The sequence below is a fragment of the Vulpes vulpes genome, chromosome 15, assembly GCF_048418805.1.
Source record: "Vulpes vulpes isolate BD-2025 chromosome 15, VulVul3, whole genome shotgun sequence".
NCBI lineage: Eukaryota > Metazoa > Chordata > Mammalia > Carnivora > Canidae > Vulpes > Vulpes vulpes.
This window is the reverse complement of record NC_132794.1, coordinates 109,559,019-109,702,897: the sequence shown is the minus strand read 5'-3', so window position 1 is coordinate 109,702,897 and position 143,879 is coordinate 109,559,019. Positions and strand designations below refer to the sequence as shown.

At 47.8% G+C, this 143,879-nt stretch overlaps 2 protein-coding genes across 9 annotated transcripts; one reads left to right on the top strand and one right to left on the bottom strand.

The window, feature by feature from the left end:
* The first annotated feature begins 5,771 nt into the window (after nucleotides 1-5,771).
* Nucleotides 5,772-7,480, top strand: C15H10orf120 (chromosome 15 C10orf120 homolog). Its single transcript, XM_026010756.2, has 3 exons — nucleotides 5,772-5,956; nucleotides 6,146-6,221; nucleotides 6,740-7,480. Exons 1-3 carry the CDS (start codon nucleotides 5,772-5,774, stop codon nucleotides 7,478-7,480), a joined length of 1,002 nt encoding a protein of 333 aa, XP_025866541.2.
* Nucleotides 7,481-39,994: 32,514 nt separating this feature from the next.
* Nucleotides 39,995-133,058, bottom strand: DMBT1 (deleted in malignant brain tumors 1). Of its 8 annotated transcripts, XM_072740297.1 has the most exons (55): nucleotides 132,987-133,058; nucleotides 123,938-123,994; nucleotides 123,540-123,596; nucleotides 121,352-121,375; nucleotides 118,205-118,231; nucleotides 115,760-116,071; nucleotides 114,458-114,505; nucleotides 113,296-113,337; nucleotides 112,205-112,528; nucleotides 111,242-111,271; nucleotides 108,138-108,461; nucleotides 107,173-107,202; nucleotides 104,047-104,370; nucleotides 103,082-103,111; nucleotides 99,976-100,299; nucleotides 99,029-99,058; nucleotides 98,103-98,126; nucleotides 97,250-97,279; nucleotides 93,024-93,347; nucleotides 92,553-92,582; nucleotides 91,925-91,957; nucleotides 90,973-91,002; nucleotides 86,738-87,061; nucleotides 86,266-86,295; nucleotides 85,638-85,670; nucleotides 84,686-84,715; nucleotides 80,484-80,807; nucleotides 80,023-80,052; nucleotides 78,470-78,793; nucleotides 78,002-78,031; nucleotides 77,130-77,162; nucleotides 74,427-74,750; nucleotides 73,967-73,996; nucleotides 71,789-71,821; nucleotides 68,272-68,595; nucleotides 67,804-67,833; nucleotides 67,176-67,208; nucleotides 64,890-65,213; nucleotides 64,184-64,213; nucleotides 63,557-63,589; nucleotides 61,271-61,594; nucleotides 60,803-60,832; nucleotides 58,527-58,850; nucleotides 58,072-58,101; nucleotides 57,438-57,470; nucleotides 53,728-53,881; nucleotides 53,266-53,468; nucleotides 52,506-52,826; nucleotides 51,822-51,842; nucleotides 50,765-50,794; nucleotides 50,356-50,509; nucleotides 48,743-48,951; nucleotides 47,737-47,921; nucleotides 43,128-43,516; nucleotides 39,995-40,597 (listed from the first exon to the last, which is right to left on the bottom strand). In XM_072740297.1, exons 1-55 carry the CDS (start codon nucleotides 133,045-133,047, stop codon nucleotides 40,339-40,341), a joined length of 7,500 nt encoding a protein of 2,499 aa, XP_072596398.1. In that variant the 5' UTR covers nucleotides 133,048-133,058; the 3' UTR covers nucleotides 39,995-40,338. The 8 variants fall into 8 exon arrangements, with proteins under 8 accessions (XP_072596398.1, XP_072596401.1, XP_072596399.1 ...); XM_072740300.1 differs by lacking the exon at nucleotides 115,760-116,071; XM_072740298.1 differs by lacking the exon at nucleotides 123,540-123,596.
* Between the last annotated feature and the right edge of the window lie 10,821 nt (nucleotides 133,059-143,879).

Here is a 143,879-nt window from a genome sequence, read left to right as displayed (position 1 = left end):
TCCTCCATGTAGTGGAAGCCACCTTCTCCTCACTACCAGGGCACCTGCAAGAAGGGTTAACCCTTCTAAGAGCTAAGATGCAAGAGAGTGAGACCCAGAGAGTGGCAATAATTTCCTCTCCTGTTAAAGCCCTTCACAAGATCCCAAGAGATTGGCCTCTCCCTTATGCCTTCGGGAAGACCCCTCCACCTCCTGCCCATAGTGGCAGGGCCTGACCTAAGTGCTTCAACCAGTCAACGGGAGCAGAAACCAGCCCTAGAGGGAATGCTCTCAGGAGCTGAGGGTTGTTTTTGCTCATTCCTTCACCCCCTCCCTTTCCTCTCTGGCCAACAGAAGTAGATCTTGCCACCTCTGGCCCAGAGTTTCTGGTTCACTGTATAATAGCATTTTAGCTAAGTTTTGTTTTTTTTTTTCATTCCACAAATATTTATTGAGTGCCTTCTATGTGTCAGGGACCATGCTGGAAACTTGGAAAATAGCAATCATTAAGTAAAGTTCTCAGGCTCTTGGAGCTAACATCCTAATGGGAGAGGTGAGACCCTAATAATATAACTACAGGTGGGTTTGCAAAGAGCCCAGCAGAAATTCTGGTGGAGAAAACTAAAAGACTGACATAGGCAGAAACACCATCACCCTGGTGTAGATTCTCATGTTTGATTAAATCACCCCACTGGGACGTGAACTTCCCCAGATAATAATCTGTTGCCCCTCAGACAGGAAAAGAATCAGCAGCCCTGTTTCTGACACCTCCACGTGTCCAAAACATTTCCCAGATGTCTAAATGAGACACAGGCCTCCCCTTACCCTTAGGCTCCGTATTCTGGGTGGACCCCACAAAGAGGGCCACGCTGACCCTGTGCCTGAGTAACTGTTAGAGCTCTGCTTGAGCCATCACCTCCCCAATCCTTATTCCAGAAGAAGGAACCTGGAGAAGCTGGAAGCTGGATTTGAGAATCAGGGTGGGCTACAGCTGTGTGAGTCCTGGCTGCAAGCCTGCTGGGCTGACCTCCCTGGCAGCAGTGTACAGGTTGTACACCCTCTGATTCCTCACACGCACCAGCCAGCTGCCTTTTGCACTTTTGCTTGTGAATCCCTTGGGGAACTTGTTGAACTCTGCAGATTGGGATCCAGCAAGCCTGGAGCAGGGCCTGAAATTCTGCATTTCCAACATGCTCCCAGGCGATACCACTGCTGCCGGTCCATGAACCTCACTTGGAGTAGCACCCCCAATGTTGCGTGGCCCCACACTGAGTCACAACTTGGTTTCTCTTGTACCAACAGCATTGGCATCACCTGGGAACTTGTTGGAAGTGCAGATTTTTAAGTCCCCACCCAAGATCTACCAAATAAGACTTTGCATTTTAAGGCAATATCCAGGAGATTAATTTGCACCTAAAATTTGGAGAAGCACTGGTCTAGAAGACCTTGCCAGGGCTCTGAGATCAGAGCCTAGAACGAATGGTTTTGTAGAGGAAACTGGGTTTAAAGCACACAGCTTCTCATATAAGGACTGTATTCTATGCAAAATTTAAAAAGGGCACCATTCCCATGAAAGAGGGGACTATCTATATAGAAAATCTGAATGCTGGAGGGGGGGAGGCGATGGCTGATGGGTCTTCAGGGAGACCTCTTGCAATGGGCTGCAAGATCCACGTGAGGGAGCCAGAGCCCAGGCAGTGAGTGCAGGGGTGGATGTGGGGAGGAGGATCCTCCTCCAGGTTTTTAATGTGTGATTTGCGACCTTGCGCAGCATGCACACGTGCACACACTTCTTGCTAGCCATATACAATTAAGCTGGAAAATACACTTTAAAAAAGTTGAGAAATAATTAAGCACTGTAGCTGAAAAACTGCGAGTAGAAAGTGATGTTTCAAAAGAAGAAAACCCCAAGGTCTTAGAGGCTAAACGATATAATTATAAATATACATGTAGTATAATCTAGGACAGTAGTGTTTCTACCTAGGGTAGGAAATAATTTCTTTAAAAAGACATGGGAAGCATTAACCAATCATGGAAAAATTGCTAAGTTGGTTTGCGGCTGGCATAAGAAACACCTTTAGGAAAGGAGAAGACCGAGAGAACAATAAGTAGGAGCCGGTGTTTGCCATCTGTTGAACCTGTGAAGGGCTCCCATCAAGAATACAGGAAGTGCCACATACCAACAAGAAAACAAAAGCTTGTTAGAATAAATGGACAGACAACTAGAACAGACATCTTACAAAGGGAAATCTCAATGGCCAAGAGAAAAAGCGTTCAAACTTGTTTATACTCAGAAAAATGCAAATTAAAGCCACCGCGAGATACCACAACATACCCATCAGCATTGACAAGGGGGAATTACTGGTGGGGTGGTGAACTGGTAGAAACTTTGGAATAGAGCTGAGGATTCTGCAGGAAATTGAAGCTACCCATACCCTCAAACTCAGCACTTCCGCGCCTGGATTTGCACCCATCAGAAGAGCACACACCTAACCCAAGACATGTGCAAGACATGTACAAGAGTTCCCCCTAAATCCGAAGCAGCAGAAGATGGATTAATAAATCATAACATAGTCATGCTAAACAACAAGAGAAATGAGCCAAAGTCAAGCATATCAGTAAGAGTCTGAAAAACATAATGTTGAGGGAAAAAAAGCAGACGCAAGGGAATGCATACTATACGCATCTATTACTACAACGTTCCAAAGTGGGATATAAGAAACCTTTTGTTAAAAGACTAAAAGAAAAAAAAATTAAACTAATCTTTTAAAATCTACTAAATATATAAGGTTTGGTGGTTAATTTTATGTGTCAACTTGGCTGGGCCATGGTGCCCAGTTATATTTTGGTCCAATGAATAATTCTGGACATTTCTGTGGGGATATTTCTGGATGAGATTAACATTTGGTCAGTGGACTTTGGATGAAGTAAACGGCCCTTCATAATATGGGTGGGCCTCATCCAATCAGTTGAAGGCCTGAACAGAAGAAAGACTGACATATCCCAAGCAAGAGGAAATTCCAGCGGTAGGCCTGACCTACAACATGGCTCTTCCCCGAATATCCAGCCTGCCAGCCCACCCCACAGAGTTAGGACTTTCCAGCCTCCATAATCAGGTAAGCCAATTCCTTAAAGTCTCTTCTCTCTCTCTCTCTCTCTTTCTCTCTGTCTCTCTCTCTCTGAACAACCCTAATACAGTAGGTAAAAATAGATGAAATGAATCTAAAAGGTAAATGCTACAAGGCAGAGATATAAAAGGAACATGAAAGTAACAGAGGATTACAACAACAGCCTGTGCAAGAGGAAATATGGAAAACAAGCCAGCCCATGAGATTGAGGACTGTGAATAAAAATGACCACAAAACCAGCTAATAGCAATAAAACCTGATGTAAAAATGATTAGAGAGAAATGTCTTTTAAAAAAAATCTTGGGAATGGCAATGAGAGAGGGAGAGAAGAAAGTGAGCTCAAAGCCGGTATCAAGATCTGTTGCCACGGTGACACCTTCCCAGGCAGAGTAGTAGGGTGCCCTCTTTCTCATCCCCTTTCCCTGATGTCTGGAGAAGCTGGATCCTAACCATGGCACCCTTTCCTGCCCATACATTCTGGGATGGGACCATAGTTCCTCCATCTAAATATCTGGAGGCGACCAGGCTGCTGGTAGACGGCCAGACCCAGAGTATCTCCTATCAGCCCACAGCCCAGAGTAACCAGTGCTGATGTTGCTGTGTATTTCCTGCTGGTCTTTTTCTTCTCTTACATATTTGTCTATATACGGCATCCAGATCATCCTCTATAGAAGTTCTGCATTCTGCCTTTTTAAAATATTGCATTACACTACATTATTGGAAATTTGTCAAAGATATGCTTTTTGATAGGTACATCATATCCCATCATAGATCGTTCACTGGTTGTTTCACAAATATTTGTTGAATGCATGTAATGTGCCAGGTGTTGTGTGGCTTGTGCGAGGTCACTCTCCATTAGCAGCTAGTGTGGAACAGATGGCCGAGTCACTGAACACAGAGCAGAAGGCATTTTCTTTACTGCTAAGATGTGTTCCTCATAGATTCCTGGGTTTGGAGCTGTTCCAGGTAACTGAACTTGCCCGTGTGAGTGGGGGAAGTGCTGTGCTGGAGATGGCTCACATGGGTATGAGCCCTGGACCACATCGTAAGCATCCCCACTGTGAAATTCCTGGTGGAGTCAAAGGCAAGCTTTAGGATCAATACTTGTCGGAGACAACATGGCAGTCCTCTTCCGTGAGTTGCTGTTTCATTTTCAACTTTTTCAAAGTGTAATATGTTCATCATGGTTCTAAATTCCAAGACAGAATCATGTTTGCAATGAAAAGTCTCATTTCCGCCACTTCCTCATCTGCCAGGTGCCTACCTCCAGCAACCATTTTTATTAGTTTTTTGGTGTGTATTGTTCTGGATTTTCTTTATGGAAATACAAATGTATATGCTTATTGGTTCCTTTCCAACTTTTTTTTTAAATTTTATTTATTTATGATAGTCATACAGAGAGAAAGAGAGAGGCAGAGACACAGGCAGAGAGAGAAGCAGGCTCCATGCGCCGGGAGCCTGATGTGGGATTCGATCCCGGGTCTCCAGGATCGCGCCCTGGGCCAAAGGCAGGCGCCAAACCGCTGCGCCACCCAGGGATCCCTCCTTTCCAACTTTAAAATGTAGTCTATGACTTATATCCTTTTGCATCTTGCTTTTTGCATAAATTTAACCATATTTCTTGGAGATATTTCCATATAAATAAAGATCCCCCTTCCTTGATCCTTAGCACTCCAGCATAGTATTCCATTGCATGGTTGGCCATAACTCTCTATCCAATCCCTATTAATGGACATTTGAGTTTGTCATTAAGTTTATCATCCCAAACAGTCTGTGTGTTGACTAACTTTGTGCATATTTTATTTTACACACATAACTTCTGGGTCAAGGGTAAATGCATTTGTAAGGTTTGGTATATATTGTCAAACTACTTTTTGTAGGGGTTGTGCCAGTGTACATTACCACCAAGAACACTCTTCACCCCACCTTTGGCCAGAGACCCAGGATGATTGCTTATTGAATTAGCAAGTCAAACATCTGCTCTCCGCTGGGCCCTGTGCTAAACCACAGCAACACAAGAACAAGATGCTGCTGGTATTTCCTTTTGAGCAGAGTGAGAGACAGACTTACTGGACGACCAAGTCAATTTGTGACGAAGCTCTATAGCATGACACCAAGACTATGAAAACACAAAGGGGTGATTTATTCTGGAAGGAAATCTTCAGGGGGAGGCACAGGTGATCCAGGCCCTGAAAGATGAGCAAGTTGCCAAGGGATGGAGAGCTACCTGACCCATGGGGACAGCACGAACAGCAGCCGAGAAACTGGCTCCCAGGGCCATGGATAGAGTAGCTTGATGGAGCTTGAGGTACTAAGATTGCAGAGGCAAGTAAAGACCAGAGAGAGACTGAGCTTTCATCCTGAAGGGACTGAGCAGTCTCTGTGGGCTTGCAGGTGGCAGCGACGTGGTCAGACCGTTTCCCCCAGCCACCTGCTCTGCCCACTGTATTCCCCTGGACTTCAGTACTCCCAGGAATATGGTGGTGGGTGTCCCATTTCATCCCAGGGCATCATGTGATGCCTAAACTCTGACCTCACAATAGCCTCCAAGTAAGCCAGTTATGATGCAAGAAAAGTTTGCGACTGTCCTTTGGGTTCCCATAAACGTGTCCTGGAAAGCAACTCAAGGCCTTGACACCTCCCTTCCTAGCCGACTTCTGGAGTATGATCAGAGAATGGGAGAATGGCTGTCAGAAGATGGGAAAACAGAAAGCCCAAGAAAGGAAGGTTGCAGATGGAATATGGAGGAAGGATGGATCGCCAGTCAGGATATATAACACGAGCGACTCCTTCTGGGAGAAAGACTCCCTGTGCTGTCAACGGAATCTGTGTTCTGCTTCACCACTGGAGTGAGTGTAGCCTGTGCTTCTGGTTCTTTCCTTCCCACCCCTCCCAGAACAAGCCAAGGGGAGGAGCCCACCCCAGTCACAGTGGTCCTAGCCTGACTAATGCAGAGTCCCCTGAGGTTTCCCACCCCGAAACTAAGAGTAGGAAGGCCCTTTCTGGAGTCTTACTCTACCTGCCTCTCTGCCTTTCAGGATATGGACCAAATTCTACAAATCAGATCCACACATTGCCCTCGGGAAATACTCCCCCTTGGAAAAAGAGATCCTAGTAAGTGTCCTAAAGCATACTCACAGGGAGGCCCCCCTTGAAGTTGGGCAGTAGGTTGGGGGGTGGAGCCGGAGGTTCAAAACCCACCAGCCATGGAGATACAAGTCTCCCAGTGGCCTCAAGTTGGGTGAGTCCGTTCGAGGCTCCCACACTTGCATAGCAAATACTCCCTTGCTTCAAAGTCTTAATCAGGTATAAAACTGGGAGTGCTGACAAGGGACAGGAGCTGCCATTTCTGGAGCCCTTCCCTTATGCTAGTCGCTTTCATAAGTACTCTCTTCTGGAGGCCTCGCCATCGCCCCGTAAGTCGGCGCAATTCTTTCAAGTTCACTGTAGGTAAGGAGAGACAGGATTTGAACCCCAGTCTGTCTGACCCCAAAGCTCCACCTCATTTCCCCCAGCACAGGAGGTCAAACACTCAGCCACAGGGGGAGAGGGGCCATGAGGCAGTTCTTTCTGTGGACGGCCCCTCTGTTCCTGTCCCGTTGAGATTTTAGCAGTCCCCTTCATGTTGTCAGCGTCTGGGTGGTGTTCACACGGTAGCAGCAAGAAAACTTCTGACTTACAAGCAAGAGGAAGAATGGAAAATGCTCAAGGAGCTCCAATCACTGTCTTCCAACTACAAGCGGGCGATGGAATATAGAACACAGCATTCCCCTCCCTGTGCCACCTGTAGGCCCCTAGAGAAAATATGGACAGCAAAGGTGATCGTGCCCTCAGAGGAGTTCAGAATGCCACAACGTGAGAAGCTCACCATCATGAAGCACATAGAACGGATGCAGCTTGCTCGGGCCCTAAGAAATAAGCAGCTCTTGCCCTACATCGAGAGGTTTCGGGGCTCTTCATTTCTCCCTAGAGGGGGCCTGTGCCCAATGGCAAAAGACAAGACCGGGGAAGACGAGGACGATGAGGCTGATTTCTATGATGACGCCAAGCAAGAGGAGAGAGGCAAGGCAGAGAAAAGACAAGAGATGAACATGAAAGTAATTTTCAAGTCAGAAGAGCCAAAAAAGTGTTTCATACAACATCCAAACGATCGGAAACCGTTCTTCCCCACAAAGAAAGCAGAACGGTCCATCACTGGCTTAACCAACCGGAATCTTCTCCACTTGGCTGAATTCCCTGGTGACCTAATGCTAATGAATCAGGATTTTATATCACGGGGGGTCTTCCCCACCGAGGTGACAAAGGCCAGCCTCCTGGGGGAAGAGAGCGTCCGGAAAGAGTACATGCCTAAAGCTGCCTCTCACCAGTATTAAAATCTCACTTATTCCCATGGCAACCAAGCGTCCTGGTTCTTGTTCCTCCTGCAGCTCTGCTCTGCCCCCCGGATCTCCAGGGCTCCTCAAGATGAGACCTAACAGCGGGGGCTTCCTGATTTCAGGCGTCTCTTGGCTCTTGGCTCTCTTGGCTCTCAGCCGCCACCCTCACCCTCAGCCCAGGCCTTCCCAGGATGCAGGTCCCCCCTTTACACCCACTGCCACGGGGCCTGTGTCACTCATCCCTGCCTGCTGTCAAACAAATCACCCTTAAATTTACTGGCTTAAAATAACAGTCATTAATTTAGCTTGTGATTCTGTGGCTTAGCAGTTTAGGTTGGGTTCAGTTGGGTTCCTCATGGGTCTGCAGTCACCTGCAGGTCAGTTAGATGACTCTCCTGGGAGTTGACAAACTATCAGCAAGGTCCATGGGAGTGACTGAGCCATGTGTTTCCTTCCCGCAGCAGGCTAGCCAAGGCTCGTTCACGGGGCCACAGGATTCGAGAGAATAAGTGGATGTTTGCAAGGCCCACGGAGCCAAGACTCAGAAGTAGCACACCACCACTTTGTCACATTGTGTGGGCCAAAGCAAGATCGGAGGCCAGTCCAGATGCAGGGGTGGGCATATGGGCCTCAGCTCTGGATAGGAAGGGTTGCAAAACCCTGCTGCAAAGGGCATGAATACGGGGAAGCGGGTGCGATTGGGACCCTGGTTGCAATTATTCCTGAGCTGGGACCAGTCTGTAGCCCAGATGGGTGAGAGAATGCTTCTCACGGAGAAGGCTGCCCCAGCCTAAAGGCTGAAAGTCGGTTCCAAGCTTCCCACGTCTTACTGAGGTATGCAGCCTCTACCTCGGAAGGTAGAGCCCAGCGGTTCCTGGCCTTGTCTCTCTGCTGCCCTGCTCGTCAGTCTAGCCAGGTGACCTACACCTTCCCAAGAAGCCAATGCAGGCACAGGGCATGCACAGCTGTCATGTGCATGGTTCCTTTGGGTGTGTCTGGAGGTGAGTCTAGGGTCTCTGAGGGCAGCTATTGCTGCTCCCATTAAGGCCTGCCTTGGCCCCAAGGTTGCAGATCCAGCAGACAGCACATTTGGCATTTGAGAAGTAGAATGTATCCATTTCTTACCTGCATCTGAAGCACAGAATGATCCCTTAATTAACTGCACTCTGTCCTTGGCAATCTGGCCACAGTTGGAATGACACAGAACTTGTCCACGCAGCCCAAGGCTTCCCAGCACAAAGCCAGCTTTCTTTCTGGCTCCCTCCTCTAGGGTAGGAGGTGAGGGTGGGATTCTTATGTCTGCTCCCTCAAGAACCACAGCTGCTGTCCTAGCACAGGTCGGAGCCAGGGGCAGGAGACTCCTCCCTCTCTCATTTTCCAAGAGAACTCCATTGGCCACCAGGGCAAGTACCAAGTTGGTAGCCGCTGTGGCTGGAATTCCAGGGTGTTGGGAGCCATGCTAGGGAGGTGCACACACAAGTTGTGTCTTTTCATGATGTCAGCTGTATTCACTCATAAAGCAATATTCCAAACTCAATGACATTTCTCTATGCTTTGAACTTGGCTTCCTACATGTCACGTAAAATGAATATAAGTCATACATCAGGCCATAAGCAACAGGGTAGGAGGTTAAGGCGGCCATGAGCGTGCCCTGGGCATGCGGACTTGGTCTGGTTCGGGGGAGCTCCTGGCATTCCCTGCTTATCATGTTCAAGCAGTGGAGATCTCCATGTTCAGAGATCAGTCAGGTAGAGTCTTTGGGGGCAGTTGCCCTTTCTGATGTGGTCAGAAGTAGGGGAGTCAGTATCTGGAGAGTCTGACAGTTGGCTGCAAAAGTCCGCCCTGTTAAAAGTTTCATCCTAATATGGTTTCACTCATACAAGGAATATAAGAAATAGTGAAAAGGACTATAAGGGAAAGGAGGGGAACTGAGTGGGAAAAATTAGAGAGGGAGACAAACCATAAGAGACTCCTAATTCTGGGAAACAAAGGGTTATTGCAGAAGGGGAGGTGGGCGGGGAGGGGTTGGGGTAACTGGGTGACGGGCACTGAGGAGGCCACTTGATGGGATGAGCACTGGGTGTTATACTATATGTTGGCAAATCAATTCAATAAAAACAAATGCAAATATTTTTAAATATTGCAAATATTGTTATATTAAAAAAAAGAAAAAAGAAAAAGAAAAAAGTTTCATCTTTATTTTGTCCCTCCAGACCTCTTCTGGTTCTTGTGATTATCAGTTCCTGGTTCTTCCAGGTTCTGTCAGAGCCTTGCTGATGATCAGTTCTTGTACCACCAGCGCACTCAGGTTTCAGCAATATCTATTCTCGGCTCAATGCTCTTGGCCGCTTACCTCACCGCTTGACGTGAGTGACTCCATCGTGCTCTCTACACTGGATCCTTGTCTCAGCATAAATGTCACCTCCCCAGAGACAAAGGTCACCAAGAGCTTAAGATAGCTGGGCTTTATAGACGAGATGACACAAACGGTCCTCCCTCAGTTGCCCCCACCCTTGGTGGGGAGGAAGTAGCCAAAGACAGTTACAATGATGTTGTCAGCACAGTGCCCCTCCCCCAAAACCAGAATATTTGATGGACTAAACCAGTTTCCTCATTCTCCTGCTGGGGAAGTCTTTGACCTCAGCCTAACTTGGACTTTTCTGAAGGACTCCAGGAAAAACTCAAAAGCATTTGTTTTCTCTCTTTACAAAAAGCAAGATATTAAACTAGGTAGGTTTATTTGACATGTTCAATCACCTGGAAGCATTGTCAAAGGAGAAGTGATGTCTGACCTTTTTAGGTTACATTAGGATCGGGACATGTTGTTAATAGAAGTTTTCTAGAAATTATATGGCATTCCTAGAAATCTGTCCTGGTATAATGTCATCAGTCATAATTCTAGTTATTGACTTAAAATGTTGTGTGTCACAGAAATAATCAAATTTCCTTGTCAACTGCATTGTGATGAGCTCTCATCAGATCTTTAACCATGGCCATTTTAAGTCTATTGTCATTTACGGACTATTCTTGTTTTATCCTGGTGCTTTTGCAAAAGTGCTCCATGTTCAAAAAGATTCATGGAAGAGACTCTGATAAGTGGAGGCTTCTGATAACTTAAAGATCATACCACTGAATTGGGTGAGAATTTCCAGAACTCTAAAGGAAAACTTGAATTCATAAAACTGCTAACAAAAGAGCAACATCAACAAGAATTCATTATATGGGACTGAACGAACTCCTGAGGGTTATTATTATGACTTTTGCTTTAAAATATCACTAGTTTGGGGGCACCTGGGTCGCTCAGTCGGTTGAGCATCTGCCTTTGGTTCAGGTCATGATCCCAGGGTCCTGGGATGGAGCCCTGCATCAGGCTCTCTGCTCAGAGGGGAGCTTGCTTCTCCCTCTTCTTCTCCCTCCAGCTTGTACTCCCTCTCTCTCTCTCTCATTCTCTCTCTCTCTCATTCTCTCTCATAAATAAATAAAATCTTTTTAAAAGATAAAATGAATAAAATACCTCTAGTTTCTTAATGTCTTATTTTCCATATTTAAGAAGAGTTTTCCCCCTTCTTTTCCAACCTATTTATGTCTTATAGCAATTTGGTAAAGTTTACCCTTGTGAATGAAAATGAAACCATGGGACACCTGGGTGGCTAAATGATTGGGCATCTGCCTTCAGCTCGGGGTGTGATCCCAGGGTCCTGGGATCGAGTCCCTCATTGGGCTCCCCTGCAGGGAGCCTGCTTTCCCTCTGCCTGTCTCTGCCTCTCTCTCTATGTCTCTCATGAATAAATAAATAATTTTTTTTAAAAGAAAACTGAAACCATTACTTTCTCTTCCTAACTAATCCCTCCAGCATTTGCGAGTTCTTAGCGAGCATTCTTATTTTCATGGCAATATAGTTGTTTGTACAAGTTCAATAAGAATCTGTTCTCCTTGCAACAAGACACAATGTTTGAAACATTGGTACATTATCAAGGCTTTGACTGGGATGTCAGATCTGAGAATATGCATGAATCAGATATGACCAGACAGCTTTAAAAACTGGGTTGACTTGAGGGAACCAGTAAAGCCCCTTGAAAAAACTAGCCTGGTACATTGCTTATAGGGTTCCTGGCAGCCTGCCAGCTGACTAAGGAAGGTCACCTCCTGGCAATCCAGGAACCTCACGGTATTTTCAGGACCTCAAGAAGAGAGAGGTTAACTCAAATCTAAAGGTAACATAGACAAAATCTGATGACAAGTCCTTCGCTTGCCTTCTTAGCCTTGAGGGGCTTTACAAAATCTAATCTGAGATTCCTCGTGAAAAGTTCCAGCAAAACAGATTAAAAAGAGCTTATGTGGTTACCATTATTCTTGCTGCCTTTATGTAAATAATCAGGCCATGTTTAATGAGACTAGACTTATTTTGCAAATCTTAGTTTGATTATCTGAGAGAGAGAGGAGTAAAGAGTAAAGAGGGAAAATTATATTTTAATGGAAAAGTATAACACACCCATATGGATGATAGATCATCCCAGTCGTGTTCATTCACTATAGGTTTTATTATCTCTCTGCAAACTGGACTCAATCCTGAATTCTTTTAGTTTCTTCTGATATCTGGCTACACCTCCCCAAATTAATGTTTCCAGTGATTCTCCTACCCTTCTGATTTGGAATCATTCAGAACTAAAACTGCCTTTTCCTGAAGACATGCAAGCTACAGCTCAACAACTTGGTATAAGCTTCAGAGAAATGCCGCCAACAGCTCATATTTAGACAAATTTTACACCTGTGGCTGTGTGGGCCACTCAGGGAGGCCACCAGAACACCTGATGACATTTTTCCTTGCCATTCTTCTCTGAAACTGGTCATCAAACTCCCATGTGAAAGGTACCTTCCCTGTACCACAGGAGAGGAAGTACCCTTACACCAGAGATGAGGAGCTTGGGACCAACAAATCTGTACAAACCAAACTCATTAAACTCACCCTTATCTTCCCAATTACCTCTTCACCATTTACTGCTCCTCATCCAAACCCCTTTGTCTTGTCAAATATTCACAAAGTTACTGTTTGTCAAAAAGGTACGAAAACGTCCTGCCCTGGTAACCTCTAGTAACTTCAGGCCTTCATTCTTTGGCGAAGGCTCCCAAGTACACGTCGTAAAAACTTAGCAAAATTTGTCTGCTTTTCTCCCATTAATCTGTCTTTGTCAGACCCACCCAGGTATCCTAACGCAGTTGGAGAAATGGTCTTGCCTACAACATGCATGACTGCTACTTTCACTTCGTGTTTCATCAAAGTCTCCAAAGACTGTCAAAGCTGTCGGAAAATAGAACCTAATACCAAGAATAACCAGAGGGAAATCTGCTAAATAGAATGCTTGGAAAACATAAATCATAAGGGTTTACATAAAATGATTCTTACTGACTTACGTAACCTTAAACTTTATTGGCTGGACTTGCAAAAATCAAAGCATGAACATGGAAGACTCCTAACTCTGGGAAACGAACTAGGGGTGGCGGAAGGGGAGGAGGGCGAGGGGTCGGGGTGACTGGTTGGCGGGCACTGAGGGGGGCACTTGACGGGATGAGCACTGGGTGTTATTCTGTATGTTGGCAAATTGAACACCAATAAAAAATTAATTTATTATTAAAACAAACAAACAAACCAACAAAAAAACCCACAAAAATCAAAGCATGGAAACTCTGCCTGCCCCTCTCCCACAAATGACGGCTGCTTATTGCTACTCCCAGCTGCTATTTTGTATTCACATTGCAAAAAAGAAACCCACCCTCAGATTGAGCAATTATCACTCATCATTGAATGATATGAAACAGATCCTGCTCATTCAAAAGACTTCATTTTCAGTGAAAATATCTAAATTCCTATATTGATTAAATAATTATCTGATTGCACCTTTTTTTTCTTTTGTGTTCTGTGTTAATTGCCGCCTGAGAGATTAAGCACAAACGATTGAATTTCCACAAAAGTACCCCAATGCATCAATGCATTGGGTCACTCCATTCCAATTAGACTCATTACTTACCATTTGGCAAATGCTCTTTCCGGTGACTTGTTTGACTTTTCACATCTCAGGCCAGCCACTGCCCCGAAATCTGTTCAGTCACAGCTTCTGACAATTCAACTCGTCCAACTATGTCTGGGATGTTCCAGTCATTTTTTAAAAAAGATTTTAAAAAAGATTTTATTCATTTATTCATGAAAGACACAGAGAAAGACAGGCAGAGACATAGGCAGAGGGAGAACCAGGCTCCATGTAGGAAGCCCTTGTGGCCTCAATCCCAGGACCCCGGGACCACTACCTGAGCAGAAGGCAGATGCTCAACCATTGAACCACCCAAGTGCCCCATGTTCCATTCCTTTTTGAAAAGGAGCATATAGGACATTCTTTGCTGCTTCATGGAGATTTTTTTTCCACTTAAACCTGAAACACATTCAAATCTTTCAATGATTTATAAAAATTTCTGATTTCAAAACCATGGTGGCATCGGAAGACTTATAATGTGAGAGGCGAAAACGTTGGCTGATTTTATTTTCATACTGAATACCTGGTTCACAACCATCCACAGGAAAACATTATAACCTTAGAAACTGTTCCTTCAATAGCCGAGGGAAGAAAATGCAACGCAAATCTGCTCTCCACATTGCCCCTATGTCCCAGCTGCCTGGGCCCATAGTGTGGGGGAGAGAAGCTCTCCCTCTTTCCCCTTCTAGGTGCTATGGCTGCCCCAAGAATTAAATTGGCATAAAGACAGATCAGTTGGGAAACATATAATTTGTACATAATTATGGAGACCCACAAAGGTGCGAGACTCGAAAGACAGCCAGATGATTGAGACTTACATACAGTCCTGAATAGAGTAAAGAGATAGGAGTTTGGGGCTTCAGGATGAGGGGCAGGCAGTTCAGTGGGAAGTGAGAGGAGATAAAGTGTGGGACACGAAGGTTGACTTGCAAGCAGGTAAGTCTCTCAGGTGGAAAAACAATAAAGCGATCTCTGGTAGTAGCTCTCTTCCTGGTACAGGTTCCCTTTCTAATAGAAATTTCCTTTATGGATACGGATTTGCCCTTACAGGTGGGTAACACCTGTTTTCAGAGGTTCTTCTGCATCTGCACTTTCTCAAAAATAATCAATTCAAAATAAGATAAAAACAGAGAAGGAGACAAACCATGAGATCTTAACTCTCTAGGACACAAACTGAGGGTTGTTAGAGGGGAGGTGGGTGGGGGAATGGGGTAACTGGGTGATGGGCATGGAGGAGGGCACTCGAAGGAATGAGCATTGAGTGTTATATCCAACTGTTGAGTCACAAAATTCTACCCTTGAAACTAATAGCATAGTGTATGTTAACTGAATTGAATTTAAACAAAAAAGTAAAAAATATACCAGTTCAAAATAATCCTTATGCCAAAGAGGCATATTTTGGGATGATATTATTCTGCTTCCTTTCAATATGTTTTCTGATTTTGGATTATCCTTGCATCCTTGAATAAATCCTATTTTTGTTGGATGTTTTTTTTATATACACTGCTAGGTACAATTTCCTGAAATTCTCTCCTATTCTATTTTATTTATTACCATGTCTGCATCTATGCTCAAAATAAGATTGCATAAAGTTTCCTTCCTGAACTGTTCTTGCCCCTCAATCACATGACATCATATTAAGGTAAGTCGGTAAAATAAATTGGGTAGCCTTTCAACTACTCTAAGATACTTTAAATATGATAAATATTATAGAACATTTTTTAGTTTTATTTTGCAGTATCTGGACATAACCAAATTCAACACAGTATGAGAGGGATGGGCTATCATATTTCATTACTTTCATGGACTGTTGTGATGTTGACACACATCTACAGCCCAGCTGGTTCTGGGGAGACCTCCCTGTGCCTGGGGGTGCAGCTCCTCCAAGCTCCATACACCTTCAGGACTTGCTCAGAGCCTCAGCTCCACCCACTTCAGAGTGACCGACACCCCAGAACTCTGCCCCCAGGGCCAGCAGAACAGCAAGACAAGGTCACCTTCCCCTTCTGGGGACACAGCCTGCCTCCCAGCCCCTCCCAGAGGAGCAGCCTCTCCAGCTCACACTCCTGACATTCCTCCAGTGAACACGAGAGGGCGACACAGCTATGCCTTGGGGCCTTTTGCTTCTAGGGACCTTGTTTCTTTGTTCCCTTTGGGTGCCAGTGGTTGTCCATTATAAAACTCCTCCATAGATTTTTGCCCAACCCCAGGAAAGGGCTGCCTCTGCCTCTTCACTGTAAATGTAAGGAAACCAAATCCTATCCTGATGTCAAGAGCAGAGGGGTTGGGTATGTTTCCTTTCACCCTGATTCCATGGCAGACTAAGGAGGCCGTCCAGCAGCCCCCTGGATTCTGCAGCCCAGCCCTGTCCCTGAATCAGGCGCCCACAGGATGAGGACCACAGGGCTCTGCCCAAGGTGGGGGATCAATTCCAGGTGGGTTTGATCGGGGCAGTTCCGTGTGCCACACACGGGCACTCTCGGCTCACACTTGCTCCGGTGGACCAGGGGATGGACCTGAGCTTCCTCTTCATCACTGTGTTTGGCTGGGACATAGGGTGCTGGTGTGCGTGCAGCAGGAGGTGGCCTAGCTGCCTGCAAACTGTGGGGAGGAAGGAGCTCAGGGCAGCCGGCTGCAGTGGGGTGCTGCGTCTGCGGACAGCTTGCATTCTGCAGTTAATCACAGCCATTAGGAAAAATTAAATGGTAGGAACTTCCCATATTAGTACAATTCAGTAAATCACACCCACGGCAGGGATAATAAACACTCAAACTCATCATTCCATAATTATTCGCCTCGTTCTTTTATTATCTTTCCCTGAGCCTCTCTATGATCGTATCTGGTGGAATTTGTATACACGGGGGATGGCAGCACGTACCTTCCCTGACTCGGGCTCAGTGACGCCGTGCTGACCCGGATGCGTCCAGGGTAGATGGTCTGACAGCACGAAGATGAGGCTACGTTTCAGAACTATGCCCACCACCAGGTATTAAGTGGTTCCCACCCCACCACATCCACATTCCCCAGGAAAGGGACTGCTGGAGCTTGGAAACCCCTGCAGTGGGATCCACTGTACTGATTCCTCCAGCAGCAGCACATCCTAGGAGAAACACCTGCACGTCAGAAGGCTTGGCATTGCAGCTACTGGGTGGGAGACCCCCTCTGAGCTTGTACAGGCTCTGGTGAGAGCAGGGCCCACGTGACGCCCAGACAGGCCACGCTGGTGGGGCCAGGCCTGCTCTGGGCACCTGAGATGGGGAAGGAGCCCAAGTGCTAATTGGGACAGGTCAGAGACAAGAGCAGGAGGTGGGAGCTGTGAATTAGAAAACAGAGAAGCACGACTCATGTCCCCAGGCCTGAGCCCAGCTCCCCAACCCTCTCCTGCCCCTCTTTGCCAAGGATGAGTCTGAAGCCTCTGAGCCCCAGCTTGGGGTCTCAGGCCTGAGGCCACCTCAAGATCACAGTTCCATTTCTCTGAGACCCACACTTACATGTGGCCTGGAGCCTGTATCATCCATGCTCTGAAAGGAGGACCAGCATGCCTGTCAAACCACAGACAAACATTTGAGTTACAGATAGTCCCAGAGGTCAAAGGTCCAAGAATGAATGAGGGAGTCCTGTGGACAGCATTTCTGAATTATGATGTTTCCGTGACAGCCATGGTAATATGACCAATACATCCCCAAAGGAGTGGAAGCCTTATGTTCACACCAGAACCTGCACACAGATGGTAGAGTAGCTATATTCAGAATTGCCAAAACTCACAAGGAACCCAGATGTCCTGGGCAGCTGAATGGGTAGCCTGTGATCCATGGGGACAATGGAATTGTAGTCAGCGCTCAAAGAAATGAGCTAATGAGCCATGGAAAGACGTGTGGAGGGAACCTCAGTGCACGTTGCTAAGTGAAAGAGGACAATCTGAAAAGGCTACACATAGTACGATTCCAACCAAGGGATTTTCTAAAAAGAGCAAATGATGGAGACAGTAAAGATCAGTGGCTGCCAGGGTTTAGGGGAGGGAGGGATGAATAGACACAGCTCGGAAGATGTTTAGGGCAAGGAAAGTAATCTATGATGTTCTAGTGATGGATAGAGGTCATCGTCCTTTTGTCCAGACCCAGAGAATACTCACCACCCGGGGCGAACCCTAATGTAAACGTTGGACTTCCACAGGTTGTGGCTTCTCAGCAGAGATTCAGCATTTGGAACTAATGGGCCTCTCTGTGGAGTCATGGTGATACCCAGGGCATGCTGTTGTCCTGAAGCAGCTGGGGGTAAACCTAGAACTACTTTAAGAAAATACTCTTAGGAAAACACAAGAAATGCCACAGATTTCCTTAGAAAGACTTTTCTCATCCATGCATCTATTCTTTATATTGATAAATATTTCTTGAGTGCCTTGACAAAATGGAATTAGTAAGCAAACGTCTTTTGCTCCGAAAGACTGGAGTTACAGATAGTTTCACAAAGAAATATCACTGTGTTCCTTTTTTTATGGTACTGGAAATATCTCAGAGGAAACCAAAAGGCTATCCAACTCATTTAACAAATGCAGAACAATCTGATCTCATTTTCATCTCATGTGAGGAAAAGGCAAGGGCAGTACAGGGGAGGAAAACTAGGCAATCTAATTTATGAACATAGACGCCAACCAAAGATAATATAATATTGAATATGAGAGTGTTTAGAAATTCAATTTAGTAGTGTGAAAAAAATCCTAAAAACTAAGGATTTATCCTCAGAACGCAGATATTTCAAATCTGAACATCTACTAGTGTCATTTCTCACATTAGCAGAATAAGCACTAAAATTCCTACTAACGTTTCAATGGATTAGAAAGGAAATTCAACAATATTCGATAGCTCTGAATGATGACCAAAAAGACCTCTTAGAAAGTTGTCATTAAAAGGAACAAGCTCAATGTCACAAAATACAACTCTAAAAAACCTCCAGCAAAAGTTGTATTTATGGGAGACACTTTGGAAGCAATCCCGTTAAACTTAGGAGTGGATGGAGTCTCAGGCATGGCTTTTGTGCAACGTGATACTGGAGGCTTCGTCACCGTAGGTGTTCTTGCTCACAAGAAAAAGACTAAGGGCTTTGAAGAACTGAAAAAGGAGAATGACACTATTCTTATTTTCAGCCAATACGGTAAACATGGAAAATCTAAGATCATCCACATCAGACTATAGTCGAACAGCAGGAATCAGACCCTTGACTACAGAGAAAGAGTGGTGTCTTCCTGAGGGTCGGGGACGTAGATAAAGGGGACTGAAAGTGCACTGAACACCATGAGCACTGACGGACTAGAGAGTTATTGGGAGATCATGTTAAAAAATGACAGGAATAGTCACATGAAGGTTGCTGTGTCCCTGGGTGAAAAAGAAGAGCGCTTCTGACCGTAAGGGCAGCGAGTGTATCAGGTTTCTATGGAAGGAAGTGTTGAAAGACACAACAGAGAACGTGATGAAACGGGGAGACACAAATGTTAATGGCTCAACAGCTCTGCTGTTAGAAACGTGCCAACTTGGTTGCAAGAAGTCTACCGACTTACTGTGCTTCCAAGCAAAATGAAATCCCCTACAGTTTGACAAGATAATCCAAAGCTCATACGGAATGACAAGGGCTCGAGAATAGCCTTGGCAATTTTGAGGATTTTGAGAAGGAACAGATCACACAACACAGGGCAAAATGCACCTGCCGCTCATTAAGGGCAGTTATACAGCCTGGTCATTGGCCTGCCGGATGACTGGCACAGAAGAGACAGCTAGACCAGTGGCAGAGGGACACTGACCACATAGACCTAACGAAATTAGGATCTTCCCTTCTGGCCTTCACAAAAAATCAGTGGCAACGTGACTATTGGTTAACAGGAATGGGGATACCCGAACCTGAGACGTGTTTTGAAGTGACATAGTGACAGCAGTTCAAATGAAGGGACTAGACCGATTTCTATCAAGCTGGACAATTATCCCAAAACTATGGAATATTGAGAAAAGCGACCCCAAACACCGGGAGGGTAAAACCACGACCCGAACTCTGAAAGCAGCGAGAGTTTCCATAACGTGTGTGGATGCGTCGGACTGTAATACTCCAGGGGTGTGTGGGGCTTGTCGAGCTGTGATCAGGGAGCCGTAACCGCAGGCAGCCAGACGCAGCCGTGGGTTTGATCCTGGGCACGGTGTTCTTGACGTGACACTTGTAAGTCCACTTACTAGGGCTGGGTAGTATTGGAGTCATTAGGAGTTATTTCCTGCCAACCTTCAGGATGAGCGTTTCCCAGCCACGATGTTCTGCATAAATGCCTGATTATATATATATATATATATATATATATATATATATATATATATATATATATATAATATTATCTACCTATCTACCATTTATACCATAAGTGTGGCTATTGCTACATGGAATTGATTGTATTTCTTTAATCTCCATGTTTCCCTTTTTTATTCATGTCTCCCCAGGCTGAAGCAAATAAGCAATAATTTAGCATAACATGCTGGGTAAGTGGTACGAAGGACCAGGAGTATTAGCCAGTAGGCTTACTGTGTTGTTCATTTACTGGCTTAAAGAAAAGTCAGTTACCTTTTTTTTTTTTGGGAGGCAGATCAATAAGGGTTGAGAAAATGACTAATGCAGGCAAAGAAGGTAAAACATCTAAATGGGAGCTAAGAACATTGGAAGCCACTGTCACCTCTCTGATTTGGGAGCAAGATGAGGAAAATGGAAATATGCAGTTCAGAATCCAGCACACCAGATTTTGTATGCTCTGTGGTACTTCCTTTTGTTTGCTCTAATGTAGAAGAAAAGGCAAGAAAATGAAGATGCTGATTACATATGTTAAAAAGTAAAGGATTGAGAAAAACTAGCAGCAAACGTCTATCTCAAACATTGTCAGCTTCCTTGGCCCCATAAATCGGATGTGGTTGCAAAGAATTGTTTTGCCTCCAAGTCCCGCCAAGGCCTCCACCGCTGAGGTTAGTGCTCAGAGCTGGGGCCGCCCTCAGTTCCCCCCAGGCCCGTGGGACAGGCAGGCAGCAACTGAAATCTGGGTCCCCTGTGGTGCTCTGTGACAAGCAGGATCGCCCACCGGGGTCCCACTCACTTTCTGTCCCTCAGAGCCCTCAAGGCTGCCTCCTGGGGGAAGGCCAGGCCGCTGGAAGGGGATGCCGTGACCAAGGACGTTAGTAGGGGCAGGAGTTGGAAGCTCTGACTGGGGGAGGCGGTGAGGCAGGAGGTCCGTGCCCCGGGGGGACAGCCCTGCGTGTCGGGGAGTTGGAGGCAAGACCCGGAGGTGGCCGTCCACCAGGACGAACACTCATGAGCAGCACCCCGGTTTGTGGGCCACTCAGGATCTAGGGCTTCCCTTTGCAGGCCCAGATCCAAGGACAGGAATCCTCCAATTTAGCCTCTAGGGGACACTGTGACTCTGGGTCCCTGAGACCTGGGCTCCTGAGTGTGGCCCCTGAGGAGGGACCAGGCCTGCTTTCTGTCCACCGGCAGGCACAGCTGAGCTGGACGCTGCTGGGGCAGGCCGGCCCGCCGGGCCCGTGGGAGCTGAGGGCAGGAAGCTTGGCCTGGGGCGGCCGCTGAGCCCGGCCTGCTCTCCACTGTTCTCCCGTTGGCTCCTCGGGGCACCTGCCCGCCTGGGGATCTGCCTTGTCTGCCCCACAGAGCAGGCAAAGGGAACATCTGAGTGTGGGTGCTTGTGAGGGGCACCTGAGAGGGCAGGAGGGAGATCCCAATGCAGAGGAGAAGTGTAGGGAATGAGGGCATTTTGGGTGGGTCAGAGCCCAGGGCCTGACCCACCAAGGGGAACTCTGCCTCCTTGGCCGTCCACCTGCCTGCAGAGCTTGAGCAACCCGATGGGCCACAGCTGTTTCCAGGTGTTCTGTTGGTGTTGGGATGCTCTTCACCCCATGAACCCAGAGGTCCTCTGAATGCAGGTGTGGGCTGGGGTACAGAAGCCCCTACCCTGCAGAAGATGTGTGGGAGCAACAGCAATGGCAAATCGGCCCCACGATAGGGGCAGGATTTCACACCAGAGCCGTGGTTAGCTTGGACACATAGGAAAAGTTGCCAACTGCACTGGAGATCGGAGAAATCCCAAGTTCACAAATCAGCTACTGTTTTTCGCCCATGCCATCAGCAAGGCTTATTGGGAGATGCGGGAACCTGGAGGTGTTCCTATTTCGACGAAAGGGACACTCAGTTGTCTGGGATGGTGTGTAAATCACTCGTGCCCATTGGTGGGCAGTTCGGCTACCACTGCCTTTTATGGGCAAATGGCAAGCGCTGTGTGGACATATGTTTTGGATTCCTGGCACATATACCTGGTGGGGATGCTGGGCCACATGGCACCTGTTGTGTCACCTATTGAGAACCTGCCAGACTGTCTTCTGTCGGACCTGTGCTGTGCTCTGGTAGCAGTGACACTGCCCGCAGACTAGCCATGGGTGTCTCTGTATGGGGCCTACATATCAGGTACAGGCATGTGGACATCTGTCATCCATGGGGTCACCCTCACCCAGAAGCTAATTGCTCCACACCTGCTACATCAGTAGAGACTCACACCTGGAGCTGCCAAGGCGCTATTTAGGTGACTTTGCCCCCCGTGACACACAGAGGGCCCCAAGTGAGAAGGGATAGTGGGGAGGTCAGGCCTCTTCTGGTCCTGCCACTGCCACCCTCCGACTTTGGGCAAATCTCTTGGTGAACCCTGGTCTCAGTTCCTGACTGTGCAGGACAGCTGGCCTGCCTCCCCTGCAGGTGCCTGAGGCTTCTGCAAGTGGACGGAGGTAGAAGCGCTCCGACCAAGCCCAGGCAGGATGGCTTTCCAAACAGAGGTGGTGTTGGCCTGTGGCCAACCTGTCGCCCTCATCCAGGGCCACAGAGGGAGCACAGGAGGAGGAGAATCTGCTCACACTTTGCAGTCCAGGTGAGAAAGGACAGTGAACCTGGCTGAGGAGGACAAGGGGTGGCGAGCAGGTTCCCCCACTGACTCCCAAACCAGCGGGTCACGGGGCACCCTGGGCTCCTGGGGCATTGCTGGCCTTGGAAGCTGAGGGAAGGCAGGGGATCAGGTCAGGAGCCGTGTCTATATAACCCCAGGCTTCAGGGCCACCCTGGCTGCTGAGGCTGCTGCCAGGCCGGCTGCGATGAGGCTCTGCTGCGCCTTCCCCTGGGCCCTGCTGCTCCGTGCAGGTAACCGTGGCCCAGCACCCCTGCTTCTGGGCCTCTCTCTGCCTCCTGCTCAGTGAAAGGTCCTCAGCCCTGGGCTGTGGCCACCTTCGAAGCCCCGTGGGGGACAGTCAGCCAGACACTGTCCTCCCACAAAACGCCACCCCTCAGCCTTAGCTGGAGAGGGAGGGGAGTAGTGGAAATGGCCATGACCCTGGGCGAATGGCATCCTGATTCGTCCATAGTTTCTGGGCTCTTGTGTCCCTCCCCCGACAGGCGGGTGTGGGGGCCTCCTTGCCCCCTCCTGCCTGTAGCAAATTCACGGTGGGATCTTGTGGGGGCCAACCGTGGGCTCACCGCGGACTCGGCAGCAGTAAAGCAGACCTGGCTGGGGCCGATGGTGTTCTTGGGCATGTGACCTTGTGCTGGAGGTGGGACCCCGGCCTGACCTGAGTCAGGGTGAGCATCGAGCAGGGAATCAGGGGCCCCTGGAGAGGCCCAAGGGAGTGGGAGTGTGTGCATCTGCCCCAGATGGTGGGTGTGCCCAGATGGGCACCTTCCTGAATCCAGGGCAGAGGGCAGCCGCTCCCGGCAGGGGCCCAAGCCCCGAGGAGTCGTCGCCCTGTGCGGCCTGGCCATGGGGCTGCACTGAATGTCCAGTCAGACCTACCCGGACCCCGGAAGGCCCGAGGGGAAGAGGGGCATCCATCTACCAGGAAAACCACTGTCTCTCCCTGGTTCTCTCTGTCTCCCCTCCCTCTGTGGCTCCTCCTTCCATACTCACCCTATTACTTCCTCTCTCTCAGCCTCGCCCAGCCACTCGGAGCCCGGGGTCCCCCTCTGCTCCCCTTCCCTCTGCCCCCATCACGTCTGGGGTGTCCTCCGCTGTCTTGCCAGGATTCCTGCAGTACCAGGCTCCGCCTCTGCCTGCCTTCTTCTGCCTCAAAGTTATTGGTGCCAGTGGCGAAGCCTGTGTGCAGTCCACACCCCGACCACCGCTGAGGCTTGTCTGCCCAGTGGTGCCATCTCCAGGGCCTTCCAGCACCGGTCACGAGTACTAGAAAAATCTGGAGGGGTTGATGTGATGCCTGCGGCGTTTTGCTCCCGGTGTCAGCAGCACACAGAAAGGCAGCTCCCACAAAGACAGGCAGGTGTCCCCACTTGAAGGCGGGAAGTACCAGGTGCCACTGGACCTTGCCTGAGTAGTCCAGCTGTCTGAGCCTCAGCTGGAGAGGAGGAGCACCCAGCGGGGCTGTCTTGAAAAGACACAGAACCTTGCAGTTCTTTTCAAAGTAAGGCTTAGACCAACAGGAGGCAGCTCCTCTGAAAACACAGAGGTGCTCGGGTGATGACTCCTCTTCCAGCCCCAGTTGTTACTATATTAGGTATGTTGGAGGTTTCGGGGAGAATCTTATTCCCTCAACCCTCTTCGGTTCTCTGGCTGGGCTTAGGATTCGAGCTGACATAAGGCGTCAGTGGGAGGGAAGCATACACATTTTTATGAAATCTTTGTACCCGGTCCTGAAGGCCTTCACAGACAAATGAAGGCCCAAACAGTAGCCAGAGCAGTGTGCTCCCGAGGTGTGGACATAAAAGGACACCTGGGTCAAGAAATGACCAGATAAAGAGTGTGGGTGGGGGCACGGGAACAGGTGCCCTGAGCCCAAGCTGTCTGGACAATGGTGCAAAAGCTGAGCCCAGTCAGGTGCACGGATCCAGATCTATAGCCACCGTGCATGGTGATGAGCGGGCACCTCTGGCCCTGGGATGGGCAGGCCACCATCCTCCTGGGAAATTCCATGGACGATTTTAGGTAGAAGAGTGTGGACCAGAGTCCTTTCTGCCCCTGCTGTTTCTTAAGTCCCTTCAGCTCAGATTCATCAATAGGCCAAAGTGGCCACAATAGGGTGACGTGTCTTGAACTCCTGAAAGGGGGAGCATGTTGAGTGGCCTGGACCTAAGAGTCTAGAGCAGAGGAGATGTGGGTCCAGTCCAGGGATGTCACTCAAAGTGCCAGGGAGGTTTTTGGGTTCTGCACTTGAGGCCTGCTTTCTGGCCAACCGTGACTCAAATCTTCCACACAGGACCCACATGGGCACTGTGGGTATCGTGTGTACCCCCTGGCCCACGTACCCCACTGACCATGCAGACTTAGGACCCAGGGAGGACAGCTAGAGAGGGCCTCACTGTGTCCTGTGTGAATGAGACTCTAGAGCATTGTATCGATGTCCAGTACACCAAGGAAAGCAATGAAATGGGGCTTAGGAAGTGACCTGAAGGTCACAAAATACTGACAGTGACAGGTGCCTTTGTGGAGAGCTTGGCTCTGTCGGGCCCTGAGCCATGGTATGAGTGGATTGTCTTCAGAACCCTAGTAGGCAGTTAGTGTTGACGTTCCCATTTTACAGATGAATGGACTGAGACCAATGGAGAGTAACTAGGTTGCCCATGGTCACCAGCTCTTGTCCCTCCAGGACTGTGACCCAGGCCATCTGCTTCCTAGACTGTACTGGGCTCCCAGCATCACCTCGTGGTGAGACACCCCAGTGCATGCCAGCCGTGGGAGGGCAAGTGATTGTGGTCAGGTCTGGATGCAAGCAGCCAACCCAGCACCCTGATACAGGCAAACAGCCATCAATCGAATGGCTCATTTCTCTAAGTCAACAATGTGATTCCGGAGGTTTACTCTGTCATCAAAGGGATGGTTGGTCTCATTACAGGATGTGCAGGAAATGCTCTCAGGTCACACTGGGGTGACTGACTGTAGTGGCTTGTCCAGGACTGAAGGCTCCCTGGGAGAAGGGACTTTTAGTCTCAAACCAGAATTTCAAGGATTAACCAGCAGAGGCAGTCACCTGCCGCAGGACCCACTTCTCTTTTGGGGACCCAAGGGGAACGTTGACTGGAACGGAGTGGAATCGCCCCTCAGGCAGACGTCTTTGGAATGGCCTCCTGGTCACATGCTAATGTCAGCCCTTCTTGCCTGAGTGGGACCAGGCTCCCGCAGGGATGAGGAGGTGACACTGTCTCCTCTCTGGGCTCAGCCCCACCCCTTGGCACCTGGCTCCCCTTCTCAGGGGACACATTTCCCATTCTTGAGCCTTGACTCCCAGTACTTCCAGTTTCCATCTGCTTCTCTGTTTTGGTGACTTTCAGCCACACTGAGCTCAGTGGCCCAGCCAGAAGGTAGGTGCCGATGGGGTGTTTTCCTCTTTCCCTCCTCTCACAGAGAGGGGCCTGGGGTGGAGGCCCAGTGACACCCCTGGACTCGTTTGTTCCAGGAGGCACATTCTTGGCCAAAACACCTGGGCACGTCTCAACCTGCCAGTCTGTCTTGGTCTCTCCCTCCCTAACTTCGCCCTCCCCTGCCCTGTCAGGCTCCCTCCCGGGGCCCCCTCCCCAGCCAGTGCATGTGCCTCACAGCCCAGGGAAGCTCCCTGGCCCTCCCTCTGCACAGACTCACAGGACTCCTGGAGGAGGGGATCCCCGGGTGGCTCAGCAGTTTGGCGCCTGCCTTTGGCCCAGGACGTGATACTGGAGTCTTCGGGATCGAGTCCCGTGTCAGGCTCCTGGCATGGAGCCTGCTTCTCCCTCTACCTGTGTCTCTGCCTCTCTCTCTCTCTCTCTATCATGAATAAATAAATAAAATCTTATGGAAAAAAAAAAAGGACTCCCGGAGGAGCTGCCTCTCCTCTGAGTGCCTGGCACAGGAGCGTGGTGCCTCTTCTGGAGGCCTGGAGTCTGGAGGGCTTCCCCACCCTCAGTGTCAGGCAGAAGGGTGCTATTGGCAGGGGAAGGCCTGGAGCATGAGGGGTGAGGGACAGGGGGAAGACGCGTTTCCTACTGATGGAGACCGCTTGTTGACCGATTCCTTTCCAAGTCACTTCCAGGTCCGGGTACTGGCAGAGCAGATTACCAACACGAACACCCTTGGTCCTAACACTCCAGGGAACCTGTCATTTTTCTCCTCACTCACAGATGTGGAGCCTGAGGCACCGCTGCGCAAGGCCCTGTCACCCCTCCCAGCGGGTCTTTATGATGAGTGGGTTCCCGTGCTCCTGAGTGCTGGGGCATTTGTCTGCTCCCCAATCCGGCCATGCCAGTGATAATGGAGACTATTTTGGTGAAGAGATGTATAATATCTTCCTGACAGGCACCCAAAACAAATTGTACTCATGGACACCTGACTTGACCCATTCTGAAAAGAGTTAAACAAAAGGCCGCCTTGTTTGGGGATCATCAACTTGGGTCATCCACTTTGGTCTGTGGTTGGGGGGACCAGGACATCACTGAGGCAACAACACTGTGCTGTCCAGCCCCTCATGGGCCTGATGCTGCTTCTGGGTGGCTGGGGCCTTTCCTCTGTTGCAGGTTATATTGAATGTTATACAAGCTTCAGCAACATCTCCAGCAAAGTCTCCAACTCTTTCTGGAGGGACAACTCATGTTTTTGGTTCCTTGATTTGCCCATTGGGTACAGAATTGAGTTGGAAATTCCTTTTCTCAAGTGAGTGCTCAGGGTGTGAGATCCCTTTGCTGATTTTTGAGGTAGTTTTATGGGAAGGAGTCTGACTGTCCTCTTCCAGGTGTCCTCAACCTCCTGCCACACATCTGAAACATGTTTCGACTTCATTTTAACCCCGGGCTGAAGACCTTCCCATGGCTCCCTGCCTTCAGGACAAAATCTACTGTCCTGGCAGGACTTTCAACTGTCCCCCCCAACCCCAATCACTGCACTGCTCCTCTTCCCTTCTACCCACTTCTGCCCTCTGCCCACTGCCTGGGCCGTGCCATCCACACTGAGTCTGGCCATGACGCCAGTTCAGCACCTCCACGCCTGTCTACACTCACACTATCCCCTCTGCCTGGATGCATCTTCCACTTCTCCCTGGCTCCTGTGCCTGCTACATGGGGGCCTCACATTGTATCACGACGCTGCTTGGGTGCTGAGACAGATGATGTGATCTCTGTGATGAAGAGCTCTGCCCCTGGTGATATGCTGTGGGGTTGGGACTCCCACTAGGTTTTACACGTGTTCTGTGGGATGAAGCATAACTTAATAATGGCTGCCTCACAATTAAGGTTTTGCCCACCTACCTGAACCATGTCCCAGGGATGAAGGAGGAAGGCATTTCTCCAAAGATCAGAGGAATGGATTTCTTCAAAAATTTCTCCTTTTTGTCCTTTGTCCTCTTAGAGATTGATATGGGGTCTAATTTTCCAGCCTCCAAGGATTCAGGCAGACCAAAAGCAATCTACCTAAAAGGGTTCAAGTATGCCTACTGGTGGGATGCCCCCTCCTTGTCTTATTCTATACCACAGAGGTCTGCCTCTCTCCTGTGTGAGGTCTGTGGTGACCATGTGAGGATGATGGGTGGGCAGTCAGGTCCTGAAGTGCAGTGGAAGGAGGTTGTTGAAATTAGCGAGTATGTGACAATCTCATGTGCAAGCTACCTCATGGGAGACAGAGATGGATGCCCCTCACCTCTGCTTCTCATGGAGGTCAGTTGCGGTGCTGTGGTCCATCTGCCTGAGATGGCCTTGGCCTGCCGCTTGGCCCGCCACCAATGGCATTGTTGAGGGAAACAAATCACAGTGCTGTATGGATTGTTTCAGTTCTGGGACCCCAAAGACAAGTGGCTCCTGTTCCCAAATTTCTATGCTGGCATCCCAGTTCACAAGTAGGTCTGCTAGGTGATTTGGAAGGCACTCACAGCTCAAGGTGGCAGGGAGGGTCTTTTGTAGAACTGAGAGGATTCTGGGGCCTGTCTTTAGTTCAGAAGAATGAATGCCATTCCTTCCCTTGTCCCCAGCTGGCCTGGACCTCCCATGAGCGAAGTTCATGTTGGGGTCTAGTGACTGCTGAGTGTATTTTTTTAGAGAGCCGGGGATTCCAAGAGCTGATGTATGCTTTTCCTTCGGCCCCAACAGCTTCACCTCTTCTTCAGAAAGGCTGGAAATAACTGATGGACTTCCAGCAAATATAAACTATGAGATACTGATGCTATGTAACATTTTAAATTACCGTTTTCGACCTTCAGCGAACATCATAATGATAACATACACAAAACCCGTTCCCTATGAGGGTACTCCCTTTGATATATGTTACCAGGGTGACCCAAATGATAAGTAGAAGTGGGTAAGGAATGTGCTGATGCTTCCTCCCCAATCTATGCCTGGCTATGTGTCATGGTGGGCCTGAGGGTGTTTGTAAATTGTTGAAATAAGGTTGAAATACGTGCTACTAGATCACCATCAGACAAGGAAGACTTTGTGTGACCCAGTGACGTTCCCCAGAAACATACAGAGATCCTATCCCAGCATTTCTGCATGTCCAGATCTTAGAGTTGGGGAAACACAGTAGAGAACCTCTCAAAATGTATCTGGTATCTCGATGACACAACAGATATCTGTTAGAATATGATTTTCCTTCTTATTGATCTTACAATCCCTTTGGTATTTTCTAATGTATTTATTCAAAATGTGTAGTGAACAGACTACATACTCTACAAGCTGTATATTATACATATTCTCTATTTACATATGTATGCATACAAATAAAAGCACATATAACTTAAATCAGACACTTTCCCTACAAATTCTCATTCTTTTCTCACCAGTGATTAGCAGAACTGTTTCCCCTGCACACCAATCAGAAGAAAATGCTTATAAATTGACTTTACCCAATCTAGGTAAACCACCTTCATCTCCACAGGTCGTATTTGCCCAAGACCTCAGTATTTAGGAATATTGGGAAAGTAGAACAGCCTTCCTTGAAGACCCTTCTGGAATCAGCTGACCACAAGGAGACACAATTCCTGCTTACCTGTCTGATCACACCTACTCATCACCTCTGACTCTTCCAGCCTCTGTCCTCCTCCCCATAAAGGAAAGTTCCTTTCTCCTGACCTTTGAGATACTCGCAGATCTTGTGCTCACAGCATTCTCCTTGTTGCTACAATTGTTTTGATTAAAATCTCTCTTTACTGAGGACTAGATTTGTTTTTTTATTTGAAACTTGTCATTACACAATGATGAATCAGGCATCACGGAGAGTGGTTGAAACCTTTTCTGAAAGGTCTTTAAAGCAAGATGGAATCTTATTTGTCTGAGGCCTGTCTTGGGCAGGGAAGCTGTCTATTTGCTATGTCTCTTGTGCACCATGAAAAGATCTACAGACCCACACCTGAGTGCTGTCCTGGATTTCTGCTCAACTTTCTGGGAAGGTGGTTGATAATAAAGAATATCTTGGTGAGGATGTGTTGAATTTCTTCTGTTTCCCACGAGCCAATAACAAAGTATACTGCAGAAGGGTATAGGTCTCTACAAAAGCTTTGAAAAGAGGAAAGCAAAAAGTCCATGTTACCTGTGGGATCATCAGACTCAGGTTACAGATGTTGCATTTTATATGAAGACCAGGAAATTAGGAGGATCACAAAGGACATGGACGGCACCAACGGCATCGCTCCCATGGGCTGCAGATGCCCCATATCCCTCTGTGTACTTTTCTTGTTTAGAGAGACTGGGGAATGTGGTGGCCCCTTCACAGACACTTCAGGCAGGGGCAGCAGATCCTGGGGAGCAGCACTCCTGCATCTGATCATCCGGAGACAGCTGACTGGAAACTCACTCTGGGATGACCTTCCTTCGATGGGTGCTCAGGACATGGGTTTTCTGTGCTGAGCTTCTTATAGATTCTGGGAAGGAGTCCATCTTGGCCTCTTCCAGTTCACTCCTGCCATCCAGCACAGGCCTCTAAACACAGATGACTCCATTCTCACTCCCCACTGGAAACCCTTTGGCCTCCTCGACTTCTGGATAAAATGTACCCACCTAAGCATAGTTTACAAAATTCACCATGACCTGACTATTCCTTCCTTCTAGTCACGTCTCCCTTCAGGCCTCCCACAGTGGGGTGAGACATCACACTGAGTTTTCTGGACAAACCAGACCATTTAGCACCTCCATGCCTTTGCTCACACTATGGCCTCTGCCAGGAATGCATCCTTACACCCCTCCCAGACTCACATGCCCTCTGCTTGGGCCTTCCCTCACTGTAGTTTAGCTCAGGACTGACCCTTCTGGAATGTCTCCTGATGCATTCCCTGGTGGACCAGGCTTCCTTCATTTTCCATCACTTACCCTGTGTTGATATCCAGGTGGTTTAAGTCAACAATATCCTTTGCTTAATTTACTTGGTCTACCACTGTGAGACTCTAACTTTAGGGTCCAAGTTCTAGTTCTTAAGTGAGTGAATGGAGAGCCATCAGGTTTCACATTTCTCTCCCAGGCCAATCTTCAGTGAAGTGACCATGACAGTTTCCAGGGTTCTAGATTAAGCCAAACACAGCCCACACAGGTGAATGACACAGATGATGTATCTTTGCACCTCGGGGTCCCTGTTCCTCCAGACTTGCTGCGGGACTTGCTTAGGACTTCCACCTTACTCAAGTACTCTCTAGGATCAAGGACATGCCGATGGCTCCTCAACAGCAAGGCTCAGACTTTCTACTCAAGCTATACTTTGATAACCTTGACTGGGTAGTATGGACACACACCAGTATGGCACACAAAGAGAAGGTCAATTGCTATCACTGTTGCTCCCGCACATCTTCTGCAGGGTAGGGGCTTCTGTACCCCAGCCCACACCTGCATTTTCAGAGGGCCTCTGGGTTTATGGGGTGAAGAGCATTCTAACTCCAACAAAACACGTGGAAACAGCTGTAGCCCATTGGGTCGCTCAAGGTCTGCGGGCTGGTGGATGGCCAAGGAGGCGGAGTCCTCCTTAGTGGGTCAGGCCCTGAGCTCTGACCCACCCAAAATGCCCTCGTTCTCTACACTTCTCCTCCGCATTGGGATCTCCCTCCCACCCCCCAGGTGCCCCTCACAAGCACCCACACTCAAATGCTCCCTTTGCCTGCTCTGTGGGGCGGACAAGGCAGATCCCCAGGCAGGAAGGTGCCCCGAGGAGCCAACGGGAGAACAGTGGAGAGCAGGCCGGCCTCAGGGGCCACCCCAAGCCACACTTCCTGCCCCCATCTCCCAAGGGCCCAGCAGGCCGGCCTTCCCCAGCAGCGTCCAGCTCAGCTGTGCCTGCCTGCGGACAGAAAGCAGGCCTGGTCCCTCCTCAGGAGCCCAGGTCTCAGGGACCCAGAGTCACAGTGTCCCCTAGAGGCTAAATTGGAGGATTCCTGTCCCTGGATCTGGGCCTGCAAAGGGAAGCTCTAGTTCCTGAGTGGCCCACAAGCTGGGGTGCTGCCTGTGAGTGTTAGTCCTGGTGGATGGCACCCCCCGGGTCTTGCCTCCGATCTCCACGACACAAAAGGCCATCCACCCGGGGCATGGACCTCCTGCCTCACTGCCTCCCCCAGTCAGAGCTTCCAACTCCTACCACCGATAACGTCCTTGGTCACGGCATCCTCTTCCAGCGGCCTGACCTTCCCCCCAGGAGGCAGCCTTGAGGGCTCTGAGGGACAGAAAGTGAGTGGGACTCCGGTGGGCGATCCTGCTTGTCACAGAGCACCACAGGGGACCCAGATTTCAGTTGCTGCCTGCCTGTCCCACGGGCCTGGGAGGAACCAAGGGCGGCCCCAGCTCTGAGCACTGGCCTCAGCAGTGGAGGCCTTGGCGGGACCGTCACGAGGCGCCGAGCCTGCTGGGGGATAAAACCCCCATGGATGAGCCTGTCACCCCAGGGGATCAGTGAGGGGACAGGCAAGCGTGGTCACAGCGGGAGGGACACACTCTCTCTCCCCTCGGGGCCATCTGGAGAGGGAGGCCCACGTGCCAGGAGGCAGAGCCAGAGAAGGGCAGGGATCCAGTGCTGAGCCCCTGGGGCACCTCCGGCCTGAGGCCGCCACACTCCCCTGCAGCTAAGGGTGTCAACCCCCGTCCTGGTGGTTCAAGGCAATTGGAGCTGGGTGTGTGTCCTGTGCAGCTGAAAACATCCTCACGCCTGCAGGTCCTGACCCAGAAAGCAAAGCTCTTGCCCTTCAGGACGTCTGGCAAGAACAAGACCAGGCTGTCTTCTGTTTGGGCCCCCAGCTGGGCACGGCCACTCCAGCTCCTCACTTTTGGAGACCCCAGCGGCTTGGACGAGTTTTACGTTTACGAATGTGCCCGTCACCTTCTCGGAGGTTCTGACCCGTATATGCATATCTTCTACTCTGGTTGGAGCTTCTCCCAAATCTCCAAACACCAGGCCAAGCTTTCTGGAACTTCAACCCAATAACTATCAAGAAAAATCACAGGCATTTATGCAGAACATCGTGGCTGGGAAACGCTCATCCTGAAGGTTGGCAGGAAACAACTCCTAATGACTCCAATACTACCCAGCCCTAGTAAGTGGACTTACAAGTGTCACGTCAAGAACACCGTGCCCAGGATCAAACCCACGGCTGCGTCTGGCTGCCTGCGGTTACGGCTCCCTGATCACAGCTCGACAAGCCCCACACACCCCTGGAGTATGACAGTCCGACGCATCCACACACGTTATGGAAACTCTCGCTGCTTTCAGAGGTCGGGTCGTGGTTTTACCCTCCCGGTGTTTGGGGTCGCTTTTCTCAATATTCCATAGTTTTGGGATAATTGTCCAGCTTGATAGAAATCGGTCTAGTCCCTTCATTTGAACTGCTGTCACTATGTCACTTCAAAACACGTCTCAGGTTCAGGTATTCCCATTCCTGTTAACCAATAGTCACGTTGCCACTGATTTTTTGTAAAGGACAGAAGGGAAGATCCTAATTTTGTTAGGTCTATGTGGTCAGTGTCCCTCTGCCACTGGTCTAGCTGTCTCTTCTGTGCCAGTCATCCGGCAGGCCAATGACCAGCTGTATAACTGCCCTTCATGAGCGGCAGGTGCATTTTCCCCTGTGTTGTGTGATCTGTTCCTTCTCAAAATCCTCAAAATTGCCAAGGCTATTCTCGAGCCCTTGTCTTTCCGTATGAGCTTTGGATTATCTTGTCAAACTGTAGGGGATTTCATTTTGCTTGGAAGCACAGTAAGTCGGTAGACTTCTTGCAACCAAGTTGGCACGTTTCTAACAGCAGAGCTGTTGAGCCATTAACATTTGTGTCTCCCCGTTTCATCACGTTCTCTGTTGTGTCTTTCAACACTTCTTTCCATAGAAACCTGATACACTCGCTTGCCCTTACGGTCAGAAGCGCTCTTCTTTTTCACCCAGGGACGCAGCAACCTTCATGTGACTATTCCTGTCATTTTTTAACATTATCTCCCAACAACTCTCTAGTCCGTCAGTGCTCATGGTGTTCAGTGCACTTTCAGTCCCCTTTATCGACGTCCCCGCCCCTCAGGAAGACACCACTCTTTCTCTGTAGTCAAGGGTCTGATTCCTGCTGTTCGACTATAGTCTGATGTGGATGATCTTAGATTTTCCATGTTTACCGTATTGGCTGAAAATAAGAATAGTTTCATTCTCCTTTTTCAGTTCTTCAAAGCCCTTAGGTTTTTTCTTGTGAGCAAGAACACCTACGGTGACGAAGCCTCCAGTATCACGTTGCACAAAAGCCATGCCTGAGACTCCATCCACTCCTAAGTTTAACGGGATTGCTTCCAAAGTGTCTCCCATATATACAACTTTTGCTGGAGGTTTTTTAGAGTTGTATTTTGTGACATTGAGCTTGTTCCTTTTAATGACAACTTTCTAAGAGGTCTTTTTGGTCATCATTCAGAGCTATCGGATATTGTTGAATTTCCTTTCTAATCCATTGAAACGTTAATAGGAATTTTAGTGCTTATTCTGCTAATGTGAGAAATGACATTAGTAGATGTTCAGATTTGAAATATTTGCGTTCTGAGGATAAATCCTTAGTTTTTAGGATTTTTTTCACACTACTAAATTGAATTTCTAAACACTCTTATATTCAATATTATATTATCTTTGGTTGGCGTCTATGTTCATAAATTAGATTGCCTAGTTTTCCTCCCCTGTACTGCCCTTGCCTTTTCCTCACATGAGATGAGAATGAGATCAGATTGTTCTGCATTTGTTAAATGAGTTGGATAGCCTTTTGGTTTCCTCTGAGATATTTCCAGTACCATAAAAAAAGGAACACAGTGATACTTCCTTGTGAAACTATCTGTAACTCCAGTCTTTTGGAGCAAAAAACGTTTGCTTACTAATTCCATTTTGTCAAGGCACTCAAGAAATATTTATCGATATAAAGAATAGATGCATGGATGAGAAAAGCCTTTTTAAGGAAATCTGTGGCATTTCTTGTGCTTTCCTAAGAGTATTTTCTTAAAGTAGTTCTACGTTTACCCCCTGCTGCTTCAGGACAACAGCATGCCCTGGGTATCACCATGACTCCACAGAGAGGCCCATTAGTTCCAAATGCTGAATGTTTGTTGAGACGCCACAACCTGTGGAAGTCCAACGTACATTAGGGTTCGCCCCGGGTGGTGAGTATTCTCTGGGTCTGGACAAAAAGACGATAACCTCTACCCATCACTAGAATGTCATGGATTATTTTCCTTGCCCTAAATATCCTCTGAGCTATGTCTATTCATCCCTCCCTCCCCTAAACCCTGGCAGCCACTGATCTTTACTGTCTCCCTCATTTACCCTTTTCAGAAAGTCCCTTGGTTGGAATCGTGCTATGTGTAGCCTTTTCAGATTGTCCTCTTTCGCTTAGCAATGTGCACTGAGGTTCCCTGGCTCGTTAGCTCATTTCTTTTGAGCGCTGACTACAATTCCATTGTCCCCATGGATCACAGGCTACCCATTCAGCTGCCCAGGACATCTGGGTTCCTTGTGAGTTTTGGCAATTCTGAATATAGCTACTCTACCATCTGTGTGCAGGTTCTGGTGTGAACATAAGGCTTCCACTCCTTTGGGGGAGTATTGGTCATATTACCATGGCTGTCACGGAAACATCATAATTCAGAAATGCCGTCCACAGGACTCCCTCATTCATTCTTGGAACTTTGACCTCTGGGACATTCTGTGAATCAAATATTTGTGATTTGACAGGCATGCTGGTCCTCCTTTCAGAGCATGGATGATACAGGCTCCAGGCCACATGTAAGTGTGGGTCTCAGAGAAATGGAACTGTGATCTTGAGGTGGCCTCAGGCCAGAGACCCCAAGCTGGGGCTCAGAGGCTTCAGACTCATCCCTGGCAAAGAGGGGCAGGAGAGGGACTGGGGAGCTGGGCTCAGGCCTGGGGACATGAGTCATGCCTCTGTTTTCTAATCCACAGCTCCCACCTCCTGCTCTGGTCTCTGACCTGTCCCAATTAGCACTTGGGCTCCTTCCCCATCTCAGGTGCCCAGAGCAGGCCTGGCCCCACCAGTGTGGCCTGTCTGGGCGTCACGTGGGCCCTGCTCTCACCAGAGCCTGTACAAGCTCAGAGAGGGTCTCCCACCCAGTCGCTGCAATGCCAAGCCTTCTGAGGTGCAGGTGTTTCTCCTAGGATGTGCTGCTGCTGGAGGAATCAGTACAGTGGGTCCCACTGCAGGGGTTTCCAAGCTCCAGCAGTCCCTTTCCTGGGGAATGTGGACGTGGTGGGGTGGGAACCACTTAATACCTGGTGATGGGCATAGTTCTGAAACGTAGCCTCATCTTCGTGCTGTCAGACCATCTACCCTGGACGCATCCGGGTCAGCACGGCGTCACGGAGCCCGAGTCAGGGAGGGAACGTGCTGCCATCCCCCGTATATACAATTTCCACCAGATACGATCATAGAGAGGCTCAGGGAAAGATAATAAAAGAATGAGGCGAATAATTATGGAATGATGAGTTTGAGTGTTTATTATCCCTGCCGTGGGTGTGATTTACTGAATTGTACTAATATGGGAAGTTCCTACCATTTAATTTTTCGTAATGGCTGTGATTAACTGCAGAATGCAAGCTGTCCGCAGACACAGCACCCCACTGCAGCCGGCTGCCCTGAGCTCCTTCCTGCCCACAGTTTGCAGGCAGCTAGGCCACCTCCTGCTGCACGCACACCAGCACCCTATGTCCCAGCCAAACACAGTGATGAAGAGGAAGCTCAGGTCCATCCCCTGGTCCACCGGAGCAAGTGTGAGGCCGAGAGTGCCCGTTTGTGGCACACGGAACTGCCCCGATCAAACCCACCTGGAATTGATCCCCCACCTTGGGCAGAGCCCTGTGGTCCTCATCCTGTGGGCGCCTGATTCAGGGACAGGGCTGGGGTGCAGAATCCAGGGGGCTGCTGGACGGCCTCCTTAGTCTGCCATGGAATCAGGGTGAAAGGAAACATACCCAACCCCTCTGCTCTTGACATCAGGATAGGATTTGGTTTCCTTACAGTTACTGTGAAGAGGCAGAGGCAGCCCTTTCCTGGGGTGGGCAAAAATCTATAGAAGAGCTTTATAATGGACAACCACTGGCACCCAAAGGGAGCAAAGAAACAAGGTCCCTAGAAGCAAAAGGCCCCAAGGCATAGCTGTGTCGCCCTCTCGTATTCACTGTAGGAATGTCAGGAGTGTGAGCTGGAGAGGCTGCTCCTCTGGGAGGGGCTGGGAGGCAGGCTGTGTCCCCAGAGGGGGAAGGTGACCTTGTCTTGCTGTTCTGCTGGCCCTGGGGGCAGAGTTCTGGGGTGTCGGTCACTCTGAAGTGGGTGGAGCTGAGGCTCTGAGCAAGTCCTGAAGGTGTATAGAGCTTGGAGGAGCTGCACCCCCAGGCACAGGGAGGTCTCCCCAGAACCAGCTGGGCTGTCGATGTGTGTGGATATCACTACCACCTGAGAACCTCTAATTTCACACCTGTTTTTCTTAAAAATCCTGGGTCCCACTCTCCACACAGTTGCAAATGGGAGTGTCTCATCCAGGAAGAGCTGTGTCCTCTCTGAGAGGCCAGTGTCCCTCGGCTGCTGGTGCCTGGGGCTGTGTACACAGGAGAGAGGATAACCCTGCACTGAGTGTCCCAGGACTGGACTCTGCAGCCTCTCTGGCCTGCCCTGGCCCTGTCTTGCCTGGATTCTGTTCTATCTCACCTCTCTGAGCTTTGGTGTCCATCCCTGCCAGGAGGCGGTGATAATACCTGACTAGCACAGCTGTCAGGGGGATTGCATTTCAGTCTGTGCTTAAGACCACCCTGGCAAGAGATGCTGAATTTGCTAAATTGGCATCTCTCCTCGCCATGCTTTTATTGATTACAGAGGCTGGGGCAATGGTGTTGGTCAAAATAAGGTACTTCTGGGCCGTGCCATTTTAAGAGGGTCTCTTCAGAATAAAATTGAACAGGTTTCCAAAAGGAAAGTGCATGGGCACTCAGGGCAAGCCTGCTTGATCCTGGCTATGGAGTCCTCCTATATGCACAGCATTGACTTTTTACCTCTTCTGCTCTTTTTCAGGAGCAAGGCCCCAAACGGCCTCTTCAGTGGGACTTATGGACTCCTACACCAGTGGTTCTCAATTTTGGCTGCCTAGGAACCTCCCAGAGATTTTAAATCACCAACATCAGGCCCAGCTGCAGGGATTATGCTATAACTGGTCTGGGTTCAGGTAGGCATAGCAGCTTGAAAGCCCTGGAATTATGCTCATGTACCGCCTGGAGGTTACTGAAAATCACAGCAGCCCATGTCATTTCCCCCCTCCCTGGTGTGGTGCAGATAGTAGGTCCCTACTGCCATGGTGTACTACTTGTCTGGCTCTGCCCTGTCCTACAGTCTCTGTGCAGAGTCCTGGGCTTGGCTCAACGTCTTGGTCACCAACAGCCATACTTCTGCTCTTCTGTCTCTTACTCCCAGACTTGTCCACATTAACCATCCACTGTCTGGTATCTGTAATCTGTTACCTGTACCCATCTGTACAGCTGCCATACAATTTGGCTCTGCCTACCTGCTATACGCTCCTCCCTGGAGATGCAGGGTTTCCACCTGTTCATCTGACATTTTGTCTCAACCTTGAGTCTGCATTTCCAGGAAAACCAGCCCTGCCTGTCTGCACCCCTACCTCACCATGCAGCTGTGATAAGGTAAACAGTGTTAGAGTGCTACTGGGTGCCAGGCTCTGGGCTCTCATTTCTTTCTTTCTCATATGGGTTCTAAATAAAGTGGGGTCAATGTCTGAGCACCATGTGCATTCTCCTGGTTTCACATCTTAGGGCTCAGAGGCCAGCTACTGGCCATGAGGATGCTCTTCCCCAGGGTGAAAGCAAGTCCCTTGGGGGCTGGCCTGCTTCCCCACATCAATCACTGGCAGGTCTGGGAAGGAGAGGAGGGTGGAAATCAGGATGAGCCCAGTGGAGAAGGGGAGGGATAAGCAAGGAAGGTGGTCTCAAGGCAGGGTGATGGCAAGTGGAACTGTTTGTGTGGTGGGAGAGGGAAACCGAATAGAAGCGAGAGGTACCAGATAGAAAATTGAGTCCAGATCCCAAAGGGTGGTCAGAAAGATTTCAGTGTTTTGTCAGCCAGTGGCAACCAAGAAACGTTTTAGACAGGAAGTTAGCAGGATTTTGAGAGTCCAAGAGTGGTCAGAGGCTCTAGAAGGATGGGAAGGGGAAGGTGGGACATTTAGTCCACCTAGGAAATGGGTACAAGTTTCCCAGGCAAGAGGTCCTCTGGCCTTGAACTACTGCAGTGTCCATGGGAAGAAAAGGGAGAGGAGAGAGAGGTGGGCAGTGTCCCTGTGGGCCCCCTTCACCCATCATTATGTCCTGTGTCTTCTCCACAGCTCCCCCCACTGGAGGTACCAGGCATTCAACTTATTTCTGAATTGCATCCCCTTCCAATGGAATGTAAGCTCCATGGGGGCAGGGATTTTGATCTCTTTTGGTTTATTTGTCTCCTGGAACATAATAGTCCTTCAAGGAGTACCCGTGTAAGGTAAGAGCCTAGAATCAGCTGGATGTGCTTACTGTCTGAATACATGACACAAGGAGACAGAGATGCTAAATATGCCCCATGGGGTGGATCAAGAGGAGGGCTGTGACAACTACTGCCATGCCACACCTATGCCTGTCACCGATGCTACACATCTGCTGACCCGTCCTCAGTCTGGACCAAAAATCCTGGGAATCAGTCTGATGACATTTCCTCTCCACGCCCACAACAAAACAGCAGAGCGCAAAATCGATCCCTGTTCTAGATGAAGAGTTGGAATGGTTGACCACCAAAATGTCAGCTGGAATGAGCCAGTCTTGCCTGCATCCCCACAGCCCTACCTGGGGACCCAGGCGCCTCTTGTTACCACTGTCATGAGCAATACAATTATCGCTAATGTCCATGTTGTTGCTACTGATGACAATAACAACAGTAACAAGAGCCACCATACATCACACGCAAGCACTTGAGCCAGGCAGACGTCAAGGCTGGTTAACATCATTTTATTGCACCCCCTCAAGTCCTAACCGGTAAATATTAACATTTTTGTTTCACAGACGAGGAGTGTGATGTTCAGGGAGTTCAGAACCCAGAAGATAAAGGTGGCAAATGTGTCTGTGTCGCAGGCCAGAAGTCTCTTGACCAAGCACGATACATGGTCTCTCACAGACCAGGAGCCCATGGAAGAAGACAAGAGGCAGGTGTAGCAAACTCCGAATCACCTGGAGGAGGAGCAGGCCTGGCAGGTGCAAGGACACAAAGAAACATCCCGGGTCCCCATGGGGTGCGACCCTAGGGGTGGGAGGGCGGCCCCCTCGCCTGGCTTCTCTTTTAGATGTTCCTGGCCCGCAGCTGGATGGGTCCCACGATGACATCCACCTTCTCCTGGTAGGAGCCCACGTCTCTCTTGGACCTCATGATGCAGCCCCTGCGGCAGCGGGAGAAGGAGTCGTTGGCTCTGCACACCACCATTTTACACTGCAGGTACACCGAGGGGAAGCGCTTCAGGAAGTAGAAGGAACTGAATTTGAAGCGGGCGATGCGAGGCGACGGCTGAGAGTATGATTGGTAGGTTTGGTCCTTCACACACCTGGAAGAAGAGACAAGGCAGCCCGTCAGCTGTGGATGCATGATCTTCTTCGTGATGCATGTGGGTCAAGTGTGGAACCCCAAGGCCTCTCCGGGCCAGGAACCCCACGCCCCCTGCTGCACCTTCCTTCCTGCAGAACGTGGGGTTCGGACATTGGCTGTCAGCCTCCGGGAAGATCCCAGCAGCTCTGCTAAGTCAGCAGCATCTTAGAGCAGCAGATCAGCCCAGGGCTTCCACATAGACAAGCAGGCTCGATGGGGTGTGGTGAGCGCTCAGGGACCATGGGCTGGATGGCCCTGGTGACCCAGGTGAGTCAGGGAAGGAGCAGGACCCAGGGAGAGGGCCGCAAAGATTAGAGTTCCTTTCCTTTCCCGGTCTCAGGGCCAGGCAAGGTGACACTCCACTACTCTCTGGTGTCTTTGGTGGCCACCACCCCCACCCCCAGTGCAGCCCTGCCCTGCCCTGCCCAAGTCTCTGGGGCATGTCTCTTGACTCACCTCAACTGGCCCTAAGCCCTGGGTGGCTGTACTTGCCACATGAGCTGGAGTACTCTCCAGTACTCCCTAATCCAATATCAACCATCTCCTTATTCCCTCAGATGCCTCATCTCCACTGGTGTTAGCAGGAAAATTACTTAAGAATCCCCTGAAAGAAACTTCATACTCTGATATGGATGAGGAGCATCTCCCAGCTCTACCCTCAGTCCAGGAAGCAGCTTGCATCACCCACGAGTATCTCTCACAGTAGGATTTGGGGGAGGGGGAGAGTAGCAAAGAGGAGAGCAAAGAAACTGATCCATGAGGTATAGGGTGGAAATTTTTTGCAGGTGGATGGGAGCTGTCACTAAGGCAGCCTGATTCTGCCTGGAAACGTGGCCCAGGGTTCACTCGATATCTTCTTTCTGCCTTCCAGAGCTTCCTTCCTCTGTTTTCAATGCACTTTCTCTCAAATACCACGTTCTTTTTCCCACAGGAGTCACTTTAGCAGCAAAGGTGAGAGAGAAAGTACCCAGAACCTCGTCAGGAAGTAGGACAGTTGTAAATGAGGTCAGGGTACCCCTTGGGCTACTAGGAAATAATTGCATTTCCCATAAAACCACACCAGTCAGGGTGGTCTGTGTAGGCCAGAGCTCCAAAACCCAGGCTGCACTTCAGAATCCCTGGGGGAGATTTTTAAAATACAGATACTCAAGCCCCATGACAGATTAAGTAAAGAGAATGTGCAGGTGGGGCCTGGGCACGGATGTGCTTGAAGCTCCAGATTCCTCTAATGGGCATCCAGGTGGGTGATCTTGTTGGTGCTCAGGTATAGCCAATGAGTCCCTGTACTCCAAAGACAGCTGGATTCACATCTACCCCCACATGCACATCTTCCTCTCCCAAGGAAATTGCATTATCTTACATGCATATATGCCAGAATTTAACTGAAAAGAATCATTTAGCAAAGAAGAACCAAATCGCTCATTTGTGTTAATTTCAATCACCTGACATAAATTCAAATGTCACTTTGTTACTATTTGCAGAAAGAGAATATGGGTAAGCTTCTCCCCATTTTTTCTGCCAAGGGGGCTGCTGTGAATTGAACCAGTGGCATAGACTAAACAAGACAAGCCTCAACACCTATCTCAACACCTATTCAAACTGTCCCTGGAAAAAGGTACTGTTTTTAATAGCTCAGGGAGGTGTAAAATTTAACCTCCCGACCCTGATTCCTTGGAGAGCCCCTTAGCCTATCAGTACAAGCTCTATATTGTACTTCTATGTGATTGTTACTGGGGTGTCAAGGTCAAATTATAATCCAAGAAATGGTACACACACCAATGGACAAAGATGAAAGGATAGGGATGGGAGTTGTATATCCCAATGTCCCAGAACCCCTTGATGAGCTCAGAAGAGGCAAATCCCACCTCACCAGAGTCCTGTCACCCAGGGAAGGAGGACTGTGGTAGAGGAGCCCAATTTGGGAACCACTGACCCCAGCCTGGGCACCACTGACCTGGTCTCTGCATCTCTTGAGCTTGGTTAGAACCACCATTCTCAGCTGCTAGGTCAAGAGACCCTGGTTACCCACAACATTCCTTGTGGATGACCTGCCATGCATGCTCTTTGCCCAGGGCCCCATCTATTCCTTCCCATTTCATCCTCCCAACCGCCCATGATGTGGGCATCACTATTCTCATCTTATGGGTGAAGAGACTGGCTCAGGGAGATACGATTGCCTGCCCAGAGTGATGCAGCTGGTACATGACAAAGCTGGGATCTCAATCTTGATCTGCTGCAAAATCAAGGCACACATGTCTTCTTATGGAGTTTGGTCCCCTGAGTCTAATCCCAGTTACAGCTAACCTGCTTGGTGACCCCTGGTGACTCATTCACTTCTCCACACATCCATTTCCCTATATGTTTAATCAGGTATGACAACCTGACTGGCTAAGTTGATCTATCAGAACCCAAATCCTTGAGACTTTGAGCTACTCATGTTTGAATTGTCAGGTGAAGGTTGACATTTGCCCCGTGAAGACACTCCTTACCCACTCCGGATCAGATCGTAGGTCAAAGATGTAAAGTCATTGGAATATGGGGATGCCACGCAGGTATCCACAAACAAGGCTAAGGAGGCATCAGAATGGATGATCTTAGCCTGAAGGTACAAGTTCTGGTTTAGGTCCACATAGTATGGTGTGCTGGTCACCGGATATAAAAATGAAGAGGATGTATAAAAGGTAATGTTCACGTCAAAATTGCCATACTGCACTTCTTTGACCTCGATGTTGTCATTAGTAATGTACATGGTGTTAACCCAGGTGTTCTGGAGCATTTTGCAGCTGATGTGAATGTGGAGGTCCTTCTTCCTCTTGATGATGCCACTTGGAACAGCTGCTTTGAGGAAGTTGGAATAGGTGATGGTATCATTATCTACCTGGGAGAGGAAGACAGGAGAGCAAAGTCAAGTAAATGTCACCTGCTAAGGTGAGCTCATTGCTGATTTAGGTTACCATGAGAGGGAAGTGACTCAACCAGACTTCAAGCCCCTTCCAGGAACACACAGAGAAGGCACATACCTATTGCCATGGCTCCAATTATCTGGGCTGGGCATGCTGCTTAACTAGTAGGACTCCCTCCTTTCACAGAACCCCTTCCTCTACTATGTGATGGGGACCGCAGGTGGGACAGGTGTTGGGGCCTCCTGGGAGCAGCTCCCCATGAGAAGATGGGTAAGTCTGATGACCCCTTGCCCTACTGAATGGCCAAGCTGAGTCCAGACTCCATGGCTCAGGGCTTTTCATACTTGCTTGTTTCATTCCCACTGTGGCTGGGAAAAACCAAGGGAGGAGGCCATGTATTGAGGGAGGGGATGGTAGGATTAGTTTTCACTGTGCTGTTTGGATAGTTTGGTAGCTATTGCAGCTTGGTGTCTAAGGCTTACAGGAGTGGAAGAGACACAGGGTGGAGTTCTAGCTGAAATGGGTCTATGATCTCTGGGGTAGGGGCTCCCCCAGAATCTCATGGGGACAATTGAGCAAAACGAGAACACTTCCTGTCACACTCTGCTTTGTCACTCCCCATACCATGGGATGGATTCCTACTGTGCCTTTTAGCAAGCAGCGAATTCATAAGAATGTTGGTCTCTCACACCATTTGATGTGCCTAATGGTGACCTTCTAGGAATGAGAGTCTTGTACCCAGTGGTCTGTGAGCATCTCAAGGAAAAAAATGATGCGATCGGGGCTTGGTACAGTGTCAATGATACTGTCAGGAACATCAATAAATACCATGAATGATGAAAGGTATTGGGTGCAGGGCCCAGCAAAAGTACCATGATGGAGGAAGAATGGGGCCCAGATGGCTGAGAGGATACAGGTGAATGAGGCCTCTGGAAGTTCCATGGTCATGATCATTTGGCCCCAAGTTAGATAAGCACAAGCCAGTCATTGCCAGGCAGAAACAGGGAGGAACACTTTCCCTCCCAATGTGGTGATGGTCAGAAGCAAACTTCTTTCTGCTAGCCAGGTATGAGTTCCCATAAGTAATGGATACTTTGGCAAAAACAAGCACAAAAAGAACACCATGGTGGCCAAAAAAGAAGTCCTAAAATGTGAGGCCAAATTACCCTTAAGAAAAAAAAAAAAAAGAGGTTTTTCAAGTAGTCACATTTAGTCATACACCCTGTCAAGAACAAAACTCCATTCCTGGTCATTTGGGAGATTGGACAAGTTCTCTGCTCAAGCCAGCACTTGAACATCTTAAATATCATTGTTCTTCAGAACGGTGTGTGTTGGAAAGGCTTTCCCTTCATGCCTGCAGTTGCATAACTCAACTCTGAATTTGTCTCTTCCAGAAAAATGTGTGAAGAGAGAAGAGTTTAACAAATAATTTAAACTGGTTTTGCCATCCCCTTTTCTTCGTTGGGCAGCCAGGGAGGTGTCTGCAGCCCAGGCCTGTAGGGGAGTGTCAGAGTCCATACTCTGGACTCAGGTCCGGGGAAGGCATCCCTCTGGTGGGGTGGAGAGACTGCATGTCTCCTATGCCCTCCATCCATGCAAGGAAAATTCACTGTATTTTCTAAAATGTAAAGAAAAAAAAAAGAGTGGGCTTTATATGTGAGTGCCAGTGGTTGTCAAAAGAAACCATATACATTTGATTCTGTTACCCCTTCAAAGACAAGCTGAGGTGCCTTTAGTTTAATTCTGTACGCTAAAACCTAAGACTTCCTGGAATTCACATTTGTCTATGGCTTCCATGCTCAAGCTAAATTCTGAATCCATTCCAAGCAATGAACATGGAATGGAAGTTTATTTCGTGATCACAAGAAGCAGTTCTGACTTTAGATTAAAATTCATTTTTAGATGTCTGCTCAGTTTGGAAGGAACTCAGGATGTAATGGGACATCTTGCAGATAAGTAAGTCCCACCTTGACATCCCTTTCATGTGGTGGGGAGATCTTGCCTACTCAGCCATGAGAGCCAACATTCGCCTGACAGCCCTCAGTGAGGCTCCTGGGGGAGCTGTGTGGATGGCTCTGGCTGGGGATCATGCCAGTCCACCTTTGAATCCTGGCTCAGCAGATCATGACCACGTGGCCTCGGGCAAGTGGCTTACCTTCTGTAAGCCTCCATTTCCTTATTATTACATGGGGATGAAAGTTGCCCTGAGAATTTCAAAAGTCATTAGAACTTATTTCAGTGGCTGGCATACAGATTAGCAGTTTATAATCTGATCACACAGGGGTTAGGCTCCATACCAGCACCACTGGGAGCTTCCAGGATGAGTAAAACAACAGCCCTGCCCTGAGGCACTCAGTCCAGTAGAGGATGGCAGGTATTTAAATAAATGGAAGAATGAGAGTGTAGCACGTGCAGGCCACCATGAACCACCTTACAAGAACCAGCATCGGCACGTTGCTTTGGTGGCTTCTAATGGAGACAAAGGAACATCGATGGGTGGCTCAGACGTCAGAGTCTCTAGGCTGTACTTCTCCAACCGGGAGGGATAATCATCTTTGGTGTACTGACTCCCACTGACTAAACTCATGGCAGGCCTGACATACAGCACACTTAAATTATAGGGCAAAATATAAAAGCAGGGCTGCCTAGAACTTCTGCACGCTGTGACTGGTATGTACCCTTCTCTGAACGTAAGTCTCCCTATCCATTCAGTTCATTTCAGAAGGAGATCTGATATCTGAGAAAAAGGAGCCAGGTGGCCACAGTGGCAACTGTGGACTGTTAGGCCTTGGCACCTACCCATGGCTGACAGGCCAATCTGCTTGGCTAAATGACTCCCCTTACTCTCCCACTGTGTCTTATGTGTCAAAGGATCAGGAATGACTTTGCCAGGTAACAAACAGTGTCATCTTAGCACCTAGCCTAGTGCTGGCTCACAGCAAATGCTCAGTAAGTCTTTGGTGAATGACAAATTGACGCCCTCTGAACCTATGGGTCATGCACATTGTACATATTTGAGCATTTCATGTTACGTATTTACTGCAGTCCCAAGCCTCATGAAAACATTCGCACTATGTCTGTTCCCTGACAGACAATATCTTGAAATGATTCTTCAGGTGTCATCCCCAGATTCAGAATTTAGAGTAGATGATTTCAAATAAATCTACATAGAATTAAATGCAACCATTGTAAGCATGTAATTCAGTGAGGTTTGACAATAACCACCACAAGAAGGTACAGAACATTTCCATGAACTTAACTCCTTCCTGACGCTTGGAGGCAGTCTCCTCCAACCAGATCGGCTTTCCATCAGACATTTATTCCCCATTCCTGGATTTTATAGAAATGGAATCACAGAGGAGGTACTTTTGTGTGGTTGGCTTCTTTCACGAAGTGTAAGGTTTTTGAGATTCTCAGTGTACGGTGTTTGTCCTACCACTTTTTGGCCAAGTGGCCTTGGCCAACCTGCTTGACCCCTCGAGGCCCAGCCTCCCTATTTTTAAAGTGGGGTAACAATGAGAGAACACTTGATGGGCAACCGAGGGGTATGACACCAGCTAATCCTAGTGTCTGGCCCTGAGAGGCTGAGCAACCACCCAGGTTGCTCAGGACTGAGGAGTTTTGTGGAACACAGGACTTTCCCATGCCAACATCTGCAAAGTCCCAGGCAAACCAGACAGCTGGTCACCCTAGATGGTGATAGCTCAGCTGCAGAGGCTGGTTTATTGTGAAGCTAATAAAGCTTCAGCCTCAGGACCTCCCCTGTGCCCCAGTTCTTTCGAGGCCTAGCAGAGTACTGGCACAGCCATATGTTTTTGTAAGATTTATAAGTAAGAAATGTTTGCATTCTTCTGCTTCATGAGGTACCCTTCCCTCTCACCAACCCCAATTCCAAACTATATAAGCTTCAAGCCCTACAAAACCTGGAGCTGCTATGGTTATTGCTGATGTGAGTGGCAGCCTGCCATCCACTCTCTGTGCCTGACAGTGGGGTGGAAAATAGCCTGCTGACCTTCCTTCCTCATTCTTCCATTTGGAAGTGGCTGTAACTTGTATCATGCCACTAAACAGATTTAAACCTTCACCCTAATTACACCGGCTATACCATCATCATATCTTTGGGTTCTCCAGAATTCAAGAAACAGCACACATCCTCTGTCTCAGTAGGAGAAAGAGTAGGAAGTCCTAGACTTACCTGCTCGATGGTGCCGCAGCCTGAGTACGGAATTGTGAATGTCACCTGGCTGGCCGTTATTTGGGGCTGACACTGGTAGCTTTCACTCGAGGTGGGAATGACAACCTCCGTGTCAGAATAGCCCAGGGATTGGAGATAGCTCCTGCTCACGCTGGCTTGCATATGGTTTGGCAGACAAAGCAGCTCTGGTGGCCAAGGGCAAACAATGCAGACAGTCAGCACCCCAGCAAGCCCACTAGGCACTCCTCCCGTATAAAGATGCAATGACCAAGATGGTGGACAGAGATGGCCCACATCAGAATAGGCCTCACCACCACCCCTCAAATGCTACATGGCTCAGGTCAGTGTCATTCTCACAAGACCCCTTTGAGGGCACAGGGACTTTGGATTCCCCTGATGGAGAAATGGAGGCAGGATGTGAAATGAGTAAAATGTTTTTGCCAACCTATCATTTATCCGTAAAGTAATGTTCCAGTTGAATGGTGGAGATATTATAAAGTCTTTAGCTGTGGAATGGGTCAATGCTTAAAATCCTGACTGCAAAAGAGAGCTCAGACATCACCTTACCCAGTCCCTAAGCCAATCTGTAAATCAACCCATTTAACAGCTCAAATTGTGACCACTAGCTGGAAGTGGCTGAGTGACTGGCTTAGTCTATCTTCAGATAGAAGCCAAATATGCTAAGTCTTCAGACACAATCACAGTGGCCAGGTGGTCACTTGCATTTTTGATTTTGACATTCCACCATATGCTGAAGGTATGACCTTCACAGACCTATATTTAGTCTGTGCTGATCACAGTAAGACCACCACACTGCCCATCATCCAGTTCTGACCCTTGACCTCATTTCGGGGCAGCCAGAGTCCCAAGACCACTGCTCATGGCCCCTTTCAGCACCAGATCAAGCCTTGGTGACCTGACAAAGCTGCTCTAGTTTCTTATTTTGCAACCACAGGAGGGTTGAGCAGAGGTGTCACCCACAACAAGCCCCCATGAGAGGACTTACTGGTGTTATCATTGGAAGGACTGGAGTAGTAGTTAGCCTTGAAGCCCTTCCTCGTGACGCTGCCATCACTGACGAAGCGAATGGACATGAAGTTCGATGACGAAGTGAGGGAGCTCTTGGCTCCATCACAAACACGGGCAATCAGAGGGGAAGTATGGGATGGGCCATCGAACACTTCGATATAGTCGTAGTTACAACCACCTTCAAGCCTGCAGGGACAGAACACAGTTTTGGCTTCGCTTTCAACCAGGATTTGATGCAGGGGGTCAGATCTCAGGGAGGGGGGTGTCACATCTTTGTGAAAAAATTCATAGTTAGACAAATAGAAAAATAATAGAATGATATTCACCTCCCTGTGACTTCCACGCATGGATCTTCGTCCTAACTTTTGGGGTCACACATATGCAATCTATAGCCCCTCTCCTGACACCCCTTTGCATCATGAAAGGAGGGATCACAACCTGCCTTAGACTATTTCTTCAAAAGGAAACTGGTTTCCCACAGAATAAAATAAATATTCATGAATCCACAGTGATAGAAATAAATAACCAAACTAATAAATATCGGACAAGTCAAATAACCTCTCTGAAGATTAGGTGGTCAACCTTCCTTCATAGGATTGCATGAGCTTTAAGTATAGTCTCTGAAATCCAAAATGAATTGTAATGATGAGGAGATTAAAATGAAACTATATCTTTTGCAAAGAGATAGCAACTGAATGTCCAAGACAGAGATGTGCAAGGCCACAGCAACCAGAATGCATGAGAGAAGGCTATTGTGTTCAGTAATGGTTGTTACAGAAGAAATAATGGCACCCCGCTTCTGTGACACCAGAAAATACTCATACCTCTGTATGGTCACCCCCTCCTTGAACCAATCATACATATTTTAAAAATATTATTTATTTATTTATTCATGAGAGACAGAGAGGAGCTGTAAGCCCAATGCGGGACTCGATCCCAAGACCCCTGGATCACGACCTGAGCTAAAGGCAGATGCTCAACTGCTGAGCCCCCCAGGTGTCCTGGACCAATCGTATATTAACGTGGCTTTGATGCTATTTTCTCTGCTTAAAGCAGTGATTCCACTCTTCATGGAATGAGGAACAGATAAACTAGCCTCTGCAGCAGAGATTTCTCTACCTTTGCTTGACCCCCCAAAACTCACCTCCTCAAAAAAGGAGGCAGTGAGGATAAAAGGGTTAAAAAAAAAACTGGTGTGGTTAATAGGATTCTGTGTGCTACTATTACTCCTAACAGTCATTCTCCCCATTGGATAACATTTTCCAAGTATGTTCATCTATTTCTCTTTCATGATCTTTCCAGTACCCAGCAATGAAAGGAAAGGGGATATTTTATTCCCTTATTTTGAGGGTCAGGAAACTTAAGTGATTTCCTGTGGTCACACAGCAAATCCATGACAGACCTGGGACTTTGAAGCAGGGCTGTCGTCCTGGCCCCACCTCCACGGGCTGCCTCTGTCCTCAGTGAAAAAAACTGAACCCGTAAGAGAGCACGTCAATTGGGCCAACATCTCTCCTGAAGGGCTAGATACCATGTTCTAAACTATCTGCGAGGTGCCCCACCTGTTCTGTTTTGCACCCACACACTTACTGGACATCTTTGAAGACAATAGTCACGTGGTAGTTGTTTGGGACTTCAATGTCCCACACACATCTGGCGTTGTTTGGATAGTTCCTGGGATAGAATGGGCTGGAAAAGTGCCCTGATGGCTGGGACATGAAGCCTCCGCAGGAAGAATTTGCTACTGGGAAGAAATGGAAAAATGTGGAGGGCCCCCAGAGCCCACTATATGGTCCCCTTGGGGAAATTTTTAAACAACCCCCTAGACAGAAACTCAGCAGAAAATGGCATAGACCCGGACTGTCCAGGGAGCCTCTACTTAGGGAAGATGTCTCCTCGTTTTTGTCACTGTCCCCCAACCCTCACCCCTGGTGCCCCACCCAGTGGCACTGTCATTGAGATGAAGGGAAGCGGGGTTTGTAGGGAGCCCAGAACTTACTGTTTGGGCTTGTGACATCTTGAACAAGAGCTGTTGACAGAGAGAAAAGATAACAATCAGTTTCCTGGGATGGTCGGCACAGTTGTTCAGTGCTCACCTGCTGTGTGCAGAAATGTGCCAACCCTGGGTTCACAACCCTTGCCCTCAGAGAGCTCACAGCCTGGAGCGGTGGATGGGAAAGAGCAAACCCCAGCCTAACAGGATGGGGCTGTGATCAGGGTAAGCCCAGGATATGGTGGGAGCCCAGAGTGTTGGCTCCTGACCCAGACTGAGCGGAGAAAAGGGAACAGGTAATTGCAGGGCAGGGAGAGCAGGAGTCAAGCAAAAAAAGTAGAGGGGGCGGGGTCCTTGCAGAGGAAATAGCCCATGCAAAGGGACCAGGCCTGAGAGTCATAGCACACTTAGGGAACATCAGTGTGGATGGAGCAGGGAGGGGAGAGGAAACCAAACAGATGCAGGAAGTGGATCATGGAGAGCCCTAGAGACTGTCCTCAGCTATGGGGATCTGCACCCCGACAGCCCTGAGGAGTCACATGAAGGGTCCAAGGGCATGGAGGCTGGGACTGACATTGGGATTTCCTAAGGACACCCCCTGCTGCTGTGTGAAGAATGGAGATGGGAGGCGGGGGGCAAGGCTGAGGTGGGGATCGAGGGGAAAGATCTGAGGAGCCAGGAGTGGGCTGAAAATGCTTAGATCAGGTTGAACAGCAGCTCCAGGTGAGCAATCAGGAGCTTTGGCTGGTTACACGGAGTTCAGTGAGGAAGCAGCACCCACTGACCAGGGTCTGGTGTCCAAGGGGACAGGCAAGACCTACACGGGAGGCTGGCCCTTCTTAGGGACCGACTGGAGATCTGACTCTTAGGCTGGCCAGGTGCCTGATGGTCAAAGAGGAGCCCAGGGAGAGGGCCAGCCCTCCTCGGGTGGGGACACCAGCTGCAGGGGACACCAGTGCCAGGGAAGGCATAACGGGCGATTCCTGGGAGAGTGGGTGGCATGCCTGGCACCAGCAGCAGAGAGGGCCAGCCAGGCGGCTGGGTGGAAATCACGGTTTCTTACCAGGCGTTGTTGGGACAATTCCTGAAAAGAGATAGGAGAAAAGGGTCAGTCACTGAAGTGTAGCTGGAGGAGGGACCAGATTGTGGCAGGGACACACCTGTGTGACTCAGTCTGACCTTTTTAGTGAGTGCACCCATGACTCGTGGAGTGACTGCTATGGAGATCTGTGTTACCAGGGGGAGGCCTTGGGCAGGTCTCCCCAGTTTCTCCCCCCGCCTCATCATCGCTTGAGGGTGATGCCATTAGTGCCACAGCCAAGGTCACACCATCACTTAGTCCTCATTTCTCACTTGTCTTGAATTGTTCTAAGGCTTTACACACATGAGCCACTTAGGTTTCTAATCGCCATTGGCAGCAGGTGCATCATGACCATATCCTCTTTGAAAAGGAGGAAACTGTGGCTTACAGACACGACCTCATAGCTAAAGGTCTCAGAGCAAATGTAAGGGTGAGAACATACACATATGCCAGCTGTGTGGCCAGCAAAACGGCCCCAGGGCCTGAGACAAAGTGGTCCCTGCATGGTCTCCCAGAGGGGGAAGGCCAAGCGCACAGCTATAAAGCTCCTGTCCACCTCCACCCCCAGAACTCAGCCACGAACACCATCAGCCACCAGCCCTTAGCGTCCCCTCTGTAGTAGGTCAGAGGAAAAAGGGGCCTTCCACAAATGACACCTTGTGGTACCTGAGCAAATGACTGCAGCATCTTCACTGTGTGCACAATTATGGGAGAACCAGCCTTTGTTCCAGCACTGCCAGAGGGTAGATTCGGTCCCTGAGCACGCTACGCCATCCAGGGTGATGGGGCCAGAGCCCTGCCCAAAATAGGCATTTCCCGGGGCTGACACTGCATGTCCACACCTCAGCTGTCTGCAGACCACATGGGCATCCTGAATGTCCCAGAAATCATCACAGACCGTCCCCCACCTGCCAGCGTGGTAAATTTCCACACGCCCAGCACATGCATTATAGGAGACGTTTGAATTGACTAATCTCAAGCTGGCATCTGAAAGACACAAGGAATAAGAACTGATGACCATTCCTACAACAGATCTCAAAGGCCGAATACCCCGTGGGCCTTTCTCACCCCCAAAGTCACCAGGGGATTGACCAGGGGACGATCATCTCCAAGATCAGCTGGAACGGGCTAAAGACACCACAGAGCTCAGGCCCCCTCACCCTTCAGATGGGGACATGCTAGCTCAGCAAGATCAGTCACCAGGTCACCTGGGAAGTGACAAATCCAAGGCCAGCGTGTGTCCACTACTCCCCACGGCTCTCAGCCTTGGTTTACCAGAGTCGGCTGTGAGATAAGGAGGAAGGGCAGCACGTGGCTGGAGCCATTCTTTGAATTCACATAAGAACCATGACACACCCAAGAGCACGGTTCACCTAAACACACCGAGCCTCGAAGGTCACTTCTGTTGGATTTAGTTCAAACGCACCTCTAGGAAAGGAGTTATACCAAGCAGAAAAGCCGATGTTTTGGACACTGGCGTCACTTCGAAATCGAACAGTCATTCGGTTGTAGGAAGAGGTGAATGTTTGCCTGGTGTCATTACAAATTTTCCCCAGAAAGTTACTGTTATTCAGTGATCTATCAGAGATTTCAACATAATCAAAAGCGCAGTTACTATGCATCTCCAGCCTGTAAGGAAAAAAAAAAAAGTGGACTCATATTGACATTGAAATTTCTATTGCTCCTGTATTTTACAGATAGTTTGGGCTTTGATGAGTGATGTCATTGAGTCTGAGATTTTCTTTGTGCTCTTCCTCAATCAGATCACAGGGCTTCCCTATGTTGCCCTGATGCTTCATGGTAGGATCAGAGCAACGGAATGTCACCTGAGAGTGAAAAAGCATCCCTGGAGGACCATCCTTCACCGGATGATCTGAGTTTTACTTACTGCAGACGGTTGAAGCCCAGATTTATGCGGTAGCCGGGGTTCACTTCTATTTCCCAGACACACTCAGCGTTGTTGGGGTAGTATCCAGGGTAGGATGGGCTCGAAAAGGTCCCACTGGCATTGAACAAGAAGCCACCACAAGCTGTAGACTGACCTATAGAGGAGACAGAGAGCGACACCCCAACATGGCAGGTGTCAGGTGTGTTATAACAAGCAATTGTTTTCTGGGTAAGAGCCCTCAGGCTTCATCCTCCCATCTTACAACACGACTCAGTTTTTCCTCTCTCAGGCCTGGTCCTCGGCTGCCCACATGGGGGACCTTAATCTGAGGATCTACCTAGAAAAGCAGCTCTCTGCCAAGAGGTGACCCAAGCTTCAGAGGGAACATGGGTCCCCTTGTGGTAAAAATCCCAAGAAACAAAAAAGTGATTATTGTCATTGTCCAGTGGAGGACAGGGATATCGTGGCTGAGCTTAGCAGGAGGGGTGACCCATGGAGATCTCTCTGCAAAGTAACTTATTCTGTAGGGTCTCCCGCCAGCTGACAAGAAGCAGTGGAAAGTGGGGTCGAGAGCATGGTTTCTGCCACAGAAAGCCTGGGCTTGTATCTTGGCTCTGCCTTTACCAGCTCCATGATCTTGAGCAAGTTACTGAAACTCTCTGCCTCAGTTTCTTCATCTGAAAAAATGAGAGGGCTAATAACTAGTATCTGCCTCATCAGATTCCCGCGTGTATTAAATGAGACAAGACACGTGAACCTCGAAAGCAGTGCCTGGCACAGAGTACGCACCCAACAGTATTAGCTCTTATTATTTATCACATAATGAGAAATAATATTAAGCATTCAAACTTTCGTTGGTCAGTTTAATAGACCATTTAAAAATATTTAGATACTCGGTGGTGATATAAATTGAGTTTGGTTCTTATTCATAGGTCTGTTTGTGTGTTATTGCACACTGTACAATTTGATGGTTTTTAGTATATTTGGAGTGCTAAAGCCATCACTGCAGTCATTTTGAGAGTATTTTTGTCACTCCAGAGAGAAACACTGACCCAACAGTAGTCATTCTTCTTTGCCCCCCGCCAGGCCAAGGCAACCACTAATGTACTTTGTCTTTACAAATTTGCCTATTCTGAACATTTCTTATGTGTACAATCCTACAATATGTGGTCTTTTGTGACTGGCTTCTTTCACTTAGCATCTTGTTTTCAAAGTTCATCACTGTTGTAACATATATGAACAAGCAGCAGGACTTCACCTCCCTCTATTGCTAAGTAATATTCTGCTGGATGCATGGACCATATTTTGTATATCCATGCACTGTGATGGATCAGTTGTTTCCACTTTGGGGCCATTGGGAACAAAGCTGCCCATCTCTGAGCAGTCATATGTGAGTTTCTGTGTGGACACGTGCTTCCCTATCCCCTAAGTATATGCCTATGAGTATAATCACCTGGTCATATGGTAATTCTCTGTTTAACTTTTTTGAGGAGCCACCAGACTGTTTCTCAAAGTGAACGTACATTTTATATTCCCATCAGCAGAGTGTGAGGGTTCTGAATTCTTCACCTCCTCACCAACACTTGTTATTACCTGACATTTTTATTTTAACAAACCTACTGGGTGTGAAGTAGTATCTCTTTGTGGATTTGACTTGCATGTCCCTGATGGCTAGTGATGTTAGACATATTCACATGTGCCATTGACCATTTGTATATCTTCCGTGGAGAAATACTTGTGCAGATCCTGTGCTCATTCCTTCATTGGGCTATTGGGCTTTTTATTGTTGACTTGTAAAAGTTCCTTATGTATTCTAGATACAAGTCTCTTATCAGATGTATTATTTACAAATATTTCCTCTCCTTCCTTGGAAAAACAGTGTTTCATAAGGATAAATTGGCCTTCAAAATATGCCTACCCGTAAATTCTATTTCTACATTGGGAAGTAATGAAAGATGAGGCTGAAGTTTCAGAGCAGAGGATATGCATTATAGATTTCTGAAAATGTAATAGGGACAATTATAAAATAAAATTAAAATGTTACTGCATGTGATTACCTAAGTATATAAAACAGTTTAGAAAGAATTAATTCTTTTGTTCTGTGATTAGTAATTGTTTAATTAAATCAGGATATAGCCATAGAATGGAGAACTGTGTGATCATTAAACTTTATGGTATAAAAATAATTTCAATGCCATAAAAAGGTTAATGTTAGGGACACTAAAAAAAGTATCCTATACTCAAGTGAAAAAGGATGTTATAAGGGAGGGTATAAAGCGTGCTGTCATTTGTGCATATGTGCATGCTGGTGCATGTATCAAAATGCCAATTGTGATTAAATGTTCACCCATTCATCCATGTGTTCACTTACTCTTTCTAGAAACATCTTATGCCAGATACAAAGCTAGGTAATAGGTATACAAAAGGGTAAAAGGCAGATATGGTCTCTGCCCTCAGGAAGTATACAGTTTGGCATAAAAGTCATGGATGATCTTTTGTAAATAGACATCTGATGTTGTAAGTCCTTAGCATAAAACTTGTCAACACATCCAAATGTCCTTAGGATAAGGTCGGAGTTCCAACCTGTGCACAAAGCTCTGAATGGTCTGGCAATAGCCAAGCTCCTTCCCACCCAGGCCTTCAAAGTGTTCCTTCTGGCTGGAAGGCATGTCAGCAAATGAGTCTGCTTCTTCTGTGTGCCTCAGCATAACCAGCATCTTGTACAGAATGCCCTCATCCCTTGATCAAGTAAAATCCCTGATAATATGCCCTCTTTACACACTGAGCCTCCCCACTGAAGGACCTGTTACACCTGTAATTACATCATAAATCCAGTCAAAAATATTAACTACTGTGAGCCATTTGAGGGGGGAGATCAGTTTCTCTTTTCAAACATTCTGAAAATTTACAACATGCTTGAAGGCCATTGGACCATATATACAGCAAAGAATACAGCAAAGACCTTAAAATATTTAACATAAGAAGAGTTAGTATTTGGTAAGTACGTTCTATATACCAGGCACTATGTTAACTTTAGTCCAGTAAATTTATTACTTTCCTACAGGAAAAATTGGGAAGATATGCAAAGACTTATAATGATATTCTGCATCGGAGGATCATTCATAATAATGAAGAAATATAAACATGTAAATGTCCAGCAATTGGGGACTAGCTAACTAGTGGGGGGTCATAGCTATGTAATGAGACCAAAGGCAGGCAATTAAAATGATGGGAAGAAAATATTCAATGACATACACAACTGGCCATATTTCTTAAGAGTGATGGAAAGCGGTTGAGCAATAGCCACTCTGGGATGGAAAATTTACTTGTAAAAGATTGATTAGTTGTGAAATGATCCATTTATTGTCTCCCTTCCTTCTCTCAGAGCTTTTGAGATACCCCAAGAAACAAAAGCCTTTAAACGATTCTTTGAAGAATACCTTATTCTATTTCCTTGAAGAAGGGGAAGTAGAACTCCTTATTGAAACAAAACTTATCCAGGTGGAAGGGGATAAAAAGGTTGCATGTCTAGAAGGTAGAGGCAGGTTGTGTGTGTGCATGCAGCTTGGGTGCAATGTATGGGGGGGCAGATCTGGGTAGGTTACATGCCCTTGTTCAACTGGGCTTTGCATTTATAGGCATCTACTGCATGGACAGCCTGCCTGGGGACAAGAACTCCATTTCCTCGGGTAGAAAAATGTGATACCTACCATGAGTGGTTGTAGATGAAGGACGCCACCAACCTAGAAAGAAAATGAAATAATTTTAGGATTTAGTGGAAAAGTTTTCATTCCATGTTCATTAGTTTGGTAAGGAAAGGTCAGTGGTAACCCTCATTGGAGGACTTGTCAGGACTTGTCAGGTGTGGACAATTACATCCTACACTGTGGATGGCCCAGATGGGCTAGAGTATGGTGCTAGTACTTCCCAACATACTTGGCACTGACTGTTTTCACCATGGGGTAGAGAACACTTGGAGATGGCTCTCTCAACATGAAGGGATTCTGGAACACACAAGCACTACTAGGAGTTTATATGGGCATGTTTCTCAAATGATCCCAATTTTGACTGAACAGTTCTTTCTTCTGAAATGACCAGAGGGGACCAAAAGCCCTTCCATCGCAGAATCTTTGAGCAAATCCTGGCAGCAGGCAGGTGCATGAGACCCAGATGGGCCCGTAATCTCAACTAAGTAGGAGCCAAGGTCCTGGGGACTCAGCTGCTGGTCACCGTAGTGAATACCAGAGTCCTCCAAGAGATGGGCCTCGTCCTATCTTCCAATTCTAGAAACGTGAGAGTCGGATTCCAGACATGATTCATGCTAGCTGGGCTACAGCTACTCACCTGTCGTAGTAGGCGGGCTTCCTGTAGATGCTGCAAAGGAAGAAGATACATCATCAGTTTCTGTAAATGATGTGCAGGAAGAAGCTTCTCAGGCTCCAGACAAACAAAAAAGCTGAGGGACTGTCCCCGCTAGAACTAAGAAAGACTTTCTGGGAGTGGTTGTGAGGAGCAGAGCTGGTAAATACCCCCAAGGAACAATGCTGTGGAATTTGTTCTCAAAATCTTTATGCCCATTCACACACTGATACTCCACAGGCACTTTAAAGAAGGTGCTGTAGTTCACCCATAAAACTGAGGTACACCAGGATGATGGGTGATGCAGGGTCCTCTCAAGCTATGAGGGAAACCCCTGCCCTTCAGTAACACTCAGAAATACGAGAAAACAGTGAAAGAAAAAGAGTTTTTCTAGAAAAAATAACAAAAAAACCCAGAGGGCCAATATCATGAGGACCCACCTGAGCAAATGACACTTGCATCCTCTGAGTGCCTGCAGTTGTGCGAGTTCCAGCCATTATGGGGGCAGTTCCACAGGTAGGACTCATTCCCAGAGCAGCGCAAGTCGTCCAGCACAATTGGGCCCGAGCCCTGACCAAAGCGGGCATTTCCTGGAGCTGATGTGGCCCAGCCACAGCCCAGCTGCCTGCAGACCACGTTGGCATCATTGGTGTCCCAGCTGTCGTCACACACGGTGCCCCACGAGCCTCTGTACAGGACCTCCACACGGCCCTGACACCGGTCCCCTCCGTTCACCAGCCTCAGAGCCAAGCCTGTTTCATTCCCTAGCAGGACAAAGAACAAGACCTCCGGTCTGTGGATGTCTTAAGGTCATAGGCTAAAGGCATGTGGCAGACTCAGGGACTTCCTCCTGGCTAGTGGGCCCTGGGCAGGCGGTCACCTTTGCACGTGCCCAGAGGTTCGTCGTCAGCACAGGGATCGGACCAGAGATGTCCTAATCAGCCCAGGCCTAAGGATGCTCCAATGCAGAGAAGCACCTTATGATTCATGGAGGGCAGGAGGAAGACAAACTCACTCCACCCTGGACACATTGAGGATGGACCCCCACACTGGTGGGAACAAGGGTGGATGGGACAGAAGCCACAGGCCATTCCAAATAGGGTGCCGAGCACTCACACACCCGGCTAGGGGGCATGTGGACTGGGGCTGAGCAACTGTGAAAAGGAAACATGAATAGGACACACAGCACACAGGTCTCCCTACCAGATCAAAGGCTGAAGAAACTCAGACTATCCCAACTGAGTTCATGCTTCCATGTGCCTTCAGGTAGACAGAGCCAAGGCCTGCCTAGGGATCCCCACCCTAGGTCCCAGTGCCCACAACTGCTTTCTGCTGGGTCTGACAGCTGACATTCCAACAGGTGGAATGCCCCTACCAGGCCGAGGACAGGCCAACAGAGCCACTGCATTTATTCTATGCGGGAAGAGCAAGAGTGAATCTGGGCAGTTAGTCTGCAGAAACCCCACTTCCACCTCCCATGTTCAATGCTCTCACTCTTTACAAGTTAGTTGGGCCCTGATGCAGGAGGTCAGCCTCAGCAACTGGGGTCCGGCTAACTTGTTGGGGGTCATAGCTGTGTAATGAGATCAAAGGCAGCCAATTAAAATGATGGGAAGAAAATATTCAAGGACATCCACAAGTGGCCATATCAGTTCTTAAGAAGATAGAAATCTTTTTAGCAACAGCCATTCCAAGATGGAAAATTTACTTGTATAGAATTGATTAGTTGAGAAATTATCCATTTATTGTCTTCCTTCCTTCTCTCAGAGCTTTTGAGATACCCCATGATACAAAAGTCTATAAATCGATCCTTTGAAGAATACCTTGTTCGATTCCTGAAAAGAAGGGGAAGAAGAACTCCTAATTGAAATAAGAGTTAATCACCAGGTATGGAGGATAAAAGGCCTTCTCTGGAAGGTAGAGGCAAGATGTGTGTATGTGCAGCCTGGGTGCAATATGGTGGAGCAGGGTGGGTAGGTTACAAGCTCAGGTTCAACAAGGCTGTGCATTTACAGACATCTACTGAAAGGAGAGCCTGCCTGGGGATGAGAACCCTGTGTCCACATGTGGAAAACATGATACCTACCATGAGTGGTTGTAGATGAAGGGCGCCAACAATGTAGAAAGAAAATGAAGTAATTTTAGGACGTTAGTGGAAAATTTTTCATTCCATGCTAGTTAGTTTGATAAAGAAAGGTCAATGGTAACTCTCATTAGAGGACATGTCAGAGTCTGACCAATTCCACTATACACTGTGAAAGGCCCAGATCGGCGAGAGTATGCCACTATTACTTCCCAACATACTTGGCAATGACTACTTCCACCGTGGGGTAGAGAACACGTTGGGGATGACTCTCCCAACAGGAAAGAATTCTGGACACACAAGCACTATTAGGAGTTCTGTTGGTGCCTATTTCTCAAATGCTCCCAATTCTGAATTAAATATTTACTTTCATCTGAAATGACGAGAGGAGAGCAAGAGCCTTTCCACTGTAGAATCTCTAATCAAAATCTGGGAATAGAGAGGGGCAGGGGATCCAGATGGGCCTGGAGTCTCAACTAAATAGGAGTCAAGGATCTGGAGACTCAGCTGGTGGTAACCATAGTGAATACCAGGGTCCCACAAGAGAAGAGCCTGATCCTCTCTTTCAATATCTGGAAACACTAGAGTTGAATTCCAGACAGGAATCATGCTGGGCTGGGCACAGCTGCTCACCTGAGGTAGTAGGAGGGATTCCTGTAGATGCTGCAAAGAAAGAGGACACATCATCAGTCTCCGTGAACAATGTGCAGAAAGAAGCTTCCCAGGTTCAGGACAAACAGAAATTCTGAAGGACCGTCCTCACAGGCACAGGAAAGATTTTCTCAGAGTGGTCCTGGGGGAAGAGCTGTAAACTACACCTCAGGGGCAGGATTTCACAAAGAACAGTGTTGAAGGATTTGAACTCAAAAGCTTTATGCCCTCTCACGCTTGGCTACTCTACAGGTTTCCTTAAAGGAGGTGCTGAGGTCCATGCCTAAACCTGAGGTACGCCAGGATGACGGGTGATGCAGGTTCCTGTCAAGCTATGAGGGAAACCCCTGCCCTTTGGTGAAATCAGGAAGATGATAGAACATTGAAAGGAATAGTTTGTCTAGACAAATTAACAACCAAAACCAGAGGGCAAATATCGTGAGGACCCACCTGAGCAGATGACACTTGCATCCTCAAAGTGCTTGCAGTTGTGAGAGTTCCAGCCATTGTGGGGGCAGTTCCACAGATAGGACTCCTGCCCGGAGCAGCCCACATTGTCCAGGACAATTGGGCCCGAGCCCTGACCAAAGCGGGCATTTCCTGGGGCCGAGGTGGCCCAGCCACAGCCCAACTGCCTGCAGACCACGTTGCCATCACTGATGTCCCAGCTGTCGTCGCACACGGTGCCCCATGAGCCTCTGTACAGGACCTCCACACGGCCCTGACACCGGTCACCTCCGTTCACCAGCCTCAAGGCCAACGCCGAATTGTTCCCTACCAGGAGACAGGAAAACTGTCTTTCTCTGTGTTCTCAAAGGAAGAACTCCTGCATTCTTAGTGCAGGATAATTCTTTCAGGGGCCAGGTGGCCTGGGTATGATTAATGTTCCCCAGCACCGGGACCCTCTGAAACCTTCTCATCATCATTCCAACTCAAGGGGACACTTGATGGTACCCCGATCGTCAATTGACTTAGGAGTATTCATTGTTGGTTGCCCACAAAGTGGGATTGAGAGAGTTTTTCCGAGGCGTCATGACAGTGGCTGATCTGCACCCTGCCTCCTAGTAACTGTGTGTGCTGTGCAAGTCTCCTGCTCTGCTAGCTTTTCTGGGTCAAAAACGTATACATAAGCCAGATCCCTTCACATCTCTCAGCCTGACATGTTCTTTTCTACTTTAGAAATCTTTGCTTCTTGTCTATCTTGACTCAAGACGACTGAAGGGATTCTCATAAGGGACTTGTAAGAAAGAGTCAGGGGTATTGAGGGTCAACATGGAGCCAGCTGTATATCCCTGTATGGAGAGCACGTGCATCTCATAGCAGCCTCTCATTGCTCGGCCTCTCTCCATGCTGCATTGGATATACAAAGTTGCAAGCCCTGAACATTGAGGAGGATCCAGCCTGCGAGATGTCTCCTTAAGAAGACATCAGTGCTCCCCATGGCCCATTCTCCCACTCTGCTTGTCAGCCCAGACAGCATTTCAGATGAAGCTCTTGCCACCCATGGCCAGTTCTCTGAACCTGCAGGCAAGTGTCTCTTGGGACACTTGGAAAAGACTAGATGAATAATCATGGAATGATGGGAAAAAATGGGAAAATTTGAATCCCATACCTACTAAAGACCTCCCAGTTAAAGACTCAGTGACTGGGAAACACAAAATGTGCCCACAAGGTCCTCAAGGAGCAATGATTCACCCCAAATGGAGAGAAAAGGGATGGATGGAAAGAAGAGAAACATTCCAAGTGGGGTGGCCAAAGACTTAAATGGCCACCAATGGTGGTCACTTGATGGTTGATATGGTTGGAACAGCTAGTAGGAAGAAACACAAGTCAGATACAAAGCGCATTGGTGTCGCAACAGAATCAAAGGTCAAAGAACATCATGCTATACCTCCCGAGAGCAGGCCTCCATCTGCCCCTGAGTAGACAGAGCCAGTCCTGCTATGGGAAGCCTAACCCTTGTCCTACCACCATTGTCTGCCTTGATGTGGCTGGGGACTGAGGTTCTAGAAGGTTGAATATCACTGCCAGGCTCAAAGAGGCCACCAAGTCATTGCACTGTCTCCATGTGGGAACCGCAAGAATGAGTCTGGACACAGCTGAATATAACTCCAAGTCCACCAGCTGAGGTGCAATGCTCTCACTCTTTGCAAGGCAGTTCAGCCCTAGTGCAGGAGGTCAGCCTGAGCAACTATGGTCTAGTTAACTCGTTGGGGTTCATAGCTGTGTAATGAGATCAAAAGCAGCTGATTAAAATCATGGGAAGAAAATATTCAAGGACAGCCTCAAGTGGCCATTTCAGTTCTTAAGAGTGAAGAAATAGCCATTCTAGGATGGAAAATATACTTGTAAAGAGTAGATGAGTTGTGTTATTATCCATTTACTGTCTGCCTCCTTTCTCTAGAGCTTTTGAGATTCCCCTGAGATATAAAAGTCCACATTCGATTCTTTGAAGAATGCCTTGTTCGATATCCACAAGCAGGGCAAGTAGCTCTCCTTATTGTACAAAGCTGTCCACGAAGCCTGAAGGATAAAAAGGCTGCACGTCTTGAGGGAAAGGCAGGCTGTGTGTGTGCGTGCATCTTGGGTGCAGTGTATGCTCAGGTGCAGGGGCAGATCTGAGTAGGTTACATGCACAAGTTCAAGCGGCCTGTGCATTTACAGGCCTCTCCTGCATGGACAGCCTGTCTGGGAATGATAACCCCGGGTCCTGAAGTGGAAACATAAGATACCTACCACGACTGGTTGTAGATACAGGGCGCCACCAATCTAGAAAGAAAATGAAGTAATTTTAGGACTTTACTGGATGACTTTTCATTCTGTGCTCGTTAGTTGGTAAGGAAAGGTCAATTCTATGCCTTCCTGATGTACTTCTCAGAGTCTGAACAATTCCACTTTACACTGTGAATGGCCGGATGGCCTGGAGTATGGCGCTAGTAGTTCCCAACATACTCAGCACTGACTATCTGCACCATGGAGTAGAGAACACTTTGGGGATGATTCTCTCAACAGGAAAGAATTCTGGAACACACAAGCACTGGAAGGAGTCCTGTTGGTGCCTATTTCTCATATGCTCCCAATTCTGAATTGAATATTTACTTTGATCTGAATTGAACAGATAGGACCAAACAGCCTTCCACTGCAGACTTAGGACAAACCCGGGCAGCAGGCAGGTGCAGGAGACTAAGATGGGCCAGTAGTGGTAACTAAGTAGGAGTCAAGGATCTGGTGACTCAGCTGGTGGTAACCGTAGTGAACACCAGGGTACCGCAAGAGAGGAGCCTGGTCCTCTCTTCCAACTTCTGGAAACACTAGAGTTGAATTCCAGACAGGAATCATGCTGGGCTGGGCACAGCTACTCACCTGTCGTGGTAGGAGGGCTTCCTGTAGATGCTGCAAAGAAAGAGGACACATCATCAGTCTCTGTGAACGATGTGCAGGAAGAAGCTTCCCAGGGTCAAGACAAACAGAAATTCTGAAGGACCGTCCTCACAGGCACAGGAAAGACTTTCTGGGAGTGGTCCTGGGGGCAGAGCTGTAATCTACACCTCAGGGGCAGGATTTCACAAAGAACAGTGTTGAAGGATTTGAACTCAAAAGCTTTATGCCCTCTCACTCTCGGTTGCTCTACGGGTTTCCTTTTTTTTTTCTTTATTTTCTTTTTTTTTTATTTTTATTTTTTATGATAGTCACACAGAGAAAGAGAGAGAGAGAGAGAGAGGGAGAGAGAGAGAGAGGCAGAGACATAGGCAGAGGGAGAAGCAGGCTCCATGCACCGGGAGCCCGACGTGGGATTCGATCCCGAGTCTCCAGGATCGCGCCCTGGGCCAAAGGCAGGTGCTAAACCACTGCACCACCCAATGATCCCTCTACGGGTTTCCTTATAGGAGGTGCTGAGGTCCATACCTCAACTTGAGGTACGCCAGGATGACGGGTGATGCAGGTTCCTGTCTAGCTATGAGGGAAACCCCTGCCCTTTGGTGAAATCAAGAAGATGATAGAACATTGAAAGGAATAGTTTAGACAAATTAACAAACAAAACCAGAGGGCAAATATCGTGAGGACCCACCTGAGCAGATGACACTTGCATCCTCAAAGTGCTTGCAGTTGTGAGAGTTCCAGCCATTGTGGGGGCAGTTCCACAGATAGGACTCCTGCCCGGAGCAGCCCACATTGTCCAGGACAATTGGGCCCAAGCCCTGACCAAAGCGGGCATTTCCTGGGGCCGAGGTGGCCCAGCCACAGCCCAGCTGCCTGCAGACCACATTGGCATCATTGGTGTCCCAGCTGTCGTCGCACACCGTGCCCCACGAGCGTCTGTACAGGACCTCCACACGGCCCTGACACCGGTCACCTCCGTTCACAAGCCTCAGGGCCAACCCCGAATTGGTCCCTACAGGAGACAGGAAAACTGTCTTTCTCTGTGTACTCAAAGGAAGAACTGCTGCATTCTGAGTGCAGGATAATTCTTTCAAGGTCCAGATGCCCTGGAAACGATTAGTGTTCCCCAGCAACGGGACCCTCTGAAACCTTCTCATCATCATTCCAACTCAAGGGGACACTTGATGGTACCCCAGATTGTCAATTGATTTAGGAGTATTCATTATTGGTTGCCCACAAAGTGAGATTGAGAGAGTTTTTCCGAGGAATCATGACAGTGGCTCCTCCTCACCCTGTCTCCTTGCACCTGTGTGTGCTGTGCAAGTCTCCTGCTCTGCTAGTTTTTCTGGGTCAAAAACATTTGCATAAGCCAGATCCTTTCACATCTCTCAGCCTGACATGTTCTTTTCTACTTTAGAAACCTTTACTCCTTGTAGATCTTGACTCATAGACAACTGAGGGGATTCTCACAAAGAACTGGAAGAAAGAGTCAGGGGCATTGAGAGTCAACCTGGAGCCAGTTGTAAATCCCTGTATCGATAGCACCTGCATTTCTTAGCAGCCTCTCATCGCTCGGCCGCTCTCCATGCTGCATTGGATATACAGTGTTGCAAGCCCTGAACATTGAGGAGGATCCAGCCTGCCGAGATGTCTCCTTAAGGGACATCAGTTCTCCCATGGCCCATTCTCCCACTCTGCTTGTCAGCCCAGACAGCACTTTGATAAAGCTCTTGCCACCCATGTCCAGTTCTCTAACCCGGAGGCAAGTGTCTCTTGGGACACTTGGAAAAGACTAGATGAATAATCATGGAATGATGGGAAAAAATGGGAAAATTTTAATCCCACGCCTGCTAAAGACCTTCCTGTTAGAGACTCAGTGAATGGGAACCACAAAATGTGCCCACAAGGTCCTTAAGAAGCAATAATTCACCCCGAATGGAGAGAAAAAGATGGATGGGAAGAGAGAAACATTCCAAGTGGGGTGCCCAAAGACTTAAAGGGCTGGATGGTTGATATGGTTGGAACAGCTAGTAGAAAGAAACACAAGTCAGATACAAAGCGCACTGGTGTCGCAACAGAATCAAAGGTCAAAGAACATCATGTTATATCTCCCCAGAGCAGGCCTCCATGTGCTCCTGAGTAGACAGACCCAGTACTGCCATAATCCCTCAGTCCTGAGGGAGCCTAACACTTGTCCTACTGCCATTGTGTGTCTTTATGTGGCTGGGACCTAGGTTCCAGCAGGTTGAATATCACTGCCAGGCTCAAAAGAGGCCACCAAGTCGTTGCACTGTCTCCATGTGGGAACTGCAAGAATGAGTGTGGACACAGCTGAACATAACTCCAAGTCCACCAGCTCAGGTGCAATGCTCTCACTCTTTGCAAGGCAAAAGTGACTAGTGCCCTAGTGCCCTAGTGCAGGAGATCAGCCTGTGCAACTGGGGTCTAGCTAACTCGTTGGAGTCCATAAGTGTGTAATGAGATCAAAGGCAGCCGATTAAAATGATGGGAAGAAATATTCAAGGACAGCCTCAAGTGGCCATTTCAGTTCTTAAGAGTGAAGAAATAGCCATTCCAGGGTGAAAAATTTACTTGTAAAGAGTAGATGAATTGTGTTATTATCAATTTACTGTCAGCCTCCTTTCTCTAGAGTTTTGAGATTCCCCTGAGACATAAAAGTCTACATTCGATTCTTTGAAGAATGCCTTGTTCGATCTCGAAAAGCAGGGCAAGTATCTCCCCTTATTGAAACAAAGTTATCCATGAAGCCTGAAGGATAAAAAGGCTGCACGTCTTGAGGGAAAGGCAGGCTGTGTGTGTGCGTGCATCTTGGGTGCAGTGTATGGTGGGGCAGATCTGAGTAGGTTACATGCACAAGTTCAAGCAGCCTGTGCATTTACAGGCCTCGACTGCATGGCCAGCCTGTCTGGGGATGATAACCCCGGGTCCTGAAATGGAAACATAAGATACCTACCACGACTGGTTGTAGATACAGGGCGCCACCAATCTAGAAAGAAAATGAAGTAATTTTAGGACTTTACTGGATAACTTTTCATTCTGTGCTCGTTAGTTGGTAAGGAAAGGTCAATTCTATGCCTTCCTGATGTACTTCTCTGAGTCTGGACAATTCCACTTTACACTGTGAATGGCCCAGATGGCCTGGAGTATGGCGCTAGTAGTTCCCAACACACTCGGCACTGACTATCTGCACCGTGGGGTAGAGAACACATTGGGGATGATTCTCTCAACAGGAAAGAATTCTGGAACACACAAGCACTGGAAGGAGTCCTGTTGGTGCCTATTTCTCAGATGCTCCCAATTCGGAATTGAATATTTACTTTGATCTGAATTGAACAGATAGGACCAAACAGCCTTCCACTGCAGACTTAGGACAAACCCGGGCAGCAGGCAGGTGCAGGAGACTAAGATGGGCCAGTAGTGGTAACTAAGTAGGAGTCAAGGATCTGGTGACTCAGCTGGTGGTAACCGTAGTGAATGCCAGGGTACCGCAAGAGAGGAGCCTGGTCCTCTCTTCCAACTTCTGGAAACACTAGAGTTGAATTGCAGACAGGAATCATGCTGGGCTGGGCACAGCTACTCACCTGTCGTGGTAGGAGGGCTTCCTGTAGATGCTGCAAAGAAAGAGGACACATCATCAGTCTCTGTGAACGATGTGCAGAAAGAAGCTTCCCAGGGTCAAGACAAACAGAAATTCTGAAGGACCGTCCTCACAGGCACAGGAAAGACTTTCTGGGAGTGGTCCTGGGGGAAGAGCTGTAAACTACACCTCAGGGGCAGGATTTCACAAAAAACAGTGTTGAAAGATTTGAACTCAAAAGCTTTATGCCCTCTCACGCTCGGTTGCTCTACGGGTTTCCTTAAAGGAGGTGCTGAGGTCCATACCTCAACCTGAGGTACACCAGGATGACGGGTGATGCAGGTTCCTGTCAAGCTATGAGGGAAACCCCTGCCCTTCAGTGAAATCAAGAAGATGATAGAACATTGAAAGGAATAGTTTGTCTAGACAAATTAACAAACAAAACCAGAGAGCAAATTTCGTGAGGACCCACCTGAGCAGATGACACTTGCGTCCTCAGAGTGCCTGCAGTTGTGCGAGTTCCAGCCATTGTGGCTGCAGCTCCACAGATAAGACTCATGCCCAGAGCAGCGCACATCGTCTAGCACAATGGGGCCCGAGCCCTGACCAAAGCGGGCATTTCCTGGGGCCGAGGTGGCCCAGCCACAGCCCAGCTGCCTGCAGACCACGTTGCCATCATTGGTGTCCCAGTTGTCGTCGCACACGGTGCCCCATGAGCCTCTGTACAGGACCTCCACGCGGCCCTGACACCGGTCACCTCCATTCACCAGCCTCAGGGCCAACCCTGCATCGGTCCCTAACAGGAGATAGGAAAACTGTCTTTCTCTGTGTTCTCAAATGAAGAACTCCTGCATTCTCAGGGCAGGATAATTTTTTTTTTAGTGTACGTACCCTTGGTATGATTAATGTTCCCCAGCAACGCGACCCTCTGAAACCTTCTCATCATCAGTCCAACTCAAGGGGCCACTTGATACTACCTCTGAGTATGAATTGACTTAAGAGTATTCACTGTTGGTTGCCCACAACCTTAGGATTTGAATTCTTGAGCCTGGCCATGCCATGACGTGGGGAAAGGCAGAAACCAGTAGCCTGATCTATGCCAGTGAGACTGCCTTGAACACAAGCTTTATGCCCAGAGAAACGGCCCTGCTGCCCCAAGGTGCTGTCCTAGGTTCTAGCGTTCAGAGTGTCTATCTTCACCCCACCGTGGTATATCACGGACTCTGTTCCAGGCCCCAAAGCTTGTTCTGTAGGATCCTTTGTTGATGTTGACTTGCTCCTGTTCTCTCAAGGCCCAAACATCTATTGAATCTAACAATCCTCATTCATGACAACAGGCAGGAGTACCTGTCACGGTCATGTTGCTCTGCATACTTAGAGCTACCCAGGCCTCCTGGAGACAGAAAGCCAACAAAACTTGGCAGCATTAGGTCAGCTTGTGGGTAGGCCTTTTGGCACACTTAGCACCATAGCAGACATCATGATTCCTCAGTGTCCCCCAGACTCTGCCTTCTCTACCCATGAATAGGTCTAGGGCACTGACCATATGTGATACTCAGGCCTTCAAGCTTCTATAAAATGAGGTCCCAACTCTTCACAGAAGATGGATGGATGTGATGAGCCCAAGAATAGATGCCCACCATCAGTAGTCATGATGGAAATGCAAATCCTAACCAAAGCAAGAAACTATCCCTGCCCATTTGCATCACAACAGTAAATGAGACAAAAGAAGAAGTGTTGATGAGGATACAGAGACAGTAAAATCCTCAGATGCTGTTGGACTTGTGCCCAGAGCATCCCACGTTCCCCAGGACAATTTTGGCCCTGAACAAAGCAGGCATTTCCGGGAACTAAAGTGGGCCACTCACAGCCCAGGCACCTGCAGACCACATTTGCATCATTGGTGTGCCAGCTCACATTGCACACGGTGCCCAACGAGACTCTGTACAGGACCTTTCGTGGCAGTGACACCGGTCACCTCTGTTCACCAGCCTCAGGGCCAACCCCAAATCAGTCCTACCAGACGAAAGGAAAACTGTCTTTCTCTCTGTTCTCGTAAGAACTCCTGCATTCTGAATGCAGGATAGTTCTTTCAGGGCCCAGAAGCCCTGGGTAAGATTAGTGTTCCCAGCAATGGACCCTTGAAACTTTCTCATCATCATTCCAGCTCAAGAGGTACTTGATGGTACTTCTGAGTGTCAGTTGACATAGGAGTATTCATTGTTGGTTGCCCACAAAGTGAGATTGAGAGATTTTTTCCGAGGCGTCATGACAGTGGCTCATCTGCACCCAGCCTCCTTGCACCTGTGTGTGTTGTGCAAGTCTCCTGTTCTGCTAGCTTTTCTGGGTCAAAAACGTATACATAAGCCAGATCCTTTCACATCTCCCAGCCTGACATGTTCTTTTCTATTTTAGAAACCTTTGCTCCTTGTCGATCTTGACTCATAGACGACTGAGGGGATTCTCACAAAGAACTTGGAAGAAAGAGTCAGGGGTATTGAGGGTCAACATAGAGCCAGCTGTATATCCTTTTATCTAGAGCACCTGCATCTCTTAGCAGCCTCCCATTGCTCGGCCTCTCTCCATGCTGCATTGGATATACAGTGTTGCAAGCCCTGAACACTGAGGAGGATCCAGCCTGCCGTTATGTCTCCTTAAGAGACATCAGTACTCTCCATGGTCCATTCTCCCACTCTGCTTGTCAGCCCAGACAGCATTTCAGATGAAGCTCTTGCCACCCATGTCCAGTTCTCTAAACCTGCAGGCAAGTGTCTCTTGGGACACTTGGAAAAGACTAGATGAATAATCATGGAATGATGGGAAAAAATGGGAAAATTTGAATACCTACTAAAGACCTCCCTGTTAGAGACTCAGTGACTGGGAACCACAAAATGTGCCCACAAGGTCCTTAAGAAGCAATGATTCACCCCGAATGGAGAGAAAACGGATGGATGGGAAGAGAGAAACATTCCAAGTGGGGTGCCCAAAGACTTAAAGGGCTGGATGGTTGATATGGTTGGAACAGCTAGTAGAAAGAAACACAAGTCAGATACAAAGCGCATTGGTGTCGCACCAGAATCAAAGGTCAAAGAACATCATGCTGTATCTCCTCAGAGCAGGCCTCCATGTGCTCCTGAGTAGACAGACCCAGTACTGCCATAAACTCTCAGTCCTGAGGGAGCCTAACACTTGTCCTACTGCCATTGCGTGTCTTTATGTGGCTGGGACCTAGGTTCCAGCAGGTTGAATATCACTGCCAGGCTCAAAAGAGGCCACCAAGTCGTTGCACTGTCTGCAAGATTGCACTGGAACTGCACTGGAACTGCAAGATTGAGTGTGGACACAGCTGAACATAACTCCAAGTCCACCAGCTCAGGTGCAATGCTCTCACTCTTTGCAAGGCAAAAGTGACTAGTGCCCTAGTGCCCTAGTGCAGGAGGTCAGCCTGTGTAACTGGGTCTAGCTAACTCGTTGGGGGTCATAACTGTGTAATGAGATGAAAGGCAGCTGATTAAAATGATGGGAAGAAATATTCAAGGACAGCCTCAAGTGGCCATTTCAGTTCTTAAGAGTGAAGAAATAGCCATTCCAGGGTGAAAAATTTACTTGTAAAGAGTAGATGAGTTGTGTTATTATCCATTTACTGTCTGCCTCCTTTCTCTAGAGCTTTTGAGATTCCCCTGATACATAAAAGTCTACATTCGATTCTTTGAAGAATACCTTGTTCGATCTCGAAAAGCAGGGCAAGTAGCTCTCCTTATTGAAACAAAGTTATCCACGAAGGCTGAAGGATAAAAAGGCTGCACGTCTTGAGGGAAAGGCAGGCTGTGTGTGTGCGTGCATCTTGGGTGCAGTGTATGGTGGGGCAGATCTGAGTAGGTTACATGCACAAGTTCAAGCGGCCTGTGCATTTACAGGCCTCTCCTGCATGGCCAGCCTGTCTGGGGATGATAACCCCGTGTCCTGAAGTGGAAACATAAGATACCTACCACGACTGGTTGTAGATACAGGGCGCCACCAATCTAGAAAGAAAATGAAGTAATTTTAGGACTTTACTGGATAACTTTTCATTCTGTGTTCGTTAGATGGTAAGGAAAGGTCAATTCTATGCCTTCCTGATGTACTTCTCAGAGTCTGGACAATTCCACTTTACACTGTGAATGGCCCAGATGGCCTGGAGTATGGCGCTAGTAGTTCCCAACATACTCGGCACTGACTATCTGCACCGTGGGGTAGAGAACATGTTGGGGATGACTCTCCCAACAGGAAAGAATTCTGGAACACACAAGCACTGGAAGGAGTCCTGTTGGTGCCTATTTCTCAGATGCTCCCAATTCTGACTTGAATATTTCCTTTCATCTGAAATGAAGAGAGGGGACCAACAGCATTTCCACTGTAAAATCTCTAGTCAAAACCGGGCAACACATCTACTTTGGACTGAGCACAGTGGAGGTCCATGGAGAAGGGCCTGGGAGTGCTTGCAAGCATATGTTCTCATGTTAGCCCACACTCGGAATGTAGAAATTTGTTAGCAATTTTTTTTTAATTCGTCTTTCCACTAATATGGTACCAGACCTTTCTTCCTCTGTGACCTCCCAGTGGTGACTCAGTGCTTGTGCCCCATCTGTCTTTGGAGGGGCCGCACTGAGATAGTATGGAAGTGCTGAATCACGATATTGTACACCTGAAATGAATATGCCACTGTAGGTCCTACATTGGAATTAAAATTAAATAAATACTTAAAAGTAGTTTTAAAAAGTTTTAGAATCACAACAGGCCTCTTATCAGCAACTGTGTAGATCTAAAAAGAAGAAGTGACATCTTTCAATTGCTCATAGAAAATAATGTGTCATCCTAGAATTCTGTCCCCTGTGAAAATAGTTTTTGAAATGAAGGGCAAAATAATGACTTTTTCAGACAAAACGGGCCTTGAGGATTGATTATCAGCAGACCTGTACTATAAAAAATGACAAAGGACAGTCTTAAAGCAGAACAAATAAGAGGGTGAGAGAAATACAGGTTTACATAAAGAAATGAAGATTTCCAGGAATAGTTGATGTGCAGGGCAATATAAATTTAATATTTAATCACTTTAAAAATTGACCTTTTAAGGCAAATATAGTTCTAAGGTATTGTGTTTGTAGCACATGTGAAGCTAAATGTATGATGGCAATAGAACAAAAGATATGCAAGAACAGTTGGGAGAATGCTGTCTTCAGGTTGTTATATGTAATGTTTCATGGTATTATTTGAAAGTAAATATATCATAGCCAAATTGCTGAAAATCCAAGGAATCACAAAGGCAGACAGGGAAAAAGGAAACAGCATATAGAGAGAAACAAAATAAGGTAGAGCAATTTAAAAGCAAGGAATTAGAAATATAAACTTCACATATCATTTGAGGTAGTATGTAGTGGGTGTGACCATGAAGACCCCATAGATAAATTCATGAGTATTGGTCTTATTCTGGTTCTCCAGATGGATCATGGCTTCATGGGTGTTGGTGTACAGGTGTTTGGTCTACTATGCTCCATAGGTTTGCCAGAAATGTAAACACATTCTTTTGTATGTATTAAATATTCAAAGTTTTGAAGCCATTTAATGTCATGTCTTCCACCAAGAAAATGTAGTCTGTATCCAGAAAAGTAGGTTCTGAGGTGAAGAGTGATTCTACTTGCTGAAAAAAAAAATACCCTGAATTCCCTATCTTAGGCTGCAAGCTTCTGGTTACAGATTCATTAAAGGTAGTCCTAACATTGGTGACTTTTAAAAATCAAGTGTCCTTGGGACTGGAAGTCACAGTGTCTTTGGTGATGCTCTAAAAAACTATGTGCAGTTTTCAGTAAATTATCAGTTGTGTCTAACACCGAGGGCTCATCACATCATGTGATCCAAAATTAATGATGTACTATATGTTGGCCAATTAAATTTAAATTAAAAAAAAAATAATAGGAAAAAAAAAACCGGGCAACAGAAAGGGGTGGGGGACCCAGATGGGCCTGGACCCTCAACGAATTAGGAGTCAAGGATCTGGGGACTCAGCTGGTGGTAACCGTAGGGAATACCAGGGTCTCACAAGGGAAGACCCTGGGGCTCTTTTTCACTTCTACAAACACGAGAGTTGAATTCCAGACAAGATACATGCTGGGCTGGACACAGCTACTCACCTGGCGTAGTAGGAGGAACTCCTGTAGATCCTGCAAAGAAAGAGAACACAACATCAGAATCATGTGCAGAAAGAAGCTTCCCAGGCTCAGGACAAACAGAAATTCTGAAGGTCCGTCCGCACTAGCACAAGAAAGACTTTCTGGGAGTGGTCGTGGGGGCAGAGCTGTAAACTACACCTCAGGGGCAGGATTTCACAAAGAACAGTATTGAAGGATTTGAACTCAAAAGCTATATGCCCTCTCACACTCAGTTGCTCTGTGGGTTTCCTTAAAGAAGGTGCTGAGGTCCATACCTCAACCTGAGGTACGCCAGGATGACGGGTGACGCAGGTTCCTGTCAAGCTATGAGAGAAACCCCTGCCCTTTGGCGAAATCAGGAAGATGATAGAACATTGAAAGGAATAGTTTGTCTAGACAAATTAACAAACAAAACCAGAGGGCAAATTTCGTGAGGACCCACCTGAGCAGATGACACTTGCGTCCTCAGAGTGCCTGCAGTTGTGCGAGTTCCAGCCATTGTGGCTGCAGCTCCACAGATAAGACTCATGCCCAGAGCAGCGCACATCATCTAGCACAATGGGGCCCGAGCCCTGACCAAAGCGGGCATTTCCTGGGGCCGAGGTGGCCCAGCCACAGCCCAACTGCCTGCAGACCACGTTGCCATCATTGGTGTCCCAGCTGTCGTCGCACACGGTGCCCCACGAGCCTCTGTACAGGACCTCCACACGGCCCTGACACCGGTCACCTCCATTCACCAGCCTCAGGGCCAACCCGGAATCGGTCCCTACCAGGAGACAGGAAAATTGTCTTTCACTGTGTTCTCGAAAGAAGAACTCCTTCATTCTCAGGGCAGGGTAATTCTTTCCGGGCCCAGGTGCCCTGGGTATGATTAATGTTCCCCAGCAACGGGACCCTCTGAAACCTTCTCATCATCAGTCCAACTCAAGGGGCCACTTGATGCCACCCGTGAGGGTCAATTGACTTAGGAGTGTTCACTGTTGGTTCCCCAAAAATTAGGATTTGAATTCTTGAGCCTGCCCTGCCATGCTGTGGGGGAAGGCAGAAACCAGTAGCCTGATCTATGCCACTGAGACTACTTTGAACACAAGCTTTATGCCCAGAGAAACGGCCCTGCTGCCCCAAGGTGCTGTCCTAGGTTCTAGCGTTCAGAGTGTCTATCTTCACCCCACTGTGGTATATCACGGACTCTGTTCCAGGCCCCAAAGCTTGTTCTGTAGGATCCTTTGTTGATGTTGACTTGCTCCTGTTCTCTCAAGGCCCAGACATCTACTGAATCTAACAATCCTCATTCATGACAACAGGCAGGAGTACCTGTCACGGTCATGTTGCTCTGCATTCTTAGAGCTACCCAGGCCTCCTGGAGACAGAAAGCCAACAAAACTTGCCTCATTAGGTCAGCTTGTGGGAAGGCCTTTTGGCACACTTAGCACCGTAGCAGACATCATGATTCCTCAGTGTCCCCCGGACCCTGCCTTCTCTACCCATGAGCAGGTCTAGGGCACTGACCATATGTGATACTCAGGCCTTCAAGCTTCTATAAAATGAGGTCCCAACTCTTCACAGAAGATGGATAGATGTGACGAGCCCAAGAATAGAGGCCCACCATCAGTAGTCATGATGGAAATGCAAATCCTAACCAAAGCAAGAAAGTACGTCTGCTTATTGTATCACAACAGTAAATGAGACAAAAGAAGAAGTGTTGATGAGGATACAGAGACAGTAAAATCCTCAGATGCTGTTGGACTTGTGCCCAGAGCAGCCCACGTTGTCCAGGAAAATCGGGCCCTAGCCCTGACCAAAGCAGGCATTTCCAGGGGCCAAAGTGGGCCAGCCATAGCCCAGCCACCTGCAGACCACGTTGGCATCTTGGTGTGCCAGCTGTTTTTGCGCACAGTGACCCACGAGCCTCTGTACAGTACCTTTCGTGGCACTGACACCGGTCACCTCTGTTCACCGGCCTCCAGGCCGATCCCAAGGGAAAAAAATGGGAAAATTTGAATCCCACACCTACTTAAGACCTGCCTGTTAGAGACTCAGTGACTGGGAACCACAAAATGTGCCCACAAGGTCCTTAAGAAGCAATGATTCATCCAAATGGAGAGAAAACAGATGGTTGAGAAGAAGAGAAACATTCCAAGTGGGGTGCCCAAAGACTTAAATGGCTGGATGGTTGATATGGTTGGAACAGCTAGTAGAAAGAAACACAAGTCAGATACAAAGCGAATTGGTGTCGCAACAGAATCAAAGGTCAAAGAACATCATGCTGTGTCTCCCCTGAGCAGGCCTCCATGAGCTCCAGAGTAGACAGAGCCAGTACTGCCAAATCCCTCAGTCCTGAGGGAGCCTAACACTTGTCCTATTGCCATTGCGTGTCTTTATGTGGCTGGGAACTGAGGTTCCGGCAGGTTGAATATCACTGCCAGGCTCAAAAGAGGCCACCAAGTCATTGCACTGTCTCCATGTGGGAACTGCAAGAATGAGTGTGGACACAGCTGAACATAACTCCAAGTCCACCAGCTCAGGTGCAATGCTCTCACTCTTTGCAAGGCAAAAGTGACTAGTGCCCTAGTGCCCTAGTGCCCTAGTGCAGGAGGTCAGCCTGTGCAACTGGGGTCTAGCTAACTCGTTGGAGTCCATAAGTGTGTAATGAGATCACAGGCAGCCGATTAATATGATGGGAAGAAATATTCAAGGACGGCCTCAAGTGGCCATTTCAGTTCTTAAGAGTGAAGAAATAGCCATTCTAGGATGGAAAATTTACTTGTAAAGAGTAGATGAGTTGTGTTATTATCCATTTACTGTCTGCCTCCCTTCTCTCAGAGCTTTTGAGATTCCTCGAGATATAGAAGTCTACATTCGATTCTTTGAAGAATGCCTTGTTCAATCTAGACAGGCAGGGCAAGTAGCTCTCCTTATGGAACAAAGTTTTCCACGAAGCCTGAAGGATAAAAAGGCTGCACGTCTTGAGGGAAAGGCAGGCTGTGTGTGTGCGTGCATCTTGGGTGCAGTGTATGGTGGGGCAGATCTGCATAGGTTACATGCACAAGTTCAAGCGGCCTGTGCATTTACAGGCCTCTACTGCATGGACAGCCTGTCTGGGGATGATAACCCCGTGTCCTGAGTGGAAACATAAGATACCTACCACGAGTGGTTGTAGATACAGGGCGCCACCAATCTAGAAAGAAAATGAAGTAATTTTAGGACTTTACTGGGTAACTCTTCGTTCTGTGCTCGTTAGTTGGTAGGAAAGGTCAATTCTATGCCTTCCTGATGTACTTCTCAGAGTCTGGACAATTCCACTTTACACTGTGAATGGCCCAGATGGCCTGGAGTATGGCGCTAGTAGTTCCCAACATACTCGGCACTGACTATCTGAACCATGGAGTAGAGAACACTTTGGGGATGACTCTCCAACAGGAAAGAATTCTGGAACACACAAGCACTGGAAGGAGTCCTGTTGGTGCCTATTTCTCAAATGCTCCATATTCTGAATTGAATATTTACTTTCTTTTTTTTTATAAATTTATTTTTTATGGTGTTCAATTTGCCAACATATAGAATAACACCCAGTGCTCATCCTGTCAGAGCCCACCTCAGTGCCCGTCACCCAGTCTCCGCCATCCCCTACCCACCTCCCCTTCTATCAGCCCTAGTTCGTTTCCCACAGTTAGGAGTCATTCATGTTCTGTCTCCCTTTCTGATATTTCCCACTTATTTTTTCTCCTTTCACCTTATTCCCTTTCACTACTTTCATCTGAATTGAAGAGAGGGGACCAACAGCATTTCCACTGTAAAATCTCTAATCAAAACCGGGCAACAGAAGGGGTGGGGGATCCAGATGGGCCTGGAGTTTCAACTAAGTAGGAGTCAATGTTCTGGGGATTCAGCTGCTGGTCATGGTAGCAAACACCAGAGTCCCGCAAGAGAAGAGAAGAGAAGAGTTCTCTTTCAATCTAGAAATACGAGAGTTGAATTCCAGACAAGATACATGCGGGGCTGGGCACAGCTACTCACCTGGCGTAGTTGGAGGGATTCCTGTAGATGCTGCAAAGAAAGAGGACACATTATCAGTCTCCGTGAACAATGTGCAGAAAGAAGCTTCCCAGGCTCAGGACAAACAGAAATTCTGAAGGTCCGTCCTCACTAGCACAAGAAAGACTTTCTGGGAGCGGTCATGGGGGCAGAGCTGGAAACTATACCTCAGGGGCAGGATTTCACAAAGAACAGTGTTGAAGGATTTGAACTCAAAAGCTTTACGCCCTCTCACACTCAGTTGCTCTGTGGGTTTCCTTGAAGAAGGTGCTGAGGTCCATACCTCAACCTGAGGTACGCCAGGATGACGGGTGATGCAGGTTCCTGTCAAGCTATGAGGGAAACCCCTGCCCTTCGGTGAAATCAGGAAGATGATAGAACATTGAAAGGAATAGTTTGTCTAGACAAATTAACAACCAAAACCAGAGAGCAAATTTCGTGAGGACCCACCTGAGCAGATGACACTTGCGTCCTCAGAGTGCCTGCAGTTGTGCGAGTTCCAGCCATTGTGGCTGCAGCTCCACAGATAAGACTCATGCCCGGAGCAGCGCACATCATCTAGCACAATGGGGCCCGAGCCCTGACCAAAGCGGGCATTTCCTGGGGCCGAGGTGGCCCAGCCACAGCCCAGCTGCCTGCAGACCACGTTGCCATCATTGGTGTCCCAGCTGTCGTCACACACAGTGCCCCACGAGCCTCTGTACAGGACCTCCACGCGGCCCTCACACCGGTCACCTCCGTTCACCAGCCTCAGGGCCAACCTCGAGTCGGTCCCTACCAGGAGACAGGAAAATTGTCTTTCACTGTGTTCTCGAACGAAGAACTCCTGCATTCTCAGGGCAGGGTAATTCTTTCCGGGCCCAGGTGCCCTGGGTATGATTAATGTTCCCCAGCAACGGGACCCTCTGAAACCTTCTCATCATCAGTCCAACTCAAGGGGCCACTTGATGCTACCCGTGAGTGTCAATTGACTTAGGAGTGTCCACTGTTGGTTGACCACAAACTTAGGATTTGAATTCTTGAGCCTGGCCCTGCCTGCCGTGGGGGAAAGTCAGTAACCAGTAGCCTGATCTATGCCACTGAGACTACTTTGAACACAAGCTTTATGCCCAGAGAAACGGCCCTGTTGCCCCAAGGTGCTGTCCTGGGTTCTAGCTTCAGAGTGTCTATCTTCACCCCACTGTGGTATATCACGGACTCTGTTCCAGGCCCCAAAGCTTGTTCTGTAGGATCCTTTGTTGATGTTGACTTGCTCCTGTTCTCTCAAGGCCCAGACATCTACTGAATCTAACAATCCTCATTCATGACAACAGGCAGGAGTACCTGTCATGGTCATGTTGCTCTGCATACTTAGAGCTACCCAGGCCTCCTGGAGACAGAAAGCCAACAAAACTTGGCAGCATTGGGTCAGCTTGTGGATAGGCCTTTTGGCACCGTTAGCACCATAGCAGACATCATGATTCCTCAGTGTCCCCCGGACCCTGCCTTCTCTACCCATGAGCAGGTCTAGGGCACTGACCATATGTGATACTCAGGCCTTCAAGCTTCTATAAAATGAGGTCCCAACTCTTCACAGAAGATGGATAGATGTGACAAGCCCATGAATAGATGCTCACCATCAGTAGTCATGATGGAAATGCAAATCCTAACCAAAGCAAGATAGTATCCCTGCCCACTGGTAGGAGTTCTGTTGGTGCATATTTCTCAAAGGATCCCAATTCTGACTTGAATATTTGGTGTCATCTGAAATGAAGAGAGGGGACCAAGAACCTCCCACTGCAGACTTATTAACTAACTCTGGCAGCAGAGAGGGGCAGAGGATCCATATGGGCCAGTAGTCTCAACTCAGTAGGAGCCAACTTCTTGGGTCTAACTCCCGTGTGGATCACAGTAGCAAAAAATAGAATCCTCCAAGAGAAGAGCCTAGTCCTCTCTTCCGACTTCTAGAAACATCAGAGTTGAATTCCAGACATTAATCATGCTGGTCTGGGTTAGCTACTCACCTGTTGTAGTAGGAGGGATTCCTGTAGATGCTGCAAAGAAAGAGGACACATCATCAGTCTGTGTGAATGATGTGCAGGTGAAGCCTCTTAGGTCCAGACAAACTGAAATGCTGAGGGACTGTCCCCACTAGAACTAAGAAAGACTTTCTGGGGGTTGTCCTGAGGAGCAGAGTTATAAAATATCTTCAGGCGCTGGATTCCTCAAAAAACAGTGTTGCAGGAATTTGATGTAGATACCTGTATGTTCATCCACACATGGCTACTCCATGGGCACTTTAAGTAGATACTGTGGTCCTCCCATTAAACTGAGGTACACCAGGATGATGCAGGTTCCTGTCAAGCTATGAGGGAAACCCCTGCCCTTCAGTGATGCTCAGTAATATGAGAGAAGAGGGAAAGAAAGGAGTTTTTCCTAGAAAAAAAATAACACACAACAGAAGGCCAATATCATGAAGACCCACCTGAGCAGATGACACTTGCGTCCTCAGAGTGCCTGCAGTTGTGCGAGTTCCAGCCATTGTGGCTGCAGCTCCACAGATAAGACTCGTGCCCGGAGCAGCGCACATCGTCTAGCACAATGGGGCCCGAGCCCTGACCAAAGCGGGCATTTCCTGGGGCCGAGGTGGCCCAGCCACAGCCCAGCTGCCTGCAGACCACGTTGGCATCATTGGTGTCCCAGCTGTCGTCGCACACGGTGCCCCACGAGCCTCTGTACAGGACCTCCACACGGCCCTGACACCGGTCACCTCCGTTCACCAGCCTCAGGGCCAACCCCGAATCGGTCCCTACCAGGAGACAGGAAGATTGTCTTTCTTTGTGTTCTCGAACGAGGAACTCCTGCCTTCTGAGTGCAGGATAATTTCTTGAGGGGCCCGTGCTGTGGGTTCAATTAATGTTTCCTAGCAACAGGACACTCTGAGTCTTGTTCATCATCATCATCCTCAAGGGGCTATTTGATGGTACCTTTTAGTTCAGCTGACTTATGCATGTTACTACGTGTTGCACAAAATATCAGGAGATGAAATCCTGAGACTGGTCCCACGATGCAAGGGAGAATATAAGAAGCCAGTAGTCTGATACAGTAGCACAGAGACCACCCTGAACACCGTCTTCAGTCCCAGTAATTATTCTGGTCACCAAGAAGGAACTGTCCTAGGCCCTAGTGATCAGAGAGTCTACCTTCACTAGATGGTCCTATATTACAGACCTGAGGACTAGGCTTATTCTTAAGAATTCTTTTCTGCTGACCACTTGTGCTATTCTCCAAGCCCCAAGCTTGTACTAAAACTTAACAATCCTCCAATTATCAAGGAGATGGGCAATAGTAACTGTCACTCACTCAGTAGTGCACACATAGCACTGCCTAGAACTCTAGAGAGCAGAGTATTAATAAAACATGCTAGCAATAGGCCTCCTAGCAGGAGGGCATTTGTGAACTTCAGGAGACCACACATCACATTTCTTCAGTGTCCTTCTCCCAAGGACCCTGCCTTCTCTCCACCATGAGCTGGGCACGGGCACTGACCCTGGTCTGGTCCTCAGGATAGTAGGGGTCTATAAAATGAGGACTCCACTCTATAAAGAAGAAAGACACATGCAGCAACCAAGTGAACACACCTCCACCATTAGTATCCCTCCAGGAAATGAAAATCCTAAACACAGTGAATAAGGACCTCCCACCCACTAGATGACTACAATAGAAGAGACTGACGAAGATGTGGAGAAACCAGAACCCTCCAATGTTGCCAAACTAAATTGGTACAGCTGCTATGCTAAACTCCTCCGTGTTTCCCCCAAACTCAAAGACAAAATCATCATATGAACTTCAGTTCCACTCCTAATATCCACCCGGAGGAGTTGGAAGAAGGTGTGTGACAAAAATCATGGGCACAGAAGTTCCCAGGAAGACTATTCAAAATAGCGGCCGAAACTCTCCACTTCATCTGCCCATGAACAGATTAATGGGATCATAATGTGGGTGGGGATGCCTGCTGCCAAAGTTGACACACCTCTTCATGATTAAACCTGAGAGAATCTGCTGGTGGAAAGAAGCCAGTCACAAAAAGCCACATGTGGCTACCTCCATTCATAGGAAATGTCCAGAATATGCAAATCCAGACAAAGAAGGCAACCAGTTGAAAGCCTGGAGGGTAGGAATTGTGACTAGTTCAGAGCATGGGATATTGATTAAAGTGATAAGAAATTCTGGAACCACTTAATTGATGCTTGTAGCAGTCAGTAGACTAAAAGGGGCTCATCTGCACAGTAAAATAGCAAATTTTATATTAGGAAAAATTGCACATCCTGATAGAGCACTAAAGTATTAATTATTTGGACTTTTCTCCAGTGCTGGGGCTCTGAATCCATGATCCCAGTCTCACTGGAGGGTGCACTTAGCATGAGTTGAAACACCTACTATCTCCAAGGAAGACAAGCAACCAGGCATAGGGACTGTTCAGGCCCTATCAGTTCCTCCATGCACATTACACTGTCGACTCAAACCCTGACACTGGACCAGAGGCCAGCTCAAGAGCAGAGGCCAACATGGGCTGCACGCATAGAGGGACAAGGCTCTGTGTGGGGGCTCTGGAAGCCAGGGCTGCACGCAGAGGGTATTAGGAAAGGGCCAAGTTCCAAAAAGGCAGTATTCTCTTCATGTCTCTAATCTCTTGCACTGATTTTGTTGTAGACAAACTATCCTTTCTATGAAACACACCAGTCAAAACTTCTTTCCATGAGGTTCAAGTAGGGCCTAGAGCCAACTCCTCTCCATTTCCATGGGGGAATATGAAGGTGGGCATATGCACCCTGACCAACCCATCAGACACAGGAACATGATTCTATTGAAGCAGGTATTGCCAAACACACTACCTAACGTCCTTACAGGAAATGTCACCCAGCCCTCTGAGCACAAGCAGACTCCTTCTCCTATGACACAGGGGCTTGGGGTTGGCAACTGCCTCTCACATTCAGAAAGCAAAGCAAGGGTGAAGCCCGTCCATATAAGAAACAGGGGGGAGAAGAAAATCTGGCGGCAGAGGGTCATGAAACATCCACACCTGAAGTTCCTGAAGGTACACCTGCTCTAAACATCTTAAATGTGAGTGACTTTGAAATAATAGTTCTCTGCTAGGATAAGAGAAGCCAAGATGGTTTCCTCTATAACTTACTGATACATCTCCAAACTGGAGGTTGGCTGATAATAATCACGTTTGGATAAAGGACGCCCCTCCCAGAGGACCAGGGGGTGAGGTCAGATGCCAAACTCAGGATTTCAGAATTTCACTGAAACCAGTTGAGTACTGGGAGAATTTGCATACTTTTCAGGATCTGCAGGATGCTTGCCCTAGGGAGTTGTATCCCACCAAACTTCAGAGAAACACAAAGCAGGATGAGAAAGGATTAGAAACTTCTGTATCCCAGTGTTCCTGGGGGTATATCTGATCTAAATATCTTACATGTGAGAGCCATTGAGTTGAGATCTCTGCTAGCTTTAGAGGAGCTGAACTGGGTTCTTGTCAATTGCAAACAAAAACGTCATGACTGACATATCCCCAAACTGGTAGGAGACTGGAAAAATAATTCTAGTGGCTAAAGGGAACCCACACACACACCGGATGGGGAGGTGAGGTCAGACACTACACTCAACAATCTGGAGTTTCATCCAGTCTGGTTGACTATGGTGTGAATCTGGATACTTAGGCAGGCACTGAGGATGCTGACCATAGGGAGTTGTACACCACCGATATGCAGAGAAACACAAAGCAGGGTTAGAATGGTTGGAAATAGAACCAAGCGTGGCATAAGTGATGAGTCAGTGGGACAGGGACAGTGGGTCTGGTGAGTTCTGCTAGCTAGAGGGGAAAGGGGGAATCATGAGAGTTTTTGGCAGGCATCATGACACTTGCACACCTGCATCCTGCTCCCTTCCAACTGGGGGGCGGGGGCGCTGTGAGACCCTCCTGCTCTGCTACCTTTTCTGGTACAAAGACTTTGTGTACATCAGCCAGATCCCTCCACATCTCTCAGCCTGACATGTCCCTTGTCCCTTAGAAACTTTTGCCACTTCTCTATCTTGACTCATAGATGACGCAGGAGATCCTCACAGGAATCTTGGAAGAAAGAGTCAGGAGCATTCAGGGTCAACATGGAGCCAGCTGTGTATCCCTGTATCTAGAGCACCTTCTTCTCATAGTGGTCTCAAATCCCTGGGGCTCTGTCCCTACCACTTTGGATATACACATTGGATTGTGATGAATCTGAGGGTGATACAAATGCTGAACATTGGGAAGGGTCCAGCCTGCACTGACAGCTCTCTATGAAGACATCAGTGCTCCCCATGGCTCATTCTCCTACTCTGCTGTCTCCCCAGACAGCATTTCATGTGAAATTCTTAGCATCAATGCCTGGTTCTCTGAATTGGTAGGCAACAGTCTCTTGGGATGCTCGGAAAGGAATAGATTAAAACTCATGGATGATGGGAAAATAGGGCCATTTGAATCCCATGTCTACATAAGAGCTGCCTATAGAGACTCAGTGACTGGGAACCACAAAATGTGCCCACAAGGCCCTCAAGGAGCAATGGTTCACGCAAAATGGAGAGAAAGGGGATGGATGGGAAAGGAGAAAAGAAACATTCCAAATACGGTGGCCAAAGACCTACCTGGCTGGATGGTTGATTCAGTTGGAGTAGCTATGAGAAAGAAACACAAGTCAGACACAAAGCACATGGGTGTTGCAACGGAATCAAAGATCACAGAACATCATCGTATCTATCCGTCCTGAGATCAAGCCTCCATGTGCTCCTGAGTAGACAGAGCCATGGCCTGCCATAACCTCTCAGTCCTGGGGGAGCCTAATCCTATGTCCTACCGCCATTGTCTGCCTCAATGTGGCTGAGGACTAAAGATCCAGCAGGTTGAATATCACTGCCAGGCTCAAAACAGGCCACCAAAGTCATTGCACTATCTCCATGTGGGAACAGCAAGAATGAGTTTGGACACAGCCTGAAATAGCTCCAAGTCCACCAGCTCAGGGGCAATGGTCTCACTCTTTACAGGTAGTTTGGTCCTGGTAGGGGGTCAGGCCCAGCAACAGGGAACCAGCTAACTAGTTGGGGGTCTAGCTCTGTAATGAGATCAAAGGCAGCCAATTAAGTTGATGGGAAGAAAACATTCAAGGACATCCACAAGTGGCCATTTCTGTTCTTAGGCGTGAAGGAAAGCTGTTGAGCAATAGCCATTCCAGGATGGAAAATTTACTTGTAAAGGGTTGATTAGTTGTGAAATTATCCATTTACTGTCTGCCTCCCTTCTCTCAGAACTTTTGTGGTAACCCAAGTAATATCTTCGATTTCTTTAAAAACAGGAGAAGTAGATCTCTTTATTGAAACAAAAGTTACCCACGAGGCAGGAAGGATAAAAAGGCTCCATGTCTCAAGAGAGAGGCAGCCTGTGTGTGTGCATTTATCTTGGGTGCAGTGTATGGTGGGCCAGGTCTGTGTAGCTTACATGCACAAGGTCAAGCGGCCTGTGCATTTCCAGGCCTCTACTACATGGACAGCCTATCTGGGGATGATAACCCCGTGTCCTTAGATGGAAACATATGATACCTACCATGAGTGGTTGTAGATGAAGGGAGCCACCAATCTAAAAAGAAAATGAAGTAATTTCAGGACTTTACTGGAAACGTTTTCACTCTGTGCTCATTAGTTTGGTAAGGAAAGGTCAATTCTATCTTTTCCTGATGAACTTCTCAGAGTCTGGGCGATTCCACTTTATGCTGTGGATGGGCCAGATGGCCTGGAGTATGGCGCTAGTACTTCCCAGCATACTCGGCACTGAGTGGAATTTCCACTGTGTGGTAGAAAACACTTTAAGGATGCCTCTCTCAACATGAAGGAATTCAGGAACACACAAGCACTGGTAGGAGTTCTGTTGGTGCGTATTTCTCAGACGACCCCAATTCTGACTTGAGCATTTACTTTATCTGCTATGAACAGAGGGGATCAAAAGCTCTTCCACTACAGACTTATGAGTAAACCCTCAGAGCAGAGAGGGGCAGAGGATACAGATGGGCCAGTTGTCTCAACTTAGGAGCCAACACCCTGGGGACTTAGTTGCTGGTCACTGTAGCAAATACCAGAGTCCTCCAAGGGAGAGCCTCGTCCTCTCTTCCAACTTCTAGAAACATGAGAGTCAAATATCAGACATGATTCATGCTGGGCTGGGTACAGCTACTCACCTGTCGTATTGGGAGGGTTTCCAGTAGATGCTGCAAAGTAAGAGGACACATCATCAGTCTCTGTGAACGATGTGCAGAAAGAAGCCTCTCAGGCTTCAGACAAACAGAAGTGCTGAGGGACTGTGCCCGCGACAACTAAGAAAGACTTGCTGGGAGTGGTCCTGAGGAGTAGAGCTGGTAAATACCCTCAGGGGCAGGATCCCACAAGGAACAGTGTTGCAGGAATTGGGTCTCTAAACCATTATGCCCATTCAAACAGGACTCCTCCACCGGCACTTTAAAGAAGGTGCTATGATCCACCTGAAAAACTGATGTACGTCAGGATGATGGGTGATGCAGCTTCCTCTCAAGCTATGGGAGAAAGCCCTGCCCTTCCATGACACTCAGGAATATGAAATAACAGTGAAATAAATGAGTTTTATCTAGAAAAAATAACAAACAGAAACAGAGAGCCAGCATTGTAAGGACCCACCTGAACAGATGACACTTGCGTCCTCATAGTGCCCGCAGTTGTGTGAATTCCAGCCACTGTGGCTACAGCTCCACAGGTAGGACTCATACCCAGAACAGCTCACGTCGTCCAGCACAATCGGGCCAGATCCCTGACCAAAGTGGGCATTGTGTGGGGCCGAGGTGGCCCAGCCACAACCCAGTTGCCTGCAGACCACGTTGGCATCATTCGTGTCCCAGCCGTCATCACACACGGTGCCCCACGAGCCTCTGTACAGGACCTCCACGCGACCCTGACACCGGTCACCTCCATTCACCAGCCTCAGGGCCAACCCCGAATCAGTCTCTAGCAGGAGACAGGAAATTTTTCTGGTTTTGAAGGAAGAACTCCTGTACTCTGATTGTAAGATAATTCCTTTCAGGGGACACAAGTTCTGGTTTCAATTAAAGTTCCCCAGCAACAGGGGTCTCAGAATCTTGTTCCTCCTCCTCATCTTTAAGGGGCTACTTGATGTTACCCTCGAGTGTCAGCTGATGTATGCATGTAACAACTGATTGCACGCAATATCAGGATTTGAAATCCTAAGGCTGGTCCCACAACGCAAGGGAGAATATGAGGAGCCGGTAGTCTGACGTGGACCATTGAGAGCACCCAGAACATGTGCTTCAGTCCCAAAGATCCATCCAGCCTCCAAGAAGGAGCTGTCCTAGGTCCTAGTGTTCAGAGTCTACTTTCACCCAACGGTCCTAATCACAGACCCTTCTCCGGAGCCCAAGGCTTGTTCTAAAGGATCCCTTGCTGCTGACCACTTGATCCTGTTCTCTCAAGCCCCATACTTGGTCCGCATCTTAACAATCCTCTGATTATCAAGATGATGGGCAAGAGTAGCTATCACTCATCTTAGCTGTGCATACATAGTGCTGCCTAGGACTCTGGAGGCAGAAAAGTAACAAAACATGGTAGCATTAGGCCTCCTTGCAAAATGGGCATTTTCTAAGTTAAGTGGGAGACCACACATTACGTTTCCTCAGTCTCCTATGTATCCTGCCTTCTTTCTGCCATGAGCTAGACACTGGCACTGACAGTAGTCTGGTCCTAGTGCCTCAAGGGTCTATAAAGTGAGGACTTGGCTCTACAAAGAAGAGAGACACGTGCATCAACCATGTGAATACGTCCCCACCATCAGTATCCTTGCAGGAGATAAAAATCCTACACAGAGTGAGAAAGTACCTCCTGCCTACAAGATGGCTAAAATAAAAGAGACAGAAGAAGTGTTGGTGAGGATGTGGAGAAACCAGAGCTCTCCAATGCCACCTAGGGAAACCTGAATTGGTACAGCTGCTATGCTAAACATTTCTTTGTTTCCTCAGAACGGAAATATATAATCATCATGTGACTCGCAATTTCACTCCTAGATCTAGATATTCACCCAGAGGAGTTGGAAATAGGTGTTTGACAAAATCATGTGCACAGAAGTTCCGGGAAGATGATTCAAGGTAGTCAGGGGTGGAAACACTCCACTTCATCTGTCCATCAACAGATGAATGGGATCATAATATGGGTGGGGATACATGTTGCCAAAGTTTACACACTTCTTTGTGGTGAGTTCTGAGAAAAATCTGCTGGCTGAAAGAAGCCAGTCACAAAAGGCAACATGATGGCTACCTCCATTCGTAGGAAATGTTCAGAAAATGCAAATCTAGACAAAGAAGGCAACCGGGTGAAAGCTGGGGGAACACAGGTATGGGTTGGACTAGTTCAGGGCATGGGATAATCATTAAGGCGATAAGAAACTCTGGAACTAAATAACTGATGCTTGTAGCAATCATTAGACTAAGAAGTCTCAACTGCACAGTAAATTGGTACATTTTATATTTATAGTAATCACAGACCGTGAAAGGGCAGAAAAGCATTAATTTTTGGCCTTTTCTCCAGTGCCAGGGCACTGAATCCATGATCCCAGTCTCACTGGAGGGTGTACTTAGCATGAGCTGAGATTCCAACAGTCTACAAGGAAGACAAGCAACCAGGCATGAGGGACTACCCAGACCCTCTCAGTTCTTCCACCCATACTGCACTGTCAACTCAGACCCTGACACTGGACCAGCGGCCAGCTCAAGCACAGAGGCCAACATAGGCTGACACACCTCTTGAGAGGGAGGGCTCTGTGTGAGGGCTGTGGAGGCCAGGGCTGCACTCAGCAGAGAGTACTTGGGAAAGGGCCAAGCTCAACAGAGAGGGCAGTGTTCTCTTCATGTCTCAAATCTTTTGCACTGATTTTGTTGTAGACAAACTATCCTTTCTATGAAACACACCAGTCAAAACCTTTTCCACTAGGTTCAAGTGGGAACTAGAGCAACTCCTCTCCATTTCCCCGGGCAGAATACGAAGGTGGGCATATGGACACTGACCAGCCCATCAGACACAGGAACATGGTCCTATTGAAGCAGGTATTGCCAAGCAGACTACCTAAAGTCCTTACAGGAAATGTCACCCAGCCCTCTGGGCACAAGCAGACTCCTTCTATGACACAGGGGCTTAAGGCTGGCAACTGCCTCTCACATTCAGAAAGCAAAGCAAGGGTGAAGCCCGTCCATATTAGAAACAGGAGAGAGAAGAAAACCTGGTGGCAGATAGTCGTGAAACATCCACACCTGAAGCTCCTGAAGGTACACCTGCTCTAAACATCTTAAATGTGAGTGACTTTGATATAACAGTTCCGTGCTAGGATTAGAGAAGCCAAGCTGGTTTCCTCTATCACTTACTGACACATCTCCAAACTGGAGGTTGACTGATAATAATCACATTTGGATAAAGGACGCCCCTCCCACAGGACCAGGGGGTGAGGTCAGATGCCAAACTCAGGATTTCAGAATTTCACTGAAGCCAGTTGAGTACTGGGAGAATTTGCATACTTTTCAGGATCTGCAGGATGCTTGCCCTAGGGAGTTGTATCCCACCAGTCTTCAGAGAAACACAAAGCAGGATGAGAAAGGATTAGAAACTTCTGTATCCCAGTGTTCCTGGAGGTATATCTGATCTAAATATCTACATGTGAGAGCCATTGAGTTGAGATCTCTGCTAGCTTTAGAGGAGCTGAACTGGGTTCTTGTCAATTGCAAACAAAAACGTCATGACTGACATATCCCCAAGCTGATAGGAGACTGGAAAAAGAACTCCAGTGGCTAAAGGGGACCCCCACACACACCGGATGGGGAAGTGAGGTCAGACACTACACTCAACAATCTGGAGTTTCATCCAGTCCGGTTGACTATGGTGTGAATCTGGATACTTAGGCAGGCACTGAGGATGCTGACCATAGGGAGTTGTACACCACCGATATGCAGAGAAACACAAAGCAGGGTTAGAATGGTTGGAAATAAAACCAAGCGTGTCTTAAGTCATGAGTCAGTGGGACAGGGACAGGGGGTCTGGTGAGTTCTGCAAGCTGGAGGGGAAAGGGGGAATCGTGAGAGATTTTGGCAGGCATCATGACACTTGCACACCTGCATCCTGTTCCCTTCCACTTGGGGGGGGGGCGGGCTGTGAGACCCTCCTGCTCTGCTACCTTTTCTGGTACAAAGACTTTGTGTACATCAGCCAGATCCCTCCACATCTCTCAGCCTGGCATGTCCCTTGTCCCTTAGAAACCTTTGCCACTTATCTATCTTGACTCATAGATGACGCAGGAGATCTTCACAGGAATCTTGGAAGAAAGAGTCAGGAGCATTCAGGGTCAACATGGAGCCAGCTGTATATCCCTGTGTCTAGAGCACCTTCTTCTCATAGTGGTCTCAAATCCCTGGGGCTCTGTCCCTACCACTTTGGATATACACATTGGATAAGGATAAATCTGAGGGTGATGCAAATGCTGAACATTGGGAAGGATCCAGATGCTCTGACGGCTTTCTATGAAGACATCAGTGCTCCCCATGGCTCATTCTCCTACTCTGCTGTCTCCCCAGACAGCATTTCATGTGAAATTCTTAGCATCAATGCCTAGTTCTCTGAATTGGTAGGCAACAGTCTCTTGGGATGCTCGGAAAGGATTAGATGAAAACTCATGGATGATGGGAAAATAGGGCCATTTGAATCCCATGTCTACATAAGAGCTGCCTATAGAGACTCAGTGAGTGGCAACCACAAAATGTGCCCACAAGGCCCTCAAGGAGCAATGGTTCACGCAAAATGGAGAGAAAGGGGATGGATGGGAAAGGAGAAAAGAAACATTCCAAATACGGTGGCCAAAGACCTACCTGGCTGGATGGTTGATTCGGTTGGAGTAGCTATGAGAAAGAAATACAAGTCAGACACAAAGCACATGGGTGTTGCAACGGAATCAAAGATCACAGAACATCATCGTATCTATCCGTCCTGAGATCAAGCCTCCATGTGCTCCTGAGTAGACAGAGCCATGGCCTGCCATAACCTCTCAGTCCTGGGGGAGCCTAATCCTATGTCCTACCGCCATTGTCTGCCTCAATGTGGCTGAGGACTAAAGATCCAGCAGGTTGAATATCACTGCCAGGCTCAAAACAGGCCACCAAAGTCATTGCACTATCTCCATGTGGGAACAGCAAGAATGAGTTTGGACACAGCCTGAAATAGCTCCAAGTCCACCAGCTCAGGGGCAATGGTCTCACTCTTTACAGGTAGTTTGGTCCTGGTAGGGGGTCAGGCCCAGCAACAGGGAACCAGCGAACTAGTTGGGGGTCTAGCTCTGTAATGAGATCAAAGGCAGCCAATTAAGTTGATGGGAAGAAAACATTCAAGGACATCCACAAGTGGCCATTTCAGTTCTTAGGCGTGAAGGAAAGCTGTTGAGCAATAGCCATTCCAGGATGGAAAATTTACTTGTAAAGGGTTGATTAGTTGTGAAATTATCCATTTACTGTCTGCCTCCCTTCTCTCAGAACTTTTGTGGTAACCCAAGTAATATCTTCGATTTCTTTAAAAACAGGAGAAGTAGATCTCTTTATTGAAACAAAAGTTACCCACGAGGCAGGAAGGATAAAAAGGCTCCATGTCTCAAGGGAGAGGCAGCCTGTGTGTGTGCATTTATCTTGGGTGCAGTGTATGGCGGGCCAGGTCTGTGTAGCTTACACGCACGAGGTCAAGCGGCCTGTGCATTTACAGGCCTCTACTACATGGACAGCCTATCTGGGGATGATAACCCCGTGTCCTTAGATGGAAACATATGATACCTACCATGAGTGGTTGTAGATGAAGGGAGCCACCAATCTAAAAAGAAAATGAAGTAATTTCAGGACTTTAGTGGAAACGTTTTCACTCTGTGCTCATTAGTTTGGTAAGGAAAGGTCAATTCTATCTTTTCCTGATGAACTTCTCAGAGTCTGGGCAATTCCACTTTATGCTGTGGATGGGCCAGATGGCCTGGAGTATGGCGCTAGTACTTCCCAGCATACTCGGCACTGAGTGGAATTTCCACTGTGTGGTAGAAAACACTTTAAGGATGCCTCTCTCAACATGAAGGAATTCAGGAACACACAAGCACTGGTAGGAGTTCTGTTGGTGCGTATTTCTCAGACGACCCCAATTCTGACTTGAGCATTTACTTTATCTGCTATGAACAGAGGGGATCAAAAGCTCTTCCACTACAGACTTATGAGTAAACCCTCAGAGCAGAGAGGGGCAGAGGATACAGATGGGCCAGTTGTCTCAACTTAGGAGCCAACACCCTGGGGACTTAGTTGCTGGTCACTGTAGCAAATACCAGAGTCCTCCAAGGGAGAGCCTCGTCCTCTCTTCCAACTTCTAGAAACATGAGAGTCAAATATCAGACATGATTCATGCTGGGCTGGGTACAGCTACTCACCTGTCGTATTGGGAGGGTTTCCAGTAGATGCTGCAAAGTAAGAGGACACATCATCAGTCTCTGTGAACGATGTGCAGAAAGAAGCCTCTCAGGCTTCAGACAAACAGAAGTGCTGAGGGACTGTGCCCGCGACAACTAAGAAAGACTTGCTGGGAGTGGTCCTGAGGAGTAGAGCTGGTAAATACCCTCAGGGGCAGGATCCCACAAGGAACAGTGTTGCAGGAATTGGGTCTCTAAACCATTATGCCCATTCAAACAGGACTCCTCCACCGGCACTTTAAAGAAGGTGCAATGATCCCCCTGAAAAACTGATGTACGTCAGGATGATGGGTGATGCAGCTTCCTCTCAAGCTATGGGAGAAAGCCCTGCCCTTCCATGACACTCAGGAATATGAAATAACAGTGAAGAAATGAGTTTTATCTAGAAAAAATAACGAACAGAAACAGAGGGCCAGCATTGTAAGGACCCACCTGAACAGATGACACTTGCGTCCTCATAGTGCCCGCAGTTGTGTGAATTCCAGCCACTGTGGCTACAGCTCCACAGGTAGGACTCATACCCAGAACAGCTCACGTCGTCCAGCACAATCGGGCCAGATCCCTGACCAAAGTGGGCATTGTGTGGGGCCGAGGTGGCCCAGCCACAGCCCAGTTGCCTGCAGACCACGTTGGCATCATTCGTGTCCCAGCCGTCATCACACACAGTGCCCCACGAGCCTCTGTACAGGACCTCCACGCGGCCCTGACACCGGTCACCTCCATTCACCAGCCTCAGGGCCAACCCCGAATCAGTCTCTAGCGGGAGACAGGAAATTTTTCTGGTTTTGAAGGAAGAACTCCTGTACTCTGATTGTAAGATAATTCCTTTCAGGGGACACAAGTTCTGGTTTCAATTAAATTTCCCCAGCAACAGGGGTCTCAGAATCTTGCTCCTCCTCCTCATCCTTAAGGGGCTACTTGATGTTACCCTCGAGTGTCAGCTGATGTATGTATGTAACAACTGATTGCACACAATATCAGGATTTGAAATCCTAAGGCTGGTCCCACAACGCAACGGAGAATATGAGGAGCCGGTAGTCTGACGTGGACCATTGAGAGCACCCAGAACATGTGCTTCAGTCCCAAAGATCCATCCAGCCTCCAAGAAGGAGCTGTCCTAGGTCCTAGTGTTCAGAGTCTACTTTCACCCAACGGTCCTAATCACAGACCCTTCTCCCGAGCCCAAGGCTTGTTCTAAAGGATCCCTTGCTGCTGACCACTTGATCCTGTTCTCCCAAGCCCCATGCTTGAACTGCATCTTAACAATCCTCTGATTATCAAGAAGATGGGCAAGAGTAACTATCACTCATCTTAGCTGTGCATACATAGTGCTGCCTAGGACTCTGGAGGCAGAAAAGTAACAAAACATGGTAGCATTAGGCCTCCTTGCAAAATGGGCATTTTCTAAGTTAAGCGGGAGACCACACATTACGTTTCCTCAGTCTCCTATGTATCCTGCCTTCTTTCTGCCATGAGCTAGACACTGGCACTGACAGTAGTCTGGTCCTAGTGCCTCAAGGGTCTATAAAGTGAGGACTCGGCTCTACAAAGAAGAGAGACACGTGCATCAACCATGTGAATACGTCCCCACCATCAGTATCCTTGCAGGAGATAAAAATCCTACACAGAGTGAGAAAGTACCTCCTGCCTACAAGATGGCTAAAATAAAAGAGACAGAAGAAGTGTTGGTGAGGATGTGGAGAAACCAGAGCTCTCCAATACCACCTAGGGAAACCTGAATTGGTACAGCTGCTATGCTAAACATTTCTTTGTTTCCGCAGAACGGAAATATATAATCATCATGTGACTCGTAATTTCACTCCTAGATATTCACCCAGAGGAGTTGGAAATAGGTGTTTGACAAAATCATGTGCACAGAAGTTCCGGGAAGATGATTCAAGGTAGTCAGGGGTGGAAACACTCCACTTCATCTGTCCATCAACAGATGAATGGGATCATAATATGGGTGGGGATACATGTTGCCAAAGTTTACACACTTCTTGGTGAGTTCTGAGAAAAATCTGCTGGCTGAAAGAAGCCAGTCACAAAAGGCAACATGATGGCTACCTCCATTCGTAGGAAATGTTCAGAAAATGCAAATCTAGACAAAGAAGGCAACCGGGTGAAAGCTGGGGGAACACAGGTATGGGTTGGACTAGTTCAGGGCATGGGATAGTCATTAAGGCGATAAGAAACTCTGGAACTAAATAACTGATGCTTGTAGCAATCATTAGACTAAGAAGTCTCAACTGCACAGTAAATTGGTACATTTTATATTTATAGTAATCACAGACCGTGAAAGGGCAGAAAAGCATTAATTTTTGGCCTTTTCTCCAGTGCCAGGGCACTGAATCCATGATCCCAGTCTCACTGGAGGGTGTACTTAGCATGAGCTGAGATTCCAACAGTCTACAAGGAAGACAAGCAACCAGGCATGAGGGACTACCCAGACCCTCTCAGTTCTTCCACCCATACTGCACTGTCAACTCAGACCCTGACACTGGACCAGCGGCCAGCTCAAGCACAGAGGCCAACATAGGCTGACACACCTCTTGAGAGGGAGGGCTCTGTGTGAGGGCTGTGGAGGCCAGGGCTGCACTCAGCAGAGAGTACTTGGGAAAGGGCCAAGCTCAACAGAGAGGGCAGTGTTCTCTTCATGTCTCAAATCTTTTGCACTGATTTTGTTGTAGACAAACTATCCTTTCTATGAAACACACCAGTCAAAACCTTTTCCACGAGGTTCAAGTGGGAACTAGAGCAACTCCTCTCCATTTCCCTGGGCAGAATACGAAGGTGGGCATATGGACCCTGACCAGCCCATCAGACACAGGAACATGGTCCTATTGAAGCAGGTATTGCCAAGCAGACTACCTGAAGTCCTTACAGGAAATGTCACCCAGCCCTCTGGGCACAAGCAGACTCCTTCTATGACACAGGGGCTTAAGGCTGGCAACTGCCTCTCACATTCAGAAAGCAATGCAAGGGTGAAGCCCGTCCATATTAGAAACAGGAGAGAGAAGAAAACCTGGTGGCAGATAGTCGTGAAACATCCACACCTGAAGTTCCTGAAGGTACACCTGCTCTAAACATCTTAAATGTGAGTGACTTTGATATAACAGTTCCATGCTAGGATTAGAGAAGCCAAGCTGGTTTCCTCTATCACTTACTGACACATCTCCAAACTGGAGGTTGACTGATAATAATCACATTTGGATAAAGGACGCCCCTCCCACAGGACCAGGGGGTGAGGTCAGATGCCAAACTCAGGATTTCAGAATTTCACTGAAGCCAGTTGAGTACTGGGAGAATTTGCATACTTTTCAGGATCTGCAGGATGCTTGCCCTAGGGAGTTGTATCCCACCAGTCTTCAGAGAAACACAAAGCAGGATGAGAAAGGATTAGAAACTTCTGTATCCCAGTGTTCCTGGAGGTATATCTGATCTAAATATCTTACATGTGAGAGCCATTGAGTTGAGATCTCTGCTAGCTTTAGAGGAGCTGAACTGGGTTCTTGTCAATTGCAAACAAAAACGTCATGACTGACATATCCCCAAGCTGATAGGAGACTGGAAAAAGAACTCCAGTGGCTAAAGGGGACCCCCACACACACCGGATGGGGAGGTGAGGTCAGACACTACACTCAACAATCTGGAGTTTCATCCAGTCTGGTTGACTATGGTGTGAATCTGGATACTTAGGCAGGCACTGAGGATGCTGACCATAGGGAGTTGTACACCACCGATATGCAGAGAAACACAAAGCAGGGTTAGAATGGTTGGAAATAGAACCAAGTGTGGCTTAAGTGATGAGTCAGTAGGACAGGGACAGTGGGTCTGGTGAGTTCTGCTAGCTGGAGGGGAAAGGGGGAATCGTGAGAGTTTTTGGCAGGCATCATGACACTTGCACACCTGCATCCTGCTCTCTTCCACTTGGTGGGGGGCAGGCTGTGAGACCCTCCTGCTCTGCTACCTTTTCTGGTACAAAGACTTTGTGTACATCAGCCAGATCCCTCCACATCTCTCAGCCTGGCATGTCCCTTGTCCCTTAGAAACCTTTGCCACTTCTCTATCTTGACTCATAGATGACGCAGGAGATCCTCACAGGAATCTTGGAAGAAAGAGTCAGGAGCATTCAGGGTCAACATGGAGCCAGCTGTGTATCCCTGTATCTAGAGCACCTTCTTCTCATAGTGGTCTCAAATCCCTGGGGCTCTGTCCCTACCACGTTGGGTATACACATTGGATTGTGATAAATCTGAGGGTGATGCAAATGCTGAACATTGGGAAGGGTCCAGCTGCTCTGACGGCTTTCTATGAAGACATCAGTGCTCCCCATGGCTCATTCTCCTACTCTGCTGTCTCCCCAGACAGCATTTCATGTGAAATTCTTGGCATCCATGCCTAGTTCTCTGAATTGGTAGGCAACAGTCTCTTGGGATGCTGGGAAAGGATTAGATGAAAACTCATGGATGATGGGAAAGTAGGGCCATTTGAATCCCATGTCTACATAAGAGCTGCCTATAGAGACTCAGTGACTGGGAACCACAAAATGTGCCCACAAGGCCCTCAAGGAGCAATGGTTCACGCAAAATGGAGAGAAAGGGGATGGATGGGAAAGGAGAAAAGAAACATTCCAAATACGGTGGCCAAAGACCTACCTGGCTGGATGGTTGATTCGGTTGGAGTAGCTATGAGAAAGAAACACAAGTCAGACACAAAGCACATGGGTGTTGCAACGGAATCAAAGATCAAAGAACATCATCGTATCTATCCGTCCTGAGATCAAGCCTCCATGTGCTCCTGAGTAGACAGAGCCATGGCCTGCCATGCAGATAGTCGTGAAACATCCACACCTGAAGCTCCTGAAGGTACACCTGCTCTAAACATCTTAAATGTGAGTGACTTTGATATAACAGTTCCGTGCTAGGATAAGAGAAGCCAAGCTGGTTTCCTCTATCACTTACTGATATATCTCCAAACTGGAGGTTGACTGATAATAATCACATTTGGATAAAGGACGCCCCTCCCACAGGACCAGGGTGTGAGGTCAGATGCCAAACTCAGGATTTCAGAATTTCACTGAAACCAGTTGAGTACTGGGAGAATTTGCAAACTTTTCAGGATCTGCAGGATGCTTGCCCTAGGGAGTTGTATCCCACCAATCTTCAGAGAAACACAAAGCAGGATGAGAAAGGATTAGAAACTTCTGTATCCCAGTGTTCCTGGGGGTATATCTGATATAAATATCTTACATGTGAGAGCCATTGAGTTGAGATCTCTGCTAGCTTTGGAGGAGCTGAACTGGGTTCTTGTCAATTGCAAACAAAAACGTCATGACTGAATATCCCCAAACTGGTAGGAGACTGGAAAAATAACTCTTGTGGCTAAAGGGATCCCCCTCACACTGGATTGGGAGGTGAGGTGAGACACTAATCTCAACATCTGAATTTCTTCCAGTCTTGTTGACCATGGGGTGATTTGGATGCTTAGGCCAGCACTGAGGATGCTTACCATAGGTAGTTGTATGCCACCAATCTGCAGAGAAAATTAAAATAGGATTAGAATGGATGGAAATAGAACAAATGTGGCTCAAGTAATGAGTACATGGGAAAAGGACAGTGGGGTTTGGTGAGTTCAGCTAGCTGAGAGAAAAAAGGGGCATTGTGATCATTTTTCACAGGGTCATAACAGTTGCACATCTACATCCTGCCACGTTCCTCCTCGGTGTGCTGTGCAAGTCGCCTGCTCTGCTAACTTTGCTGTGACAAAGCATTGCCTACATCAATCAGGTCACTCCACATCTCTCAGTCTGGTGAGTTTTTTTGTCCCTTAGAAAACCCTTGCCACGTGTCTATCTTCACTTATGGACAAATGAGGGAATTCTCATATGAAGCCTGGAAGAAAGAGTCAGGGTCATCGAGGGTCAACCTGGAGCCAACTAGGTAGCTCTGTACCCAGAACACATCCATCACTCCCATCCCCTGGGCTCTGTCCCACCACTGTGGATATATACATTGAACGCTGATGAATCTGAGGATGTTGTAAGCACTGAGCTGTGGAGAGGATCCAGCCTCCTCTGATGGCCCTTCAAGAGGACATAAGTGGTCATCAGCTTCCATTCTCCCACTCAACTTGTCAGCCCAAGCTGCATTCAGCTGATATTCATGGCATCCATGGCCTGGTCTCTGAACCTGTAGTCAGCTCTCTCCTGCAACTGTGAAAGGACTACGTGGAAACTCATGGACTGATGGAAAGATGGGACAACATGAGGGCCATGTCTACTTAAGAGCAGCCTGTTGGAGGCTCAATGACTGGGTGGGACACAAAATGTGCCCATAACATCTCAAAAGAGCAGTAGTGTCCTCCCAAATGGGAAGAAGAGGGATGGATGGGATAGGCAAAAAGGGACATTCCAAGCAGGGTCACCAAAGACTCACCTGGCTGGGGTGTGGATTGAGAGACAGCAGCTGTGAAAAAGGAAAAAACATGAGTCAGACACAAAGCACACTTGTGTCCCAACTGGATCAGTGGTCAAGGAAATTCATCCCCTACCTACTGAGATCAAGCCTCCATGAGCTCCTGAATACACAGAGCCATGGCCTGCCATAATCTCTCAGTCCTGTGGGAGCCCCACCCTATGTCCCACCCCCCAGCCTGCCTTGGTGGGCCTGAATGCTGACATTCAGGAGGTGGAATGTCACTGCCAGGTCAGGACAGGCCACCAAAGCCATTTTGCTATTAGCAAGTGGAAACAGCAAGAATGAATCTGGGCTGTTAGCCTATTGAGACCCCCATTCCACCAGTCAGGTGCAATGCTCCCAGTCTTTACAGGCTTTTTTAGGATTACTGTAGAAGGTCAACTTGGTACCCATAGTCCTATGTATTTCCTTGTCATTCCATGTTCTAGTGAGCTGCTGTTTACTGCCCCTTCCCCACTTCCCAAGTGCTCTTCACTGCCCTCAGAATTGGCAATTGAAACTGCAAACCTGTTCTCTGAGTTGGCTTTAAGGAAGACCCAGAATAACAAACCATGGAGTGAAGGTAGTTCGGTTTACAACCAAATGGCCCCAAACCAGTGCCTTGAGAAGTAACACCCTGGGAAATGGGATGCAGACTGAGCAGATGATCATACTAACAGAAAGGGCACATTGCCTGTGCCCACTGCATGACGGATGGTCTTCTTCACCTCCTGTGCCACTGAGGCTCCAAGCAATACAGGTCCACACGGGAGGGAGTTGCCCCTAATTTCCCATTACAGGGAAGCAGTTGTCCCCAGGAAAGCTGGCAAGGCACAGCATATCCAGGAGAGAGCCATGTGGGCAACAGTATAATTATCAGATGGAAAGATCACTAAGAATGGGGACCTGGGATTTTTGAGGTTCACCTGAGCAGATGACACCTGCATCTTCTGAGTGTCCACAGTTGTGCGAGTTCCAGCCATTATGGGGGCAGCTCCACAGGGAAGACTCGTGCCCAGAGCAGCGCACATTGTCCAGCACAATCGGGCCTGAGCCCTGACCAAAGCGAGCATAACCTGGGGCCGAGGTGGCCCAGCCACAGCCCAGCTGCCTGCAGACCACGTTGGCATCACTGGTGTCCCAGTCGTCATCACACACGGTGCCCCACGAGCCTCCATACAGGACCTCCACGCGGCCCTGACACCGGTCACCTCCGTTCACCAGCCTCAGGGCCAAACCCGATTCAGTCCCTGGCAAAGACAGGAAAACAGTCTTTCTCTGTGTTCTTGAAGGAAGAACTCCTGCACTCTGAGTACTGGACCATTCCTTCAGGGGGTGCATGCTGTGGGTTCAATTAATGTTCCCCAGCAACAGGACTCTCCCAAACCCCTTCATCCTCATTCCAACTCAAGGGCCCATTTGATGCTACCTTTAAATGTCAGTGGACTAACACATGTTCACTGATGGTTGTCCACAACGTCAGGATTTCAATTGTTGACCCTGACCCCCATATACAAGGGGAAAGTAGAAGCCCACATCCTCACATAGGACCACTGGGCCGCCCTGAACACTTGCTTCAGGCCCAGAGATCCAACACAGCAGCTACTAAGGTGCTGTCCTACATCGTAGTGTTCAGAGAGTCTACCTTCACCCCACTGTCCTATATCAGGGATGCTCCTCCTGGACCCAAAGCTTGGGCTGAAGGATCTTTTTCTGATGAGCATTTGCTCTTGTTCTCTCCAGCCCCAGGCTTGTACTGAATCTTAAACAATCCTCTGATAATTGTGACAATGGGTGGTAGTAACTGTCACTGATTTGGAGCTGTGCATACTTAGAGCTGTGGTGGCCTCTGGGTGGCAGAGAAGAAACAAAACATAGTAGCATTAGGCCTCTTTGCAGGAAGGTCACTTGCCACATTCAGTACTAGATGAGACAGCATGATTCCTCAGTCTCCCTTGGACCCTGCCTTCACTACTCAAAGAGCTGGCCTCACGCACTGACCATACCTGGTCCTCAGACCTTCAGGTGTCTAACGTGAGGGCTCTGCTCTTTGAAGAAGAAGGACACGTGCAGCAAGCTCATGAACACACCCCCACCATCACTAGCCTGCAGGAGATGCAAGTCGTAACCACAGTGAAAGAGCACCTCCCGCCCACTAGATGACTACAATAAAAGAGAATGAAGAAGTGTTGGTGAGGATGTGGAGAAAGCAGAACCCTCAGAAGCTCCAGGGGGAAACCGAATTTGGTCCATCTGCTACCCTAAACACTTCTGGGCATCCACAAAATGTAAACATAAAATCATCATATCAATATATATATATATATAAATTAGATAGATGATAGATAGATAGATAGATAGATAGATAGATAGATAGATAGATAGAGATGTTGCTGGGAATACTATTCAAAATACCCAAAGATCAAACAGTAAACACGTCTAGCAACAGGTGAATGCATTCATATATGGGTGGAGATGCATGTTGCCAATGTCTACACGCCCCTTCATGGTGGACCTTGGGAAAGTCTGTGGCCTGAAAGAAGCCTGTCACAAAAGACCACTTGATGGCTGCTTCCATTCACAGGAAATGTCCAGAACTGGCGAATCCACAGACAGGAGAGAGGCAAGACAGAGAGGAGATGGTCAAGGGAAAGTAGATTGGGATGTGACTGGTTCAGGGAAAGAGATATCCATCAGATGTGGGGAGAAGCTCTGGTACTGTGTGGTTCAGGGCTGGAGCATTGAGTCAGTAGCCTAAAGCCTCTCCACAGCACACAGTACAATGCTACCACTTATATAGGGAGAAGCACATATGATGAAAGGGCAGAAAAGCAATAACTATGACTTTTCTCCAGTCTTGGGTCACTGAGTCCATGATCCTAGTCTCACTGGAGGACGTAACTAGCATGAGCTGAGACTCCTACCATCCCAAAGGAATACAAGCACCAGGTCTTGGGGCCATCCAGCCCTCTCGGTTCCCACATAGATACTGCTCTAGCAACTCTGACCCTCATGCTGGGACAGAGCCCAGCTTGAGCAAGGGCCAATGTGGGCTGATATTCTCACAGAGGAGCAAGGCCCTGGGTGGGGACTCTAGGAGCCCGGGCAGCACTCAGCAGGGAGCCCTTGGGAGAGGGTCATGCTCTGACAGGGGAGTGTCCTCTTCATGTCTCAAATCTCTTGCCCTGACACCATTCCTCTTATTAAACAAACAGGCCAAAACCTCTTTCCATGAGGTTCAAGGAGGGCCTGGAGCCACTTCCTCAGCCTCTCCCCTGGGGAATATGAAGGTGGGCATATGGACCCAGATGACCAGCCCACAGAGCACAGGGACATCATTCTAGTGAAGCAGGTATTGCCAAACAGACTGTTGAAACTCATTCCAGGATATGCCAGCCAGAGAACAGGGACAAGTGAAGACCTTTCTCCTGGTGACACAGGGGCTTGGGATTGGCAACTGCCCCTCACATGGAGTAAGCAAAGCAAGGCTGAAGCCCATTCACATTAGAAACCGGAGGCAGGACAAAAGCTGGTGGCAGACAGTCCTAAAACTTCTACTTCTTGGTGTTCCCGAAGCTACACCTGCTCTAAACTTCCTACATGTGAGCACCCCTCAGCTCTCTGCTAGCATATCAGAAGCTGAGCTGGGTTGCTGTCACTTACACACAAAAACATGGTGACTGAGTATGCCCAAACCGCTAAGTGATGGAAAATAATAGCTCTTGGGGTTAAAGGCAACCTGCACGCTGGACCAGGTGGTGAATTCAGACACTGAACGCCAGATTCTGGAATTTCACCCAGGCTTTTTGACTACTGGGTGAATGTGGATACTTCAGCAGGATCTGCAGGGTGCTTACCATGGGAAGGACTAGTTAAATTAAGAGCAGCCTGTTGGAGACTCAGTGACTGTGTGGGGGCACAAAATGTACCCACAAGCTCTACAAAGAGCAGTAGTTTCCCCCCACGTGGGAAGAACAGGGATGGATGGACAGTCAAAAAGGGACCTTCCAAGAAGAGTCCCTAATGACTCACCTGGCTGGGGTGTGGTCTTGGAGACAGCAGCTGTGAGAAAGAGACACGAGTCAGACACAAAGCACACTGCTGTCCCAACTGGATCAAAGATAAAAACATTCATCCTATACCTACTGGTATTATGCCTCCGTGAGCTCCTGAATACACAGAGCCATGGCCTGTCGTCATGTCTCAGTCCTGCCCCACCCTATGTCCCACTCCCCTTGCCTGCCTTGGTGGGCCTGAATGCTGACATTCCGGGAGGTGGAATATCACCGGGAGGCCAGGCACAGTCCACCCAAGTCATTGTACTATTTCAGCGTGGGAACAACAAGAATAAGTTTGAGAGTTAGCCTATTAAGATCCAACTCCACCAGCCCAGGTGCAACGTTCCCAATTTTTACAAGCCTTTTCAGGGTTCCTGTAGGAGGCCAACTCGCTCCCCAGAGTCCGATGTGTTTCTTTGGCGTTCCGTGTACTGGGGAGCTGCCATTTACTGCACCTTTCCCACTTCTCAAAGACTCTTTACTGCCCTCCCAAATTCCCAATGTAGAAGCATCCTGTTCTCTTAGATCACTTCATGGAGGACCCAGAATAGCAAAATCATGACGGAGTGAAGGGGGCTCATTTTCCACCCACATTCCCCCAAGATGTGTACTGAGAAGAAAGTCCCCAGGGAGAGGGTTGTGGAACAAACAAACTATCCTACTGTGTGGAAGGGACTCATTGTGTCTTCTCACTAAGTGGCAGATGGGCCGTTCCACCCCCAGTGCCACTGAGGCTCCAAAGCATTATAGATCCACAAGGGAGGGGCCGTGTCCCTGTTGTGACCCTATATGGCCCTTCAGGAGCCAGCCTTCCTTAGGAAAGCTGGCAAGGCACAGCAGCATATCTGGAACAGGATCAGGTGGGCACCCTGGCATGGGCAGTGTGTCTGTTCTCAGTAAAGATCACCATGAAAGGGGACTGGGATTTTTGAGGTTCACCTGAGCAGATGACACCTGCATCTTCTGAGTGTCCACAGTTGTGCACCTTCCAGCCATTGTGGCTGCAGCTCCACAGGGAGGACTCGTACCCAGAGCAGCGCACGTTGTCCAGCACAATCGGGCCTGAGCCTTGACCAAAGTGGGCACTTCCTGTGGCCGAGGTGGCCCAGCCACAGCCCAGCTGCCTGCAGACCACGTTGGCATCACTGGTGTCCCAGTCGTCATCACACACGGTGCCCCACGAGCCTCCATACAGGACCTCCACGCGGCCCTGACACCGGTCACCTCCGTTCACCAGCCTCAGGGCCAAACCCGATTCAGCCCCTGGCAGAAGACAGGAAAACAGCCTTTCTCTGTGTTCTTGAAGGAAGAACTCCTGCACTCTGAGTCCTGGACCATTCCTTCAGGAGGTGCATGCTGTGGGTTCAATTAATGTTCCCCAGCAACAGGACTCTCCCAAACCCCTTCATCCTCATTCCAACTCAAGGGCCCATTTGATGCCACCCTTGAATGTCAGTGGACTAACACATGTTCACTGATGGTTGTCCACAACGTCAGGATTCCAATTGTTGACCCTGACCCCCATATACAAGGGGAAAGTAGAAGCCCGCATCCTCACATAGGACCACTGGGCCACCCTGAACACTTGCTTCAGGCCCAGAGATCCAACACAGCAGCCACTAAGGTGCTGTCCTACATCGTAGTGTTCAGAGAGTCTACCTTCACCCCACTGTCCTATATCAGGGATGCTCCTCCTGGACCCAAAGCTTGGGCTGAAGGATCTTTTTCTGATGAGCATTTGCTCTTGTTCTCTCCAGCCCCAGGCTTGTACTGAATCTTAAACAATCCTCTGATAATTGTGACAATGGGTGGTAGTAACTGTCACTGATTTGGAGCTGTGCATACTTGGAGCTGTGGTGGCCTCTGGGTGGCAGAAAAGAAACAACACGTAGTATAGGCCTCCCTGCAGGAAGGTCACTTGCCACATTCAGTACTAGATGAGACAGCATGATTCCTCAGTCTCCCTTGGACCCTGCCTTCACTACCCAAAGAGCTGGCCTCACGCACTGACCATACCTGGTCCTCAGACCTTCAGGTGTCTAAAACGTGAGGGCTCTGCTCTTTGAAGAAGAAGGACACGTGCAGCAAGCTCATGAAAACACCCCCACCATCACTAGCCTGCAGGAGATGCAAGTCCTAACCACAGTGAAAGAGCACCTCCCGCCCACTAGATGACTACAATAAAAGAGAATGAAGAAGTGTTGGTGAGGATGTGGAGAAAGCAGAACCCTCAGAAACTCCAGGGGGAAACTGAATTTGGTCCATCTGCTACCCTAAACACTTCTGGGCATCCACAAAATGTAAACATAAAATCATCATATCAATATATATATATATATATATATATAAATTAGATAGATGATAGATAATAGATAGATAGATAGATAGATAGATAGATAGATAGATAGATAGATAGAGATGTTGCTGGGAATACTATTCAAAATACCCAAAGATCAAACAGTAAACACGTCTGGCAACAGGGGAATGGATTCATATATGGGTGGAGATGCATGTTGCCAATGTCTACACGCCCCTTCATGGTGGACCTTGGGAAAGTCTGTGGCCTGAAAGAAGCCTGTCACAAAAGACCACTTGATGGCTGCTTCTATTCACAGGAAATGTCCAGAACTGGCGAATCCACAGACAGGAGAGAGGCAAGGAAGAGAGGAGATGGTCAAGGGAAAGTAGATTGGGATGTGACCGGTTCAGGGAAAGAGATATCCATCAGATGTGGGGAGAAGCTCTGGTACTGTGTGGTTCAGGGCTGGAGCATTGAGTCAGTAGCCTAAAGCCTCTCCACAGCACACAGTACAATGCTAACTCTTATATAGGGAGAAGCACAGACGATGAGAGGGCAGAAAAGCAATAACTATGACTTTTCTCCAGTCTTGGGTCACTGAGTCCATGATCCTAGTCTCACTGGAGGATGAAACTACCATGAGCTGAGACTCCTACCATCCCAAAGGAATACAAGCACCAGGTCTTGGGGCCATCCAGCCCTCTCGGTTCCCACATAGATACTGCTCTAGCAACTCTGACCCTCATGCTGGGACAGAGCCCATCTTGAGCAAGGGCCAATGTGGGCTGATATTCTCACAGAGGAGCAAGGCCCTGGGTGGGGACTCTAGGAGCCCGGGCAGCACTCAGCAGGGAGCCCTTGGGAGAGGGTCATGCTCTGACAGGGGAGTGTCCTCTTCATGTCTCAAATCTCTTGCCCTGACACCATTCCTCTTATTAAACAAACCGGCCAAAACCTCTTTCCATGAGGTTCAAGGAGGGCCTAGAGCCACTTCCTCATCCTCTCCCCTGGGGAATATGAAGGTGGGCATATGGACCCAGATGACCAGCCCACAGAGCACAGGGACATCATTCTAGTGAAGCAGGTATTGCCAAACAGACTGTTGAAACTCATTCCAGGATATGCCAGCCAGAGACCAGGGACAAGTGAAGACCTTTCTCCTGGTGACACAGGGGCTTGGGATTGGCAACTGCCCCTCACATGGAGTAAGCAAAGCAAGGCTGAAGCCCATTCACATTAGAAACCGGAGGCAGGACAAAAGCTGGTGGCAGACAGTCCTAAAACTTCTACTTCTTGGTGTTCCCGAAGCTACACCTGCTCTAAACTTCCTACATGTGAGCACCCCTCAGCTCTCTGCTAGCATATCAGAAGCTGAGCTGGGTTGCTGTCACTTACACACAAAAACATGGTGACTGAGTATGCCCAAACCGCTAAGTGATGGAAAATAATAGCTCTTGGGGTTAAAGGCAACCTGCACGCTGGACCAGGTGGTGAATTCAGACACTGAACGCCAGATTCTGGAATTTCACCCAGGCTTTTTGACTACTGGGTGAATGTGGATACTTCAGCAGGATCTGCAGGGTGCTTACCATGGGAAGGACTAGTTAAATTAAGAGCAGCCTGTTGGAGACTCAGTGACTGTGTGGGGGGCACAAAATGTACCCACAAGCTCTACAAAGAGCAGTAGTTTCCCCCCACGTGGGAAGAACAGGGATGGATGGGACAGTCAAAAAGGGACCTTCCAAGAAGAGTCCCTAAAGACTCACCTGGCTGGGGTGTGGTCTTGGAGACAGCAGCTGTGAGAAAGAGACACGAGTCAGACACAAAGCACACTGCTGTCCCAACTGGATCAAAGATAAAAACATTCATCCTATACCTACTGGTATTATGCCTCCGTGAGCTCCTGAATACACAGAGCCATGGCCTGTCGTCATGTCTCAGTCCTGCCCCACCCTATGTCCCACTCCCCTTGCCTGCCTTGGTGGGCCTGAATGCTGACATTCCGGGAGGTGGAATATCACCGGGAGGCCAGGCACAGTCCACCCAAGTCATTGTACTATTTCAGCGTGGGAACAACAAGAATAGGTTTGAGAGTTAGCCTATTAAGATCCAACTCCACCAGCCCAGGTGCAACGTTCCCAATTTTTACAAGCCTTTTCAGGGTTCCTGTAGGAGGCCAACTCGCTCCCCAGAGTCCGATGTGTTTCTTTGGCGTTCCGTGTACTGGGGAGCTGCCATTTACTGCACCTTTCCCACTTCTCAAAGACTCTTTACTGCCCTCCCAAATTCCCAATGTAGAGGCATCCTGTTCTCTTAGATCACTTCATGGAGGACCCAGAATAGCAAAATCATGACGGAGTGAAGGGGGCTCATTTTCCACCCACATTCCCCCAAGATGTGTACTGAGAAGAAGGTCCCCAGGGAGAGGGTTGTGGAACAAACAGACTAACATACTGTGTGGAAGGGACTCATTGTGTCTTCTCACTAAGTGGCAGATGGGCCGTTCCACCCCCAGTGACACTGAGGCTCCAAAGCATTATAGATCCACAAGGGAGGGGCCGCGTCCCTGTTGTGACCCTATATGGCCCTTCAGGAGCCAGCCTTCCTTAGGAAAGCTGGCAAGGCACAGCAGCATATCTGGAACAGGATCAGGTGGGCACCCTGGCATGGGCAGTGTGTCTGTTCTCAGTAAAGATCACCATGAAAGGGGACTGGGATTTTTGAGGTTCACCTGAGCAGATGACACCTGCATCTTCTGAGTGTCCACAGTTGTGCACCTTCCAGCCATTGTGGCTGCAGCTCCACAGGGAGGACTCGTACCCAGAGCAGCGCACGTTGTCCAGCACAATCGGGCCTGAGCCTTGACCAAAGTGGGCACTTCCTGTGGCCGAGGTGGCCCAGCCACAGCCCAGCTGCCTGCAGACCACGTTGGCATCACTGGTGTCCCAGTCGTCATCACACACGGTGCCCCACGAGCCTCCATACAGGACCTCCACGCGGCCCTGACACCGGTCACCTCCGTTCACCAGCCTCAGGGCCAAACCCGATTCAGTCCCTGGCAGAAGACAGGAAAACAGCCTTTCTCTGTGTTCTTGAAAGAAGAACTCCTGCACTCTGAGTCCTGGACCATTCCTTCAGGGGGTGCTTGCTGTGGGTTCAATTAATGTTCCCCAGCAACAGGCCTCTCCCAAACCCCTTCATCCTCATTCCAACTCAAGGGCCCGTTTGATGCCACCCTTGAATGTAAGTGGACTAACACATGTTCACTGATGGTTGTCCACAACGTCAGGATTCCAATTGTTGACCCTGACCCCCATATACAAGGGGAAAGTAGAAGCCCGCATCCTCACATAGGACCACTGGGCCACCCTGAACACTTGCTTCAGGCCCAGAGATCCAACACAGCAGCCACTAAGGTGCTGTCCTACATCGTAGTGTTCAGAGTCTACCTTCACCCCACTGTCCTATATCAGGGATGCTCCTCCTGGACCCAAAGCTTGGGCTGAAGGATCTTTTTCTGATGAGCATTTGCTCTTGTTCTCTCCAGCCCCAGGCTTGTACTGAATCTTAAACAATCCTCTGATAATTGTGACAATGGGTGGTAGTAACTGTCACTGATTTGGAGCTGTGCATACTTGGAGCTGTGGTGGCCTCTGGGTGGCAGAAAAGAAACAACACGTAGTATAGGCCTCCCTGCAGGAAGGTCACTTGCCACATTCAGTACTAGATGAGACAGCATGATTCCTCAGTCTCCCTTGGACCCTGCCTTCACTACCCAAAGAGCTGGCCTCACGCACTGACCATACCTGGTCCTCAGACCTTCAGGTGTCTAAAACGTGAGGGCTCTGCTCTTTGAAGAAGAAGGACACGTGCAGCAAGCTCATGAAAACACCCCCACCATCACTAGCCTGCAGGAGATGCAAGTCCTAGCCACAGTGAAAGAGCACCTCCCGCCCACTAGATGACTACAATAAAAGAGAATGAAGAAGTGTTGGTGAGGATGTGGAGAAAGCAGAACCCTCAGAAGCTCCAGGGGGAAACTGAATTTGGTCCATCTGCTACCCTAAACACTTCTGGGCATCCACAAAATGTAAACATAAAATCATCATATCAATATATATATATATATAAATTAGATAGATGATAGATAGATAGATAGATAGATAGATAGATAGATAGATAGATAGAGATGTTGCTGGGAATACTATTCAAAATACCCAAAGATCAAACAGTAAACACGTCTGGCAACAGGGGAATGCATTCATATATGGGTGGAGATGCATGTTGCCAATGTCTACACGCCCCTTCATGGTGGACCTTGGGAAAGTCTGTGGCCTGAAAGAAGCCTGTCACAAAAGACCACTTGATGGCTGCTTCCATTCACAGGAAATGTCCAGAACTGGCGAATCCACAGACAGGAGAGAGGCAAGACAGAGAGGAGATGGTCAAGGGAAAGTAGATTGGGATGTGACTGGTTCAGGGAAAGAGATACCCATCAGATGTGGGGAGAAGCTCTGGTACTGTGTGGTTGAGGGCTGGAGCATTGAGTCAGTAGCCTAAAAGCCTCTCCACAGCACACAGTACAATGCTAACTCTTATATAGGGAGAAGCACAGACGATGAGAGGGCAGAAAAGCAATAACCATGACTTTTCTCCAGTCTTGGGTCACTGAGTCCATGATCCTAGTCTCACTGGAGGACGTAACTAGCATGAGCTGAGACTCCTACCATCCCAAAGGAATACAAGCACCAGGTCTTGGGGCCATGCAGCCCTCTCGGTTCGCACATAGATACTGCTCTAGCAACTCTGACCCTCATGCTGGGACAGAGCCCATCTTGAGCAAGGGCCAATGTGGGCTGATATTCTCACAGAGGAGCAAGGCCCTGGGTGGGGACTCTAGGAGCCCGGGCAGCACTCAGCAGGGAGCCCTTGGGAGAGGGTCATGCTCTGACAGGGGAGTGTCCTCTTCATGTCTCAAATCTCTTGCCCTGACACCATTCCTCTTATTAAACAAACAGGCCAAAACCTCTTTCCATGAGGTTCAAGGAGGGCCTGGAGCCACTTCCTCAGCCTCTCCCCTGGGGAATATGAAGGTGGGCATATGGACCCAGATGACCAGCCCACAGAGCACAGGGACATCATTCTAGTGAAGCAGGTATTACCAAACAGACTGTTGAAACTCATTCCAGGATATGCCAGCCAGAGACCAGGGACTAGTGAAGACCTTTCTCCTGGTGACACAGGGGCTTGGGATTGGCAACTGCTCCTCACATGGAGTAAGCAAAGCAAGGCTGAAGCCCATTCACATTAGAAACCGGAGGCAGGACAAACGCTGGTGGCAGACAGTCCTAAAACTTCTACTTCTTGGTGTTCCCGAAGCTACACCTGCTCTAAACTTCCTACATGTGAGCACCCCTCAGCTCTCTGCTAGCATATCAGAAGCTGAGCTGGGTTGCTGTCACTTACACATAAAAAACATGGTGACTGAGTATGCCCAAACCGCTAAGTGATGGAAAATAATAGCTCTTGGGGTTAAAGGCAACCTGCACGCTGGACCAGGTGGTGAATTCAGACACTGAACGCCAGATTCTGGAATTTCACCCAGGCTTTTTGACTACTGGGTGAATGTGGATACTTCAGCAGGATCTGCAGGGTGCTTACCATGGGAAGGACTAGTTAAATTAAGAGCAGCCTGTTGGAGACTCAGTGACTGTGTGGGGGGCACAAAATGTACCCACAAGCTCTACAAAGAGCAGTAGTTTCCCCCCACGTGGGAAACAGGGATGGATGGACAGTCAAAAAGGGACCTTCCAAGAAGAGTCCCTAATGACTCACCTGGCTGGGGTGTGGACTGGGAGACAGCAGCTGTGAGAAAGAGACACGAGTCAGACACAAAGCACACTGCTGTCCCAACTGGATCAAAGATAAAAACATTCATCCTATACCTACTGGTATTATGCCTCCGTGAGCTCCTGAATACACAGAGCCATGGCCTGTCATCATGTCTCAGTCCTGCCCCACCCTATGTCCCACTCCCCTTGCCTGCCTTGGTGGGCCTGAATGCTGACATTCCGGGAGGTGGAATATCACCGGGAGGCCAGGCACAGTCCACCCAAGTCATTGTACTATTTCAGCGTGGGAACAACAAGAATAAGTTTGAGAGTTAGCCTATTAAGATCCAACTCCACCAGCCCAGGTGCAACGTTCCCAATTTTTACAAGCCTTTTCAGGGTTCCTGTAGGAGGCCAACTCGCTCCCCAGAGTCCGATGTGTTTCTTTGGCGTTCCGTGTACTGGGGAGCTGCCATTTACTGCACCTTTCCCACTTCTCAAAGTCTCTTTACTGCCCTCCCAAATTCCCAATGTAGAGGCATCCTGTTCTCTTAGATCACTTCATGGAGGACCCAGAATAACAAAATCATGACGGACTGAAGGGGGCTCATTTTCCACCCACATTCCCCAAAGATGTGTACTGAGAAGAAAGGCCCTAGGGAGAGGGTTATACCAAACAGACGATCCTACTGTGTGGAAGGGACTCATTGCGTCTTCTCACTAAGTGGCAGATGGGCCGTTCCACCCCCAGTGACACTGAGGCTCCAAAGCATTATAGATCCACAAGGGAGGGGCCGCGTCCCTGTTGTGACCCTATATGGCCCTTCAGGAGCCAGCCTTCCTTAGGAAAGCTGGCAAGGCACAGCAGCATATCTGGAAGAGGATCAGGTGGGCACCCTGGCATGGGCAGTGTGTCTGTTCTCAGTAAAGATCACCATGAAAGGGGACTGGGATTTTTGAGGTTCACCTGAGCAGATGACACCTGCATCTTCTGAGTGTCCACAGTTGTGCGAGTTCCAGCCATTATGGGGGCAGCTCCACAGGGAGGACTCGTACCCAGAGCAGCGCACGTTGTCCAGCACAATCGGGCCTGAGCCTTGACCAAAGTGGGCACTTCCTGTGACCGAGGTGGCCCAGCCACAGCCCAGCTGCCTGCAGACCACGTTGGCATCACTGGTGTCCCAGTCGTCATCACACACGGTGCCCCACGAGCCTTCGTACAGCACCTCCACGCGGCCTTGACACCGGTCACCTCCACTCACCAGCCTCAGGGCCAAGCCTGAATCAGTCTCTGAGGGAATAAGAGCAGAAACCCTCCTCCATGTGTATCTCTAAGGCAATAAGCTTAAAATGTTTTGTAGACTGAGGGGCTTCTTCCTGGTCGCAGTCCCCTGGGCAGGTAATGAACTTTGAACATGCCCAGAGGTTAATCTTCACCACAGGTAAAGGAGCAGAGACCTCTCAATCAACTCACAGTTAAGGATGCTCTGATGTAAAGAAGCATCCCATGAGCTTTATGGAGGTGAAATGCTAGACGAGCCAACATGCACGGGGCACACCCAGTGTGGAGCTGCAGAGCTACTGACACAGGCCAAGACCACCGCCCTATTGGGCAGCTTTTTGATTCTGTGGCATCCTGACTTGGTTCTGCCAAAGTCCCCGACATCATGCACCTTGGCAAGCAAGGTGCAGAACCGGCACCCCCCCCCCTTCCCTTGGCTATCCACCATGGCCTGTGAGCCACAAACAAGGTCCCAGCAGTACTTGAGGGGCTTCTACGGTGTACACAGAGAACCTAGGGGAGGATCTTTGCTGCACATCAGCCCAGGATCCCAATGGCAGGTGGCCAGTCCCTAAGATTACACCCACAGCCTTATCTTCAGAGATTTCTCCGACTATCCCCCAGCTCTACACACACACACACACACACACACACACACACACACACAGGAACAAGGATAAGGAAGGGCACACCCTGAGACTCCTCCTGTCATGTGCAAACCCAAACCCAGACTTTCTCTCAAAGCTCATCCAGAGAGGGTGGACTGATATATTTACCTGCTTCTGTTGTTGAAGGTATGGTGGTGGGGAACCAGGTGGCTGGATATGGCAAAAAGGTAAAGACCAGAGTTAGACAACATGGAATGCGGTGTTTGTAAACTGGTTTTGGCAGGCATCCTAGGTGTGGTATATCTGCATCCTGCCACCTTCCACCTGGGGGTGCTCTGCTAGCTTTTTTGAGACAAAGGCCTTGTGTAGATCAGCCAGGTCCCTTCACATCTCTCAGCCTGGCATGTTCTCTTGTCCCTTGGATAACCCTTGCCACTTGCCTATCTTGACTCATGGACAACTGAGGGGATTCTCATATGAAGCCTGGAAGAAAGAGTCAGGGTCATCGAGGATCAACCTGGAGCCAACTAGGTAGCCCTGTACCCAGAACACATCCATCACTCCCATCCCCTGGGCTCTGTCCCACCACTATGGATATATACATTGGACGCTGATGAATCTGAGGATGTTGTAAGCACTGAGCTGTGGAGAGGATCCAGCCTCCTCTGATGGCCCTTCAAGAGGACATAAGTGGTCATCAGCTTCCATTCTCCCACTCAACTTGTCAGCCCAAGCTGCATTCATCTGATATTCATGGCACCCATGGCCAGGTCTCTGAACCTATAGTCAGCTCTCTCCTGCAACTGTGAAAAGACTAGGTGGAAACTCATGGACTGATGGAAAGATGGGACAACATGAGGGCCATGTCTACTTAAGAGCAGTCTTTTGGAGACTCAGTGACAGTGTGGCGCACAAAAATGTGCCATAAGTTCTCCAAAGAGCAGTAGGAAGGCGAGGATACTGCTCAAGCAGGTTTGCATCTGCCTTTCCAGGCCCTGCAGCCAGAGACCCAAGACCGCAGCCTGGCCAGCCATCAGCATCCAGTATCATAAGGGTAAGCACTGTGCATGAGCAACAGGACCCCCCTTGGAGACTGAACACTGAGCTCCTCCTTGGAATTCCTTAGAAGTTCCTGTAGGTTGATCTCTCCCCAATCTCAGGGACATGGTCCATGGAAGGGTTTCCCATTTAGGCCTGAGGCCTTGTTCATAGGTTCTCCCTTGGGAACTGACCGCTCCTATCTCTTACATCTTTTACACCTCTTCTGGATCAGAGATGATCACATGGGTGCAGGTAATGAGCCCTTGGGATCCCATATAACAAATATTACCTTCTGTCTCAGTTGTTGCCAGGGGTGCCTCTGTGGTTGAAAAAGAAACTGGAGTGGAGGAAAGAAGAGGTCATTCAATGTTGGCCCTCATTTGAGAAGAGCTGGCCTTCTTCTTCAGCTCTGGAATAAGGGCTGGGTGCAGACACGCAGAAACTCTACCCACTGCTAAAATATTGTGTTTCTTATTTATGAGACAGAGATCATCTCTCTGTCATTTTGCCAGTCCTTATTCAAAGCTGGAATGCCATCAGAGATGTTCTTTGCTCTTGCCATCATCTGCCCCCGCCCCCGCTCCCACTGTCTCCATCCAAAAAAAATTACCTAATTAATTAACAGGCCCACCTGATTAACAAGATCACATTTCCAATACCAACTATCAATTTCTATAGCTCATCAATACCCTCAAATGACAAATATCTACCATCATCAAGATGTTTCTGAGAAGGTGGCCCCAACTAAGAAAGTAGTAGTTTTCAAAGATGTATCCCCAAATGCTAAAATAAACCCATTCTAAAGTGACTGCATGGAGGACCATACTCTCTGGGGGAGGCCATTCTCATGTGATAGTTGGATTATCAGGGTCACATCCCATATATGGTGACATGGGAACACTCACTGGTCCACATAGCAAGTGCCAGAGATCACTCTAAAGATAGACAATTTATCTAGGAAGCCTCCGTCAGGGTACAATGATTGTTATCCACAGAGTTTCTTTGTGGATTAGAGACCTCTTGGTGGTTGAACACCTACCAACACTCTGTGAACAAAGGAGAAACCCAGTATTGGGTTTTGCTAGGTTGAGTCAGGGAGAATTTCTCTCTTCCACTGCAGGTATAAATGCCTTTATCTGGTCATTTAATCTCCAATAAAGAAAACGTACTGGCTACTCCTCTGTTGATTTTGGTATACATTTAAGCTTTAAGGACCAGAAGTTTTGGATCCTTCTGTCCTGTCGCAAAAGGAGGGGAAAATGCCATATAGGAAGGTGTTTTGTCATCCCCAGGGCAGAGACCTTCAGATACCAGATACCACTGCGTGATTGCATTGGCAAACTCTGGAGGAGCCTGAGATTGAAACCCACCTCCACCACTTCCGAGATTTAGGACTCCAGGCAAGTTACTTGCCCTCTTTGAGCCTCCATTTATCTATGAAAAGTGACCACTCTCTAACATCAAATAAGACATGACGGAGAGCAAAGCAGGTAAACTGCAAAGCACTGGGTGCACGCGCTGTGATGTAGAGGTCAGCAAGGAGCCGCTCTTGTCTGAGTGGCACAGGCCCCCGGGGTGAAGTCAGCTCTACCTGAGCACACGACTCCAGCATCTTCCCTGTGTCCACATTCATGGTTGTACCAGCCACCATGGGAGCAGCTCGACAGGTAGGGCTCCCTTCCTGAGCAGTATACGAAGCCCAAGAGAATGTTCCCCGAGCCCTGACCAAAGTGGGCCCCGCCTGGTGCCGACACCGCAAGACCACAACCGAGCTGCCGACAGACAACATCTGCATCCTGGATGTCCCAGTCGTCGTCACACACGGTGCCCCAGTAGCCTTGGTACAGGACCTCCACGCGGCCCTGACACCGGTCACTTCCATTCACCAACCTCAGGGGCAAACCTGCATTGACACAGTGGAAAGCTCCTGTCCACTCTCTCTGCCCCCTGGCTTTCACTCACCAGCACCCCTTGTCCTCCTCCTTGCTTGAACCACTGCCTCTACCTGTTTTTCTGCTCTCCCACACCTTACACGTCACTGTTCTGCCAAGCACTGTCTTAGCCTTCTTATCATGCTATCTTCTCCCTGGAAGAGCTCCTGTACTCAGAGCATTCCAGGAGGAGGACCCCCAAATCTACCTCTCTGGTGCTGATCAACCCCAGCCAAGCTCTAAACCAACATTTCCAGTGGCCTCCAGGACATCTCACCCCACCGTCCCAAACCCAACCCAGTCTCTTTCTTCCACTTGAATCAATGGTCTCACCATGCTCCACAAGAACTGTGTTGGAAATCTGGTTGTTATATTTGACTCCTCCCCTTCTGTACCTCGTATATCCAACTTCTCAACAAGGTTGTCTTCCTTTTATTCTCACTGCCATTTTGCTAGGATAAATCTTCCTTCTCTTGAATCTGGCCTACTCCACTGGCCCGCCTGTGGATTTCCCTGCCCCTGCCCTTCCCTCTCTAATCCATCCACATTGATGGATTCAACAAGCATCGATGGAGTGCTTCCTCCGTACCCACCCTTGTGATGACAGGATTCTGTCTCCCCCAGAATGTCCCAAGTTTTATCTTATAAAATGGGGATATGTTCAACTCATTTTCCTGCTCAAAATGCCTCAATGTACTCTCCACAGCCATCAGGGTCAAATCTCAGATGGCATTCACCCATGAGTGGGCCTCACCTCACCTTTTGGGCCTCTTGTGAGAGCTGACACATGGTGGCCTGAATGCCACCATGAAGGGCACCGTGTTCCTGCCTGATGTGATTCTCTTAAACCACTCTCACTGATGATGCAAGGAAAACAGGGAGCAGGTCCCAAGAGATCTAGGCCAAAATCATGACAGCAGGAACTGGATCCTGGGTATGGCTTTTCAGTGATAGTTTGAGGTTATGAGAAATTTGTGGTCAAGGAGTGACCAGAGTTTGGAATGGGATGTAAGATAGATAAGGGGGCATGTGGTTTCTGTGGTTGTTGTAAGGGAAGGGCTCAGAGAAAGAGCAAAGAAAGGTCAATTGGGCTATTTCTAGGGTGCTCCCAAGTGCATTGCAGTACTTCTCAGTCCTTCCTGCACCCCTTTGGTTATTCCTATGAATGTCCCTGCAGAAGAGCTCCTCAGTCTCCCTGCCTTAGCCTGTCCTTTGCTGGGTATCAGTCACCAGAAAGCTCTGCTAAAGCCCCTCCCAGGCCATTCCTGGACTCTCAGGGCATGCTCTGAAAGGGCAGCAATTGGCCTCAACAGAGCCAAGAACACCATGGCAGGGTCTGCTATCCTAAATGAGCACATTGAGGACTCTGATGTGTCAAATTCAGTGCAAAGTCTGCACATTCACTCGAGGTTGAGGAGCAATGGATAGATTTAGTAAGAATAGTGGACAGAGGCAAAGGTGCCTATCTGGGCTCAAATTTCTGCCCAGACACATAGCCACCATGTGACCTTAGACATCTAACTATTGACAAGTGACCGAACTATGCCACAGTTTCCACATCTGCAACTTGGGGGTAATACTACTCACCTTAAAGTATTGGAAAGATTTCATGATAATAGCGCTTATTATGTGCATTAGTTGAGCACTTAATATACACCAAGCAGTATTCTAAATGACTTTTTTAATACATTAACTCATTTGGTATATGAAAATAATTTTGTGCAGGGTACATAGCAAGTACTTGTGGGATGTTAGCTATCTTCAAGACAACTATCACTAGTGGTAAGAAGAGGCCTTGGCTTTTTTTCACTTGTCTCTCCTGACACCAAACTGAAGCTAATCTCATGCAATAAATGACTGAGAGGCAGAGAGAAGAAGGAAGGAGAATGACAGATGAGGCTAAGTAAGCAGTGCATCTGGGACATGCCTAGGGTCTCAGTATATCCCCTTACCCCTTCCCTCCCATCCCTGCATTCCAAAGGGCAGGCACTTGCTCTGTAACCAAAACTATACTCAGCCTCAACAAGCTAACAGCGACAGCAGAACTGGCTGGCCCAGCCAGTGAGAAAAACTCTGGGAAGACAAGTAAAAAGAAAAGGTCTTACCATAGTCTGTAGTCAAGGCGGCGAGACCTAGAAAAAAAATTCATCTTGAAACAGGTTCCACAGTTTACAAATATCTACAGAGAAATTGGCTTGAGCATCACCTTATGATCATGCCAGAGGGCGCTGTGGTCCACTCTTGGGTTCTGCGTACCTTCAGCGTTCTTGCCAAGTGTTTGGGATTTTGCAATCATAGATTACAAGTGGGTTGGATGTGGGGTGTTTAATGATTTTTAGATAATAAAGTGCATGTCTCTTTACCCTGCCCCCTAAATGCTACAGTTTATAGTTACAGGATGTAATCTGTGCTCAGAAAGAGAAACTAAGCAAGAAAAAGCAGTTTAGACTGGTTGTCAAGGATTCTGGGTGCCAGTTGAATCCTCCCTCCAGTCTGAAACTTGAGTAGAGTTAGCCTTTGAAATAGCCACTCAGAGGTCCCCTAAGTAAGTATGTATTTTGTTATCAGATATCCTCTTCCTTCTGATCCATACTTTAAGAAATTTTTACTCTATCTTGAACAAAACCAACATCTAGAGAACCCTGGATCTTTGTCATTAGGGAAGCCACTATGAAGCTCTCCATGCACCTCCACTTCAGGTTAACCCTCAGGACACCTTCATGATCCATCAGATTCCACTTTAGCTCTTGAGTTTCTTTTTTCATCAGGCCTCACTCTATTCGTAAGGATTGATATTTCTAGACTTTACATGTTTTTGGAGGTCTTCCAAAGAAAGAAAAGAATATTTCCTCATGAAAAGAAAATAGAATAAAAGCATTCTACTTTATAGTCACTATATAGATTTATTGGATCCTTTTATAAACCCAAGATACATTACGGGCTCTTGATGATCTCATTTTTCCTATTGCTTCAAACATTTTGCTATTTCATCCTTCAAGGAATTGGTTCATCATTGCTCATTAATTATTAACTACCATAAAAAAGAGTTACATAATAAGATAATGAGAGAATGGTGTCATTATCTAGAAGAAATATGAACTGGTAAGATAGGTCATCATCATTCTTCAGTGCCCCAAATATCACATTACCTTTCAAGAAGGTAATTTTTTTTAAAAAAGACTGGAAGCACAGTCTTTGTAAGATGGTTTTAGCTCTCACTGAATGCAGTTAAAAATTCAGAATTTTTCATTGTCTATTACCAATGGCAAAGAGAAGAAAATTGACATTGAAGATGTTTCACAATAACTAGATGAATCATAATAGGAATGTAAACAGAAAGAAGCTCCCTAGATGATAACAATAATGGTGAAATTGCTTGTACAATTGAAATCTCAGACTCTGAGACTTCAAGTGATGATATCCTAGGTGAATCTCCTCAAATTCAAGAATCAAGGAGTCAGTAATAAAATTCTAAGTACAAAAATAAAAAATAGTGTTCTTGGGGTGCCTGGATACCTTAGTCAGTTAAGCACCCGTCTCTTGATTTTTGGCTTAGGTCATGATCACAGGGTCATGAAATTGAGCTCCACATCAGGCTCCATGCTGGGCCTGGAGCCTGCTTAAGATTCTCTGTCTCTTTTTCCCTCTGCCCCTCCTCACTCTCTCCCTCTTTCTCTCCCTTCTCTCTAACTAAAAAAAATTACTAAATAAAATATAGTGTTCTCACTCATGTCAATGGATAGGATTTCATCAGTGATATTTTGCAGCAAGAACTCGGACTATCTCATTTTGCTAAATGGACATGTGATGGTACACTTTTATTTTTTCTAATAATTATGTTCCAAAATCTACTGGATGAAAGGAGATCTGCTACATTTAAATTCTTATGAAAAATTCTAATAAGGTTGCTTTCATGATCCCTTTTTTCAAGATAATTATAGATAAGGGGGCAAGTGGTTTCTGTGGTTGTTGTAAGGGAAGGGCTCAGAGAAGGAGTGAGGAAAGGCCAATTGGGCTGTTTCTAGGGCATTCCCAACATGCATTGTAGTACTTCTCAGTCCTTCTTCTCAGTACTTCTCAGGGTACTACCTTGACTAGATAAGGTATTGGCGTGGCTAAGCATAGAGGAGGGGAGATCTGATGGCTGGAGTAAGGTAGCTATAGTCAATTTGAGTCTGTATCTGTTCCCTCACATTTCTGACAGTAGGCCAGTGAAGAAGAGAAAAACACTCTTCTTTCTTGCTCTCTCCAGCTAATTCCTGTACCAACTCCAGTCCTAAGTTCACCTATGACTTTTGGGGGCTGCTCTCTTTCTCATATCTTGATCATCTCTCTCTTGTCATATACCTCTTGCTCTAGTACTTGCCACAGCTGTAATTATAACTGTATTGATAACTGTCTATCTTGCCATTAGACCATAAGTTCCTGAAAGCAGGGAACATGTTCCCCTCAAACAATACAGAGAGAATCCATACTGTAGTCTCTCCTGCCTAGAAGGGTCTTGGTAGGGCTGATTCTTGTCGAATGAGGTAGCAAGGACATTGAGGCCCTTTTGCAAGGTGTGCAAAAGTTCAATGTTAGCAATGCACTCATGGAAAAACATGTATATCAACAAGTCAGACTTACGATGTAGCCATGAACCATTTGGGAAAATGTTACAAACCTAAATTCACTTGACATTAAGCAAAATATAGACATCCAAGAAAAAAAATAAGTGAAAATAGATAGCATTAAAAAAATATATATATATACACATATCCCTGTCACTTTCTTTTGAAATTCTTTGCAAAGTCATGCTTTTGTAATCACATTGCAAATACCAAAACCTAATTCAGTACTGGGCCATGCAATGTGGTTGCTCAAAGTGTGATCTTACAGACCATCCCCATTTTCAGTTACATAAAAATTCAAATTCCTGAGCCTCAACCTGAAGGAGGGAAAAGTAAGTCCCAAGGACCTGCATTCAAAAAAATACCCTTGCTGATTCTGATGTATAGGGACAGATGAGGCAAAGGCAAAATACAATTGAAGAAGAACATAACAATATAACTTCAAGGTCCATTTATTCTATAATTGAAAGAAGTTGCTACTACCTTTGTATTTCTATAAAGGACACAAGTCATCTTTTGTGCAGACCTCATACCATTCATTAAAGGCAGCATTTGTACTTAAGTGCTTAAGATATAAATAACTGCACTGGATAATCAATAAATCTTAAATCTAATTCAGGATATTGTTTTTAAAGTACTCACCAAGCGTGAAATCAGGTTGGGAAGCTATAAAGGAATGAAAGAAAAGTCAGACAGGTGTATGTTTCATCCACAGAGATCCTGACCAAGAAATCTACTTTTGAACCTTGCTTTCCTTCTGGTTAGCTTTGAAGTAGAGATATAGCAACTGTATGTGCATCAACATCAACAGATATGCAATCTATCTTTGAAACAATTCAAATTGATAAAGATTTCTTGAGTCTCTGATATGGGGAAAACAGAATGCTAAACTAGTGCCAAGAGACATGGTGACTAAAAAGTGGCTTTTTATATCTTAAGAATGAATTCAGTGCAATGTTCTTTAATCCTTTGTGCATTTTTTTCTGTGTATTTCCTGCTGCAGATATGTCTTTATCTCGTGACAGTAGAAATTAACATCTCATCACTGTAGAAAAGCAAGTTAAGTTTGTACCTAATTTGGTACAAGTGGGGACCCATTACTTTTCTTATTTCTTTGAGAAGATTCAACCTAGCCAGCATGTATGAATGGGCATGAGGAGTTGAGATCGAGGGCTTTGACTTTCTAGTCTCAACTAACTGAAATCACTAAAAAAGCATATAGACTGGTAACTATTTGGTCCAAAAAAAGTCAAGTGACTTTGTGTTGACAAAGGCAGTGGGAGATGAAAATGCCTTTCCATTCTCAAAAAATAACAAGAGTGGTCATTTACTGAGACTTACTGACCCTCAAAGGGCTATTGGGAGGATTAAATGGGAAAAATAGATCAAATGTGTATCAGATTGACTGCTGCGTTGTCAGCATGCAACAAGTGTTAGCTACCATAGCAATAAGAATTATGGTGATGATTATGATTATACAATTTCCAACATTCACTGTCTTAAGTACTTCACCCACATTGTCCCCTTTGGTCCTCATGGCAACCCATTAACAGTAGGGCTCCTTTCTCTTAAACTTCTCTTAAACTGAAGCATTTAGAGGTAAAATAAGTTGGCCAAGGTACTACTATTAGTTCCATTTTCCTGATAGAGAAATCAGTTTGGAGAACAGGGTCATTGCTATTAGTATCTGCCCTGAGCCATGTAATATGCATTATCTCCCGGAGGCCCTCCTGAGCAAATGACGTGGGTGTCTTCCCCATGGCCACAGGTCTGCAAGCTGTGGGGGCACTGCCATAGGTAGGATTCATTTCTTGAGTAGTGCACTGCATCCAGGACAATCCGTCCTGAGTCCTGACCAGATGATGACATCTCAGATCCTATTCAAGAGCTTTCCAAGGACAGAAAATGAGTGGGAAATATCAGTGAGGGAGACAGAATATGAGAGACTCCTAACTCTGGGAAACGAACAAGGGGTAGTGGAAGAGGAGGTGGGCAGGGGGATGGGGTGACTAGGTGACAGGCACTGAGGGGGGCACTTGACAGGATGAGCACTGGGTGATATGCTATATGTTGGCAAATCGAACTCCAATAAAAAAATATACCTCCAAAAAAGAGATTTCCATGTATCATCCTAGTTAATCCTCAAAAGAACCCATGGGAAAACCGAGACTCTGGAAGGTGACCAAGACCACCTGACTAGTAAGTGATAAGGGGCAGGACTTGTACTCAGGCAGTTGCTCTTAATCATCTCAGTTGCTCTTAATCATCTAAAAGTTCTGCTTTTTAGAATGTGTATACATATTATATATTACACATATATAGTATATTTTTAAATAAAAATAATTTTTAAATAGGGAATCCCTGGGTGGCTCAGTGGTTTAGCGCCTGCCTTTGGCCCAGGGCTTGATCCTGGAGACCTGGGATCGACTCCCGCATCAGGCTCCCTGCATGGAGCTTGCTTCTGCCTCTGCCTGTGTCTCTGCCTCTCTCTCTCTCTCTCTGTGTCTCTCATGGATAAATAAATAAAATCTTTAAAAAATAATAATAATTTTAAATATTTTATTTAATATGTTGTTAAATATTATAATCTTATAATATTAATTATACTGTTATATATTTAAAATATTAATTTTAATTTAATATTAAAATTTAAATATTAATTATATTAAAATATTTTAAAACAGTAACAATTTAAATATATACATATACATATGTATATATGTAACATTTATACTATGCGCCCCAAATCATAAGGTCTGCATTCTTGCACAAGCAAGCACGCTCATGTATACACAGGACTATAATAAGATAAAAAAGTGGCAGAAATTACCACTTGAAGCATCGACGGAGGTAGAAGTTTCCACCCCTGCAAACCTTGATAAAAATTCTAGAAAAGAAGAGAAATAGTAACTAATTATACCCAGAGAGCCTTAGTGAGATACTCCTGTCCCCACCTGCCTCTGCTGCCCTGCTAAATGGCTGCAGCCCCCACGGGTCACCCTGGGAGGGCAGAGATCCTAGGAAAGAGGGGTTGCCGGGCACAGGCTGGCAGAGACTCAGGGTCTGTCTTCGATCAATGCAGAACCTTGCAAGGAAGGGGCTGAGGGCCCAGGTGGACCACATCAGAAGAGATCCCTCCTGTCCTACATCTAAAACCCAGCACTCCCTCCTGAGTCCTTGGGGGTGGGGGTGGGCCCCACACCACCCAGTCCCAGAGTGTAGAGTTACCAGTTGATGTCTGCATGTCTTCAGAAATGGTATCCAGGGTCCTTGCTTGTGATCTTGCTGCGAAACACAAAGAAAACGGGCCAAATGAGGGCTCTTCTGAAAACAAGCATTAAATCTGACTTCCTTGCTAATTCAAGCAGGGGAGGGGGCTGCATCAGACTTCACTTTGGAGGGTCAGCTGGGCCTCAGTCATTAATTCACTCAGCAAGTGTGGACTGATCTCTGACTGCCCCGGAGGCACCGCACTGATGGGGAGAAGGGAGGGATCCATCAGGGAGGGCAAGGCTCCGTCCTCTGGAGCTCAGAGGCCACTCAGCAGCCAGACTTGGTAGCCAGTCATCTGGTCTTGCCCTGGGAGGGACACAGAGTGCAGGGGGATGGGCATATCAAAAGGAGTGATTCGTGGGCTTGGAAGAAAAGCAGGAGGATTCCAGACAGGGGCAGATATTCCCCTAAACTTGAAAGAAGGCATAGACATATGTAAAGGAAAAATTGAGCCAAAGAAGGATTACCAGATAAAATACAGGATTCCAGTTAAATTGGGATTTCAAATAACAAGGATATTTCTTAATAGAAGTGTATCCCAAATATTGTATGGGACATATTACACTAAAAATATACATATCTTTTTATTTGAATTTTGGATAAACAATGAATACTGCTTTAAGTATGTCCCCAAAAGCATGGGACACACACACACGCATGCACACACACACACACACACACACACCAAAAACATTTTTTTTTTTACAAATCTGAAGTTCAGATTTAACTGGGTGCATTGTATTTTTATTTAGTATCTGAATACTCTAGGGGAAAGGCATCCTGTAGGTGGCAGTAAGCAAGAAGTTCTCTTCACTGACTCCTATATCCCCCTCACCAGGTCAAGGATGTCCCCCATCCTCACTGTAAACCTGACCACTGGGGCTGTGAGGCTGTTTTCTACATATCTGGCAACTTCATTCCAACCACCTTAGGTGTACAATCAACTAGAGGTAGATATGGGCTCCAAACTTGTTTATGGTGGTTGTACTTGGCATTAAATTCAATTAAATATTAAGAAAATTGAAAAAATGTGGGTAAAAAAAAGAAAGATGGCTTTCTGTAAAAATAAGGCTGAATGCTTTGGAAATAAAATCAAGTTGCTAAAAAAGAAACCAGGCAGGTGACACAGTGAAGAGTACTAGAAATGTATACAACGGGAGAACCTCTATGCTCACACCACTTTGCAAGTGGTTTTCACTTCACGCTCTCCTTTGGAGGAATGGAAACTAGAGATTACATATATGCCAAACATGTATGGTTTATGTAAAAAAAAACATTGCAGAACCCCAGAAGATCTCCTCCTGGAAGAAAAGTCTACAGCAACAAATTGGTGAACCAAAGTGTATTGATGTGTCTTAAGTGAGAATGAAACACTTAAAATGTGTATGTATCATAGTTCATGGTTCCTTGTTTTATTTTTAATTTATTTTATTTTTTTAAGATTTTATTTATCTATTCATGAGAGACACACAGAGAGAGAGAGAGGCAGAGACACAGGCAGAGGGAGAAGTAGGCTCCATGCAGGGAGCCCGATGTGGGACTCGATCCTGGGACTCCCGGGACCATGACCTGAGCCAAAGGCAGACGCTTAACCACTGAGCCACCCAGGTGTCCCTACTTCCTCATTTTAAACAACATTTTTGAGTAACCATCGAAATACCTGTCCCAGTAACTTTAGGAAAAGTTATTTTAGGGGCGCCTGGATGGCTCAGTCAGTTAAGCATTCAACTCTTGATTTTGGCTCAGGTCATGATCTCAGGGTCATGAGATCGAGCCCCGAGGCCGGCTCCAAACTGGGCATGGAGACTGCTTGGAATTCACTCTCTCTCTCTCTCTGTCCTCCTCTCCCTCTATGAGAATCTTTTCCTTGTCAAGAACTTATTTTTTAGCCTGTTAATTTTTCCTAAAAGAACCTCAGAACCCTTTTTTAAAGAACCACACAATCAAAGAAAAGCCTTCGGATGGGAATCATAGTAAACCTATGAATTGGTTTACAATGACTGACATTTCTATATTCAGTCCTTCCATCCAGAAAGCTGGCTCATCTATCTCTTCCTCTGCAGGCGATGGCCAAGAAGCCTTGCATGGAGTTTGTATTTTTATTCTTTTTCTTTTATTTTATTTTTAAGTAGGCTCCACACCCCATGTGGAGCTTAAACTCACGACGTTGGGATCAAGAGTCAGATACTTTATCAACTGAGCCAGCCAGGCGTCCCTATACCTTTATCTTATAAGACTGTTTTGTACAAGCACTTTATTCCGTGTCCTTACTTCCTCAGAGCCCATTCTAAGCCATGTCTTGCCCCTCCTGCCTGCTCACAGCTGCTTGTACTTCCTGGAGTAGTGCCAAGAACCACATATGATCTCTGCTAGACCCCTGGGCACCCCTCAACCAAAGCCCTTAGTTCCCTGTTCTCTAGCTGGTTACCTGGTCATCTCACCTGCTAGAGCAAACTTGCAAAGGATGGTGGAGACATTCTGCAGTGTCAGTACTCCCCCTGCCTGAGGGGTCCAGCATCCTGTAGGGCTCGGTAAGCAGTCGTCGAGGGACGTGTATCTCACCTCTCTCTCGAAATTGCTGTTATATTTCCTTTATATATGTTGCATTCCAGTGGTTTTCAAATGTACCAGAATTACCTGGAGTGCTGATTTCAACACACGTATTTGGCACCACCTCCAGAGAGCTCCTGATTTGTAAGTCTAGGGGAGCCATAAGAATCTGCACTTTTAACATGTTCTGGGTGATGACTGCTGCTGATGATTCAGGGCCCCCACTTGGAGAACCATTGTTCTAAAATAACTTTTTTTAGAGAGAGAGAGAGTGTGTGAGCAGGGGGGAAGGGCAGAGGGAGAGAGAGAAAGAGAGAGAGAATTCGAAGCAGCGTGGTGGGAGCAGACTTGTACACTTAGGAAGTGGGGAGATGGGGACATGGGTTCAAATTCTTGTTCTGTTCATTCGTCCTCAAAACTCGAGCAAGTCATTAACCTCTCTCAGCCTCAATTTCCTTATCTGTAAAAGGGTAATTACATGGAACTACTTTATAAGGTTATTGTGGAGACAAAACCAGAAAGAAAAAAAAAACACATCAAGCCATTAAGATAGTGTCTGTCGTGTAGCTCCAAAATATTCAAAATACAGCAATACAAATTAAAATGTAGAGAAAAGGGGCATCTGAGTGTCTCTGTTAAATGTCTGACTCTTGACTCGATCTCAGCGTCAAGATGAAGTGAGATGAGTCCCTCATTGGGTTCCGTGCTGTGCATGGAGCCTGCTTAAGATTCTTCTCTCCCTCTCCTTCTGCCCCTTCCTGCCCCTGCTTGCACCTCTCTCTCTTTAAAATATATATAGAAAAAAATTTTAGATATCGACTTCGCACCTGAAAGCAAAGTAATTTTCAGAACTAAAGAACTAGATATTTAAACACACAAAAATAAGAAACTAGTTAAATGTTTCTCTAATTTCTATAAGAAATTTCTAGACCTAAAATGAAAAGGAAATCACAAAAGAAAACAGCAGTAAATTTAATTATATAAAAAAATATAAAATATTTGTTCAGGGAAAAAAATTAAAATCCAAAATTAAAGGCAAAAAACAAACTGGGAAACTGTCATCAATATAACAGACAAAGCACTCAGGACCAAATTATATAGAGGGTTTATGTAAATTGACAAGGAAGACACCAACTTTCAAAAATATTGGATGATTTTCTTTTTGAATATAGACAATTCAAGGAAAGAGAATATAAATGGCTTAAAAATGCTCACCTTCACTGTAAGAGAAGAAATGCAAACTTAAATAACCATATACCATTTTTCATCCAGCAATTCAGCCAAGACTTTTGAGCCACAATATTCAGAGTATAAAAAATTGTCACTTTTGTTTTTTTTACTGACAGGGGAAAGAATTGGTACACTTCTAGAAAATAATTTATCAATATGTTTTAGAAGACTTAAAAATGATCAACTCTTTGACTCAGTAATTCCACGGCTAAGAATATAGCCCGAAGAGGGGTGCCTGGGTGGCTCAGTCGGTGAAACATCTGCCTCTGGCTCAGGTCCTAGGGTCCTAGCATTGAGTCTCGCATCCGACTCCCTGCTCAGCTTCTCCATCTCCCTCTGCCCCTCCCCCCTCCTGCTTTCTCTCTCTTTCTCTCAAATAAATAAATAAAATCTTTTAAAAAAAAGGATATAGCCAAAGGAAATAATCATAATTTCTATAATGTAGACAAAGATGCATGGGCATTCACAGTACTACCCACTATACAAAGAACCTGAACGGAAAGCAGGAAAAAGGGAGAGGTTGAGTACAAGCTTTCTATGAGTAAGATCTGAAAATCTAATGTAAAACATGGTGGTGATAGTGGATCACACTGTATTCTACAACCAAAATTTGCTGAGAGAGCAGAACTTAAATGTTCTTGGCAAAAAATAATAAAATAAAATAAAATAAAATAAAATAAAATAAATAAAATAAAATAAAATAAGAGATAAATATGTGGGGTAATGCATGTATTAACTAGATGGGGAATCTATTTACAATGGATATTTCTATCTAATCATCAGAGGGTACACTTCAAAAATCCTATCATTTTTATTTCTAACTACACTTCGATAAAGCTGAGATTTTTTTTTTAAAAAAGAGGAAAATCTGAAATAACTTCAATGTCCCAAAACTGTGAATGGTATGTTAAAATGTTCAGAATATAAGGATAAATTATAGAAAAACTGTATGTTAAATTATATCACTCACAAGTAATCTGAAAGACAAACGTATTTTAACAATGGCCCTCTTGGGGGATGGATTTGGGGTATTTTTACTTTTTCTCTCACTTTTCTCTAGTTCCTACATTTTCTGCACTAACTGTGCATTGGGAGCTGTGGTCTGAAGCTGAAGATGGCAGGTTATGTAGGAGGCAGAGTCTTCTAGGTGCAGAAGGTACTGGGGCTGTCGGCTGCAGGACAAGAACAAAGGTGAAAGGGAAATTGAAGACAAAGAAAGATAATGAAGCTAATGGTAGAGAGAACTAGAAACGGAGGAAGGGCAAAGGTAAGAAGGAGGAGGGCAGGTGCTAATATTTTTGAGGAAGTTCCACATTCCCGGCATTGACCTAAGTGCTGGCCATGTAGTATCTACCCCATTTCACCTTCGCAAAATCCATTACGGTGGACGTGTTATGCACATCTATTCTATGGGTGAAAATCCAAGGCTCAGAAGGTAAAACAGCTTGTCAAAAGTCACACAGCTCCCAAGTAGGGAAGCTCACATCTGAGTTTCACACTCAAGCGCCTGGACCCAGACCCAGTGTCCCACACAACTCTGCTAAGCTGCCTCCCCAAATTCAAATTAAAATGATGAGATTCCATTGCAATTTGTCAAAAAAGCAAAACATTTTGAAGTAATAATACACAGTAATGTGGGTATTACTGTTCTTGACATAGCACATAGCTCCTCATAAACTATATACAAGGAGACAGAACCTGCTCCGGACCCGGCATGAGGTCATGCCTTTGGAGACAGCTCATGGGCACACCCTCTCTCTGGCAGAGCTGGCCCTGCACTGGGGCATTCAGGCTGTTCCCCTATGTTCAGCATGAGCCAGGCCCTCCGTCAGGCTCTTGGCAATGCAAGCTGTGGTGCCGGGAACTAAGTGAGCCAGACATGAGTCTTGCCCTCTAAGGACTCGCATCATAGCAAAACCCCTAGAAAAATCCACAGATGATTTGGTGCAAGAGTTAAGATGCAATGGGAGAATAAGAGGGACAACCCTAGGATGACACACTCCGTGTGTGTAGTGTGTACATCTATATGTGTGTGTCAGAGTGTGTGTGTAGTGAGTCTGTGTCAGGGGGAGAGATTCCTGGATGAGACATGGTACTTAAAAAATAGCAGCTAGATTTCTCCAGGTGAAGGCAAGGAAGAGGGAGAAGACTGTTCCAGGTCAAGGCAACAGCATGAGTGCAGTCAACATGGCAAAGAGGCAGCATTGCCAGAGTGTGGGAGGTAGGAAGTACAGGTTGCTTTGCACGAGACGGTGAGATGCAAGGTATCCCACAGAACAAATACAATCATGGGGAAAAAGCCAGCATGGAACATGTGGGGAACAGCAACATGGGTGGGTGATGCTCAGCAAGGTGTGGAGACACATGGGGCTGGAGAAGACGACTGAACGGGACTGAAGGAATCTGGATGCCAGGCCCCCACACCTGGGCTCCTCCGATGCACCGCCATGGACTCTCTCCTCATTCCAGAACATTCCACAGACTCAGCTCACCCTGAGTCACATAATGCCCACTAGTGAGTATGCACAATAAATGTGACCCGAAGAGAGGAGAGCTGCTCAGGAGGGCAATCTGCATGGCCTGTTATTTAAGTGGTGCAGAAATGCCTCCTCCAGTCCAAATGTCACCCACATGAAACACATTTTCACAGTTTCTGGAAGTCCCTTAATTAGATTTTCTCCTTCTTTTTTAAGGCATCAATCACTGCCCAAACCCCCACTAAGCTGTAGAAATGGCAACTACAGGATGAACACTCTGTTAGGAATTCAGTTGTAAAGCAATTATTACTTCCTCATTTTACACAGCATTGACCTTCAAGAAATGAGAGCAAAGGAAATTATGTTAAAAATTTATTAGAATAACTCTGGAGTTTGAGAAAAGTCACAGAGCAAACACACACACACACACACACACACAGAGACCCCACACACCTTGCCCCAGTTTTCCCCAATGTCACCCAACGTTACCGTGGTGCATGCGTCATAGCTGCCAGACCGACGCGGGCACATTCCCCACTCCCTGAACTCCAGCTTTTCTTTGGATTTGACCAGCTTTTCCTTTTTCTGTGCCAGGATCCAGTCCAAGACATCACCTTGCACTTAGGAAGTGAGGTCTGGATACAATGTTAGGACAATGCCTAGAGGAGTAACAGTGGGTGGTTCCAAGGCGCCCTCGCTGGGCCAGACGGTGCAGGGTGACCTCATAGCCATAGCACCCGGGGAGGTTGGAACACAGTCCCTGGTTACAGATGAGCAAACAGAGGCTTGCAGAGGCCCCAGAACTGGTAACCGGCAGCGCCAAAGACGGGGCGAGGAGAGGCCGGGGTTCCACGGCCCCTCCGGCCCAGCACAAACCTGGGGGCACTGAATTTTTTTCACAAGGGCTAGTGCGAGGACCAGAGCTGAGGACAGTGCCGGCTGCCACGGCCCTTCCGGCACCCAGCTCCCACTGGCACCCCACACCCCCACGGGGCTCCAGGGCCAAGACAAAGGCTAAGGGTCATCTCCTCGCCTCTCTGCAAGGAGCAACAAGGGCCACTGGGCCAAAATTGCTACCTGAATGCCAGTGGACCTCCACTAGGTTCAAATCTTGGCCCCGCCACTGACCTGGGACAAGCTTCGTACCTGTCCTGAGGGTCAGTGTCTTCATCTGCCAGGTGGAAATGGTGATACCTAATTTTGGGGCTGTCAGCAGATTTAGACAAGAGAACACAGGCACATTGTCCAGCAGAACCCCTGGTGCAGAGGAAGCACTTCGCAGAGGTCAGTCCCCACCTCTGAGCTGCAATATGGGCACACAGGCACCTGTGCCTGTGCGCACCCGAACCTCATGGGAAAACCACAAATTCCCTTAATCCAAGAGCGCTGCTGCCATAAACTCCACAGTAGATAAGAACAGGACAACTCCCACCCTGTCCCTCAGGGGCCGACTTAAATCACTTGTCACCTCTCAAAGTCAGTGCAAATGCAAGGATTAATGTTCTATAGGTGAAAGCTAGAGCTAACAACACTGCCCCCCATTTTCAAGTATTTCTATACAGACACGATTTCCAGCCCCCTGACTGCCCAGAGCCAGTACCCACTGACGTCCTCCTGGCAAGAAAAGAAGATGGGCATCCCCTGTCGGCTAGCCCACCTGTGTCACCCTGCCAGCCGCTCGCATCACCCGGTGCAGTCCTGCTCCCCATCACCAGCTCACCGAGGGCTTCCTTATGGGGTGCTGCTTTCGTGAAGCTCATTCCCCAAATAAACCTGTATCTCCGGAGCTTCCCCTACACAGCCTGGGGGGCAGGAGTGAGAGTTCTGGAAGTTCTCTAGAAATTAAGGTGCTTTCGCCCCATCTTCTGAAATCCACGAGTGTAGCAAAAGGTGACGCCAAAGGAAGCAGGAGAAAGGCAGAAGAGAAGAAGAAAGGAATGAAGGGAGGGAAGGAGGAAAGGAAGGGAGAGAGAACAGAAGGGAAGAACCAAGACAGAGACAGAGGCAGAAAGGGAGAGAGACAGAGATAGCTCATAGGCGGACCGGCTAACCGGCCAGCTCACTTAGTATCTCCCTGCATTGCCATCGAGATCGACAGCTACGCTGGTGTCGGTGTTCTTTTGTGCACAATCACTTCACACTCTAAGAACACAAAGGTACTTGTGAGTTATAGAGCTTCAAATCATTTATCTAAAGCAGAGAGTGACAGGTGCAAACCTGGAGTCCTAATAATCTTATCTCTGCTCAGCTACTTGACCTGAGTTTGCTTGATAAATATTATCAAGCCAGATACTCCTGCAGAAAGAAGTCACATAATGAGCACTTTCAGGGGCGATCTTACTGCCCATTCTTAAAGTACGCCAACCATGACCTTAACCAACCATGTCAAAGTTTTAGAGCCTCTTAATAGTACAGGTGCACTTTTCCTTAACTTTGAGAATTTTTCTAAGATCAATCAATCATTCGTTGGTTGAGCTACTCACTGAAAACATTGACATAATGATTGACTTTTTCTAACTACAACCATTGTATTTCTCTGCCAGAAACAAAGTGCCCCTCTCCCCCCCAAAAAAAGCCATTCCTTCTCAACACTTGCAATGACAATTATGAGCAAAGAATTGCCTCCTCCCTGATGCGAGACTCCCCCTGAAATGGAAAGTCTAGCACCAGGGAATATTTAGATATAATCTGCCCTGATTTGGATTTGCAAGAATGAAATTAATGAATATAATAATTAGATAAAATACCTGAAGATAGAACTGGACCCAGTAAAAGACATATTTCAAAGATGACCATGGAGAGCCCCATTTTGCTGGGTTCTTCTCAATTAGAATAAAAAATACCTTGATATTTATAGGTTCCCCGCTGAAAGGAGGCGTGTCCTCTGGGGTGGTATATTTCTACTGCTGCCATAAATCAGCACAAAGGAAGTGAGGAATTTTGCTAACAGTTGATGGCTAATCAGTAGGAACTTAGGTGTGTGAGATGATTGCTATATGAATGATCTGGCTACGTTCCCACGGCAAACACACTGACAGTGATACCCGTCCCCAACTTCCTTTTAGGTGAAACTCAAAGACTCTCAGGTGCTCTCTCTCCGAATATAAGCTCAATTTTAATCTTGGAAAATTTGAATTAATTTGTGGGAAATCAGCCCCAAGTTTCAAGCAGAGCAGGATGTGGGCTGCTGAGCAAACACAGGACCTGGTGCCAAAGGGAAAACCATCTCGTTGGGTTGTTCTGTCCTGGCAATGCATTCTCTTATTGGCCCCTTGCCTTGGAGAAACAACACAATTGGAGAGTAGAAGTTAAAGGGGTGAGTTCATAGAATCTGTGGGCTCGAATTAACTTCCACCATCTTCTGGATCTCAAACTAATCCCATACACAGGAGCTGAGAAACATGAGACCTGAAACTGAACCACCTCCAACCATTTCACAGGCTTTGGTCTCTTGGTCCCTGGCATTCACGTTGTATAATTCTTGGAGCCTGGCAAACCCACAAGCCTGGACCTCCTCTTACCTTAGACACCATCCCTCTCCTTGGGCTTGTTATGTAGGTATCACTTTGCCCTTTATCACCAGACTCTGGTAAACCCCCTACATCCCCAAGAAGGTTACCTGTCATTTATTTTTATCATAATGCTCTAGGTGGTTGGCAACCCTTGGTAGAGCATATGGCTTTGCAGGACTTGCCTCTGTTCTCCTGACCTGGAGGAGCAGTACCCTGCCTCTCACCTGACACACCAAGGCTTTCAGGCGACACCTTGGCTTCCGTGCCATGAGCTGCTAACCTGTAAGTCTCCTGGTGCTTCATTCTGGAAGGATACCAGGAACCCGTGCCAATCAGGATTTAGGGCTGGGCATCTGCACTTTCCTTCATCCAGATGAAAGATACATTCAGCCTGAGGATTTCATTTTTAATCCTACAGCTCTTCCTGTTGTTCCCAAGTTCCACTTCTCCCTTTGAAAACAGGCACATCTCTGTAAGATAGCCTCATTGTGTTTCATTCTCCTGCTGCCGGTCCAACAACTGGTAGGTATCAGATAACAACAGAGCAAGGATACACATCTGCTAGGGATGCCTAAGACTGGACAGCGCATCAGATTCCTCTGCTGGAGGTTATGATAATTTGGTTCTTGGTGGCCTGGGCTGAAAACGATCATGAAACTGGCTCCGGGATCATCAAAACAAGGAAGCTATGATAGCTTAGTAATGTCTGCTTTGAGCACAGCAGAGAAAATGGTGGTAGGAGTATGAAATATCCTTGAGGGAGAAGAGGGTAAATGTGTCTTTCCCTTACTGAGGCACATGGCCTGGCCCTGGAGACAGCCCCACACAGTGATGCTTACAATAGGGAGCAAGTATTAAGGCAAGTTACATTGGGAACATAAAGAAAAAATATCTAAATCCAATGGCAGAGGCAGTTTCTCAGAGAGGGGGACTCAGAAACATAGTCTTGATATATAAACGGGAGTCATCCCGTGACCACCAGTGGGAAGACTGGGTGAGCAACAAGGGATGACTCTCTGGATTGTGTGAGAAGGGAAGCAGGAGGGTATCCGGCCAGGAGACCAGGGAGCAAGCCCCACTGGTAGCTCAGCTCAGACTGGGAACATCTTTCTCGAGAACCTGGTAAGATTTTCCCAACAGCACAGTCCTCCCATGTTTGCTATTTTGGTGACCCTATTCTTCTTCCTCCTTGGTCAGCAGTAAAGAGCCTAAGACAACAGGGTCTTGTGAGCTTTTTGTTCAAAAGACTCCAAGAAGAGAGAAGTGGAGGGAACCTACTTGTCATTTCAAAACCACTTGAGGATATGTCCAAGGTGGGAAAATGAGGAACGTGAGGGGGGCAGTGGGAAGGTGGGTTTCCTTAATAAACAGGAAGAACATGATGGGGCTGAGGGCACCTGCCACCACCATGTAAGTCCTTCACCACCAGGAACCCACCTTGTCCCAAGGCCCTTTTTGGGTTAGAAGGCCCTGTCCAGAGAGGGCCTCCTGTGTGGAGAGGAGGATCCACCCCTCCAATGGCATCTGCTCCTTCTCCAAGGGCTCACCTGCCCCGTCCCACTAGCCTTGGAGCACCTGTGTCAGCGGCATGTCTAGGGGAAGACCAGAGCTACAGAGCTACCAGTAAGAGCAACAGGACAGAGAAGCTCGTAAAAGCTCTGAGGCTCGGCAACCAGGCCTCATGTGTGAAGGACCTTCCCCAGGCAAAGGTGATCCTGATGGCCACCTGCTTTCAGACTCGGGAGGTGGAACCAAGCTCTCTGGCTCAATCCCAAAGGCATGGCCCTCCCTGGAACCCTATAGGTTTACACATGGCTTTGGCTTTTCCAGTAGCAGAAACCTTTCCTAAATTGAAATTCACTGGGAGCCCCCAAATCTAAAACAGGTCAGCAGAACCCTCCAGATTGTGGTAGGAGGAGTCTCCTGCCAGTTTAGCCAGCTCTTCCTCCTTCCTGTCCTCACCACCCTCTCGCTTTCTGTACCCCTGCCCCCACCATTTCCTCCTATCAGGCAGCCTGTGGCAGAGCTGGGAATTCCTTGAGGGAGTTCTATCCCTCCTTCCACAGAATGGGGAACTGGAGGCCCAGCTTGGCTCCAGGGATTGCCAGAGGCACTGCCCCAGTACTGAACTGGGGTCCCAGGTAGGCTCCTCAGAGCAGGAAACTGCCCTCAGCTTAGGGGGCCTAGTCCCCTTTGTCCAGAGATTGGCTCTACCCACAGACCAGTGCCCTGCTTGCCACATGGGAGGCTGGAGGCAATACAGTTTGCCCATCACCTCTGCGAGGTGTCTGACCTCTGAGACCAGGAGCCCCATGACCTGGGACAGACCAGGTTCATTGAGCTGAGGGTGCAAGAGGGAGGCCTGGGAGCCTCAGTGGGAAGGGATGGGCTGCCACAACTGCAGGCATTGCTGCATGCTTCTAGCCGCTAGGTCCTAGAAGACTGTGTGACCGTGGCTCCCCTTCAGGTGTCAGGTTGACCTCCAAAATGTGATTTTTACCCCTGCAGAGTAGCACACTGGAACAGTTAGCCATTGTTACTACCGTAACAACCCTTTGGGTACTGTGTATATGACGCTTACAGCGCCACTCAGCTCTGCTCTCAGAGAGCCTGTCTTCTCAACCAGGCTCCAAGGGACCCCACCCCATCCAGCCCCGCCATGATCTGAGCCGTCTCATCATCCCTGCTGCCCCTCTGAAATCACAGTGCCTCCAGCAGAGCAGGGATTCAACAGGTGCTGGATGTTGAAGGTGGGTGTCAGGAGCAGCCCCTGCTCTTGCTCTCCAGGGACACCCCATGTCCTCGAGGTGGGGACACTGAGATCCAGAGAGGCAGAGTGACACAGAGCCAGGCCAGGGTCCAGGACAGCTCCCAGCAGAAAGATGGAGAGTAGGAGGATTGATATAGCTTGCTGTGCAACTGGATACCATCCAACTGTAGAATCTTCCAGAAACAAACTCCCAAATGGCCTCTGAAACGTAGAAGTTGGATCATGTTCCTCTCGGGATGATGCTGAAAGCCCTGCATGGTTTACAGGCCCCACAGAGCCAGCTCACTCCAGCGATAGTCTAGCCTCAGGGCCTTTGCATTTGCTGTCTCCTCTGCCTAGAAGACTTTTTTCCCCAGAAGTCTGTGAGTTCACTCTATCCCCTCGTTGAGATTTTTTCTGATCTATGTCTCCTCCTTGCAGACTTTCCTAACCATCTCTCTTTAGCACTCCCTAAGCCCTTCCTGGCTTACCATGCTCCACTTGCTTCTCATCAGCTGGTCTCCTTATATTTTATGTCTTTACTCTTGCACCTGTCTGCTCCCACTGCCATACAAGCTCTGCAACGCAGGGATGTGTGTCTGTTTTGTTCACTGCTGTATCCCCAGAATCTAGAATGATGCTTAGCATGTAGTAGGTCCTCAAGAAATATCTGCAGACTGAATTGACTTGAGTGGGTGTGAGCAGATCTGGAAGGAGAGACCAGGAGTTCTACATTAACTGGGTACTGACCACATGTTAAAGATAATGCTATTTATTCGTATCTTTATTCAGCAAATATGTGCTGAGCACCTACGATGTGCCAGGCACTGCTCTAGGTAATGGGGCTAAAGTCCAAAGCCAGGTAGACATGATCCCTGCCCTCATTGGCTTTATAAACTAGGGAAACACAGACAATAGACAAGAAATAAATAAGTAGGGAGAAGCATTTCAGATTGCAGAAGAATTATGAACGAAGTGAGTGAGGTAATAGAGTATCGGTGGTAAGGAGACCTACTTTGGATGAGCTGCCCCATAAATCACATTAGCTCAATAATGGCTTCAGAGGAATCTGGAGCTCAGAGAGGGTAAGTAGCTTACTCAAAAATCACACAGCTAGAAAGTGGCAGAGCCAGAGCTTGATCTGTAAGTCTGACTCCAATCCCTGGTATTTTCCCACTAAATCCCAATGCCTTCCCCACCCTGCCCCTAGGAGACTGTATTTCCAGTCAAATGGTGGGCCTTGGGTTTGAGTGCCATCCACCAAAGGACATCTTGATACTCAGAAATATTCAAAAGAATGGGTAGAGAAAGAAAATAGGCTCTGAGGTCCTCAGAACAGGTGCCGGATTCTTTGACATATGCCCTATGAAAGACGCTAAGTGACCTGTCCCCAAAAGGGTGAAGCGAGAGTATTTTTAAGGACAACAGTAGATCTAGACCAGTACAATTGGAAGCCACACAGGCAGCTACAATCCAGGGTTGGCTCACAACAGAATGGAGAAACAAAAGGAAATCAGAACTGTCTGATTTTCAATCTCTCTCTGCCTCCTGCCTTCCCCTTTCTCTCCCCACACTCAGACACCTCAGGGCCAGATCTCCTTCACCAACCATCACCATCCTCCCCAGCGTTATTTACAACTCTTTCCCACTGAGTCACAGAAGGTTAGTGAAGCCCAGTGCGCTGCCTCTCCAAGGGGCTTATTATAACTGAGCAGGGAGTCTCTGGGGGCGAAGGTCCATTGACAAAATGAAGGAAGCAGGGGGACGGTGAGGGCACCATCCCGTGGAATGGCAGCATCATGGACTGTTAGCCTTTTCAAGTTCAATTCACCCCAGGGTGATCAGGTTCTAGGAAATCCAGTTACACTAATTATACTCACCAGACACTAATTGGTAAGCCAGGGGGCCAAGTCATTCATTTACAATAGGAGTATACTTTGGCTCCAGAATTAGTCTGCTTGAAAGACCAAATTATATACCGATAGTTTGATGAGCAAAGAATAAGAACAAGGAAACTGGATGGCATCCAAAAGAAACTCCTAACAAGATAAAGGAGCCTGTCATTGTCCCTTCTTGGAAGTCTCTGCATAAAGAACTATTCTGGGCACCTCTGAAGGCTTGTGATCATGACTGCACCCCCAATTCCCAGACACGCAGGCCCTGCTAGGGAAAAGATACTGGAGACTCTTAGGTAGGCCACCTCCAGCCAGAGCATGGGTGAACTTGGGCCACAGCCAGTGTGGTTTACTTCATAATTATTTGTGTTCCAGTTGTTTCGGGAGGATAGTATCTGATGGTTGTTTCGCTACGTTAAGAGACTGAAGTTTAGTTATTTTAGAAGAAGTCTTATGATCCAAAGGGGCCAACAGTGGGTCAATGTCTACTCAGAGGATGTCCTAAACCATAAGACAGTCCATTACCCTCGTCTCCTACAACACGTTTTCCCAGGACTGGGAAAAGACATAGAAATCAGGGTGAACAGAAACCAAAGATACCACCAATATGCTCAAGAGTCTAGAAAGACTGAACATGCTGGCTAAACCAAACATGACTAAGTGCACCCCAAATCAGACTTGTCCTTGAGTCTAAAAATCAACTGTACCAGTCCTGGTGGTGGGATTTTCACCAAGCATCCGTAAAAGCAACTGCAGGGTTAGAAATGATTGGGAAGGTAGTAGGAGTCACTGAGAGCAAATGCATCCCAGGGCATCCTAATTGCTGCATGAAGCCCTGAGGGAGGGAGCACCTAGTTCCCTCCGGACAGACAAGAGCACTTCTTAAATACTCGCTTAGGTTCATCCAGACATTTGATGTACTGAACCACACTCGTTCTCCAAGTGAGGTTCCCGAACCCACAGCATCAGCACCAGCCAAGAACTTACCAGAACTGTAACATCTTGGGCTGCTGAGTAGGCCCCAGAAATCCACACTTTAACAAGCCCTCTGGGTAACCCCAAGCCTCGCTCACAGGACAGCCGCACCAAACAACCTCAGGGAGCACCCCTACATGCCTGGCTCACATCCCCATCCGGGGGCACGGAGGCAGTAAAGCACGTTCCTGCATGGCAGAAATGCAGCAGGGCCAATGGCAGTGGGGAAGATTTTGGGGAGTAGGAGGGGAGGTAATAACTGAAGTCAGGGCAGTAAGCCGGGGTCCAGCTGGATGCCAAGGGAGCAGGGCAGAGAAAGTGGGGGAGCCCAGAATGTCCAGCTCCGCTTTGAGTCATTGGGCCACCAATTAAAGGAGATTTGAGACAGGGAACTCAGGAGGAAGGGGGGGCACTGGGGACGATGGGTGCTTTCCTGGGCTCCACCCCAGCCCTCTGCTCTTCCTCCTCCTGACGGACTCCATCTATCCCCCTGGCTTTGCACCTTTGACCCTGATTCTCTACCCAAGCCCTGCTTCCCTGGGCTCTGGCTACCTGCTGGCCATCTCCACTTGCACAAAAGCCTAACACACATGTTCAGTTGATTTAAGCCTGGAGGGGATAGGAGAGGTGCCCTGGGAAAGGTGAACTGAAGGTCTAACAAGCAGCCACAAATCAGAGGGTCCCAGGCCAGGGGTAATGTGGAGAAAACTATCTGCGGTTCCAGGGGGCTGGAGGGTAAAGGTCATGGACGTGCTGACAGGCTGGGGTGAAGTGGGGGTAGAGGCAAGAGTCACCATCCGTGTGCAGGCACTAAGGACAGGAGAGGGTAGGGACTCTGTGCCAGGACTGGGCTCTGGCAGCATCAGGCTGAGGTTCTGGAAGCTCCTAAGGTTCCGGTCACGGCCGTGGAGGATAAAGGAAGATCGCAGGGAAGAGGGTCTGAGAACTGAAAGGCTCTGCTGGATGCCACACTCCAGGCAGGTGATGGGCCTGTTGTTTCCAAACATTTGTTGTTATGAACCCATGGATTTTCAAAAAATTTTATTTTGGGATTAATACAATGCTGTCATCTTTTATTTGGTAAGTGAAAATGCTTTTTTTTTTTTTGTATATGTTTTTATTGGAATTCGATTTGCCAACATATAGCATAACACCCAGTGCTCATCCCATTAAGTGCTCCCCTCAGTGCCCATCACCCAGTCACCCCAGCCCCCCGCCCACCTCTCCCCCTTGTTCGTTTCCCAGAGTTAGGAGTCTCTCATGTTCTGTCTCCTTCTCTGATTTTTCCCACTCATTTTCTCTGCTTTCCCCTTTAACCCCTTTCACTATTATTTATATTCCCCAAATGAATGAGACCTTATAATGTTTGTCCTTCTCCGATTGACTTACTTCACTCAGCATAATACCCTCCAGTTCCATCCACATTGAAGCAAATGGTGGGTATTCATCGTTTCTAATGGCTGAGGAATATTCCATTGGATACATAGACCACAGCTTCTTTATCCATCATCTGTCGATGGACACCGAGGCTCCTTCCACAGTTTGGCTATTGTGGACATTGCTGCTAGAAACATCGGGGTGCACGTGTCCCGGCGTCTCATTGCACCTGAATCTTTGGGGTAAATCCCCAACAGTGCAATTGCTGGGTCGTAGGGCAGATCTATTTTTAACTCTTTGAGGAACCTCCCCACAGTTTTCCAGAGTGGCTGCACCAGTTCACATTCCCACCAACAGTGCAAGAGGGTTCCCCTTTCTCCACATCCTCTCCAACATTTGTGGTTTCCTGCCTTGTTAATGTTCCCCATTCTCACTGGTGTGAGGTGGTATCTCATTGTGGTTTTGATTTGTATTTCCCTGATGGCCAGTGATGTGGAACATTTTCTCATGTGCTTGTTGGCCATGTCTGTGTCTTCCTCTGTGAGATTTCTGTTCGTGCCTTTTGCCCATTTCATGATTGGATTGTTTCTCTGCTGTTGAGTTTAATAAGTTCTTTATAGATCTTGGAAACTAGCCCTTTATCTGATAGGTCATTTGCAAATATCTTCTCCCATTCTGTAGGTTGTCTTTTAGTTTTGTTGACTGTTTCTTTTGCTGTGCAGAAGCTTGTTATCTTGATGAAGTCCCAATAGTTCATTTTTTATTTTGTTTCCCTTGCCTTCATGGATGTATCTTGCAAGAGGTTGCTGTGGCCAAGTTCAAAAAGGGTGTTGCCTGTGTTCTCCTCTAGGATTTTGATAGATTCTTATTTCACATTTAGATCTTTCATCCATTTTGAAAATGCTTTTTTAAATTATTTTTTTAAGATTTATTTGAGAGAGTGTGGGCAGAGGGAGAGGGAGAGGGAGAGGGAGAGAAAGAATCTCCAGTAGACTCCCCACTGAGCATGGAGCCCGACACAGGGCTGGATACCATGACCCTGAGATCACGACCTGAGCCAAAACCAGGAGTCACTCAACTGACTGAGCCACCCAGGCACCCCGAAAGTGGTTTTAAAACCCAATTTTCATCACTAACATTTCATAAACTAATGGACATTTAGCCACAAGGAGACAGGAGTGAGATAAGTTCAGATTCACCCGGCTGGTGAGGGCTCCTCAGCTCACTGTACAGTCCCGGGCCAGCTCCCCAACTCAAGCCTAGCCCGGTCCCACAGCCCTTCTGCACCCTTTCAATCTGATCCCATCCAGCAGTAACAGTGAACTCTGAAAAACACAGGATGGATCCCATTGTTCTGCTGAAGCCTTCAGGGGTCATCCTAGTACATGCGACATAAAGGCCAAACTCCACAGCTGAGCCCCTGTGTAGAGACCACATGTCCAGCTGTCCTGAGACAGTCCTGGTTCTTCTTATCCCAGAGCCTTGACAGCTGGAACTCACTTCCACCAGCATCCTGGGTGAGATGGTGGGATGTAGGCATCTCCCCTCAGAATCCAGAACACTCTGCCCATCTCCCTCTCTCACCTTTGACAAGGAGTGTGAGCATATCAAGCCAGTGAAGCAACACCAGGGGCAGAGGAGGGAAAAGGAAATAAGGAAGAAAGCAGGGTTCGCTCACAGGAGGGGGTGACACTGGTGGTGAAGGATCTAGATTCAAACCCAGCCTGACCATCCCCAGTGCTGCAGATCTTCACACTTCTCTTTGCCCCGGGACAGGAGGTCAACATGAGGGGAGTCTAGTGGGGTGCCCATCAGGCCCCTACACCACCTGCCCTCCAGGCTTGGAGACTGCCTCTGTACTGCCCTCATTCCAACTCTTGAGGAAAGAGGCAGTGACGCTAAACTGCAAGTGAAGTAGGCCAAAGGGAGCAGCTGAAAGGACCCCCTCTACCCAGAAGGAAAGATTTTATTTACAAAGGGGATCATCTGTTGCCCACATTGGCTGTAGTCCTAAGTGAGCTCAGGTGGCACCTGTGGCCCCTGGAGACAAGGAAGCCATCGCCAAGCCCCTTCCACTCCGGAGAACTGGTTCACATCAGGTTTGAGGCAATGGTTCAATTCCACTGCTTTATTCATCAACAACCACCACGTCAGTCTTCGTCATGGCCTTGACAGGTAGTGTTGAAAACCACAACAAATACTATAACTCCAAGGAAATTGGAACAAAGGAAGAGTTTTAAATACGTATGGGGTAATGACAAGCATGCAACACTCAGCCAAACCAAAGAAACAAAAGTGCCACTGGTGTCACCAGAGCTTAAGAGCAGCACAGCCATAATGGACTTCTTATGTGCGCCCAGTGAAGAAGGAAACCACGATTGATGGCCTCCACAAAGCTGTCTCTGACTCTCAAGCTAGTTCCTTGAGTGAGAAATGTTTCATTCACATTTCCTTCTTCCTTATTACAACATGAAGCCCAGAGAGCCAAGGTGAGTGTGTGTGTGTGTGTGTGTGTGTGTGTGTGTGTGTGTGCACGCATGCACATGTGGGCATGGGCAGTATCCCCCAGGAGATGCCTGACCCACCATTTCATTGGATGTAATTGGGTGAATGCTTTTTTTTTTTTCCATGATAGTAAAAGGTAGTTTAGATCAGGCTGAGACATTAGCCACCTGCAGGCAACTGGCCCCAGGCCAGAGAGCACTGCCCTGTGGGAGGAGCTGCCCTTACCCAAGGCTGGGGTGGAGCAGCTAAGCCCTCCCTCACCTCTGGGGTCACTCTCAGAGTGGCTTGGGCTCTGCAGAGGAGGTCCAGATTGGGAGATGTGCCAAGGTTCAACCCCTTCCTTATGCCAAAAGTGCCAGGGCATGGGAAAGGCTTTAAAGCTTTCTCATTCAACCAGGAGACTTATTCGAGTTCTCTCTCCTTCTCTGTCATCGCCCAACCATGTTTCAGAAATCTGCCTTGCTTCCTTCCATGAAGACTTTTCTCCCTGATGGCCGCCAGGGTCGCCACCCTCACCCTAGGTCTCCTCTTGCTCACACGCTATGCCCTTGCTCCAAAACAATTACACGCAATTTTCAAAACCACATACAAAGCAACAGCAAAGAAAGAAATGTTTAAGACCATATA

What these genes read in the sequence shown, in the direction of transcription:
- C15H10orf120 (XM_026010756.2), top strand. Translation starts at nt 5,772, where the DNA reads ATGATCAGAGAATGGGAGAATGGCTGTCAGAAGATGGGAAAACAGAAA. An exon ending in TGTTCTGCTTCACCACTGGA is followed by an intron (nt 5,957 to 6,145) that starts GTGAGTGTAGCC and finishes TCTGCCTTTCAG; the next exon opens with GATATGGACCAAATTCTACA. An exon ending in CCTTGGAAAAAGAGATCCTA is followed by an intron (nt 6,222 to 6,739) that starts GTAAGTGTCCTA and finishes TCATGTTGTCAG; the next exon opens with CGTCTGGGTGGTGTTCACAC.
- DMBT1 (XM_072740297.1), bottom strand. Translation starts at nt 133,047, where the DNA reads ATGGGGCTCTCCATGGTCATCTTTGAAATATGTCTTTTACTGGGTCCA. An exon ending in TTCATCTACAACCACTCATG is followed by an intron (nt 91,003 to 91,924) that starts GTAGGTATCATA and finishes TCTTTCTCATAG; the next exon opens with CTACTCCAACCGAATCAACC. An exon ending in TGTATCTACAACCAGTCGTG is followed by an intron (nt 65,214 to 67,175) that starts GTAGGTATCTTA and finishes TGTCTCCTGTAG; the next exon opens with GGACCAATTCGGGGTTGGCC.